The following is a 142172-nucleotide window of genomic DNA, read 5'->3' as shown; positions in this document are numbered from 1 at the left end:
TTCCAATAGAGACATCAGCTTTACCATGACACTTCAATCTTCCCTCCAATTCAAGCACGCGCAACTCCAACTCCTCACATTTCCGCTTCCACACCTCGACTTCCTTAAGAGCAAATTTCTTCTCACATTCCAACACTTTATTCTCAACCATCGATTGACTAACCCTAGACACATCCTCATCATCCATCTCCCTCTCATCCGACGAAAACTCACCACCCACATTCGCTCCAACAAGACCGACCTTCTTCACCTTCAAAGCCTTGATTTCCTCTTCAACTCTCAATTTTTCACGTTCCAAAATCCTAATTTTACCCTTAATTTCTTCCAAGTTCATACCTTTGTTTCGAATTTCTAATTCGAGTGCTAATTGCTTCTCTTCTACCTCCCTACATCTTTGTTCTTGTTCAATAGACTTGATTCTAGATTCTTCTGACTCCTTATCAACTACACCATCAAAATTTTCCACATTTATTCCCTCAATTTTCACCCCATTACCTATTTGATCACTAACTAGAGTGGGTACTTCGTTCAAATCCACATCACTCAAAACCCAGAAAAATCCCACTGTTACAAGTTCAAAATTCCAACATATTCATCTTTAAAAAGTAAAAAAATTGAACATGCCTAGAATTTCAACACTCACAAATTCACAATTTAGCACCTGGGAAATTAAATTGTTGACAAAATTAGGAAGAATACATTTAATTGATAATTATACACTAAAAATTTCATCAAACGTAAAATTAAATATACTATATATTCGAAAACTTAAAACAGAGTAATTGTAAAAGGAGAGAAAAACTCACAAAAAGTAGTAGTTTCCTCAGCAAGACTGACTCTGACGCTTGACGAAGGAGAGAGAAACCGAGAAATTGATGTTTTCCTCCGGGCGTATTTTTTTTAAAAAAAAATCATATGAATAATCCAAGGAGTCTTCTCATATTAATTCCAATTATGAGTTATTACTATATGATGTAGGGTTTGTTTGTATTTTTTCAAATAAAATAATTTACTAAACATATATTTATCAAATAAACTTTGTGATATCCGCTTACTTACTACTTGAATTTTTTTATTATAAATGAATTATTAAATTTGGTTCTCACATTTAGATAAAATTCGTAATATAAAAAGATAATATTTTACTCCCTCCGTTTTTTTTAAATCCATCACTTTGACTTTTGCACTATTCACATGTCATATTTGGCTTAATTTTTTTGTTGTCATAAAATAAATAAATGTTATTATATAATATATCATTAGATTCGTCACAATGTCTACTTTCGTAATATAATTAAAGAAATTAATGGTCAAAGTTACGTCTTAAACTGATGCATTTAAAAAAAAACAGAGGGAGTATTTCACAAAGTTTCATGTGGCTAGTCACATCGTGTGGTCGGGATTACTTGGTAAGGAGTTACTTGATTGGTCAAGGGTTACTCAATCGATCAAGGGTTACTTAGCTTGGACGGTCAGGTGTTACTCGGTCAATGTTTGGGTGTGTCTCAGCCGGCCACACAATATTGCCAGCCACACAAAAAATGCGCTAATTTTATTTTTATAATTAATATAAAATTTTTTATCTAAAATAAATTGCAATTCTTTTTTTTCATTGGCTAAAATATAACATTTTCCTATGTGACACTCTAAAACTAATCTTACATGGCATTCCTATGATAGCGTTTTAAAATTATTAATCCTACGTGGCACTTTTTTTATTATAATCTTACGTAGAGCTTTAAACAAACTAATCTAACATGGCATAATCCGATTGTAGCGTTTTAAAAATATTAATCTTAAGTGGCGCTCTAATAATTTTTTAAAAATTAAAATCCTACGTGGCGCTCTAAAAACTAGTGAAAAAACTCCCCTTTATATATATACTAGTTTTGTGCCCCGGTCGATGCCCACGTTGTTTATTAAATTTTAGGATAAACCTTTTGGCTTGAATGTTAAATACGGTCATATAATCACTTTTGATAATGCAGGATATATATTTAGACATGCAATATCATACTTAAATTATTTTTACTAAACTGAAAGTATTTTTACCGATTATAACTTATGTTTACTATTTCCTAATTATTTTGAATATATTATAAATGGATCTTATTTTAAAGAACTTTTTAAAATGAATTTTATGATGAAAATAGAACCGAGTTATTAGATTTTTATTAAAAGTTATGATTATTTTTCTATATATGAGATATTAGTAGTATATCGGTAATAAAACTGTATACAACATTTTTATCTTCAAAAATCTATCCAAAACTCGATTATTTAGCATCATATGTGTCACAATAATACCTAGTTTTGTGCCCAGGCGATGCCCGGATTGTTGATAAAATTTTAGGATAAACTTTTTGGCTTGAATATTTATTAATACAGTCATATAATCTCTTTTGATAATGCAGGATATTTAGACATACGATATCCTATCGCTTATTTATAGAATAGTGTATATGTTGTAGTTTTGTTTGTAAATGGATATCTATGTTATTATTGACTTGAAATTATTGTTATTGAACTTAAATTATTTTTTACTGAACTGAAAGTGTTTTTACCAAATCAAAATTATTTTTACTAATTGAAACTTAGTTTTAATGATTCTCTATTTTTTTGTTTTTTTACTAAATCAAATATATTATAAATGGATCTTATTTTAAAGAATTTTTTGAAATGAATTTTATGATTGAAATAAAATTCGGTTATAGGATATTTATTTAAAGTTATGATTAATTTTGTATATAAGAAATATTAGAAGTATATCGATAATAAAACTTTATACAACATTTTTATCTTAAAAATTTATCCAAAAATTGTTTTTTTGTGCCCGGACGATACCCAGATGGTTGATAAACTTTTTGGATTGAATGTTAAATACGATCATATAATCCCTTTTGATAATGCAGGATATTTAGACATACTGAACAGAAATATTGAATTGAAATTATTTTTTATTGAACTAAAAGTATTTTTACCAAAACAAAAATTATTTTTCATGATTAAAATTTATTTTTACTGATTCTCTATTATTTTTATAAATAAATTAAATATATTATAAATGGATCTTATTTTAAAGAACTTTTGAAAAAGAATTTTATGATGGAAATAATACCGAATTATAAGATACTAAATGGAAGCCCGTGCGATGCACGGTTTTTTATACATAAATCTCATGAAAAAGATTTTTTTTCTTAATTAAACCCTATAATTTTTTTATTATTTTGCTTGTTGGAAAACGGATAATTTGTTTTATGTTTATGCAACTTATAATGCGACCTTAATTTACTAATATTAGTTATATGAAACTTATAAGTATGATAGATATTAGAATAAAATCATAATCCTGTTCGTATTTTTTAACCTATGTTTCGTTTGTATAACGAAAACACGTTGTTCCACTATACATATATAGTTATAGAATTATTATTTTTCTTTCACAAACAATATATTAGACCACCATTATTCTTTTACTCCGTATCAACTTTATACAATGAAAAATTAATAAAGTAAACCCAAAACTATAGGGTTAAAATAAAGACAGTGGGAGTAATAGTAAAAGACATGACTTTATAAATTTTTAAATAGTTAAATGAAATATATATATACTACCCAGAGTGTTGCATTACTAAAATTAATCTAATTGAATAAAATTAAATCTTTATAATGAAATTTCATTATCATATGTCTTAATAATAGAATTATATGTATACACTACTACAATGATTTTTACAATAATAATATAGATATTCTACCAGAAACTATAATACACAAAAAATAAAAATTATCAGAGACATCTCTTACAATCTTTAAATTTTTTTTTCCCTACTATTGTAACATTATAGTTGATTTAGGGTCTGTTCTGATTTACTGAACTGAGCTGAGGTGAACTGAACTGATTGAAGCTGAACTGAACTGAATATTTTATGAGAGAGGGAAATTAGGAACTGAACAGAACTGAACTGAGATTAAGCTGAAGAGAACAGACCCTTACTTTTCCAATAATTTCTTTCAATTGGCGCATGGACATAATCCCTTCAAATACAGAATAATTAATATTAAGTTACAATTAAGTTGTTTAACAAAATTTAATACGATAAGTAACATAATTAGATTAGGTAAAATAAAACAAAACATACATCTTATAAAATAATGAATAACAATCAATTTATTTTGCTTACCATCAGAAAGTCTTGATATACTTACATTATTTCCAATATTTTTTGTTAATCAACGAATTAGACTTGAAAAAAATTCACACCATGAAAAAGTGTAGATAAATAATATTCACATGTTTGTGTTTTTTGTATAGTATATATATATATTGTCTATTTACAATTGAAAAAAAAATCAAAATTATATTTTTGAGAGGATGTATACAAATCTTTAATATCATCCTATCTTATATATTAGTGGAGTAGCAAATAAATCTCTTATAAAAATTTTATCTAATCATGAAATGGGTTGCTAGATAAGATAAAAATTGAACATTTTTTTTTTTTTTAAGAATATTGATAAAGACTGAACATTATTGTTATTTTTTTTTTTTGAAGAATATTGATTTTTTTTGAAAAAAATTGAAGAATATTAGTTAATTAAAAATAATTTATATTTCTTTAAAAAAAATTTAAAAAAAAAATTGATTGAACGTTTTCTTAAACACAAAATGAACATATATTTTCCTTTTTCAAATATTTAATTTTAAAGTGTTTGTATATAATAATTGTATAATTTATAGTTTTTTTTAATTTAAATCCTAATATCAAAAGATCATCTTTTAAAAAAGATAATTTTTAGTTTTAAAATAATTTAAATAATAAATCATTATTCGTCATTTTTACCTACGTGGCAAAATTTTTAAATTTCATTCGTTACTTTTGCTTCTGTGGCAAGTGAATTTTTTATTTCTAAAATAAAATACAAATCTAACTTTTAATTGGTTAAAATAATACCGTGCGATGCACGAATTGTCATACATGTATCTCAAGAAAAGATATTTTCCTATATACTCTAAGTTTTTGTTTTTTTTTATAATTATTTGATTTATTTACAATTTAATAATTTCAGACAAAAAAAAACAAAAAATAATTTAATTAAAATGATATTGCCAATTACAAAAGTATATTTTTTTTAATGTAATTTATAATGCCACTTAATTTATTGTTGTTTTGTATTTTATTCCTTGTTCTTGGTTATATGACAATAATATGATATCTTTAAAAAAAAATGTAAATATGATATTTCATTAATTACATATTAGCATAAAATCTTTAATGTGAAAAGATAATATTTTTTTATTTTTAAAATAATTTAAATCCTAAATCATTATTCGTAGAACAAAATCAAAATCAAAAATAAAAATAAAACTATAATAATCAATTTTGAACAAAATTGTAGAACAAAGTTGACTTTAATTGAGGGAACGTAATCACCCTGTAATTAAAAATAAAAAAATAAGTTAATTTTATGACTTAATTAAGCTACCTAAATCACAAAAAATTTGTTTTAATCATAAAATTAATTGATAAAAACTAAAAGGTTCATTAAAAGATTTAATAAATGTAAACAATTTATAAAGATATAATACCTTCTCATCCAATAAGATTATCAAGCGAGAAACTCTTACTTTGATATTCCAAAGATTTTTGCTCGAATTTAATTCTCTGATTAAATTAGATATGCATGTAAAAACAAAATTCAGTAAACAAAACATAAACATATAATCATTAAGTATCCCAAATAAACACAATTTAATCAATAAACACAATTTAATCAATAATCACAAATATACATTTAAACATGGGTTTTAAAAATTAGGCTAAGAATTACCCAGTCATTGATGACCTAATAAAACTGACACAAATTAATGACACAAAATTTGCTTGGTTTGGTTTTGTATTGATACGAAATTTTGTTGGTGTGATATGATACATCAATTTATAATGGTAAATATCACAAATTTTAATTTAATTATAATTAAGGAATAATTTTTATTTCTTATCATAAACACTATCAAAATTTATCTTATAATAGTAGGTATATAAATCCTATATATAAAGATGATTAGTTTAAAAGATAACTTTTAGTTTTTTAAATAAATTAAATCCTAATAAATCAATATTTGTTGTTTTTACTTACGTGGCAAAACTCTTAAATCTCATTTGTCACTTTTACTTAGGTGACAAACGAATTTTTTAATTCTAAAATAAAATAGAAATCTAAATTTTAATTGGTCGAAATAATGCCTTTGCTTATGTGGCGCGTCGAATGCTCTCCAAAAATGCCTACTTTATTTATATATATTAGATTTATTAAAAGTTATAATTAATTTTGTATGTATGAAATATTAGAAGTAGATCGATAACATAACTCTATACAACATTTTTATCTTTAAAAATCTATCCAAACTTTGCTTACTTAGCATCATATGTGTCACAATAATACTCATTTATCACCTACGTGGCGTGACACTTGGCGAAAAGCTGGAATGCCATGTATCGAGGTCTCATGACCTGGCTGCGAGACCAGTTTTATTTATTAGTGACTACCTTTGTGTCCGGGCAATGCTCAGATAGTTGATAAAAATTTTAAGATAACATTTTTACTTGAATGTTAAATACGGTCAAATAATTCGTTCTGATAATGTAGGATATTTATACATACGATATCATATGAAGTGTACTTTGTGTAGTTTTGTTTGTAAATAGATATCTATATCATTATTGACTTGAAATTATTTTTATTAAACTTAAATTATTTTCAATGAACTGAAGGTATTTTTACAAAACTTAAATTATTTTTTCTGTTTAAAACTTATTTTTATTGATTCTCTAATTTTTTTTATAAAATTAAATAACAATACATTTTGTATGCGGCTAGCCGCTGGCCGAACAAAGTAACCCCTATAAAACTGATAGAGTAACACTTGTAATATTAACTGAGTAACCTCTAACACTAACTAAGTAACCCTGTCTATAACACTGATTGAATAACCACTATAACACTGACCAAGTAACCCCTATAAAACTAAAAAGTAACTCTTGTAATAGTTGATGACATGGTTTGACCAGTTACGCATAAAAGTTTTGTGATTAAATATATTATAAATGGATCTTATTTTAAAGAACTTTTTGAAACGAATTTAATGATGGAAATAGAATTGAGTTATAGGATATTTATTAAAAGTTATGATTAATTTTGTATATATGAAATATTAGAATTCTATCAATAATAAAACTCTATACAACAATTTATCTTAAAAAATCTATCCAAAAATCGCTTATATAGCATCATATGTGTCACAATTATACCTATTTGCCGTCTACGTGGCATGACGCTTGGCGAAAAACTGAAATGTTAAGTGTCATTGTCTCGTGGCTTGGCTGCGAGACCAACTTTATTTATTAGTGATATGATATACTAGTTTTGTGCCTGGGCGATGCCCGGATTGTCGATAAGATTTTATGATAAACTTTTTGGCTTGAATTTTAAATACAGTCATATAATCCCTTTTGATGATTCACAATATTTAGACATATGATATAATATCGCTTATTTATATAATAGTGTATTTTTTGTAGTATTGTTTGTAAATAGGTTTTTTTTTTTTTTTGACAGAAATAGATTTCAATGTTATTATTAACTTGAAATGATTTTTACTTAACTGCAAGTATTTTTACCATACTAAAATCATTTTACCGATTAAAACTTATTTTTACTAATTCTCAAATAAATTAAATATATTATAAATGGATCTTATTTTAAAGTACTTTTTAAAACGAATTTTATGATGGAAATAGTACCGAATTATAAGATATGAAGTAAAAGTTATGATTAATTTTGTATATATGAAATATCAGAAGTATATCGATAATAAAACTCTATACAACTTTTGAGTAGTCCTTGGGATCTAATACATAAAAAAGCAAAGGATTAGTTAAAAATAATAATCTTTGATAAACCTTTAATAAACCTGAACATGATTAATAAAATTAGATGGAACAAGAGTAGTACCTGTGATGAGTCTATTATATATATATTTTTATTCCCCGTCCCACGGTTATATTTGTGCTTATTTGAGCTCTACGGAGCTATTTTTATTACGAATATACGTTTTCTAGTGTTTTTGTAGAGTTGGTATTATTTTGTAGGAATTTACAGAATTATGATAATTCCCGAGCTTATTAGACCACTATAAAGATATTGGAGTTGGAACGTATTTTATGATCGTATATTTAAAGCCCAAGATCGAGTTGAAGAAATTTGGTTCGGTGATTAAGGGCTCGTTTAAGTGCGTAGGTTACGAAGGTCCAAGTTACTCTCATGAGTTTTAAACAAGTACGACGGACCAAATTTATTATAATGGACGAATTAGTGAACAAAAGAGAGAATCAAGACCTATAATTAATGGCCCAATATTGCAAATCAATGGACCAAGAACAGCCAGCTGCTGGGCGTGATTTTAGCAGGCCCGATCGATCGGATCAAAGCAAAGTCGGTGGATTTGTTTTAATTTAACCGGATATTGTTTTAGGAGGAGTTTGGGCAGGTTTAGAAGTGGGCTTAGTATAAAACTCCTTTTTCCTTTCTTATCAAAAGGGGGAGTAGTTACGTAGGTGAGGGGAGGTATCTTAGATTAGCTTTTAGATTAGATAGTTTTTAGTTTTATTATTTTTGTTAACATTCTTTTAGTTTAGTTTTACGTAGATTAGTTTAGTTTTGTTCTTTTGACTAGTTTGGTTTTACTTTAGTTTTAATATATTGCTTTTACAGTAGCTTGTTATTGCTTCCTGATTATTTTTGTTATTATTGTTTTCTTATTAGTTTTATTATTATCGCTTTTAATCATGCTTTATTTAATCGCTTTGATTAGTTTAATTTTAATGAGTGAGTAGAATTATTTCTGGGGTTTGTGGGGATCCATGAATAATACGAAGGGGTAATTTATTATTGTTGATTATTGATGATTGATTTAATACTATACAATTAGATTAGGCCTAGTTTAATTGCATGAGTTTTGCAATATTGATTCGAGATTCGAAAGATGAGAATTGATGTTTAGGCTTAGTTTCAATAGGCATGTTAATCTATAAATGGTTAGGTCAAGATTCGAGAGATGCAATTTAATACCGGTAGATTAATTCTGTGATTATAATACGTAGCGAAAGCCCTTTATAATCTGATTAATTTATGCATTGATGATTAATTGTTATTTTTACCCTGAAATATTATTTATTGGTGAACCTATACCCTAGACCTTCTATTATTGATTATTCTCTTATTTAATTTTGCTTAGTTTAATTATTAGTATAATTCACACAATATAAATTGGTTACTCGATAATTTAGATTATGATAATTAATTAGGAGTAAAAAGAATATTGTTTCCCTGTGGATTCGACCCTACTTCCCTATCTACTTTAGTTAGAGGACTTAGGAATTACTTTTGATTAGGTGATACGACTTTAGCCTGTCAACCTGATGAGTAGTCCTACTAGCTCTACCGCCATTTCTTACGCATCTGCCACGACCAGCCCTTCTGCCCCTACCACCAATCCTTCCGCTCCTGCCACCATCAACACTACCACTCCTCCCACCTCCTCTACTTCCTCTACCCCTTCCTCTTATGACTGTTCTCCCATTCCTGCCAATTGTAGATGGTTCAGTGGGATGATTCACCATTGTCATCCCTGCTTTGTTGTACTGCCATAGCCCTGGGTCTTCCTCTCTTTCTTTTTGGCTAAGGTGGAATTTGAGTGCCTTTTTCTTTGTCCGGACACCTCCTTTTGTTGTGCTATTTTGATTTACAAACACTATAACTCATTTCTACCCCATGTTTAGTCAATTTTCCAGGAATTTTAGGATGCTCATGTGACGTTTTTCTTCTATTCCTCCTCAGTCTACCGGGAACAATTTAATTGGAGGAGGGTCAATTGGGAGATCAACTTTAGGCCAATATCTTTCGCCCACACAAGGCGGGATTGATGCTGAATAAATTTTCAAGTAGGTTTCTGTTTTGTAACATGCATCCACATATTTCTCCGGTTCCTCATGAATGAAAAAAATGCAAGCACAAGCATAACAACACGGGACCCTTAACAAATCTCATTTCCCACAAGTACAAGATTTGTTAACCAAGTCTACTGTAACCGTGTCTAACTTGTAGGACACTTGAAATAGAGTGATTGTTGAAGGCATTACAGTACACTCAGCTAATGCCTTTTCTTTGTTTAACTTAATCCTCACTCTAAGTCATATTTCATCTCTGATTTTCTCCATTTCTTGTTTTTTCAAAACAATTCTTTGCATCAATGCAGATCTAATATCTTCTAGTATAAAAATAAGATGTTTTGTCCTAGCATTCATTAAAGGTCTCTGCCATATTGTTGACAATAAAAGCCATACTTGTCCCATCGGTATCATCTAAAACCTTCCTCAACTCAGCAAAGAACCATCTCCACGAGTCATTTGTTTCACCTTCAACGAACAACCGCCCAACACAAGGGATACATTTGTTCATTAGCATCCATACCGACTGCAACTAGTAGTTGTCCTCCTAAGAAGGTTTTTAACCATCCACACACAATACTCTTCTGCATCCATCGATCCAACCCTTTTTCACACCTTCAAAAAACACAAACATTCTCTGGAAAATAAGTGGATAAATGTTTTGAGAAGGATTAGTCTTAATGGTGAAATAATTGTTTGCACTTGCTGTTTTCAAAGCTTTAATGTACTTACCAATCTTATTATAATGCTCCTTCATGTTCCCATGTAGTTTTCTATGAGCTAGGTACTTTACCTTATAAGCATAATTTTTCTTCACAATTATCTTATAGGCTAATCTAATTGTTTCAATGATATCTTTTGCCGGCCAATGAGGTCTTGACTTGAAAACCTCAAGGAGTTGTTCAGCAACCCAACTAGATTTTAATTGCCTATTTGACTCCATATTCCTGTTACAAGTATGCTGTAGTGTTACAGATTTCACCACAAAGCAAGACCTCCTATATTCCCAGCTAGCATATATCTTGAAAGGACTGTTCCCAACACACCTTGCCCCCAATCGTTGTTGTCTCTTTTTGTCACTAATACACCAGAATAAATTTCTACCTTGAGCAATAGCATATTTGACAATAGAATCACTAAATTTTTCTCTATTTTCAAATCTAATTCCAACCTTCCATTGCAATTTATTGAAATATGTACTATTATCAACCACAGGAACTTTTACTCTTCCTTTTCTTAGTAATATGTTGTCTTCCTCCTCATGCTCATCTGGTGTGGCTATTTCCTCCTCTGAATCTTCATACTCACTCAAAAAGTCATTAACTATCACCCGGTCACCCCGTCTCCTTCTCTATTATAAGTATCTTTTCTTTACCCAGCTAACTTTTCTTGTTAAGCTTCTTTTTGAAGTTGTAAAGCTATGTCAACCACCTTGGTATTCCAACCTTTTAATTGTTCTCTTGTATTCACATACTCTTCATCACTAGTTCCACCGTTATCAGATGGAGGTATTGGCTCTTCTAATTCCTCCTCATATTCAGCTCCACCTTCATTATCCACCTCGTGTTCTATTTTATCCTCAAAATCCTCTTCAAAATTAGGTTCTCTTCCTTTTACACCAACCAATCTTCCTCCTAAATCAAAGTTTACTTCATAATCTGGATCATCATTGTCATACTCATATGCTTTGTTTGGACAGAAAATAAGGAAGGAAAGGAAGGGGAGGGAAAGAGGAGGAAGGGAAAGGAAAAGAAAGGGAGGGGGGGGGGGGGAGGTAAGCTCCATTTTCCCTCCAAATCTCTTTAAATTTGGAGGGATTATACTTATTATAGAGAGAGGGAAATGGATCCCTCCCTCTCCTTTACCTTCCTCCCCCTAATCACTTATCCAAACAAGAGAGTTTGTCCCCCTCCTTTTCTCTTCCCTTTTTTCCCTTCCATTTCCTTTTATCCAAACGAAGTAATAAGGATCTACTTCATATCCAGTAAAAAAGGTGCCCCAATCTACTCTTGGATCTTCCCAACTGTAATTAGGATCTACAGGTTGGATAAAGTGGTCTTTTTATTTTGCATGGTTGTTTTGGATGGGTGAATGTAGTTGTGTTTGGTTCAATGGTGGAGCTTGGCTATTCTCTATATGAAGAACAACATCTTGTGTTGTGTTCAACTCATTAAAACTGGTATTTATGGGAGAGTTACAAGTGAGCAAATTAAAAAAAACTATTTTGACAATTTTGCTCGGTGGGGTCTGTTTGGCTAGTTGGGGTCATGTGCAAAAATGTTGACTCAACGTCATCTTTTGAGAACAAAGTATCACATTTTGTCCCATTAACATTTTTATTTCTTCTAGGGGTGTATGGTTTTTTCTTACTAACTCTGTTTTTTTGGTGATTCTACAAACTCATCTTTCTCATATACTTACATAGCACTCCACACATTTATCCTTCATAGCTATCTTACTCATCTCCCTAACCTCATCATCACTGTAAACCCTCCTTACTCCTTTTTCTAAGTCATCAAACCCGGAAATTAGGTAGTAGATTTTCTCAATTTTTTTGATTCCCCACCACAACTTTTAGCAAACTCCTCTAGCCAAAACCAACATAATTGATCAGAGTCAAGTTCAAAGGTCCTTCCCCCAAAATATTGCAATACCCCATTATCCTTCTTGAACGAACCACCACACCACATTTTCAAAGTCACCACAATGTCCATGTTCTACTCAATTACCAAATCACAGTAAACAAAAAAAAAAGCTCAAATATATGGAAATTTAAGTAAAAATGAATCAAAGTAACTCATAATCAATCAATACAAACCCCTGCAAATGAAAAAATAAGATAAAATCAACTTACAACTCAAGTTCAACAAATAACTAAAAAAAAAAAAAAAAATCGAAATTGCAAACTAACCTTTAAAAAGCATAATTGTAAACCATGAAATCGAAAATTTGTTCTTCGTTGTGCGTGAAGGATGAAGCAAAATTGTCAAATGGAACTCCTTGATTTTTTTTTTGTTTGGGGGTTTTTTACATTGTACGGTGGGGGTGGGGTAGGTATAGGTTATTATTAATTTTTTAGGGTTTTTTATTTTTTTTATTTTTTTTTATAATAATGTTAAAGTAAATCATTTTTGGAGGGAGTTGAGCACTACTTCTTCTGTTTACTTGCATAACCGGTCATAAGTCATATTAGAGTAATAAAATAAGACCCACACTAAAGATTAGATTATACAATAATAATTCATAGTTAGGATTAATACGGGAAGACCTCTCATAGTTTGAGTTATTCATGTAAATTTTCCTTTTTTTTTTTTTAATTGTACTTTGTAGTTTGTATTACAATCCTTGTTTTTTAAGAATTGTATTTTGTACAATCCTTGTTTTTTGGATACTTTGTACAATGATTACAATACATTAGGGAGAACCAAGAGATAAAAGTACAAGAAAAAAGAAAGACAATTAAAAGTACAAGAAAACAGAAAGAAAATTAAGTACGAAGTAGAATAAAATAAAGTAATAATGAAATACACAATCGTAAGACAAAGCTTTTCGAGGAAGCCATAAGAAGCAAAGCTTTTTTAAGGAAGTTTGAAAAATGGAAGAAGTGGAAATGGGAACACCTCTAACGAAAAGAACTACGGAACCACCAAAACGTCGGGGAATCAATGGACAATTGTGCTGACGACAAAGCAAAGACGATGAAGACGACCTATGAAAGGACAACAATGACAAGGAGAAAAGTCGTGACGACTCTTAAATGCATTATGCTATTATACGATTTATATCCATTGTATGATCTCATATTACAACCACACATAGTCACATTTGTTATGAAAATTTTAACGTAGGCTTATGACTTTTGACTATCATAATTTTTTAAAATGGATGGTTGAGATTTTTTTTTTTGATTTTTTTTAATTAGTAATTTTAATTAAAAATCATTTTTTAATTATTTTATATATATATATATAGGATCATATGAGACCACCCCCCTTATGTGAGAACCCTATTATATGTGAGGACATATTACAACCGTTGGATCAATTTCATCTAACGGTCATAATACAACCCGGTAAAACAAAGCTCATTTATTTCAAATTCATTTCCTGCGTTTTTTCTCTCTCCTCCTTCTTCCTTTCGCTTAATTTTCTCTCTCCTCCTTCAATATTACGGTTTTCTACTCTGAAGCTCTTTGATTTTTCATCACAAGTTCTTCAATCTTCATCAATTCTTCGTTAATGTGAGTCTATTGTTTATACATTTGCTGTTTTTCAATTAATTTTATGTTACATTCATTGTTTATTTTCGTTTTGATTTTCGTTTAATTTGTTTTGATTATCGTTTTTTTGTTGATTATAGTTTTATTTTCGTTTTCTTGAGTAATTATCAAGTTAATTTTAGTTTTATTTGGCTGAATTTAGGTCTTACTAAGTGTCCTTGCTTTGATTTTGTTGCGATTTTTGCTTGATTTTCGTTTTCCTTTTCGTTTAATTTGTTCTGATTTTAGCTCATTAATTTTAGGTTACTTTGTGTCGATTATCTTTTAGTTTGTTTTTTTTTTGTTGATTTTAGTTTTTTTCGTTTTTTTGAGTAATTATCAAGTTATTTTTAGTTTTATTTTGTCTGAATTTAGGTTTTTACAAGTCTTCTTGCTTTGGTTGTGTATTTGAGAAATTATGTTGTGGTTTTGTTGCGATTTTTGTTGCTCTATTGTTTTGTAGAAACTTTACAAGAGCTTCGTGCAAACATTAAGCGGTTGTTTGGAGGGAAGGGGGGGGGGAGGTGGGAAGTCAGACCGTGGAGACACTCAATTTTATGACTGTTATGATTGATGACACTCAATTAAACTAATCCTTCACCTGGTTTGTAAACAATAACCTGAAATTGGAGTAAAATGCTGGGACAACCTAAAACTTTCATTTCTTCAAAGGATTCTTATTACTTGTTTATACTTTAATATTTCCTTCAGATTTTAATGATTGATGATCTGTTTGTTTGTTTGTTCTGTAGCTTATATAATATTTGTTCTATAACCTGTCGTATGTTGTTTCACAATGGTGATTTGTTTTCATTTTTCTTCATTGATTCCTATATACCCTGCTGGATGTTAGTCAGACCCACTATTAGGACACATAGCCACATAATAATCTACCTTAATTACTATGTCAGCCACATCCTTTCCGTTTTCTACATCCAAGGTTATAATCTATGTTACTCCTCAACTCTTGTTCAATAATTATGAGCGGAGGTTTGTTTAGAATGCTTGGATTTATTCTACTATTTTTTTGGATATAGTTGTTTTGTGCATGATCCTATGTAGTGTGCAAAAGACTAATTTTTTGGGGAACAAGTTTGAATTTTCTAGATTATTTGTTTATATCATTTCAAAATCAGATAAACTGCACTGCATCTGCGTACCTTTAGCCTGTATGTAGTTCAGCACTTCAGCTTTGGCCGGTGTTGAGGTTTTAAATTGCTACTCGATGAGCAGTGACAACTCTGTATCATAACATAGATTTTCTAATAGCTCGAAAGGAAACCTCAGCCATTTGAAGCATTATTTGAGAGTTAATCCAAAAAAAAAACCACCACATTATGATGACAGAGATTGGGAGGCTGTAGTACTAGCATTAACCTTCCACTTTATTCTCTCCCTCATTTCTATGGTCCATGAAGTACAAAGGTGGGAAAGTCAGAAATCTTACGTGAGTTCAATCTAATATGAGAGTTTTACTTATTTGGGCCTTAAGGAAGCTAAAGATTTAGCTGTGAATGAAAGATGAATGATTTGGGGAAAAGAGTTTTTTTTACACGATGAAATGGAAGGTATATAATGATATAGACTTTTTAAAGTAAATCAATTATGTTTTAAAGTAAATTGAAAGATTAAAATTATGATATCTCAATTTCTTAGCTTCCTCGTTTCTATGTCATGGTTCTTTGGTTGGTACTCTGTTATTAAGAGCTTGTATGTGTTGGATTTGTCTACTCTTAATTTTTGCTTTGTTGTTAGGAAACCTTGTTGTTGTATACAGGTGCTTAGAGTATGTTATAATTGCTTTCGGATCGAAGCTTGTATGTATGTTAAATGTGCTTTGTTTTTTATAATGTCGGGGCTTGGATTTATGGGGCTATAGGCTATTAAAATCTACTCTAGCAACAGTGGATGTTGTATATAACTGTTTTTGTCAATGGCAGGACTATGTATGCTTAATGCTTTAGTTAGGGTCCTTAACTACTGCTACACTTGAAGTACAAAAGAAGGTCTTAAAGATCATAGAGAGCACTTCCTAAGCATGCCTTATCATAAATCTAAATTGATTAGAGTTTATAGATGGATATATACGAGTTGTTAGTATAGCTCGAAAGAAAACAAAGTTTGGAATGACATTCTAGCAACATGTGTGTAAATTTATAAGATAATGGTTATTTATTATTTTGGGATTTGATTCAAAATAGCTGAACTCTGAACCAGTTCCCCAAACTGCTAAATTTCCTTTTCTTTTGGTTTGGTTGCTGATTTTTCATCCTTGCCTGTTGTTGCTACATTTGTGTTTGAAGTACCACCGTTCTGTTCTTTGTGCAAAATTTCTGGACCAGAACGATATTATGGAGAACTCAGTTTACGAAACTTGCTTATTGCTGCTACATTTGTGTTTGATGTACCACGTTCTTTTTGCATGAGCTCTTGACTTGAACAGTATGTAGAAGAACTGAGTTTGCAAAACTTGACCTGAACCTATTTGATGTTAGCGTTTGGCTTATAAGCTAGAACTATCGACAAACCAGGAGATAACTACGAATCAACCAAAATTTTTTGGTCAATTCGTTTGACAGCTCAAGTAGCTTCAATTTTTTTTATATAATAGCTGAAATTATGGTTTTCGTAGTGTCAAAGCACTCTAGATCTCATTGGCAATATTTTTCTGATTTGGTAGCTGTTCTTTAGCTGTGTGTAAAATAAAATAGAGAGAATTATTTTATCAGGAGTAGAAGCGAAAGCAAGCTAGTCAGCCACCAACTACAGAGAACAATGGCATCATTTCAACTATCCGTTGCCTGCATTATTATCTTTTGACCATTCCAAGCATAGTTCTTTTTTTGTTGATAGCATCACATATATTTTCTTTAATAAATAAATATTTCACCACTAAAATTAATGATTGTATAAAATTATTGGTCAAAAGTCGTCTTAATTTCTGTTAAATTATTACTAGTATATCTTTATATCCCATTTCATATAATAACAATAAATAATACACCAAGGTATATAGAAGTATTATTATTATTATGATTATTATAAAGTTGATTGACAAAGTCGTGTTGGATAATACTCGTACTACAACAAGTAAAACTCAGTTTTCAGTGAGTTAGGTTTTTCTTTTTGAAGTATGTGGTACCCTGGAATATCTTAAAGGAGCAAATCGGCAATGACTCAGTCATATGGCCTTATATCCTTCGTTCTGCTAAACTGTGTGTTTGAGTCACTAGTGACCATGGCATAAGCCTCTGCATCAAAACAGAAAAAAACACCACAGACAAAATACAACCAGAAAAAACAGAAAACCAATAAGGAAACAAACAGAAACTAGCTTGCATTCCTAAGTTGAAACAACCATCTGACTTGGGCTCTTGTCCATCTTCTGTTTATTAGTTGCTGGCTTCTGTTTATAGATGCAACATTGTAGATTAAGTTACCTTACATTTTTTTTTGGTTTTTTTGTAACAGTGCTATGGATTCTTCAGTTGCTACTGATATTAACAATGCTAAAGATTATACAGATGTACATTTGGAAAGGATAATGTACGTGTTTTGTTATTTCCTTATTTTATGTTGTCTTATTAAATGCTTGTTGATTTAATGAATTATTAAAGAAATGCTTGCTAATTTGACATATGAGAAAATAACTATATGCTTATTTTCTAAATGAGCAAAAAACTGTTTGCTCATTTCCCAAATGAGCAAAAAACTGGGAAATGAGCAACTAACTATTTGCTCATTTCATAAATGAACATCTATGTGTTTGCTCATTTCACAAATGAACATCTATGTTTTTGCTCATTTGTGTAAAATTAGCAACTAAATATTTGCTCATTTGACAAATGAGCAACTAAGTATTTGCTCATTTGTTAAATTAGCAACTAAGTATTTGCTCATTTGACAAATGAGCAACTATCTATTTTGCTTATTTTAGAAATAAGTAACAAATTATTTGCTAATTTAACAAATGAGCAAACTAATGTTTGCTCATTTCAAAAATGAGCAAACTAATGTTTGCTCATTTCACAAATGAGCAACTAACTATTTGTTCATTTGAGAAATGAGCATCTATGTTTTCCTTATTCGTTAAATCTATGTGATATTTGACTTTTTTTTATGATATTGTATCAGCAGGAATTCTATTGAAAAGGAGTCTGGTGCGAATGCCGGTTCATCAGGGGCGGCTACTGTCGATGCCGGTTCATCAGGGGCTCCTGACGAGGCTGGTTCACCAGGGGTTGCTGCCGAGGCTGGTTCATCAGGGGCTGGTGCCGAGGCTGGTTCACCAGGGGTTGCTGCCGAGGCTGGTTCATCAGGGGCTGTTGCCGAGGCAGGTTCATCAGGGGCTCTAGTGGCAGAGGAGAAGATCAGTGAAAAGAAGAAAAAGAAAATCAAAGTAGTTGCTACAAAGGGTAAAGCAAAAAAGGTTGAAAAAAGAGTGAAAGAAAAGCATAATGTGAAGTTTGAGGATCCAGACAGTGAAGATGCTGTTGATGAAGTGCAGAAATCAAAATCTGTTGTTTATGGGACGTTGCGTAATAGGATGTCACCTTCATCTGTTGTTAATGTTTTTAAGGAGTTTTCTGAAGATCAGTTGACTGCCATTAGAGCTATAGGATTTGGGTCTTTGGAGTTTTTGAAAGTGTCCCAACTGCCTTTGCAATTGGGTTTTTGGTTAGTCAAGCACTTTGATGCTCATAGTTGTACGTTGAATATTCCTGATTCCGATCCTTTCAAAATTACGGAACAACATGTACATGATGTCCTAGGGCTGCCAGCTGGAGGCATGGAGATGGATGCTAATCTTTTTTCAAAGGATGATAAAGTTATTAACCAGTGGAAAAAACAGTTCCCAAAGAACTCATTATCTGTGAACATTGGGGAACTTTCAATGTACTTGAAGAACCATAAATCAGCTGGGCCAATGTTCAAACGCAATTTCGTAGTTCTTTGTGTTTCCACTTTAATGTCAGGTAGTTTTTTCATTTTCATATTTCTTATTTTAATTTCATTTTGTTCATTTTAATTTCATTTTGCTCATTTTAGTTTCATTTTGCTCATTTTAGTTTTTGTTTGATCATATTTTTTTAATTTTGTTATTTTATGTTAAGAGGACAAAACAAGAATGTTAATCATGACGTTCTCAGATATTTGAGTAATGTTGCTAAAATCAAGGATTTAAATTGGTCGAAGTTTATCCTTGATTCTCTTGTGAAGGCGAAGATCAAATGGGATGAGCTTCCTACTCGCTACTTTCCAGGATCTTTATTATTTCTTATGGTATGTTTTTATGTGTTGCATTTTATTGTTTGAAAAATAGCAGGATCACCTGCAACTCCCTTCCTCCCTTAAACAAGAACACACACACACACTTACACACACACACACACATACACATACACATAAATACACATATACAAGCACACAAACACACATATATGCACACACACACTGACACTGACACACACACACATATGTGCACACACACACAGAGATACACACACACACACACACAGACAGATGCACATACATACATGCACTCACAACCTATAATAGAATCTGAAATCAGAATTGAAATGTGTGGGTAGGTTTCAGTAAGGGCTGGTTCTGGTATTTTCTAAGTTTTATTTTTTTATTTTTTATGCATTAACTGTTATTTATTTGTTTAATTTTAATGTACTAATCTTTTCTATCTTACTTGTTTGTAGCTTTTATATGTTGATCATTTTGTCATTGAGGAAGTTAGAGCGAAACGAGAAACTCCTGTTCTCAAAGGCTGGACAACGAATATGTTGTCTAGCCGTGAGAAATTGAAAATTTTTAAGGGGAGGCTTGGAATTTTCGATAAAAATCTGAAGGTTGTTGGTCCTTCTGGCAGCAAACAACCAAAAATGGTATTTCACTTTCAATCAATACTTAGCTTTTTTGCCTTTTAGAATTAAATTGAATTGGACCAAATCTTGTTAGATTTCATTGCAAACGATCCCAACTTATTCTGACTTTTTTTTTTTTTTTTTTTTTTTTTTGCATTCAGGAAACATCTGTTCCAACTGTTCCACAAACTAATGAAGATGTTGAAGTAGATCCAAAGAAGGTATTTATATGATTTTTAATGTAGATCTAATATTAATTTATTTTGTTGTTTAATGACATCCATTCTAACTCAATGTTCTGAATTCTATTCTGTGAAGTTTGGTTGGCAAAATTGGGTTGTGGAGTATCAGCAACAGTTGAATAATGATGCAATGTGGCACTCTATTATGGCGCATCAATGGAGTAGAAATCAGCAAAAAATTAATTGCTCATTTGACAAATGAGCAAATATTTTACCATTGATTTTTTATTTATGTTTTTTTAATTTAGACTTTTGTTTTATATTTATCTTATTTATTTATGTTTTTTTTCTAAAAATGCTTAATGGATCTTGCAGCGTCTTCAACTAAGCTGGTGTTGGCATACATGGACTTTCATGAAAAACATGAACTAGCTGTGAAGCATTTTCCTCACAATGAGAAAATACGAAAGCTGAAGGAAGATGCAATGGGTATTTGTGACGAGCAAAGATTGAGTTCTCAAGCTATGCCAGAAAATCATAGCTTTTCTTTAAGCCAAGACGATGAGTATTGGCAAGATCTAGCCGTCATTGAAGCTTGGGATAGATTTTCCAAGATTTCTGCTAATGAGAAGAATGTTGAATCCTCAGTCTTTGCTAGGGCTGATTGTCCAACCGTGTTCAGATAGCAAATAGTCTTTCTGAAAATGAAGGTCCTGCTATTGTAGTTGAAACTGAAAAAGTTGTAGGAGGTTCAAGTATTCGATCTGGTTTGAGATCTTCAGTTAAAAAAGGATTTGGAACTCCTACTTTCAGTTTAGGATTTGATGATCCGGAGAACTCCCCAACTATTGTACAACCTTTAGTAGCTGCTGATGCTGATGTTCCTGTACGACCTTCAGTTGTTGCCGATGCTGATGTTCCTTGTGCTGTAGGTGGTGCTGATGTTCCTGTTTTGAAGAAGCGTAAAGTTCAACCATCAATGCTGCTTAGATCACCTTTTAAGGCACGGATTATCAACATTTACACTACATTATCAGAAGTTCAGAAAACTGTCTTGGAAGCTCTGTTTGATGATGATAAAAATCGTTTGTAAGTATTTTTTTTATTATAGAATTTGCTATCTTGTATACTAATTCATATTTTCTTTAGTGATATTAACTTTTTAATTCCTTTATGCAGTGATCTAGTCTTTTTATCCAAAGTTAATGGAGTGCATGATGTTGAAGTCATGAGATTTCAACTTGAAAAGCTGTATACTCACCTTAAAATTGATTCAGAAATCATTAATGCTTGGTGTAGTATTTTGAATTATAATGAGCAATTTAGAGACTCAAGTTCTCCTGCTCGTTTCTTTTTTAATGTTACTGCTACTGTAAGTTCATATTCTTTAATTTATTTTATTTTATTGAAGTATTTTACAGTATTCCAGTTGTATTAATTTTTTTTTTAAACATGTAGGAGTGTCTTGTTCATTATGAGATTGATTCTGTTAGTTATCGGAATACTATGTTTCGTGAGGTTGCTCAGAAGTTATACAGCCAAAGTGTTGTCCCAAAGAAGGAAATTCAACTTTTCTTCTTTCCAGTTTACGAAATAGGTCATTATTTCTTGGTATGTTTCAACACTACCACAGAGCATGGTAATATTGAGTTTATTGATTATAGTGAAGATTCCGGAGATCATACACAGCTTTTAAAACATTTGGTACGGTTTAAAAGTTAATTTCTATTAACATTATGTTTGCTTATTTCAGTAAAATTATTAGATTTTAAAAATATCTATTATCTTTTCTCATTTGACATGTTTATTTTCAGAGAAGTGCATTTTGCAATTTTATGCAATATGAAGGAAATGTACAGAGCTCTGTGTTGTCAAGTGATTCAAGCGCATGGAGCATGTTACACTTGATTCTCCTTGGAAGTCTACAGATAATAATCATTTGCACTGTGGAATTGCATTGATGAGGATTATGGAAACATACATGGGTTTGTCAAAGTGGGATTCAGGTTTGAAGAAGAATAATGTAAGTCTTTCATCTTATATGAATTGTCCTTAGATACTTGTTTGCTGGATTTTACAAGGCGTACAATTTTTACTTGTTAATTTCTAATACTCTCTGAGTTTATAAGAATATGGATATGTAAAGTGCAAATTTGAATGATAAAGAAAATTCATGATAATAAAAGGATATTAGTATGTTTATATGCACCACCAAAATATTTTTTTTATTATTCTTATATAGAAATTTAAATAAATCTTGCTCATTTGTCAAATGAGCAGCCAATAATTTGCTCATATTTCAAATGAGCAAGCAATTATTTGACTGAATTAATTTGAATTCTGTTTATTGTTTGAAAAATAGCAGGATCACCTGCAACCCCCTTCCTCCCTTAAACAAGAACACACACACACACACACACTTACACACACATATACACATAAATACACATACACACGCACACAGATACACACACAGACACACACATAGATACACACACAGACACACACACATAGATACACACACAGACACACAGACAGATGCACATATACACACACTGACACAGACACACACACAGAAACACATGCACATACTTAAACTGGCATCAACTAGTGCTCTAGGCTGTGGATTATGCATCCTTGATAAGTGAAATCTTCCAAGCTTCCATCTGTTTATGCATAGCAGAAAAGGTATCACACTAAGGCAGCTTCCTACTCTGGTTTTTTTTTTTCTCTTGAAGTAGAGGCTTTGCACCAACATTTCAATAATTAAAAAAACAGGACATAATTTCCACAACTTCTAATAGAATTCTGTTTATGTCCAATATAAGTAGCAGATGGTTCTGAGTGACCTTGCACACCAATCATCCACCTTCCCTTTTCCAACTCAGATGAAAATTGGACTATAAACTGTAGAGTAATTGAACCAAAATTCAGTGAACCCGGTGAACCTTTAGCAAGATTTCAAGCTACTTTTCTTTTTTAAATAAATGTAAAGGAATCAGAATTTGGGTTTCTTATTACTTATTCTATTCTTCTTCTACGTGCTTCGTGCTTCACCCTGCTTTATACATTTATATTTTTTAAAATTTTCTTGTTTTATTTTTTCTTTCCTATTTCTTACAGGTGATAATCATGGAAAAACTTTGTGTGAAGTACACCTTGACAATAATTTCAAGCGAAATAAACACAATTCAATCCGTTAAAGAAATTCCTCAAAAGAAGAAAAAGCAGAAGAAAGTTTCTCCTAAGACTGAAGAAGAAAAAGTTGAAGAACAAAAGGGTGAAGAAGAAAAAGCTTAAGATGAAAAGGCTACTTGTTAGTGTTACCTCAATATTTTGCTTGGTGTAGTATTGATTAAGGTGTTGACATAGCTTTCTAATTTTAGGGAAGTAGAGAAACAATGATTTAATCAACTTGTAAATTGTTATTTTTTGAATGATGTAAAAATGGTGACTTTTGATTATGGTGACTTTTGTGTTTACCTGAAATGCTTTGTCATTTATATTTACCGTTTATTTGAACTATTTGTTGATTTACAAATGAGCAACGAACTATTTGAGCAAATAAACATTTGCTTATTTGCTTATTTGAGCAAATAAACAAAGAACAATTATTTGCTCAAGGGTAGAGCAAATTATTCTTTGCTCATTTGACAAATGAGCAACTAACTATTTGCTCAATTGACAAATGAGCAAAGAATAATTAACTCATTTGAAAAATAAACAAAGAACAAATTACTCATTTGACAAATGAGCAAAGAATAATTTGCTCATTTAACAAATGAGCGAAGAAATGCTTGTTTATTTAATGAATGGTTAAAAATAAATTTTGCTTATTTGACAAATGAGCAACTAACTATTTGCTCATTTGCTAAATGAGCAAAAAATTGATTGTTCATTTTCCAAATGAGTAAATAATTGATTCTGTTAAGAAATATAAAATCAACAGAATATTAACAAAATTTAAAACACAAATTTCCAGGATCTTTATTATTTCTTATGGTATTTTTTTATGTGTTGCATTTTATTGTTTGAAAAATAGCAGGATCACCTGCAACCCCCTTCCTCCCTTAAACAAGAACACACACACACACACTTACACACACATATACACATAAATACACATACACACGCACACAGACACACATATATGCATTCACACACACTGACACAGACACACACAAACAGATACACACACAAACAGATACACACATAGATACACACAGATACACACACACACAGATACACACACAGACACACGCACATACAGATGCACATACACACACACTGACACAGACACACACACAGACACACACGCAGACACACACAGAAATAGATGCACATACTTACACGCACTCACAACCTGTAATACAATCTGAAATCAGATTTTGTAATTAGATTCAGAATTAGATTTTGAAATTAATTTATGGAATCAGAATTATGATCAGCTACTGAATTGAAATGTTTAATATATAATGAGGAGATGTGCCAAAAATATTAAATCTTATATTTATGTAAAGTTATCATTACACTTTTTTTGGACAATTTCTAATATCATGGTGACTCAATTCACCACAACCTCTACATAATCTCTTCTTTTTCTGGTTTTGTTCTACAACCTTTTCTTTTTCTCCCTTCAGCCTTTTTGCACTTCTACCTCTTGTTTCAACATTTGGCACATCAATCCCAGCCCCTTTCTCTTTTGAAGTCTCTTCATTTGATACATGAACTCCAGTCCCTTTATTCTTTGAAATTTTTGGAGGTTTGACAATTATTTCAGTTGGCACACTAGCTCCAATCAATAGCTCAATGTCTTGTGCTTTGTTGTTTGCACTTCATGTTGTTTCATTATTTCTTGCAATCCTCTTAGCTTCCAAATCCTTTCTTATTCCTTGAAGATTTATCACAAGATCTTGAATATCTTCATCATTTCCTTCTTCCAAACTTACACAAGTGTGTATCTCTGACCATAAGTCATTTAACAATTTTTTCTTGTCAATTAAATTAGCACATTGCTCCAACATGTTTCCACCCAAGTCAAAAATTGGTTTTTTTAATGCCATAGTAGTCCATCTGTGTAGCATATACTGCTCAGGAATGGTTTCAAACCTTTTTGCTTTCCAAACCCAAATCATATGTCTGCATGGAATACCTTGTCTATAAAACAACTTGCAAGAACATGTGGTGTCATAGTTAGTTGGATTAAACACAACATCAAATGTTCTAATTCGATTTCCTTCACTTACTTTTGCAACTTCCAATCCATTTTCTTTCTTCAATTCATCAACACCACAAGAAAAACAAGCAATTTCAACCTCATATTGAAATTCATAAAAGACAGAGTTAGTATATAAATGCGAGGCATGCTTTTCTATCCCTAGTGGTGTTTTGCACTCAGGATATTTGTGCTTTGAATCATTATCATTCTGACCTTGAGTGTGTCTCTGGGCATCAATTGCAGCTTCATATCTCAAGTAAAACTCAACAAGTGACACATGAGGATTGATAAAGGAGCAGAAAAAGTTGTTTTCGCTTTAGGATCTTGATGTTGTACGCATTATTCCTCCAAGGAACACATCTCTGAAATACGCCGGAATCCACTTGTTCCTTATCTTGTACATATAACCTAACCACTCATGTTCTTCCAAGTGGTATTCAACCATCACCTTGTTCCATCTTTCTTCAAACTCAGCAGGTTCAATTTCAAGATGCCAAACACAAGCACATAATTTTTTTAGGAAACCAGTTTCTTCTTGCATGATTGATTTCTCCACCTTATCTGGTAACTTTTTCATTATGTGCCACATACAGAACCGATGTTCAGTCTTGTTAAACACACTTTTAACAACAATTTTCATTGCTGGATCTTGATCTGTAATCATACAATTCAGTTCATTTCCACCCATTGCTTTAAGAAATGATCTGAACAACCACTCAAATGACACTATATCTTCCTTTGCTATGAAACCAGCAGCAAAAGTAATGCAGCTCTTATGATGGTCAACCCCTGTAAATGGAGTAAACACCATGTTGTACCTGTTTACACATACAGATTAAATTTTAAATGATCAAATAATTACACGCACACATACATAGACACACATGTACTTAGACACAGACACACACACGCACACACACACACACATACACATACATACACGCCCTCACAATCTGTAATAGAATCTGAAATCAGATTATGAAATCAAAATTGTCATCAGCTACTGAAATAATTCAATGCTCATTTGACAAATGAGCAAATAATTGATTGCTCATTTGTCAAATGAGCTTATAACTCAATGCTAATTTGTGAAATAAGCAAACAATTGTTTGCTTTTTTGTCAAATGAGCAAATAATTGAATGCTCATTTCTGAAATGAGCAAATAAGTCAATGCTCATTTGTGAAATAAGCAAACAATTATACTAAGTTCATTTAAAACAAAGTTATTAATTTAAGCTATAGTTATAACATAAAAATGAATTGTGATTTTTATGAATTACTTATTGGTTTGGTATGTGGTATCAAAGGATACCATATCACCAAAAAGAGCGTAACTCTTTTACAAAGGGGGTCAGCCCATAATGCTCTACAAAGGCAATAATCTTCATCCATCTCAAAATCAAAGAAAAAAGCGCTCCACATTAGCTTTTTGTTGGTAAAGTTATCCACGAACATTTGAGCATCACTTCCTTGAATGTATGCTTTCAAATCTCTATGAAATTTTTTGAAATCTTGCTTAGATGCACCGATGTTATCATATCCTTGATAGGCCGTCGTCGAGCCTACCAAAGATAATAATTCCTATCTTGGTCTCACTAACAATAGTAAGGGTAAGAAAGGGTCGAACCCAAGAGAGGCGTTGAATCAACCACCGAGTACTACCGTTTAAATAAGCTAAACGAATTCTAAATTGGGTTGGTTTTTAGTAACTTCTTCTAACACAATTAAACTAAGCTAAGAGGAGGTTAACAATATTAAGAGGAATCTAGGGCTTGGGTTATACCACTCAACTTCATCACAAATCACAATTAGCATGCAACAATCAAGGTAAATTAATGGGATAAATTAGGGGAAGTCATCTAAAGCACCCAACTACTCTCTCAAGCTAGAGGGATTACTTGAATCATGAATACGACCTACTCTCGTGGTTACATAGCATAAAACAAGTGTTAAAGCATAATCACGATGACATAAACATTCCCTTGACCGGTAATCCCTATTCTCATGGCATTTCGGGTCAATCAAGCATAAGGGAGCTAACTCAAGTTCATCTCTCGATCCTTCGTTGAGAAAGCTTGGATAAATAGTTCTAGCAATGGCCATATACAAGAACTAAGCAATTAAACCACTTAAGCTCAACTAATTAACATCCCACAACAACCAAATTAGCACATACAACAAGTAATTAGTGACTACATTGAGGGTTTTGCCCAAACCCTAGAATTTAGACTACTCACAATCCATGGGGGTTAAAGCAATTAAAGATTTCAAGCAATTCATGAACAAATTCAAACTAAGGATTAAGCTAATTAACAATCCAAAACATGCAAGAACTAGCAAATAATTAACAACAAAGTAAAGAGAAGTAGAAAAGATGAGTAAGAAATGGTTACTATGAAGCTTCAAGGTGAGCAACAATGGTGGATTTTGTCTTCTACAATGATTGAATTTGAATAATTCCAAGCTAATAATTGAGAACTAACTAATGATTTGAGAATTTAATGTTCTAAGACTACCAACTAAGAGAAAAGCTCTGAAAAACTGCCTCCCCTTTACAAATGAGCTCTAAAGGGGTATTTATATGACCCCCAAATAAAAAGGACGGAGAAAACAAGGAAGGAGTTCGACTGCAGGTCTGCACGGACGTGCCAGATTTGGCACGGACGTGCAAGGCTAAGCACGGCCGTGCCAAGTTTGGCACGGACGTGCAAGGCTAAGCACGGCCGTGCCAAGTTTGGCACGGACGTGCAAGGCTAAGCACGGCCGTGCCAAGTTTGGCACGGACGTGCAGAGGGGGCAGAAATGAGGCAGAACGTACTGCTAAGAATCGAGCAGTTCCGCACGGACGTGCAGATATTGGCACGGACGTGCAGCTACATCTGCACGGACGTGCTTAATTTGGCACGTCCATGCAGGCCTTGGCAGAATGTTCTGAGTTTCTGGAGCACTTCTGCACGGACGTGCAAAGTCTGGCACGGTCGTGCAGGCCTTGGCAGCATGCTGAAGCTTTCTGGAACCTCCTGCACGGACGTGCAAGGTCTGGCACGGCCGTGCAGGGTCTTCTAAACCCCTTTTTTTCATCTTTTCTTCTATAATGCTCCTTTCCTTGGCTTCTTTCATCCATCTTCTTGCTTCTAACCTCGGCTTTGTATCCATGGGCTCCATTTGGTCGTTCTTTTGAACCTAGAATCTCAACAAAAACACCAACAACCCGTGAAGCATAAGATACACAAAAATTGCATAATAATAGAGTAAAAATGAACCAAAACGCAATTTATATCAAGTAAACTAGGTTCAAAACACCCTAAAATCGTATCAAATAGCAAGTTATCAATCCTCCAACAATTTCTTTCATCATTCGAAAAGTTGCAACAGGACCAATATTCACCTATTTAAAGAACAAAACAATTTGTCAAATGAGCAAATAATTTAATGCTCATTTTTCAAATGAGCATACTACTTTTATTAGAACATACAGAGAATTCATGAAACATAAGAGACTTTGAAAGTCGTACCTTAGAATTATTCACAATTATTTTTTTGTGCAATATGTTCATTTTTCTTCCTTCTTTTTGGAAGAGATTGCAACTAGTTATATAAAGTGCATGAGTATGTCCCTCATGAAATTGTGACACTATGAATTTGTTATCATCACAATGCTTTATGACAATATGTGCCTTGCACCCAACACGAGTAACGAGTCTCTTCCTTTTGATTGAAGTTTTTTCTTCATTGCTTTCTCCTTCGTTGTTATTTGAATCTTTTTCAACAGTAGGCTTTCTTTTCTCTTTGTATCCTTCTTTATTGCATAAGATAGACTTTCTTGTGTTGAATCCAGCATCAAATGCGTATATTTTATAAAATTCAAGGCCCTCTTCAAGATTATTAAACTTCATCCCTATAGCTGGTTTCAACTCATTGGGGCATATTGGAAGCCATTCTTTTGTTCCTCCAGGAGTGAGCAAAGGTGCTACTTTAGGAGAAACTACTATTGTAGGAGTAGTTGCCACATTTGTGATGGTACTAGAATGACTGTCAAGTTCTTCGTTGTTGCTCATCATTTCTGACATTAAATATAATAGAACTAACAGGTTAGTAACAATTCCATAAAATAGTTTAAGGAAGCTCATTAAAAATCTCATATGTGTTGCTGAATCATGTTTTTAACCATACTAATTACTACTTACAGCAGAACTCTTACACTTACTCACACACACACACACACACAAAATAATTTCAGAATCTAAAATAGATCTAAAATCAGATTCAGAACCAGAATTGCAAACAGAAAGATGAGGGGGGGAGGGGGGAATAGGTTTGTATAAGGAAGTGTAAGAAGGGAGTGTGGTTGGTGTACAGGAAACAGACCAAGAAGAAGGGGGGTGGGGCTTGTGTGCAGGCAAGAAAACCAAGGAACTCAATGCTTTGATAGCAGAAACTAGATGATTTGAAAAGGAGTAAAAGTTGATAATGCTACCATTCACTATGATTTGCAAAACCTAGCATATATAGCATTCAGTATAGCATATTTGCCTACAAAAACCATACATTCTTAGACACACACACACACACAGTAATTTCAGATTATCATAGCACACAGAAGTGCTCAATCTAAGAAGCACAACCACTTGCTCATTTGATAAATGAGCAATTAAATATTTGCTCATTAGCTACAACTACCTCTTTCATTTTCATTGCTTCTGCAACTTAAATATTTGGATTTGCTCAATTTAATTATGTTTTCTCATTATATGTTTTTTTATATTATTACAAATATTTAGGTTTGCTCATTTTATATTCATTTGCTCATTTTAAATTTGATTGCAAATTTTCAATTTCTATCAAATTAATCAAACCTAAATTGTTGATTTAATTCAAAAAATTTCAAAGAAGTAAATTCAATCAAATCCATAATTGATGCAATTAAACAAGCAATTCAATGAGAACAGAACAAACCACAAAAATCGAAAATTATCATGCAATTAACATGCAATTCATAACCTGGCGATTGATGCAATTAAATATGCAAATTTATAAGAACAGAACAAACCAAAAAATCAAAAATTATCATCCAATTAACATTCAATTCAATAACCTGGCGAATTTGATTTGTAGCAGCGATTGCAATCGCGATTAGTAATATAGCGCAAGGCGAGCAAGGTCGGTGTGAACTTGCTTATGATTACTTTGATGAAGCAATTGATGAAGCAATCTGAAGCAATGAGAAACAGCGTTACTGATTAGGCGCCATTGATGAAGCTCTTGGTGGAGAGAGAAGTTAGTTAGCTAGGTGGAGAGAGATGACAGTTAGGTGCGATTTTAGGAGTTTTATGTGATTAATCACATGCGTTGGATTGAATACAATTTGATGGCTGAGATTGGTTCTCACATATAGGATGTGTTCTCACATAGAAGGTGGTTCTCACCGGATCCCGACCCTATATATATATATATATATATAAATGGGATCATATGAGACCACATCCCTTATGTGAGAACCTAGTATATGTTAGGACATATTACAAACGTTGGATCAATTGCATCCAATGGCTACCATTTATCCCGGTCAAACATAATTTCAAAAAAAAAAAAAAATCAGCATTTTCTCTCTCCTCCTTCAATTTCTCAGTTCTCAGTTCTATCTGCTCTCTTTCTCTCTGCTATTTGCTCTAATTCTTCATCAATTTTTCTTCAAACTTCATCAATTCTTCGTCAAGGTAAGTTTCGCTTATGTTTTAATTTGCGTTCGATTTTCTTGGATTAATTTTTTCAATTTGTGTTCGGTTTTTTTGGCTTAATTTGTTCAATTTGTGTTCGATTTTTTAGCTTAGTTTATCACTTTGTGTTTAATTTTTTCAATTTCATCATCAGAATTTTATGAATTTTGTGTTTGTGTTGATAATTTTGATGATATTTTTCTGATTTTGTGTTTTTGTGGACATTTAAGTCCGTTTTTGCTCAATTATTTCATGTAATTATGTTTATTTTTTGGACATGTAATGTTTTGATGTTTGCTAGTTACTTGTTAAATAATACAGTGTAAATGTTTTGTGTTTTAAGGTAATAATATTGAGTTCTAATTTAGGGAATGTAATGTGCACACCAAGTGTTTGATAAAAGTCTCTCTATCTAGGGATTTTTGGCTAGATATATGAGAAGCACTTTTTCCTATTGTTATTTCACATTTTTCTCATATTAATTAGGTTGTGAATGCTAGTTTTCCAGCGACTCTGTCATGCACTTAAAAAAGAGGATGAGGGGTAGATATGCCATTCTCGTTGCAACATAGAAATTCTGCTCATTGCTAGTGCTCTCAATGGCCTGGTGATATAATACTCTATACCTTCTTAAATTATGGGATAGCTGCTGCAGCGTGGGCAACTGCAGCATCACAAGTGGGTCAACTGGATATAATCTTTGTTTATGTATCAATGTTGTTTAGCCCATTCAATCGTTTCATCATTCCATTGTCTACATGTTTGTATTTACCATTTTTTAAATTGTGGGAATGATCTTTCATATTGTTGCAGCTTATGTGATGATTGGTGGTTTGAATAGAAAAGGTTACAATGTGTATTCCTTTTCAGTTCCATCACTTGCTGAACTGCAAGAGATAACTGGGATTGTTGCCCCCGTCTTTGTAACCATGGTTTCTAAGGTTTACCATTATAGTAACTTCACATCTAATCCTAGCATTTTTTTAATCCTAATTAATTTATGTAAGCTATCCTATATCTGTCAGGTGGGCTTCTACGATCTACTTATATATTTTGCTACGTCTATGGGTTCACATGTAGTGGCTACTCATTAGGTAAGCTAAACCTGCCTAAGGTTCAGGGATTTCCAATTAATTTATGTGATGATTGATGGTTTGAATAGAAATACTTGTTAATTTAATGAATGATTAAAGAAATGTTTGCTCATTTGACAAATGAGCAACTAACTATTTGCTCATTTGACAAATGAGCAACTAAGTTTTTGCTCATATGTTAGATTAGCAACTAAAGTATTTGCTCATTTGACAAATGAGCAACTAACTATTTGCTCATTTGATAAATGAGCAAAAAATTGATTGTCCATTTTCCAAATTAAATGATCAAAGAAATGTTTACTTATTTTACAAACAAGTAACTAATTATTTTCTTATTTAACAAATGAGCAAACAAATGGTTGCTCATTTTACAAACAATTACAGGTTATAGATTTGCAAAACAATTCTTTGCTCATTTGTCAAATGAGCAATTAATTTTTTCTCATTTGTTAAATGAGCAAAAAAAATTCAATGCTCATTTGTCAAATGAGCAAACTATTTAATGCTCATTTGTCAAATGAGCAAATGATTCTTGCTCATTTTGTCAAATTAATGCTCATTTGTGAGTGTGTTTGAATGTTTTAAATACGTTAGCCTACTAGCTCAAGGGTAGAGCATTGTGCAAATGCACAAAAGATGTGGGTTCGAATCCCACGTAGGTTCATTTATGTAATGTGGAGACACAAGTTTGTATGAGAGTTTAATTGTAACAAAGTTGATATAGTTATAAATCATTTCAAACCATTTTTTTTCTCATATAATTTAGTACGAATTTGAATTTTTTTTAATTAATTTTGTTTATAGAGATAACCTATGTAGGAATTGAACCTACATCCCCTATGCATTTGCATAGTGCTCTACCATTTGAGCTAATAGGTTTATCATATGTTTTAAATCATTTTCTATGTTAAAAATTTTTAATCAGCTCATTTGATAAATCAACAAAGAATTGTTTGCTCATTTGATAAAATGAACAAAGAATTGTTTGCTCATTTGACAAATGAGCAACTATCCATATGATATCCATAAGACTATGATGCCAAATTAGCTTAGGCCATATACATACTCCAACTAGACATTAACTGAATGAGAGCCAGGAAAATTAAAACCAACTAGGTGTTTGTTCTTGTAGTTGTAACTGATGTTTGCCCCTTAGCTGGAATTTTGGCAGCCATAAAGCGCAACTCGTTGGCGATTTTTGTGAAGTTCGGCCTCTGTAATGGGTCTACAACCCAGCATCTCCCCATCAGTGATCTCCACTCTGGGTCACAATTCACGGGAACAGGTGGTCTCAAGGTGTTGCTCACAATTCCTCCTATTTACATGTTGCACAACAAAATGGAGTCAATATACCTACATTATCCTCAAAACCCAAAACCCTTTCCAGACATAACTTTTCACAACGGAAAAGAATCTATGACCTAGGGAAATTTTATTTTCTCTAGCAAACTTTAAAATTGCAAACCGGGCACCCAACTAAATGAGGCTTGGATGTCATTAGTTTCTACAGTCATCTACCGAAACCAAATAAGTATTACAGCAATAGCAATTTTGGTACAATACCAAACTTCAGTCAATACCATTTTTTGCCATGTTTCTCAATTGCAAGTGCTTAGCTGCTTAGGGTTGAAGTTATTGCCATTCTAACAGAAAGAGTTACTCTCTGCACATCCACCCCGCACCCAAAAAAAAAATAAAAAAATCGTTGTGACATAGCTCAGAGAAAAGATTTTAAGGAATTACCAATAATAGCCCCATAGTGCAGGTCAACATATGGCTCTTCTCTAGTGAGAAGCTCGCACAAAACAATACCAAAAGAGAACACGTCAACCTAGCAATATGACAGATTAAAAAAGTCAGCACTAGTCTACTGCTGTCGGAAATTATGTTATAGAAACCATAAAATTGGATTTAGAAAAATGACAACCTTCTCAGAGACTAGACTGCTGCTGCCACTCAGAAGCTCAGGTGCCATCCAAGGAAGGGTACCTCGCACTCCCCCTGACATTAATGTTTGACATTTCACTTTGGATAGACCTAAATCCCCGACCTGCTACCAAAGAAGGAGTCAAATATCACTTCATAGTACTAAATCATAATCTCATCCAAGTTCAACATAAAGCATTCGGTACATCAAATTTTCCCATCCTGTAAAATCTTTCATCCTTCCCACTCCCCCACCTCCTTTACTTCTCTATCATCCCAGTAGATAAAAAATAATGATGCACCAATGAGGCAATGTCATGGTGCAGTCATAGCCCTCGAGTATTATGACCCAAGAGGTCATGTATTGATTTTTAGTTTCCTGGGAGAATGATCAAAGTTAAAATACACCGTTCCCCGAAGCAGCTTTAGTTTTTACCTTTAGAAATTGTTGGCAGAGTAAAGTCAATATGATTGAGTGTTCGGTGGCACCACCAACTCAACCACAACAATTGCACCAAGTCCTACCCCCCCCCCCCACACCACCAACCTAACCACAAAAGACTAGAAGGTTATATTTCACATTCTGACACGATGATGGGTCAAGATATTTGAAGTCTAAATGTTAACCATACCCAAAAAAAAAATTGCTCTCAGTAATGTGCAGGGTGATGGAGATAAAAGACTAAAATCACAAATGTGAGGCATAATTCACATATCTTTTTAAACTGAGTTTTCTATGAATTTCTTTAATGAATGATTAAAGAAATGTTTGCTCATTTGGCAAATGAGCAACTAACTATTTGCTCATTTGACAAATGAACAACTAAGTTTTTGCTCATTTGTTAAATTAGCAACTAAGTATTTGCTCATTTGACAAATGAGCAACTAATTATTTGCTCATTTGACAAATGAGCAACTAACTATTTGCTCATTTGCTAAATGAGTAAAAAATAAATTGCTCATTTCCCAAATGATCAAAAATTTGATTGCTCATTTCCCAAATGATCAAAGAAGTGTTTGCTTATTTTACAAATGAGTAACTAATTATTTGCTTATTTAATGCTGCACAGAGAAAATAAATATCAAGGTCTCAGTCATCTGACACACACTAGATGCAACAGATTGAAGAAGAAAACTATGAAGTATTTAACAAATGTAAAAGTTTATGTTTGAGACTATATATTTTCAAACACTGAATATCTGTTTAACAGTTTTGCAGTCCCCATAAAGCAACATTGCAGCAGTTGTAATCTCAACCGTCAGACAGTTATTAGAGTAGCAAACAGATAAATCAGCATCAATATCAGAAAGCACAAAGTAAATGTTAAGTAAATTGGAAGGTGAGGCTGCTCTAAATGCAGTTACTTGTTAAAAGGAGACAAATAGCCTATATATGATATATTACTTGTCAAAATAACGCAGTACAACGCAGCAACATCAAGCATAAAGCATATCTATAGAACCAAATTTACATCGAATGATCAATTTTATTTACTCACTTTTCTACTCACAAAAAGCACTGGAATAAGTAAAGTATTTTTCATAACATCCTATTTCGGACATAAAGCCTCACTGAATTCTTACCTATCTTCGACATTTCCCCAATCAGATGCCAAACTAACAGCATATCCTCGATCATACAATGGCGAGCAATCATTATTCACAGATAATGACTCTTTCCGTTGTCTTTTCTGGACATGGCCATCCATTGTAAATGACTAGCATCCAAAAGAAAATATATGTTAGGTGAAACCTTATATAAAAAGTCAATTATAGACCAGGCAGATGCAGGAGAAGGGGGGTTGGGGGGGTGTTGATGTAGAAAATCATCAAAATCAGAAGAAAGCCAACAAGCAAAATAGTATAGCATGCATTTTCTAAAATGTTAGGAACCAAGCTGCACCACACAACCTCATAATTATCTTATCTACTAGTATTTGAGAGACACTGCTTTCTTGTAGAAGAGAACAACCTACCATTCTCCTTGTCATAAATCACCATAGCATAATAAGGCAAAGAGAGCCTCAGCAACTCAAAGAAGAACAAGAAGAATTTCTAAAATACAGATTGAGTATTCCTATCAAATTATATTTCTAAGATATTTGAGAAATGAAATAGTTCACCATCCAGATATATAGGCAAACGAGTGTGGAATTCACCACTTATAATGAAAGATCAGTATTTGACACTAAATCATCAGTACCAACCAGCAATTTGACATAGATCTTCATGCAAGGCAAATTGACAAATCACGAAAAAAACAAATTGATGAATCGAAAAAAAAAATTGAACTACTTAAATCGAACAAAGAAATCTGCAGAAAATAATTAAAAAAACGCATAGAATCGCACAAATCAGGAAAAAATCAATAAAAATAAAATTGATGAAATTGGCATATAAAATCGCACAAAATTGAACAAAAAACCAGATTATGAAATTGCACAGGAAGTCGAAAAAAAATCAAACAAAAATTAAACAGGAAACGCACAGGAAATTGAACAAAAATCAGAAATTAACACGCAATTGAAAAATATTTTGTAAATTTTGATGCTAAGATTAAACTAAGATTGTTGAATTTACAAAATTTACAAAACTAAGAGAATTACAAACCTCAATAATTTATGGAAATTGATACTCGTGAACAAGAAGAGGAGAGAAAAATTGTCGAGTTTAAAATTTTAATTAGACGCCATTGATAAAACCTTGAAGCTTCGTGGTGGAGAAAGAGCAGAGCAGAAATTGAGTGGCGGAGAGAGAGCAGAGCAGAAATTGAAGCTTCGAAACAGTTAAGCATGGTTGTTAGGGAAGGTTTATATCATTAATCTTAGCTGTTGGATTTATTACAATCTAATGGTTGAGATTTGTCCTCATATAAGGGATAGGTTCTCACATAGAGGGTGGTTCTCACCGGATCCCGACCCTATATATATATATATATATATATATATATATATATATATATATATATATATATATATATTTTACTTCCAGAATTTCAAAAATATTAAAAAATAATTTCTAGAAGATAAAAATATATTTAAAATAATTAAAAAATTATTTTTAATTAAAATTACTAATTAAAAATAAATAATCTCAACAGTTTATTTTAAAAAATTATGGTAGTCAAAAGTCATAAGACTATATTAGAATCATCACATTCATTAGGTCAATTTGAACGGAATAGCTGATTATATTATCAACATTAAATTTAGCCCATTAAAAAAAGAGACATTTGTATAAAATCATGCACTGTTATGATAATTAGAGTACTAGTCACAGGTCGTGCTACTATATGCACTTCTAAATGATAGTTCATGTTGGTGAGGCTTTGCCTAAACTTAATCCAACTTTGATCATCCTTATATACATTCACCATTCACATCCAAGATTGTTAGCCCTAAATATACCGGTTAATGTTTACCATCAAAAGATAGAGGTGAATAGGTGATGGTATAAAATTGGACAAGGCCAAAGTTTAGACCAATTAGTAGCCCATTTTGGGCCAAATGTTCAAGTTGTGTAGATGCACTTATGACCTCACTTAGACTATAGCAAAATTTGACGTGGAATAAAATAAAATTAAATATTTCTAAAATTGATTTATTTTCTATAAAATGCAATTTCAAAATTGTAATAAATATTACCGGTGTTTCATTTTAACTAACACATTAATGAAAATATTGCATTTAGAAAATAGACGTTCAATAATGTTGACATTTAGAAACAGACGTTTAGAAAAATAGATGTTTAGAAAAATATGACATGAACTTATAACATTAAGTTTCATATGTAGCTGGCCATAACGTGTGGCCGGGTTACTTGGTCAGGAGTTAGTCGATCGGTCAGGGGTTATTTAATTAAGGTTTACTTGGTCAGTTAGGGGTTACTCGGCCGATCAAGGATAAGCCAATCAGACTAATTGCCCTATGACTAGCCACACAGAAAACGCGGTATAAAATTGAAAATACTCGTGGCCGGCAGGACGTATACTTCTCTTCTTGACTCGAGTCTTAAACTCTTACCGTGGTAGTCTATCTCCCAAAAACACAATCTTTCACTGCCACCAACACCACTAAGGCGGCGCCGGCGAACGGAATATGGCCACTAGGTTTAATTTTTCTGATTTCAATCTCATTTATACTGCATTTTCCATTTTAATTTCTGATTTTTAAGTTTCAATTAATCTCAATCATCTTCCATTTCTTCTCATTAGATTTTTAATTTTTCTGACTTTTCATCTTTAGTTTAGTTTTTGTATAATTATAGTCTACACTTGTAAATGTGAACTTGAAATTGATATGAATTGGAATTGAATTCAATATAGGTTTGATAAAATTGAAACTTGTGTCATACTGTGAATGATATTTTTTGTATTGATTTTGAAAATGAATTTGAACAAACTTGTTGATTAATTGGTAATGGAATGATTCATTTGTTGGATTAACTATGTTAAGGAACTATTATTGATTTTTTTAGTTGATTTTCTGCCCAATTTCATTGTAATTATCTAGTGGTAACCATGTTAATGTTGTAGTATTATGGAAGTTGTTTTGGATTTGTTATTTGCAATTGTAGATTGTTTTATTGGAGTTATGATTGATGGTGTTGTGGTTTAATTGCGGTAATTTAGTTAAAGCCAAATGCATGATGCTCGTAAGTTATGGAGTAAGAAGTTAAAGTCGATGGCAAAGCAACTTAACCTTATATGATTAATGTGCCTTGCAATTGAATTAATCGAGTGCTGAAATTTGGATACTAGTTAATGTTATCATCCCCGGGCTGCAGAATCGTTGATTACCTGTTCACGGGACTAGCTTGTTCTCATAGGGAGCAGTGGAGATTCTTCTTTATAAGCTTGTTATGCAAATATTGAATTTGCTATGTGAATTGAATACCGTTGACAGTCAGATAATTACTCTGTATAAGACAACTAGATAGCAAAAAGTAGAATATTGCACAATTTGAACTCCTACTGACCCCTTGGAAATTGAATTTTGCTTGGCAGGTTGTGAATACAGTTGGCTATGAATCTTCACTAAATTAGATGGGGAATATTGGACTTGTGGGTTACAAATAACATAATCACCCACCAGCATAAGTTTTTCTTTGTAAGCCATGACGGTCAAGAGCAACATAAGTGCTCGTTATGCAACTTAAATCTGTCTTTGGATTCCCCTTGTGTGTTAGCAGAATGAAAGTATTTACTTCTATCTACAGATGTGCCAAACTGTCTAAGCACACAAACTTGGATAGTAGTTCTATGATCCCAAGTGTTAAACTAGGCTGTATTAGAACTTTGAGTACATCCTCAGAGACACGAGAGGTGGAAGAGTACTTGGATAGACTAAAGAATTTCGAGAAAGTAGGAGTACCAGATAATGCTGGCACTGAAACTGATGATGGGTTTGATATGGGTCGTATGAAGCGCTTGATGGACTGCCTTGGAAATCCACAATCTAAGTTCAAGGTCATTTTTCCTTTTCTTATCTCTTTAGCTTTTATTGATTTTGAATCTTAATCTAGATTTTTGTCATTTAGTCTTTTTGGAAGAAGAGTTCTTGCTGGCTATTTGATATTATAATTTTGTAATCCCATCCATTACCATATTGATTAAAAAAACTTTTTCCTCAATATTGTAATCATGCTGTTGTAATCATGGTGTGTATGGATATCTTGATAGAGGAATTTGGAATGAAATTGATGACAAGTTTTTATTTCATCGAATAGTCCTATCAAAATGGTTACTTTGTCATCATTTATATGACGACTAAAGCCCCCTTTCCAACTATCAGCATTTGTTATCTTTATGATTTGCCCAAGTGCTCATGAATCTTGTTTTGTCATTAATTTATAAATGTGGTTTGCCTGCCTATCAATTGATGCAGACAGTTCATGTTGCTGGGACTAAAGGCAAGGGTTCAACGGCTGCATTCTTGTCTAATATTTTGAGGGCAGAGGGGTATCGTGTGGGTTGCTATACAAGGCATGTAATATCTTTTCTTATGCATTTTCTTTAAAAAAAAAATAGTAGTTAGAGCTTTGGTCAGATTTGGTCCAGAAACTATTTGTTGCTCCTTATTTTTATGGTAATTCCTATGTACAAGACTACAATCAATTTTAAAGTTTTGCATAAGACTTCATAAAAAAAGCCTTATAGAGTAAAATTTGGCGTGAACTTATTTTTTAAGTTTATTAAGATTAGCTTTATGTTCAGAAGCTTTGCTTATTTACTTAACTCACTATGTATCTCTCTATTTGCACAGCCCTCATATACGAACTATTAGGGAGCGTATATCAGTAGGAACACAAAATGAGCCAGTTGCAGCAGATTTGTTGTATTCTCTATTTCTTAGGATCCGGAAGTCTCTTGATCAGGCAGTGGCACATGAGTCTGGATGCCTAAGTCATTTTGAGGTATATACTTGTTTACTACAAGGTATGAGTTGCTAGAAAAGATATGTTTTATGGAAAAGGAAATTATTTATCTTCTGTTATGGAGTGAAAGATTGATAAGTTATAGCGTACTTAGTAAGACTTATGATAATAGTTTTTAAAATGAGCTGGTTTCCCACATCCTACATTGTGTTATTGTTAGAAATGCATCCGCATGTAATGTGCAAGATGCTAGCTTATCAAATGAGCACCTGGGCTTCAGGGCTCCACACCTTCAATCTTGAGGTAGGGGTTTCAAATACAATGTGCTTGTTAGTTTGGGTAGTAAGTGTTGGTTTTCTCTGTAAGTTTTTCTAACTCCCCCCTTCCCTCCACCCTGGAATTTGCTTCTTGCTTTTGTCTAATGGACTGGGTTGGGATCCTTGTTACCTACCTTACCGCTGTTTGTCCCTTGACTCATTATAATTTGTTTGTTGTTGTGGTATGGAGGTTGAATCTAGTACAAATTGACCATTGAGGGGATTGATCACCTTAAGACATACTCTCTTGATGGCTTATCGTGTGGTTAAGAAAATAGATTGTCTTGTTCATTCTGCATTTATGTTTCTCATGCTAAAGAATATTCTCTCCCTGTGTTACTAGGCCTCTTCCTAGGTTCTGTCCTGGTTAGAGTTGTCTCGTATTTATAGTTTATGACAAATAACACGTTAGTTCTTGTATCTGTTAAAAGGTTTTGACTTTTGAATACATATCTTGATGTCCTACATAGTCAATAAGGAAAACTGGAAAATTAGAGTAACAAAGCTCTTAGTTTCATTCAACATTTGGAAGTTTTCTCTTCATCTGCACTCCTATGATTATTGTTGTAATTTTTTCTTTTCAACTGATGAATGGAAATCTTTTAGGTCCTTACAGCTATAGCATTTGCTCTGTTTGCTGATCAGAATGTTGATATTGCAGTTGTTGAGGTAATTGCTTGGCTCCACAGTCTTTATATGTAATTACTACTTAATTTGGATATGTCGACATGTGCAATTATGTTCTTGTTGTTTATGTGTGCTTATGTTAGGCTGGGTTAGGAGGAGCACGGGATGCTACAAACATAATCACAAGTTCCGAGCTTGCTGCTGCAGTTATAACAACTATAGGAAAAGAACATCTGGCTGCTCTTGGGGGTTCCTTGGAAAGCATAGCATTGGCAAAGTCAGGGATTATCAAACAGGGTCGCCCAGTTTGGTGCCTTTTCTTTCTTTGTAATTATCTATATGAGATGATTGAATATAATCATATGACATGCTACCGGTTATATTTTATGCAAATTTTAATCTAAGATCTGAAGTACTTTCAATCTGCGAGTTGCCTAATGCAGGCTGGATTTCAGGGCTGAGATAGCTTTGATCTTAAGTTAGTCACTGGTTTGAGATGTTTGTGGCAGACCTTGGGAGTTTTGTAACATATTATCTGCATTATGTTTCTATATTTGTGAGGTGTTTAACTTTCCATCCCTTATTTATCAAAAAAAAAAAAAAAAAAGAAAAAAAGAACTTCTCAGCTTTTTCAATACCAGGATTTTGCTATCTTGCATGCTAGTTTATATGGCAAAGCTAAAAGATAATAAGCCTGTTGTTAAGCACAACAATGTTCGACTCTTACACGACTTCAAATTTTGAAAAACAAAAATTATTCTGCATTGCTTCTATATGATCCAAATATTTTTGCAGCCACATAACGTGTCTGCTTAATTGCTTATATCTATGTTATTTTCTTGACTTGGTTGAACTTTTTAGGTAATTCTTGGTGGCCCATTTCTTCCTCACATTGAACAAATTATACGTGATAAAGCTCTATCAATGTTCTCGCCGGTTGTATCTGCTTGTGATTCTGGAAACAGAAGTGTCATTAATGGCTTTGGCATCATCAATGGTGAACAACGCCAGTCTTGTGATTTACTGCTTCATATTCAGAAGGACATACCATTAGTATGCACTCCATTAAATGCTTTCTAATTGATTATATCTTTAGTTAGTGATGTTGGACTTCCTCAAAATAATTAAAGCCTTGCTGTGGAACATTAATATTTATCATACAACTCTGTTATTAACTAAATTAAATATTTCTTTTCACGCAGTGTATTGAGTTATGTGATGTGAATCTATCATTGCTTGGGCAACATCAACTTCAGAATGCTGTGACTGCAACTTGTGCTGCACTATGCCTCCATGATCAAGGTAAGAATTTCTGATTGTATTTTGATAGTTTAGTTGCTCAGTTATACATGGATCATGTAGCCAACATTTCTAATACAACTTTACAAGTGTGTGTCTGAGATCCATCGTGTTTGATATTTCATAAAATTAATCTCAATGATTTTTCAAGATGTGATGTATGTCGTTATGCCTTGATGGTCAAACATATCATCATCCCAAATACCTGAACCCTAGAACTGTATGTTTTTTCCCCCTTGTTAAAAAATTAATTTAACATTGCTTGATTTTTTCTCCTTGCTATCACTTCTTTTCAAGTTAAGTAATGCACAGACCACATGAATTGGGGAGGGCTGGGGGGGTGGGTGGGGGGGGGGGGTGAGAGAGAGGATGTCGATATACTGCCAATCCGTTTTGAATCCCTGTTTCATACTTCGGACAGATGGTCTACTAGATTGGTGGGAGTGCTACTATTCTTCCACTTGAATTTTGCCTCCTTGCTATCACTTTCTTATCATTGTCTGCTCTGTTGTTGTTTAGGTTGGAGGATTTCTGAAAGATCCATTCGTAGTGGGTTGGAGAGCATGCAGATGCTTGGGAGAAGCCAATTTTTGAAGAAAGAAGAAATTGATGCTCTTGGACTTTCTGGATCAATGGCATTGCTCGATGGAGGTTTGTTACTTTAATTCTTTTCCATCTATGTTTAAGTCTATAATAATGGTAGTGGATGGGATTTAAATCGCTCTATTAGTTTGAGTTTGTTAATTTTACTCTTTTCACGTATTTTCAAATCTATGTAGTAGTAGTGGTGGGCAGTACTCAAATCACACCAAGTGTGGGTTGGTAATCTCTTCAGCATTTCATTGCCAGTATTTCTTCACTTTGTTCCCATCATCACTTTGTTGCAGTAATAGTGAACACTCTGGACAGTCTCTTGATTGATTGTGATTCTTAACTGTTATCATGTAAAGTTGCTAACGTCTTAATTTCTCTAGATGCCATGACCAGATATTACTTGTTGGCTTGCTTTTGATTACATTCGTGTGTAATGGTTTGGCTGTGAATGCATTTGAAATTTCTTTCTTCCTAGTTTCCTGTAGATTAAACATCAGCTTCTTTGAGGCAAGTTTGGAAGGGGGGAGAGGGGAGGGGAGGTTGGGGGAGGAGGTGAATAAGGTGAACTAAGAAATAAGCTGAAGCAAAACTTTATCATTTCTCTGTGCAAAGTTTTTGCTAAATCCTTACTGTGTACACCAGAGATTCTATTCTCGGAAGAAGAGTGGAGCTTCAGGTTTCTCAGCTGCAGCCCTCCAGAATAGAAAATAACTTCTCTAGAAGTCTGTTAATACCACCACAAGGCAGTATTCATACGTGGTTGGTTTATTAAGATACATTAGCTTGATATTTGGGGTCCTTTTTTTTTTAATTAAATCTTGAAGCCACTACTTTGTTGAAGCCTTGGCATTCTGATTTTAATATGATCTTACTAACAGTTTAATTTGTGTTTAATCCTGTACCTTTTTCTGATTTCAGCTCACACTCAAGAATCTGCTAAAGCATTGGCAAATACGATTTCTACCGTATGCCAGAACTCTAGGTTGGTCCTTGTGGTTGCAATGGCAAGCGACAAAGATCACAGTGGATTTGCAAAGGAACTCCTTATGGGTTAGTTATTTGCCTATTGGTGGATAGATTCCCACTCAGACCAAGATTAGAGACTTATAAATCATAATTGGGCACTTATATTTTGCTGCAAATTTTTTACGTAAAGTGTTGTTAATACTATTGACGTTTCTGGTTCATTATTTGGGATGACTACTTATTGTTTCCTAGGGATATCACCTTCTGTTTTCTGTATACATTATGCTGTAAAAGGCTAGCAAATTATGCAAAATGTGATTTTGTTTTTCTGTTTCTGTTCAGCTATCAATAGCTTACTGAAGGGACATACAGGGTTTAAAGAGAGCTATAGTTTGACTGTGTTTTTAATTGCAGGTCTACATTTTGAAGCTGTTTTCCTGACAGAAGTAGATATTGCAGGAGACAAGTCTCGAAGCACTTCAGCATCGTTTTTGAAAGATATCTGGATTAAAACGTGCAGAGAACTTGGTATCGAATTTATTTTTGAAGATTTAAAAAATCTGAAATTGGATGCATCAGTTCATTATGTTGGAAATTCAAACAAAATGATATTAGCTGCTGAATGTTCGTTACCAAATTGCTTGAAGGCTAGTAATAAGATTCTCAAAGCAAGAACAGGGGACCAATCAGGTGTAATTGTAGTTACCGGATCCCTACATATAGTTTCATCTGTATTAGCTTCTATCCATGGTTAAGCTGCAGTTAGGAACAAGGTATCTTCCTCACTATGTTGTTCTTTCCTTGTCTGAAATTCAAAAGTAGTTTTCTATACCAGAGCCAAATTATTATGACTATTTGTTATTTCATCATTATTCAACATTTGGGGCCCAAAGTCTTTGAGATTCGTAATTTTTGAGCAGTTGTCTTACCTAGATTAAGTCAGTAGTAAGAGTAAAAGTAATGTCTTTATAGTTTATAGGCTTATCGGAGCTCCAGATGTTGAGTGTGATATTACGAATTCGTGGCGAATGTTAGCTAGGTTTGTGACTTTGGAATTTCTGTGATATGTTGAATTAAATTATAGAATTGCTACTAATCTACTATACCTCTCACTGAACAATAAACTAGGTTTTGACTCTGGGTAATACCAAAGCTTTTTGTTTATCTAGATTCATTGTATCTAAGTATCTACTGCTGTGTGTTTAACAACTAACTTCTGGTAAAAATATAACAGGTCTCAATTATTACAGTTATAGTATCAGTAGAGTGGTAGACAATGGTTGCAGTATTCTTTCCTCACTTGGTGTCCTTTAACTTTTAAGTGGGTTGAGTAAAGTAAATTTGGTATGACTGTCCCAACAACATTCAATTTCAATCTTTGAAATCTTTTCATACCTGAGAATGGTTTTCAGAGTATGTCTGTCTTACATTTTTTTTTACTGTTTTGGTTCCTGTGTTCCCATTCACGTTGTCAGTAAAAATTACTACTGGTGCACTAAGTTTTTTTTCTGGTTCATTGCATAATGAAGAATCTACTGCAGTTCCTATTTCCGCTCCTTGGTTTTTGCTTTTACTGGCAGGCATTCGAAGCGTAGCTTATCGGCTACTTGATTAGCTCTGTTGCTTATCGACATTCTACGGCGTGGACTCCGAAATTTCAAATTAGGCCAAAATCAGGCCTTAACAGTCCAAAAACTAGCTACATTGAACCTTCATATGATCATATCCATACTGGTACGGTACCTGGTCCCCTTGGCTTTGGTAATTTATACTCATTCAATGACTAAATGTAGATACCCAGTTGAAGAAATAAAGGAGTAGGAGCAAAAGGATTTGGGTTTTGTTTCTTGCCTTGTATTCAATTTCATTTAAAACCAAATTGTTCTCTTGCATTTGGTGCTTAGTTATTGCAGTCACAGTTTTCACATCTAAGTTTTTCTTTTTTCTTTTTCTTTTTTTTTTTTTTTTTTTTTTCGCCGAAATTTTTAGCAGCAGCAGCCAGCAGGTGTCACTATCCTGTTGAATGAGGTGGTGTATTCATGTTTCAAAATCTAGCATTCATATTTTATGATTTTTACGTATCGTTTTTGAAATGTATGTTAGAAATTGCATTAATGCACCTTCTCTTTACTAGCATTAGGCCACCTTTTAAACTAGAGTTATCAATTACAGATTTACAGGGTATAACAATGTGCCAATGTGGTAATTTCTGAGAGGGAAACCCGTTACTCCATTTGGGAAATTTTACTCCCAAAATTCTAAAGATAAACATGAGTCAAGTCCTAATACAAAATTTTTAGATCAACTTCAAATTAACCTTGAACATTTAGGACATATACTCTGTTTTGAGGGCAAAGTCAATATGGTACAATTAAAAAAATAGAGGAAGTACGGAGTACAGTTTATGTAAAAAAAAAAACGCGGTGACTTCGTAAAAGTCCAAAGTTAGCAAGTGGTAGGCCGGATTGGCGGTAACTTATGTCCTTGTAGTAGCAAAATTTGTTTGTATATGGTTGTCTGCACATATTAAAGAGTAAAAGGGTAGTAAATGGTAGTTGGGTAACATATTGAGTGATGCTAATAATATGATCGATCTTTGTATTCATTCATGATGGTTACACCCACTGTAATTTACCGGCGAAGTTTGCGGTCCGACACTTTGGTTATACGAGTAATAGAGAAGGTGGCCTTTTTATATGATAGTAACCCTTTTATAATGTTATCATTGCTTTAAGCTGCACCACGTTATTTGTTTTTATGCTCTTCTTTTTTGCATGTTGCTATTATTACTCAGTATCTACCGTTACTATAATCCCTCTGTTATTAACGGTTGTGAATGTGAATGAGAATTGCTAGATTTGAAACAGCTTTTTCCTCAGAGAACATTCATGTTATATAGCACTATGCATTGCATTTATTGTCAGCTGATAATAGGGCATGTATTGGACTATACTAGGGGTGTTTAAAACCAGTTTGGGCCAAAGAAAACCGGTCTGGTCTTCGGGTTGAGAAATTTATTTTTTCGGTCTCCAGTATGATTCAGTTCAAAACCCTTTATATAAAACTCAATAGTGTATGAGAGACATTGCGGGTGCTCTACTAATTTTTGTCATTTCTCGGTAAAACATAAGATTTTTCACCGTACTAAAAAAAGTCAAAACTTGTACACAATAAGTAGTGTATTGTGTTATCTGCGTAAATGTAAAGTAAATGTCACAAATGGTGGACTTTTTTATGTGATTTGGACTTATAAAATGCCTAAACGTAATACAATACACTCGTTGCATATGAAATTTCCCGTTGTTGTCGTAGTTAAGTTAGTGGTGCTCTATCTTAGGCTCTTAGCAATCAAGAGATGAATGTTAGTCAACCAGTTTGGTCTGCGAAATATTATTGTTACTGTAGGGAAAAAATACAGTACTCCGTAAATTATTTAAATTGTAGGTATAGTACTATAGTAGTTCATTTATAAAAACATTCTTTGGGAGCTATTAATTTTTTAACCAGTGGACCAAACAATAGTACTACTACTGTGAAAAAAGGTACTCTTACATAATTAATTAAGGAGTATTTAATAATTAATTATATTTGCATAGTTTTGTACCAAACAGAAACCGTGGTTACAATAGTCACATCAATACAATGAAGTTGATCAGTTAGCAAAAGCTCTTCTATTTTTGTCTTCCTTAATTACATTTGCATATTATGGTGCTATAATAAATTTTGACAATTAAAGATGTTTTTGTAATGTTCTGAGTTTGGTTTTCTGCTTGCAGTGTTAACCATGATTCATGCTAATAATCACCAGGATTGGAGAAATTTGATTGAATATATGAGTACGTACGTATGTTGTAGAAAGAAAATTGTATAAATAGAATTTACGAACTTCCTATCACATTCGTTCAAAAAAAAAAACTTCCTCTCACATGTAAGCCCATAAATGTTGCATAGTGAAGTACCAAGTCAAATTTGGTCTAGTGGAAAGAAGAGTGCTATTGACAGTTTGGGGGGAGTGGGATTTCCTTACTTTCCCCACTCACCCAAATTGTCTAGCCTGATAACCCAGACTGGGTTGACCCGTGAAGGGTTCCGACCTAGTAGGACCTCTCATCTTACCAACCAAAAAAAAGTTATTAAACTATACCAACTTTTTTTTTTTTTTTTTTTAGTGGAATAAATTACACTATTACTATTACGAGTAATACGAAAATTATTTTCGAACAGTAAAAGTATGGGAATGTTATTTCCAATAGTTGAGCAATGATTTAGTAGATTTTGTACATGTACTTTTTGTTATAATATCATCGTTTTAAAACACAAAATCATAGAATTAAGTGGTGTGGTGTCTTAGCCTTGAAGGAAGAATACAGTGGTTTAGATTATTCATGCATGCAAAAATACTGTAGTTCAGATGATGGTGTGTGTTCTTGTCTCCCAATGTAAGATCCTCGTAATACTCCATTTTTATCATTAAATTTATAATGTTGGTTGCGAAAATCAACAACGGTTTTCTCATATTTAATGTTGATAGATGATTTCTTTCTGGTCCTGGTCTCATGCCAGGAAGCTAAGGATCATAACTCTCCTCTTTCAAATTTTAAACCTTCATTTTAATTTTGATTTTTCGAAATATATTTCTACACATAACAACTAATAGAAATTAAATGTTGTTAAAAAACAAAAAAAGAAAAAAAAAATATAGAAATTATAGTGATTTTTGTTAGCCGAAATAATCTTTGTGAAATGGATCTTTATTGATTTAAACTTATCTTTATGATTGAAGTTACTGTAATTTTTACTAATTCACTTGAAAGAGTGTGTGGGTTAATAGGTCACTTTCCTTTTTGATGTGCTAAGGGAGCCGCAACGGCAGTGATGTAAAAGGGATTTCAAATCTTGATAAACACCCCACTATTTTAATCAACTAAGGTAGTTGATATCCACTATCAGGTCAATTTCTAAATTAATTAAGTTTATGTATTATGTAGCCCGTCTCCTATTAATAAAAATAAGGGGATTAATCGTTGTGGATATTGTCAAGATCTTGATAGTGGCCTTATGATACGGTGTGATGGTAGAATGTATATTTCATTAAATTCAATAAGATTTGAAGTAGATTTTGTTCATATATTGAAAAATAATGAATGAAATAGAAATCCATGAAAATGGGCCTAGTGGGCTTTCAAATGAAGAGCAGCAATCAGCTCAACTCCCCGAGGTTAACGCTTAAACATAGATAAGGACTATACATTTTCATGTGGACCTCCCTTTCTATATCTGAATATTTTGCAATCAAATTTTTGGGCCCACTTTCTGTTCATGGACCCCATTTCCATGATTCAGCCAAACCCGGGAACTTTTTTGGACTTTTGCCATCCCCAAATAATTACCGTCACAAATTTGTATGGAGTACTTCGATTTGAAAAAAAAATTTATTCTTATGAAAAATTTAATTAGAGTTTTTAATCAAAAATATACATTTTTTTTTATTGATTCTAGTATATGTATGATTCTAACATGCGATGACTACTGCGGTACTTCGTAATTACTTTAATACGAATAAATAATTACCATTAAATTTGCAAATTAATAGAATATCATCCATTAAAGTAGTCTACATGTTGTATTTATTTACCCCATTTGACTTTTTAGAATTTTAAAATTACTATTTAAAAATATAAATTTCTTCCATTCTATATGTGCTAAAATTATAAATATTTGACATTCTTAAAATTGACATTGTAATGAATTATTATAAGATTCCACATAACAATATTTCTTATAGATTAATAAGAATTTATAGTCAAAGTTTTTAAAGTTTGACCCCAAAAAATATAATGGGACAAAAAAAAAAAAAAAAAAACCCTCCATTTATATTATTTTTAACTGTATTTTTTAAAGTAGGAAAAGATTAAATACAATTTCTAAAATTGTGCAAATTTAGGAATTCATGACAAAAACACATGTAAATCAGTGTAATTTTTGTTTATTATTTCTAAAAAAAAAAGTACAGAGTAAATATATTAAAAAAAATAAACATTAATTACACTTATCTATACGTGTTTTTGTCATAAATTCATAAATTTACACTATTTTAGAAAGTGTATTTAATGCTTATATGCGGACTGCATATAATATTATCCTAAATAAATAAATAATTAAAATATACAAGTATAAATTTCACCTAGCTAGGTCCACAAATTAAAACAAAAATACGATCACTGATCATATATATACCACATAATTAATTTTACAACAGCTAGTACAATCTAAGTCCACGCCTGAAAACCTAGCTAGTTGCTATGTATATGGCTCCCAGTCCCAGTCCAGTAACAAGTGGTTGACCTTCACCTTTGTCCTCGTTGTCTCGTTGATTGTTGAGCTAGTTGGAGTTTGTTCTAACTTAACATTTTCAATTTTTAACATGTTTATTAAGGTTTTGTTTTATTCAATTTGTTTCGTCTAAATTGTTATTAGTTTGAACCGAGCAAAACTAACTTGAGCGCTGTCTGAACATGTTTTGACTTTAGCATGACTTTTTTGTTTTTAATTTATCTTATCTAAACTTATTTTGATATATATTGTCGAAAAATTTAATGAAACAAAATCGAACCTTTAGATTATGATAAATGTGTTAAGAGATATTTCCTCCATTCTATTAATATTGCAATAATGATGAAATTACGCATCCCAAAACACATTTTATATGCTAAATATCTATAATTGTGTGAGAGTAAAATTTATAAAAAGTTGATATTGTAAAAGTATTTTATGAGACGAATCCAACAAGATCCCACATGACTATATTTTGCTTAACGTATAAATCATATTATATGGTCAAACAAGAGTGATAAATAGTGCAAAAAGTCCATTGTTACAGTATTAATAGAACAGAGGAAGTAGTTGTTTGAACTTCAAAATTGATACGAAATATGATGTATGTATCTAGCTTAAAGTATGTGTATAGGTTTTCTTTTAGGCATAATAATGGAGAGAAAGTTCCACTAAGAGTGATGTTATAGTTTAAGACTAGCTAATAGATAATAGAAAAAGCGAAACACTTGACTTACTTTATAAGCTACATGTATTTTTATTTTATTTTTTTAAAAAAAAGTTACATAGTAACTAAAAGTTTATTTTTGATTGTTAAATTTCGTCTTTTATGCAGGACAAATATATTCACACTAATACCTGATAAATAATGTTGAATTGGTTATTTCATGCATATTATATACGAAGTATTTGTATTAGTGTCGTGTTATATAAATGATATAACCAGTGATTGATCATACTAAGGGCATGTTTAGCGGTAATTTTACTATTTCTCGTCATGGTGATGGAGGGTAGTTATATTTTTTTTTTTTTTTTAAAGGAGGGTAGTTTTGTCTATTGCAGTTTAAATTTTCATTTAATTTTTTTTTAATGTATATTGGAAGTGCCATAAATAACGGTGCTAAGTTGAAAAGAGGAGTAATGTCTCACTCAAAAATTTCGTGGTGCTAATAAATGGTGTATCAGAAATTGTAAGAAATAAATGAAGCCTGGAACCACTGCCCCCGCCAATCTACTGGAATATAAAAGTTTGTGCATTAAACTTTTGTCCCATATATATTTCCATTAATTTTTATTTTTTTATTTTTTTATTTTTGTAAGTGGTAGGATAAGCATGTACATTTTACTCGTACAAAATTTTCCGAGTATACGATGAGAACGAAATTCAATCTTATTTTGTTTTCCAAAAAAAAAAAAAAAAATCAATCTTATTTTGGATGGAGTATTAGGTCTCTTAATTACACCTGTAACTACTACGATAACTAATACTTCTCACTAGTCTAAGGATATGTAAAAAAAATTATTTTATTAGGTAGGAGGGTTTACTTGATTCTTTATGATTAAAAAGTTGTATAAAAATTTTGGTAACCTAGAATAATTTTAATTTAGGGTAATGCTATATGCAGCTCTCAGGGTTAAAAATAAGCATTTACTCCTACATTTTATGAATAATTGACACATATGTCAATGAACTATTTTGCTCTTAGATATATTTGTTTAAAAATTAGTAAAAAAATAAAATTAAAATTATATTTAGGAAGGCTAAATATAATTAATGTATAAAATTATGCGCAAATCAATGTATAATTAATGTTATACTTCACTTAATTTTTCCATTTTTAACTCCTTATATGTAGCCCTAAGCTCCTTAGAAATATGTATAGCATTTTCCATAATTTTATTATGACCTCGCCCTTGTAATCATACCATACGTATATAGTTGTATAAAATTGTGGTACCCTTACTATTATACGAAATAATGCATTGCACTCTAATGCATAAAAAGCTGAAGAAGTTGAGTGTATTGCATTATTCTCGGTCTCCTCTTCCTTGCATGCTTGCATGCATGCCATTCTCAACGCTGCCAGTTCCCTCAAATTCTCAACTAAGATCATCAGTAATCATCTTAAATGAGGAAGATAGTAAAAAGGTACAAAATTAAAAGTTGTAAAATATTATTACTACAAAATTGGGAATCCAAGAGAATTATCAATGAAACTTGCTCATTATTGGTGCATATAAATGTAAAATAATAAACTGAGATGAAAGTAATATAAAAAAATAATAAAGAAAAAAAAAAGTTAAAACTGTAGTTGAGCAGTGGTATAAGACATAAATTCTGAAGCATTTATTTATGCAAAAGTATAATCAAAACACATACATCTCATCTTAAACAGTATATATAACGTCTCTTGAATTATTAATGGGCCAACTATATATGGAATGCAATGCTCGTTACTTATACATATACATAGATGCATGTTTCCTGTACTGATACTTAAATTAATGGTGTCAACTGTCAACTAACACTTCTACTGTAGTATATAGCTGGTGACTCGAGATGTTCTTTCATGATGATCATCACTTATCTTCAATGGTAGTAGTCTAATAATATTCATATATACGATCGAGTACGTACTATGTTTCGACCCCATCTACTGATTCATATTTCATGTAGGGTCTTATATATACATCATGTTAAGTGATTGCTTAATTATCTGATGGTCATTTTGTAAATTTTATCCACAATGTACGACGTAATGAAAAAAAAAATCGTTGAAAAATCAATAACAATGTAGCAACATGATCTACTTTAGCTATCGTCGCAATAGGCATGATGGATATAAGTCATATATAATAAGTGTTAATTAAAAATGCACAAATTTTCTATTTGTTTGGTGTTGACTAATATTAGCAAGTGCTCCGTAGTACATTTTTTAATTAGTCAAATTTTCTCAATGTTATAGACGAGAAGTAATCATCAAAAATATTGGATTCTACTCTCAAAACTTTAACCAATTAACTACACGATAGTAGTTGGCATCCATCGAAAATCGTAATGCTTGATAGTTATGGAAACAGATTTGCAAGAAATGAATATACTCCCTCAATTCCTGGAAGTTCGACTCACTTTGCACTTGTGCGGTTTCCAATGAACATCTTTGACCATGAATATCTTCGGCTATGTATAAGTGAAAATTATAAAAAGTTGATATATGAAAACTTTATAATAAGGGAAATCTAATAAGATCACTCATGCTAATTTATTTGTATTATATAAATCATAACATGTGGTCAAAGTTATTTTATTTTGACTACATGAATAGTAAGTGAGTCGAACTTTCAGAAATGAAGTTAGTATGAGAATTGAACTGCAAAACAAGAGAATGTATGTACTGATTCACTAAACTGAGCGCAATAAATAAGGTTAGAGAAGATAGATACTTGTATAATGGAAGAAAGACGTAGATTAAACATGCAGGAAAGAATCAAATTAGATGATCATCGTAGACACGAAGATGCCGTGTCTGCGCATTGAATATGCACCTAGACACTCGATATCCTTGTGTTTACTGCCAAATACTATTTGCATTCTCTCTCATTTTTATCCACTTCTGTTAGACTCTTGTTTCTCCATCTCTTATCTATCCGACCAGTCGCCCACTAGATCATGCTAAGCTTCCTCGTCCTTTCTTAGTTTATGACTTCGGCCCCATTCTCTTCAATTGTTTTATAATTAACCAAGTTGCAGGCCTTGCAGCTCACTAGTGTGTATTATTGGTAATACTAAGTACTTAGTTGAAGACGCTTAAAGTTATAATTACATCTTTGACCATCAATATATTATATATATACGAAGTATGTTTGATATATATATTGAACTTAATTCTATTATAAGTGTCACATAATAATGTTTAAATAACTATGCCTTACAATATTTCTTTTTCACAGATTCAGTCGGAAAATGTCCCTTGAGCTAAGGAACGTGGCCGGCAGGAAATTGGGCAGATTTATATGCTTGGAAATTATACTATAAAGTTTATAATACAAATAAGTGCATGCAGTCCTTAAGAAAATGGAAATCTCCAATCACAGGCAAATTATTTATAAATGTGTACTTGTCAAGTGGGGCTCGTGACATTTTTAATGTCTTACAAATATATCATCATCTCATCTACGTACATTTACAACAGATTGAACTGTTCATTTGCTTCTGTTTTGGTCTCAAAGGACAAAAAAAGGGAATATATGTACTACGTAGTAATTTTATTTTCTCTTTCAGATCAACTAGGTTAATAATATGTATATAGAAAATTTCATATAGTTATATCTTATATGAAGTGGTAGTTTGATGACCTTGACGTTGGTCCATTACAACGTGTTTATGGAGGTTTAAGGAGATCGTGTTTGATGATGAAGGTGTTCTCTAGCTAGCCTCAAATGTGTATATATCAATTAGAATTGAAATTGATCATGACATGCATAACACGCAAAGGTAGGTTATTAGGTTACCCAATATTAGGGGTGGCAATTCGGGTCAGCAGGTCGGATTCGGGTTAGATTTCGGGTTAATTTTGGGTTATGCTTACAAACTATAAAAAATAGTGTAAAACTTAATATTATTACGAAATATGAAATTTGGATCAAATCGGGTCGAATTCGGATTGTTCGGGTTTGGTTCGGGTCGAGTTCGGATTTCTTTCAGTAACTTCGAGTCGTGTTATCGGGTCAGGTCAGGATTTGCCGGTCCTACCCAATATATTATATGTAGAGAGAGTGTGTGTGTGTCATAATTCTCATAGATACAAGACAATAAATTAGAAGCAGTGTCATCATGGTTAGAATCTAAAAAAAACATGCGTCTTCAATATTTAAGTTACTTATTTCGAGGATATTGCCGAAATAAATTACATAATTAATAACATAATACTAAAATAGATATCAGGAATGACACATGTCACTTCCTGGTGCTGTATTTTTCCTCCAAAACTATTTTCTCCTTTTTTTTAACTTTTTATTGTAAATATACTTTATATATATTCATCAAATCATTTGAGTGTGATTCACTTTCCTAATAAAAATGTATATATTTGTGATTCACATATTTTTCATATCTGTTATTATTATTATTATTATTATTCAATCTATAACGTAATATTAAAACAGATACTAGGAATAAATCGACTCTAGAAATAACACTTGTCACAATTTGGTACTGTTTTTTCCTCTAAGTTTTTTTTCCATGGTGACATCAACAACTTATTGTAAAATATACTAAAAATATTCACCAAATCATTCACTTACTTAAACAAAATATATATTTGTGATTCACATATTTTCCATAAAATACTATTCTAACGTCTATTACTTTGTATATATTATTTCCTAATCCTTATGCAGTATTTTATTCCTTCAAATCTTCAATATATTATATATGCAGCAATTTTGTAACAAAAAAATAAATAAATTATGCATTTTAGAAATAATTGATTCATACTTGATTATTACTATTACTATTATTCCCTAAGCCTTCTTTTGTTATTCATATATTCTCTATTTAGAAATTTCAAAATGTTTTAATTTCTTATTAAAAACAGCTTCCTAATAGCATAATTTTGTTTTTACAATATCAATCTTATTTGATTTATTTTTAATTTTTAGTTATTTATGTATATCAAAAGCACGACAAATTAGACATGTTTTCCACTATCCTAAATTGTATCAAATACACTGTAGTAATTATTTATGTTACAATCCCATAATATTTAATATACAATTTTAAAATACTTAATTATTTAGTTAATAAAAAGAAAAACGATATTAATTTATCATTTAAATTTTAAACTTATTTGTCTAATTACTCTGTTGTCATTATATTTCATGTTTCATTTCATTATTTACATAAAAAAAAAAAAAAAAAATACTATGATTATATATTTTGTCCACATGCATTATACAAAATATTTTACTTTTGTTTTTAAAAATTTTGTATTTATACCATGTATGACACGGAACGTAATCTAGTTTGAACAATAGTTAAGTATTTACTCCATATCCATTTTGTTTGTAAATTTAAGCAGTCTAGGATTTATTACGTAATTAAAAAGTTACTGAAGTGGAAGCATTAGAGTTAGTTCCCCAAAAAGACTGCATGTGGTAGATAAGCTGACAACAGGCAATGCAAAAACATTCAAAAATAAAGGCCGACCGTTGAAATAATGATTGATTCATTGTAGCCCCTTTTTAAACAAAATCTTGTCACATTTATGGTCTGCTTCCACCTTCTCTTCATGGGACACTCTTTTTCTCTCTTTACCTCTTTATCTACAATTCTATACAAATCATTCAAATTTTTTTCCAAATATGACTAAAACATACATCTTACATGTAAAATTGACAAGTTTTCCATTTACATATTAACCACAATGTAACTCCAAAGATATCTGAAGTCGAGATTGAAAAATTATGTCGAAAGTTTTCATATGTTCTTATGTTGGTATATATATATATATGTACTCCGTAGCTAGGTACGAGGATGAACATGTTTACACTAAAATATTTGAATTGAAATTTCCACTTAACGATATAATTGGGCTACTCTGATCCTCGATCTTGCAATAGGATTATTAGAGAATATATTCTCACTTTAGCTTTGCTTGTAGGAATCACTCATGTATCCATTCGTAATAATATGATCAATTATATTGTTATGGTTCATGCATGAAACACAATCTATATCCTTTAATTTGGTGAAAGAGAACTTAGCTTAATCATACCAATTTTTAAGGAGTCATGCATGACACAGTTTTATTGTAAATTCGATTATTATGCTCTTTCAAAATATGTTTCATCAAAAAATTAAATAAAAATAATCTTTAAAAAATAGATACCCTAATTAAGTCTATTACACGTTTTTCATTTGTTTTATACTTCTATAGCAATAGTGATTAGTGAAACTGATTTGTATCCTAATCTTGTCAACTTCGATAATGATTTTCGAACATTTTCATTAAAATTTTGAAAACTTCCTTAATCAATGTAGCACATATAGTAGCTTACCAGTCTAATAGTAAAATGGAAAAAATTACTCCATATACAGCTTCAATTATTATTACTCCTATAACATGAATTTTTTTCCCCAATAATATTACATTTTAGGATGTTATAAATATCCATACAACTTGTACCTCCAAAAAAACAAAAAAAAAAGTCCACCCCTCTAATTTAAAAAGCCTATATTAAAAATAAAATTGAATAATAAAATCGTGTGGACCCGAAGATGTCCTGAAAGCCATTACTACTAATAGCATCTCTTCTCTTTCTTCCCCCATTTGTAAGAGTACACATGTTTTCTCTCATTTCATCTTCTTTACTATAACCCTTTTCTCACTTCTCTACGTTTTTTTTTCCTAGGAAAGAAAACAAAGCAAAAAAAACAAAAACCCTAGGAAAAAAAATAATGGGTGATAGCATTTCAAGTTTCTTTGATGATCAAGATTTGTGTGATCCTACTTTTTCAGGGCTTCCGGCCTCACCGGAGGACCTCTTTAGCATCTTTGATGCCTTAGAGGGTTTAAAAGAGGCGGCGATAACAGGTTCCGGTTCTGGTTCTGGTAGTGTAGATGAAGATACAACAAAAGGAGGTTTTATGATGTCGTTCCAAGACTTGTCTGAGACTGAGCTTGATGCTCTTGAAGCCGAGTTAGGTGACAATGAACAGCCCAAAAGTAAGAGAGCTAAGATTGTAGCTTTAGAGGAGACTGAAACGGTAGGACAAGTAGGAGGTGAAGATGGAAGTAAGATATCTCATATAACTGTGGAAAGGAATCGTAGGAAGCAAATGAATGAGCATCTTTCTGTCTTGCGTTCCCTCATGCCTTGTTTCTATGTCAAGAGAGTAAGTTAAATTATTTAAGCTTTTTACGTTTTATTTTATTTGTTAGCTAGGGATAAGACTACATACATCTCGAGTCTTCCTGATTGAGAGTTACTTGGAAATTTGTAGAGTTGCTTGACGATAGTTCTAGTAACTAACATTGATCGCATATTGATGTGTTTTCCTTTTGTTGTGTTACCTTTATCCAAATTTAGTTGTTACAATACTAGTTTAAATACAATATAATCAGGGAGTAATTTTCGGTCATCATTTTTACCTGGTGTCTTTACTTGCTGACTAACAAAAAATTCAGCTACTCGTAGTAATAATTAGATCCCTTTTAAACATTTAGGACCATCCATAGTGCATGTAAAGAAGTACTCCATATTTAAACTTGCTCTTTTTGTCATGTTGTACCATTAGTTTTTACACATTATTCTAATGGAAAATAAAATTGTAAGGATGTAATCTTTCTCTATAAAAAAATACTTTTGGCTTCTGTCTTATGACACTCTATAGTAGTAATCCAACTAATGTACATTTAATTTATGTTTGGTACGTCTCTAGCTCAAACTCAACCAATATGAGGTACATGGTGGGACACATACCTTATTTCTAGGTTTGGAAATACATGTACTCCTAAAGCTTAGATTTTTCCACTAAAAAAGCATTAAAAATGTTAATTTATGTACTATTTATTTTTTTGGTGTTGATAGAGTCATAAAGACAATGATGTAGACATAGATGAATGTTTCTATCTAATTATATTAACCTGAATTAATATTTTCCTGATTTAACTAGGGCGATCAAGCATCGATAATAGGCGGAGTAGTGGACTACATAACCGAATTACAACAACTTCTTCAAGCACTTGAAGCCAAGAAACAAAGAAAGGTTTACAATGAAGTACTTAGTCCTAGAGTTGTTTCAAGTCCAAGACCTTCACCTCAAGTACTTAGCCCTAGAAAACCACCATTAAGCCCTAGAATTAACCTACCAATTAGTCCAAGAACCCCTCAACCAGGAAGCCCTTATAGACCAAGAATGAATATTTCTTCAGCAATGGGTAGTCCTATCGACCTTTCGCCCTCATCTTCAAGCTCTTCCATTAACGATTGTTTTCCTAATGAGCTCGTAGCAAACTCGAGATCTCCAATGGCTGTGGTAGAAGTAAAGTTCTCCGGGCCAAATCTTCTCCTTAAGACAGTTTCGCCTCGAATCCCAGGACAAGTTGTGAAGATTATTTCGACCCTTGAAGATCTCTCCTTTGAGATTCTTCATATCAACATTATCACCGTTGAAGACACTATGCTCAACTCGTTTACTATCAAGGTAAAACTCCTTTTTTTTACTTTTTTAATTGCATGCTATACATTGCATTTTTCTATACAATATATAGAAATTTAATAGACTAACCAAATATGAAATTAGCCACTATTTCATAGGATTTGTTAACTTTTCTACCAATTCTACCCATAAAGTCTCTTTTTTTTTTTTTTTTTTTTTTTTTAACTTTCTCTTCCATATTATCCCTAGATATAATTATAAACCAAATGTGTTTGAACTAGTCTTGGTCACTATAAGTATATAGATTCACATGCTCATTTGCAATTCAAAAGGTTTAATTTGCACCCTAGTGCATAATATTTTAAGTCTATATTTATATTGAGAATTCACCATACAAGAAAAGGTAAAAATATGTTAGAGTATTTACATATAATGATTCTATCCATTTTATCATTGGTATATAAAGATTCAGATGAGAAAGTGATACAAACAAATTAAATTTGATGCAGTTAAGTGATTTCATCGATCTAACATAGAATTATGAATTTATCTTAAAGGTCACATTCCAAAACTTTATCCGAATAAACTAGCGGACATTTCACATAAGTTACCTTTACCCATTAAGGTGTTAAATCATGAAAGTTGACCTACACATTGCATTGAACTTTGATACACTATTGTCATTTTTCTTCCTGCTCACAAAGTACTCCTTTCTCTGCCATCTCCTACACAACATTTTCATATATATTTTATTTATATTTTCTTGAGGATTATTTTTGCATTGTTTTCAATAATAATAATAATAATAATAATAATAATAATAATAATAATAATAATAATAATAATAATAATAATAATAATAATAATAATAATAATAAAAATGGATCTGCTGATGAAAATCTTAAATGTTACTTGCAATAATATTACAACTGAGTGAGTGCATGTGTGCCTTTTCTTCTTTTTGCAGATTGGAATTGAATGCCAACTCAGTGCTGAAGAACTTGCTCACCAAATCCAACAAACATTCTGCTCTACTCCACTCATTAATTTTAATTAAATTTAAAACCTTCCTATTTAAATTAATTAAAATTACCAATATTCTCTATGAATTTCCACCCTAATTAACTGTACTCAAGAAAAAAAAAAAAATCCAATTACATACTGTAATAATTAATAATTATGAGGGAAGGAATTGCATTTACTGCCATATATTTTACTGATCATGTAACTGTATTTTTATTTTTAATTTTAGTTTTAGTTTTTTTAATTCTCTTTTTGGGGTACAAATTGTAACTTTTTTTTTCCATGATTGTTTGTTCTCATTTGTGTAACCCTTTTTTTTTTTTTTTTTTTTTTGAACGGCGTGTAAATTTATTTTTTTTAACCTTTGTAATTTTAGACTTTTAGCTATGGTACAGATACCATGTTTCTATAGTTTTGATCTTCAGCAATGAACTTTATCTATTTCTTGGTACATTTTCCGATATCTCTGTATATTTATTTTAATACTACTTCATACGAGTATTAGATTAGAGTTTAATTTATGTTTCCAATAGAGAAATGTGCAATAATACATCGATAAGTTAATTTTCCTAAGGTACCGAACAAAGTTTGTACCTCGAAAGAGTCTGAAAATTCTACAATGTCATTCTTTAAGAATGACACCACAATTTGTTGATGTGGCAAAATGTGATTGGTCTAAATTTAGTATTTTTATTTTCATTTTGAATTATTTTTAATATTCATAATGTACTAAAATTGTATTTTTTTTAATATTCTTTTTAATACATGTATTTTTTTTTAGAAATACATAATAATTATGAAATCTATTTTTTGTAATATTAATTAATTTTCGAATTTATAATTATAATTAAAAATCACAAAATTAAAATCGTTCAATATTGTTCATATTGTTTAACAATCATTCATCATTGTTCATTAATGTTCATCAATCATGTCATAGATTAGCCTCCTACTCCCAAAATCAATGTTAGTTGTTGATGAATTCGCAAATCCGGACTAAAATTGGGATAAAAATTCGAAAACAAATTGTGTTTTTTGCAGTTTTTGATTTTAGGTTTTCGTTCATAAAAAAATCTCAACAACAATCTCATTTATAAGTATTTGCCAAAGGACGAATTCCGCTTTGAATGGTTCGAAAATATGATTTTTGTAGACTCAAATTGTGTAATTTTGTCAAAGAACAAGGAGTATCAAGTTTGTATGTAAAAGATGAAGTGGTAGCATTTTTTTACCTACCGCAACCCCTGTTTAATCGATAAATGTAATTAAGTTTTCTCAAACTTGTTTGTGGGTTAGGTAATGACTTAAACTATGTTTGGTCATTACACAGAAAAACAGTGTTTTTTATATTCTGGTATTAACCTTATTATATTATGGATGTGACAAAATATTAAATTATGAATACTTTCTCACACTATGCTATAATATATACTTATATATTGTTAGAAAATTAAATACTCCATATGTTTCATAATAATCGCAACAGTGGGATTGGCTAAAAGTTTTTGGAAAATTATAGGGTTGTGACGACCAGAAGGAGAATTGTTTGGTATAAAGTATGGTTACTAGGGATATATTTAATTGTTAGTAGGTGAAAGAAATGTAGTAATAAAAAGAGTGTAAGTGGGGTTGATAGAAATAGAAAGTAATTGTAGGTCATTACAAAATGATGAAATATTATTAAACGGATGAAAACGAAAAGTTTTGCTAGTATTATGAAACGATGGGAGTAATGGTCAAACTTTAATGCTTGTTCAATTCATAGAGGTGTACATGAACTAAGCCGAGTATTATGTTCATGTTCATTTAACTTAGGCGAGTCCATGCACGATCTGAGATTTCATATGAGAACATGAACAAACCTTCAACCGAGCTTGAACCTGGGTAGGTTAATGATCGGCTCTGTTCATTTACACCTGTACTTGTTCAATAAATAATATTATAGATCACATATATTAATCAACATTAGCCCTATCCGATTCAACTCCAACCCAACTCCAATGGGAAACTAATTTTCAAATTAGATTTGTATGTAACATACGCTTTTTTAACTAGTTACATAGTAGTTTGATATTTTTTTTTTTTTTTGAAAGATGATGATTGAAATTAGTTTCATAGATACAAATTTTAAAAAATAAGGTATTTCAAAATATTAACCTTTAATAGTAATGGTAAAAACCTACGGCTAAACAACCATAGAGCTACACCAACTGCAAACAAATTGTCAATTCATCATTTTGTACTCCAACCCAACTCCAATGGCAAACTAATTTTCGAATTAGATTTGTATATAACATACGCTTTTTTAACTAGTTACATACTAGTTTGATATATTTTTTTTTTTTTTGAAAGATGATCATTGAAATTAGTTTCATAGATACAAATTTTAAAAAATAAGGTATTTCAAAATATTAACCTTTAATAGTAATGGTAAAAACCTACGGCTAAACAACCGTAGAGCTACACCAACTGCAAACAAATTGTCAATTCATCATTTTGTACTCCAACCCAACTCCAATGGCAAACTAATTTTCGAATTAGATTTGTATATAACATACGCTTTTTTAACTAGTTACATACTAGTTTGATATATTTTTTTTTTTTGAAAGATGATCATTGAAATTAGTTTCATAGATACAAATTTTAAAAAATAAGGTATTTTGATATTTCAAAATATTAACCTTTGATAGTAATGGTAAAAACCTACGGCTAAACAACCGTAGAGCTACACCAACTGCAAACAAATTGTCAAATCATCATTTTGTACCATTACCTAAATTTTTTTTTAAGTAAAATGAACTTCAATTCATTAGCTATAAAGACAATAAAGTATTATTTTGAATTCAAAAAATCATAATTTAGTTTTACATATAAAGGTAATAACCTTTACCACTGTAGGTCATAACCTAAGTATATAGTATTACATGAAATTGAAAACTTTAATGCAGTTTTTGATTTTTTTTTTTTTTTTAATAACCCCCTCATTAAAATTTGTTCTAAAAACAAATCCCTTCATTTTCGTTTTTTTTTAAGAAATCCCTTTGACAAATTTGAAATTTAAAGCGGTATTTTAATTAAAAAAATTTAAGCGGTTTTTGAATTGAAGCCCTCATTGAATTTGTAACTGTTTATTTGATTTGTATACAAAAATAACTTTATTATAAATTATATATATATATATGTAGGCATAATTATGTAAACAAAAATATAAATATATGATGTATATAAAAATGGCAAAAAACGTGTTCCTTAACGATAATAAAAAAAATGGGTCCTAAAATTATGGATGTAGATGTATACGACATGTAATTTAAGGAAGTTATCATTGTCTAATATATATATAAAAAGATGGTTCCTAAAATTATGCTTAAATTTTTTTTTTTTTTTTATTTTTTTTTATTCTCTTAAATGTCATTAAGGAATTTTTTTGAGAGAGAATATTTCTCTATAAAATTGCTAAAAAAAAAGGGGCAAATGTTAATATAAATATGTCAGTTAACAAAAAATTAGGTAAATGCTACTGCTTTTTTTTTTAAAATAAAAAAATAAAATTGAAACCATTAAACTATAAAGATCAATTATAATCTTTCAACATTAAATTTTTCGGTCAAACCTTCACTATTCGTAACAATATACCTAGATATTTGATATCATATATATAAAAAAGCTATATTTGTATACAAATCATATAAACAGCTAATTAGAATATACCAAAATTATAGGAACTAATTAATTTTTTATGCCCAAGATTTCAAAAATATTTTGTATAAAAATCATATAAACAGCTAATTAGAATATACCAAAATTATACTTCGTAGGAACTAATTAATTTATATGCCCAAGATTTCAAAAATATTTTTTCCAAATATAATAAGATAATAATCCCATAAATCCTTTTTTTTTGTTATATGATTAGCGTAAAATTGTGATTTCCACTAAAAATAAAAACACTATTGTTAGGTAATTCATATGTGCCTTGAGCACAAGCAGATTCCAATTATAACATAAAACTTAATTTTTTAAGTAATGACCCAAACTAATACTGATGGATGCCTTATACACAAGCAGATTCCAACTACAAATTAAAACTAAATTTTTTAGGTTATGACCTAACTAAATATAGGTAATTTACCTAACCACAAACAGATTACAGTAATCGCAGACCTCAATTATGGATCAAACAGGTTTGCGAAAAAAAATATTTCAAACTCTAAATCGCAGAGCACACCCTGATTATCCATTGACCCGTTAAAAAAATTGAAAGATCTGTGTTTTAGATAATCATAATATACGCTTCTAAGACTATTTTCATCCTCAAAACCATCAAACAACTTGATTTTTACATAAATCAATATTATCAATAATCGAACCCTAAAACGAAATTTGTATACAAATCATGGAAGCAGATTCGAAAACCAATGCAATCAATCCGATCTTTGGACGGAATTTTGGTCGGAATTTTGGTCTAAAGTTCGAATAGATTATACAAGATTTTTGGGGCGGTTAATTAAGATCATGATTGAAGAACAATGATGAATTTTTTTTTTCTAAATTTTAATTTTCGAAAATGATTTAAAAAAGATAAACATAAATTCAAAAAAACTATAATTATGTATTCTCTAAAAAAATACATGTATTTACAATTATATATACATGTGTTGTACATTTAGGATTTTAAAAATAAATCAAAAAATGACCAATCATAACACGACACATCATCATGTTATGGTGTCATTTTTTGAAAAATGACACAGTAGGCCTCCCTCGAAAGAGTCTCAACCATCTGAAATATCAACACTTCAACATCACCACCATAAATATTATGTACCTCTAAAACCATACTTATATGATACAAGAAAATATGTGTTATGAGAGGATTGTTGAGTTCATATGTATCAAAACACATTAATTGTAAGTTCCAACTTAAGTCTCATTATCATTGTATATACTATTAAATCAATCAAAGAGACACGTACTACTCTTAAATAAAAGTCAACGTGCGTTAGTCTAAAACTTATAATATGGACTTATAATGTTAGTTAATTTTGTGAGTACAACCAATAATGTGAATTCGAAGTTTTTCTTATGACTAGACTAGATATAGATACCGTCACAAATATCCAAAATACCTTTATATATATCAGCTTCTATCTTTACAATCATGTTGTATGTTCTATTTTGTAACTTTGTATTATTAGAAGAAAAAGGACAAAATCGAGGGAGGAAGGAAATAATGCGAAATAAGGTGGTCCAAAAAACTTTGATAAATAACAACATTATATTATATAGATATGAAAAAGGCTGCCTAACAATCAAGTAGCAATTGAGTTATATATATATCTGTCACTGCATTGACTTTGCCTCATTTAACAACGTACACTTTTATTTCTATTATCCTCGTAAAGTTCGATCATATTATTGCATGACATAAAATCTTTGTTACATTCGAGTATTTTCATGATTTTGCTTTACATTTTTAATGTGTACCTATGTAACATTATTGATGTAAGAGCAACTCAAGTCTTTAACATAATTGCTCAAATTGGACAATTTGATCACATTTCTCTGTTCCCATGTTGCCCTTCAAATTAGGCGATGTCCTTATTTATCTATGTTGATTGTTTGCTTCTTTTTTTTTTTTTTTTTTTTTTTTTTTTTTTTTTTTTTTACAAAATTTATGTTATAAACTACAGAGTATAAAAATTGATAAGCCATGTACTTTGTAGCACTCAGCATTATTGGTGGCATATCTAGACTTGAATATATACTAAAACAAAAAGAAAGAGTATATGACAAACTAATTTTGTATCTAACATTAGGGTAATTTTCTAATTGCCCCTCTTTTATCCGAACATAGTTAGCAACTTTCCATTATTGCTCTTAAATTTATGGAAAGGCACAGCTTATTTGCCTAATGCGTTGCTACACGTGTTTAATCAAAACATAACCAGAGAAGTTGATGAAATGATCCCAAAGACCCCAAAACTACTTCATACAGTAGTCAAATCTAATCAGATAGCCCAACTTTCATGTTTTTCTTCGGGCTAAGGCCCAAATTATTAATATCCAGGGAAATTGAACGAATTTGGGCCACTCAGCGCTTTGTAATGCCATCGAAGGGCCCATTTTGCTTTTTTATTTTGACCTCTTCCTATCTGAAAATCAATCCAAATCTTATATTTTAAGACAAATCCAACTATAACATTATTATTGAAATATTCATTATTTAGAAGATCTAATAGCTCAAAGTTTGAACGTTAAACATATTTCGCACAAAAAAATAAGGAATTGACATAAGAAAATAAGTAAGAAAAACCATATGAGATGAAAGAAGCACCATGGAACAATGATTGGCTACTATACCTTTCATATCAGAGACATCTGATCATGTTTTGGATAAAAACAAGTACAAACGCAAAACTGTTACACATTGAATGTGTTGCATATTATTTTTTTTTCTAAAATAATCTTACTAATTAGTTAAAAAAAAAAAATATCAATGCCTACTTGTAACTCGTGTATATGTATATAAATAAGAGTTACTGAATGTAATTTGGGTTGTCAATGAAAAAATCACGGTCAAATTCACCTTGATCAAATGAAAGGTGTGGTGCACTATCAGAATAATGAGTACCTGAAGAAGAAGATGGATGTGTAACTCCACGAACGAAAGCTCCTTGTGGATTATATACTGTCTCATTACGATGATTGAAGTCAATCATGTTCGCTTCACATGAAGGAGATTGGAACGTATTTGTAATTGTATTTGTAGGAAAACTAAGATTAATATAATTATTAGTGTTATAATTTGGCATTGTAGTGGGAATTTGATGAGTTTGTAGAGTACTACTACTAAAGGGTTTGATATCTTTTTCAAATATCAACATGGTATCCTTTGATTGTTGACAAGGAGGATACGCTATGATTTCGATGGACTCGGGTTTTTGTGTAGGGTTAGTGGGGAAGGAGGAAGAGGAAGCCTTAGAGCAGGTGTGCATACCGCGGTAAATGACTTGAAAGAAGGCAGGGTCATCTTCGGTTCTTTGAACTAGCTTTGTAGCAAAACATCCTTCAAGAGTTCTCTGATTACACCTAAAATATGCCCTGCGAACATCCAACATAATAGTACTTCTTATTAATTATAAGTACGTTTAGGAGATGACTCTAATGTAGTCTTATGACTTTTGACTACCACAATTTTTTAAATTGGATGGTTGAGGTTATTTATTTTTTTTATTTATTTTTAATTAGTAATTTTTATTAAAACTATTTTTTTAAAACTATTTTTATCTTCTGCAAATTATTTTTTAATATTTTTAAAATTCTGGAAATAAAAGTATATATATAAAATAATTAAAAAGTTATTTTTAATTAAAATTTCTAATTAAAAATAAATCAAAAAACAAATAATCTCAGCCGTTCATTTTAAGAAAATTGTGGTAGTAAAAAATCATAAGACTACATTAGAATTAGTGACGTTTAGGAAGAATTGCATACAACATTTTTTTTTTTTTTTTTTTTTGAGGAAGAATTGCATATAATACAAGTTATACAAAATATGTTCTCCTGTACTGTCATATTGTTAAGCTAGTGATGGTTAAAGTTTGTTGTATGTAACATTCTTAGGCTCTTTGCACGAATTATTTTCGTGCAGTATATAGCATATACTATATGTTAAACATGTATGTCACACAGTCTTCCGATTTGTTAAAAGTTGCATAACTATAGGCACGCAGGTATGACTTATGATGATACCATTACAACTTTCACTTTTCATTCGTGCAATATCAGGCCAAGTCGAGGACAACAAATTGTGTTAGGGGAGATCAAGAAAGATCGAGATCAGACTAATGGTTATACTAAACAACACAGGATTTATGATCTAACTAGGTTCCTTCATAGCTAGGTACGTCATCTATATGATTATGAAATGCAACCTCAAACAAAATTCGATCCCATTTTATATATACTAGGTAATTACCTTGGAAATTTGGCTCCAAGAATGTCCTTTTGTCCATATTTTCTCCAGTTAAACCCATCTTCAATCGGACCTTCAAGCCCGTTTTTCGTACAACCTTGCACTCTTTGTGTCACTTGTGGAACAACCCTTCTACAATATAAAAGCCTCAACTTGATCAATAAATTAAAATCAGACAAACACATTTTAGATGTTTATAAATTACATGAAACATTATCTTTTTGGGAAAATTTTATTATTTTTCCTGGAGAATGTGGACACAGGTGATACGCATGTTAAAAATCCAGTGTGTTTGCAACAAGAAATGGAATAATGCCATCTTCACAACTGACTCTTAGCTTAACCTGATACTAATCAAGGAATCAACCAACCACATTAAACAAAAGATACTGTACTAAATTTAATTATTTTGTTAATTATATTGCAGGAAGTGTAGCTAAGATATACTTTACTAAAAAAAAATAATGGAATAATGCCATCTTCACAACTGACTCTTAGATGGACGATGTTGTCCTACTTACAAATAATTAATTTTTAATATTTCGTATTTGATTTAGGAAAAAATATAGAGTCATTAACATGAAAATCTTTTTTTTTCTTTTTTTTTTTTGGGTAAATTTCATCAAGAATCAACTTTGTTTGGTTCCTAATCTATAAAATTAATTCAAGGAAATATCAAAATGGAGAGGAATTGAACGTACAGAGTGAAGGGGAGAAAAAGGAAAGTTAAACATGTACTCGTAAAGTTGTAAGTATATGTAGCAAATCAAAATGTTGAAATAACTAAACTCATTTCTTTACTAGGAAAATTTTGAAAATTTGTTAATATTGTCCTCTAACGTCTCTACTAAAGGAAAATAGATTTGATGATTGATTACAAATTTCTAGGAAAAAAATCCTTCAATTCCAATTAATCACTATTTAACCTACCAATGCAAAAATTGAACAATGAAGCAAAGCATGATGTAAAATATTAATCTAATTATTTGGTTAAATCTAATGCTTAACCACTATAACCCCACCCATACCCACCTATATATCCCACAGCCCAAAAATAAAAAAAATTGTCATGTTTCTTATTTTCATTCAATAATTATAATAAATCTAAGGTTTTGTTTTTTTTTTTTTTTTTTTTTTTTTTTTTTTTTTGTGGTGAGGAGAAAATAAATTTAGCTATATGTGTAATAAATAAAATAAAATCCTAGTATAGATCAGATTATAACATATATTTTTTTTTAAAAAAAAAAAAAAAAAAAAAATTGCATTACCTCAATTTTTTGGGATCATTTTTAAGGTCAGATGGATGTTTGAAATCAGCATTATTTTCAGAGTCTTGACTTTTAGGGCTTCCACTGAAAGAATAAGGAGAATCAGTTGTAGTTTGTTGAAACAACTTAGACTTAGATTGGTTGTTGCTTGGATCATATTGCAAGATCTGTAATGACCTCTCAAACTTGGCTAATATCTTTTGAGCAATCAATCCGTACGCATCGTTGTCGTCGTTGCTAGAGGATGACCGTGGTTGTTCATTGTTGAGAATCATCAGCAACAGCTGCTTGGTAAGATCTCTCCCTTCAACAAGCTCATTCACTAATTCACCCTTTTCTGAATATTCATTTTTCTCCATTTAGTAGGTTGTGTTTATGTACGTTTCTTGCCCAAAATAGCTTATTATACTTTAATACTAATGAAGTATTAGAACTTTGCTAGAGCAAGAAAGATGATATGGAGTAATAATTAGAAGTAGAAAAAAAAAATTGACATAAATATTACTCGTAAAATTTGGGAACTTACAAGTTTAGAGATTATATGTAATTTCAATTAGAGAGTATTACTACGACCTTGATTTGCAATAATAACTCTGATTGGTCCATCTTTTCTCTTTATATAATATGTAATTTTTATTAGAGAGGAAAACTATAACCTTGATTAGCCAAAAAAAAAAAAAAATCTCCGTTGACCCAATTTTTCCCACGTTAAAATATGTAATTTTTATTTGTTTAAGAGAAAGAGATTATCGGAGGATCTTGATTGGGGACGAAAACTTTACAAAGCCTAGCAAATGCAAGTGGGATAGACTTCAGAAAAATGGGTTTGATACCACCATATTATGAGAATTATAAAATTTTATTACTGCCATTAAAAAAAATTAGATAGACGTGGGCTATTAATTAAGCTAGTTTCTCACTTAGTGGCATAAAAGAGAGACAAAGAAGAGGAAGGTGGTATGGCATGTATTTGAGTAATTTGACTACTGACCAACAGACATTTAAGAGCGTACTTTGATCAATAAAACTTCAAATACTCATTTTGTTTAATTTTAGTTGTCATATTTAGGAATAAAAAAAAAAAAAGGAACGTCTATACTACCTTCATTTCGTAATATATAATTATAGCAATTTGACTTTTACACTATTGATATACTTACTTTGACTACATTTTTACCAAATATATAAATAATATATGCTTCCATATACATAAAATATTTTTGGTTTAGTCTTTATTTATGGTTTCATTATATCAACCTTTTATTTATACTTCTTAATAATGTATACTCCGTATTTATAATTATTACCTTTTATACTTCTTATAAATACATAATTATAATTGCTAATGGTAAAAACTCAAAATTGTGCATTGGTATATATGCTAGTCAAAGTGTTGCGATTATTATGAAACGGAAGAGGTATATAAGAAATGTCCATGTAAATTTATTAAATGCTTCTTATATTTATAAACTTATTATTGATTTGTTAGCTTTAAAAAAGAAGAACTTATTAATTTGTTATATAAACTTTTCTTACTCCCATATAATTTGATTATTTATATACGTATAAACTATTTTTATCCTTACCGAAAAAAATATAAACTATTTTTATTTGATTTGATATAAAAAATTTATTCAAATTTTTTAATAAAAAAATTGATAGGGTGTTTTAAGCATTATTAACATATATTGCTCATGATTGTACATATCTTTTTAAATTTTTTTTATGTCATGAGTAAGATGGTGAATGGTGCCGGTATCAAGGAGCCAAGATGTGGGAGGTGCAACCCTCCTAGTTGCGACAGTGTATACTTGGGGTGTTAGTAGTGATCGGTGATTGAGAGGAGGGATGGTGGGCATGGCTATGGGGGAATACTGTTGAAATGGGGCAGTTGTGCAATAATGTACGTATGACCAAGGATATGACACCATTGACATTTACCTCGATTTGTTCTTTTGTAACTATTTGCAAATTGGCTACGGGTTTAGATCTTTCCCTGCTTAGAAACATGAGAGAATGAAGAATGTTATATTATTCACAAGTAGTCAAGTAGATATGAGTTCATATAATGTAAACATTGATTACAAAGACGGCTAACTATAATAAATTAATAAATAAAATAAAATCCTAACCAAGATAAATTATATACATAGAGGTAGAGTACTAGTTCATCTATTCTATACCTAAATAACAAAACAAAACATGATCTTACCAAAGGGATTATACATAGGTTGTAATTAAGGAGATGATATCAACTATTATAGTATTATGGATATAATATTAAGAAGGATTCTTGGTAATATATATCTTCTATTATACATTGCAACTTAATATTTCATTATATATTGACTGGTGATATTATATCTCATATATAAACAACAAAACACGCAAACATGTAAATTTATTTCTTATATAACTAACATCTCAATTTTCTAAGCTTCTGGAAGGAGTAACTTCGCTAATTAGTCATTTATCTTTCATTTTATTTTTTTAATTTAATGAAACTTTATAATTCCTGCTGAATTTAGGTTGAATTTTTCCAATTAATTTAGGCATGTACTATATCTATTACAATCATTTGTTCGGTGTTTATATTGTAATCAATCACTTAATCTTTACACTTGTAATGAACATAAATGCACTTTAAAACATCACCAGATTATTTTTCTAGGAAGTCTCATCTACAAAATTTTCAATAGAACCCATGTTTGAGTTTTTGAAAGTAACCTTCGCGTTGGTTTCACAGTAACATAATCATTAACCTTGATGGTGTTAGTAGCAGTATGTATTTAGTTCTTCACAATCAAAGAAGCATCTCTCAACTCGATTTGGGTCAATTAATTTAGGTTGTTTAAAATTTATTTAGGTCAATAATTAGTTTAATTTCATGTTGAAGCGAAATTGATTCTGGTCACCTTGTGTATCGAGTCAACTTTTTTCGTTTAGTTTTATTTTCAATTCGGGGTATTATGGGTTGCATACATGAGCATTCAAATAAATGAAACGGTAATATACTGTAAGAACAAAAGGATATTGTGCAAAAAAGAAAATTAAATGATTAAGAATATATTCTTGTATGACTAAGCTAGAACAGTGGGATGGAGTAAATATTACTTGTAAATATTTGGAAACCATACATTAGAATAAATCTAGCTTGACCAAGTTGATAATGTTTTTCCAAATATATTGGCCTATATATAATATCGTGTATCCTTATAAATTAAATACAAGTGTGTAAATCCTAACAATAGGTTAATATTGTCTTCTTCCCATAATTTAGTGTCTATATTCTAACAATAGGTATAATTATTAATGGGTATTTGATATTATTTGAAATGTAAAAGAGTTACGAGCCAACCAGAATAATGTATTTACCCTGATATATACGGTACATATTACTTATACATACAATGATACAAGTGTTTAAATCTTGATAATGGGTTTGTCATCATGAGTTGTTCGAATTGAAATTCCATTACTTACATACGTGATACAAAATTTCAAACATATATACAAAATAATCCCAAAGCATGACCCGTTAAATTATTATAAAGAAATTTACTTCCCCTACATTTTAAAGATAATCACTAGAAGTAGTGCAATGTTTTCACATCTCAATTTCTATTAATCTTCCATCATTTGTTAATTTCAAATCCAAAGGACTAAGTAGAGCACTCAGTCTCGCTCGCTCCTATTAGCAATTGTAGTTGATATATGTGTACAACTAGCCATCATAGGAAGGCTAAAAGTGAAAATATTAAGTTAAATTAAATATTAATTACGCTAATTAATCAACGTGTGATTTTTGTTATAATAATAGGTAGTATTATTATTCCAAAAAAAATAAAAAATAAACAATAGGTAATACTTATTTACGATGTCAAATTATTAAAGTATTATATATGGACCAGCCTTGGTTTGTAGAAGATTCAACAAAATAACCCGGAGTGTATAAGATATTGAGTATATGGATAACTATAGCATACACAAAAATGTTGTAATAGATACATAATGAAATATCTCAAAATTATAAGTAATTTTCTTTTGTAAAGGCAAAGTAGTATCTCTAACTAACAATACAATAGTTGCATATTAACACAGCGTCAATATACATCAAAATTAAGACATATAATAGGTCAACAAATAGCCTTCGACTTCCAATTAATTTTTAATAATCATTATTGTGTTACAACTTACAAGAACTACATACCGAGCAAGAATACATAAATCATTTCTAATCAAATATTGAATTGAAAAATAAGGGGAAAAAAATAAATGTGGGCACATAAACAAAATTGTTAGAAATTAAATCATGAAACTGAAGGAAATAGGTAGACACATATACCAATACTACCGCCATCTAAACCTATTTGTCACGTTACTACTTCAAATTACACAATATAAAGACAATAAAAAACTTCTAGATGGAGGGAGTATCTAGTACGAAGTATCTAATTTTTCTTGAGGCCTTTCATTCACTCAACTAAACCTAGAAAACAAATGCATTCGATCTACTCCATCGCTACGTTACTCAAATTAAAAAGCGTACCTCGGCCTACTAATTGTTGTTTGTCGTCCATGGAAAAATGTATGTGCATAAACAAATACGAAGTTCTATTAATAATAATTTGGGTTTTCAAGATTGAAAACATCATCAAATTCACCTTGGTTATCAAATGAAAGCTCCGATGCAATCGTTGGGGAGTTAGCAGCCGAGGTAGATGATGGATAGACACCATTTTGTTGAATCAAAGCACCTTGTAATGGATGATCAACATCAATATTATTTTGATTGTTATGATCATTGAAGTTGTGGTTCAATAATAGACTTTGAGAAGATTGGTATGTTGTGTATGTACTTGAATTTGTAGGAAAATTTCCTTGACCAACAAAGTTATTATTAGTACCATGATGTAGCAATGGATTAGAGGATGAAGGGAAGGAAAAGGAAGGACATTTATTTTTTAGGTTGATAATATTATTATTATGAGTGGTAATAATAGGTTTGATGTCTTCAACATTATTATTGTCTCTTTTAAAATCCCATATGATTTTTTGTGGTTGTTGTTGAGTATGTGGATGTTGATGAGGAGTGTAGATTAGGGTTTCAATAGGTTCGGATTTGGGTGTAGGATTTTGAAGGTGGGAGGACGAGGAGGAGGAGGAAGCTGCCTGAGAACACGTGTGTTTACCCCGATAAGTGACATCAAAGAAGCTAGGATCATCATCACTTCTTTGCACTTGCTTTGTGGCCAAACACCCCTGGAAAACTCTATGAGTACACCTATAATATGCCCTGCAAATATCAAGATCATATAAATTATTATTGTATTAGATTAATTAATAAACACCTTTAGGTGGCATTTGGTAAGAACATTGGAAACGAAATGGAAAGGAAACATATAAGAGGGGGGAGGAATCATTTTACTCTATAGATTACCTTTTCATTTGTTTGGTTTAACCATGAAAAGGAATCACGTAATTTTAACTTCGTTTCTTTTGTTTGAGGAGGGACAGAGTAAATGTTACTTTAGGTTTTAGAGAGGTAAGAACAATTAAATTGACTAAAACCACATTTGTAAACCCAAACCTTCAATTCTAACTAAACAGTAACAGTAATGGTTTAATTAAATTTGTTTTCAACCAAAAAAAAACACATCATATATGTTCCGTTAATTTGAATCACATATACTATGTTCATTAATGGAATTGAAGTAAAGTATTGACTTGTTTAATTAGAATGCACGTTGAGTAGTTGATACAATAATTAGTATATATTAATCAACGTCTGCAATAATGATAACATATTAATCATGCAAACTTTATTATTATTGTACTTAAAAATGTCATTCAAAAATATATAAGTCATCACTGATAATTCATGGATAGGTATCAATTTATAATCTCTTTAAACAGCTGGAAGCATGCATGATTAGTGACTGGACTACTACAACCAGAGTTTGCTAACTACTGTTTATAATGAGTACGGATTATAAATATTGATATCTGTTATTTGAAGCTTCTGTTATGCTTTAATTTCCTTGATTTATGGACATTCATATGATGATAAGGATAAAATATGCAATAATATAGTATTAAATAAATAATTAAGTAATCTTAATTATTTACTGATTACATTTACTTACCTTGGAAAATTGGCTCCTAGAATGTCCTTTTGTCCATATTTTCTCCAATTATAACCATCTTCAATTGGTCCTTCAAGCCCACTGCTAGTAGAACCTTGCACTCTTTGTGTAATTCGAGGAGAAACCCTTCTGTAATACAAAGTTTATAACATAATTAATTCGATCATCAATTTAATTAAGCACGATAAATAAAATCGATTTGATGATAAAAATGGCACATATTGAGGTAGGGAGCTTCTTTATCACTAAAGTGTAATGTTTTTCAAAACTAAGACGTACAAATGATGAACATAGAAAACAAAAATTAATGTTCTTCATCATGATTCTCCCTATCCATCCACAAAAAGTAAACAACAATAATACAATAACAAACAGAAAGAATCAAATTTAAGAAAAGTTTGTAAATAAAGGTCTCGATATACACAACTTTATCCCTATATAGTCAAGGACTATAGGAAACCACAAAAAGTGAATCTTTCTTTAAACTAGATCTCTGTCGAAAATTATCTAGTTTAATCAGTCAAATTGAATCTTCACATGGTAGTTACATACCTCTTTTTGGAGTCATCTTTGTATTCAGCTGGATCTCTGAACTCTCCGTCAGAATCTAGGCTTTTAGGGCTTCCACTGAAGAAATTAGGGGAGTCATTTGTCGCAGTAGTTGTCAGCTGAAATTGAAACTGGTTCATTGGATCATATTGCAAGATCTGTAATGACCTTTCAAATTTGGCCAATATGTCTTTAGCCATCAATCCATATGCTTTATTGGAAGATGAGTGTGTCTCGTTGCCAAGACCCAACTGAAGTTCCCTAGTAAGATCTCTCCCTTCAACAAGCACATTCACCAAACTATTTGGACTCAAATCATTCACATTGCTCCCCATTCTTTTTCTTTATTTCTTACCAAAAATAAGCCCTATAAAACCAACATATATATGATTCAATCAATATATTTATATACCTCATATATTTTTCTTGCTAGCTAAAACTAAAACACAAAATACTAATTATTGTAAACTTATATATATAGCTTCAAAAATGGAAAGATAAGATCATTAAAAACAAATGAAAAAAAGGGACAACATGAGAGTCAACTACACAAGTTGCAAACTTATACTAGTAAATAAACACAAGTTGAGGATAATGATATGGATGAATCTTTCAATGGCGCCTAGCTAGCAAATGCAAGTTGTGCAATGGCTTTAGCTAGCTCTTCAACAATTGGGGGGGTCGTCGTGCCACCCTCTCGCGAGATCCCGGGATCGAATCTTAATTAAAGAAGCATGCTCATAACGTAAATAGCTAGATCGATCAAGAGAATGATAAAGAGAGAAAGAGCAAAGAGTGTGCAGTGTTACTCACCTTTGAATAATTAGCTAGCTAGCTAGTTAAGAAGACCAAGTATTTGAGAATATATGGCTTGTTCTACGGTCAAATGTGGCTCGTTTACATTTCTTCTGTGTGATTGTACGCGGTCTTGACTATTAACGTAAGATAAGGTCAAGAAAAGAGAAGAAAATGAAGGCAGCCAGCCAAATTTATGTGGACAATTATTAATATAACCATAGTTAATTAGTATTGTGCTTCTCAGATGATACAAATTATATAAATCGGCGACAAATTTTATATATCCGCGTTTGTTACTCCTAAGTTTTAGTTAGAAATTAAAAGAAAAGGAGAAATATTTATAGTAGCTAGATTGAATTTTTTTATTTAAGCTACCTCGAATTTGGTAATCTTGATTAACTATATGTACTAATTTTTTTTTTAAAAAAGACAAAGAAACTATATATACTAACTAATCATAGTATTATCATTAGTTACTAGTTCAAAAACTTATTAGTATAATTAGATTGTAAAGTGGTGTCGTCAGATGATGTCACGATGACATGGTCTAATCCCGCATTGACATGTGCCCTGATCTAATCTATTGGAGCTAGATGGCACCAAACATCAAAATTCATGTTACGGAGTAGTATTATACTATAGAGAGTTTAATTTGTATAGCTACTTAGTCATGTGAATTGCTTAAAATCTTTTATGATTGAATTTTTCATACGAAATTAGTCACTAGCATATATATTATAATTGACATAAATTTTTCACTAATTATATATTAATTTTGACTATGGTTTGTAAATCTTTTATGTTTGAATTTTTCATACAAAATTAGTCAAAAAAAAAAAAATTAGGTGATATTGTACAAAATGACAACAATAGATGATGGTATTTTTCAAAATTTCTTAAAAATAATAAAGGTGCGTGGGAATAAGTAGAAGGGTTGAATAAAAAGAGTATATGACATCAGCATGAAAAGCTATGCTTACGTCGAAAATAAATAGGTCATCCACTCTGGTCAGACCATCCACGCACTAAGCTCAATCCCAGCCTCAATATATGGGATATGTTCCTATTTTTTTAAAACCTTAATTCATTGGGAATTATAACATCTTTTAACTTTGATCCATCTCCTAATTATAGTAATGTAATTACATTGTTTTTTTTTTTTTTGTTTACTTAGTTTGGTGTGCAGTGTGCACATTCAGCACATTTAGGCCGAAGATTCCGCACCATTTTTCCTTCCTAGATCTCCATTTCCTCGCTTGTTGGGACACTCTATTCATACTTCTTATCCACACTCTCCGGTACGGATAGAGACATTGCTAGAGGGGTGCCACAACCGTGCTCGCTATATCCGAGCTAGTTCTTATGGTGTACAACCCCCTTAAAAAACATTCCTGTCTAATAAAGTTTTTCCAAACAATACAAGTGTCCCACATTAATAAAAGATGAGAGAGTTAGAAATATTATAAAGCTAACATGCTACTCAGCTACTCCTTTTATAATCATATAATTTTGGAATGAAATCTCTTTGGAGATGTAAAATGGATCCTTTCTCATAATTGTGGGTATGGAGTGCAACTAGGCACATAGCTGCTATTTGTTTGGGATGCATATAGGAGCTGAGGACTAATTGGTAAATTCACTTAATTTTTGTGATTTTTTATTGTTACAGTGCTAATTTTTAATGTATTATTATACTTATAGTGGTATTTTTAATATACTATTATACATGTATTTTATACTACTAGAGTATAACTTGTTTTAGTAGTACTATTTAGGTCTTGTTTAGTTCAACTTGTTTTTACTTATTTCAGAAAAAATAAGTTCAGATCAGATCAGATCAGAAAAAATATCAGAACATTGTTTTATGTGCGGTTTTTTATCGCTAAATATTCTTAATTTCGTAATGAAAAAAATTGTGAAAATTACATATTAATAAACTACACATTATTACGAATCTAACAAGATCTCACTTGATATATTTTTTCCTTATAGATTATCGTACACTTCAGGTCAAAGTTTGGTCAAATCAGACAATCAGATCAGATCAGACCAGACCAGATCAGATCAGACCAGACCAGATTAGTAAAAATAAGGTGAATCAAACAAGGCCTATAGCCATTACCTTAGCAAAAATTTATGTAAATTACTAAGGTAATTTAGAAGTTAGAACATGATGCCAGGAAAAACTTTAAAATAAAAATAAGTAGAAAAAAATGTTGGACAAAGGGATTGAACTGACCAAAGAGAAAACTAGTAAGCCCTTTAACCATTAAACCAACTCTTTTTCTTACTCTTTATGCTGCATATAATTCTTTTTAAGTAAAAAATTTTTTTTGAAGTGGGGGACAGCTGTCCCCCCTTGTATCCACCTAGCTCCGCCAGTGGTACATTACAGTAATAGTAATAGCAGTAGTACTAGATTGAAAATCTACAGTGAGTATCTATCTCCCTATTGTTAATTGCATTTTATTTCTTGGGAGAAAGTACAGCCAACGCATTTGTTATTGCTGACTAATTAAGTAATGTAAATTACATTTAATTAATCATTGTTGCAGTAAAATGATAATATTAATTAAATCAAGTACTTGTCTCTACCACTATATTTTATCAATTTTCGTGCATGCCCTACTCTAAATTAAACTTACTTAATTTCTTTATTAAAGAGACAATGACCTCTAACTATATAATCTAGGAAGCTCAACCTACTAGGGAAACGTACACATACAGGAATATACTGTATAGAATCAATTTATCATGCTTTTTTTTAGACTAGCTAGATTTGATGTGCTTCTAATATGTACGCATAGAAGTAGAGCAAAACGATCTCAGTCGAGCATTTAGAATCATACATATAGTAAAATGATTAAGAACTAAGAAACAATGTGAGCCTTAATGGATGCTCAAAATCTCACTCGTGTCAATGTCATTATTAGCATTTTTCGTAATTTTATGTTATTCTCAAAAGAGACAAGTTCAAATAAGCAGGAAAAAAGAATACCTAATTTTGATTCTATAATATAAAGTATGATGTGCATGCAGTGTATGAATATACTTGTATAAGAAATCCTAAAATTGGTATTTTTGTAATCGAATTGACATCAAAAAAGATAGTAAGTTAAGATGTCCGGCCAAGTGCCAACTAGATATACCTAGGTCGCATGGTCAATTTCATAAAACTAACCTAGATTAACTTAGATTAGTTGGATAATTAATTTGAGAAAATTCTACTTCTATTTCCACGCCCAATAGAATAATAGATCGAGGAATAATCATCTGTTGACTAGAACTGAAAGAAGCTGTCATCTGCATTTAATAATAAGCCAAGTTGTATCATTTTGTCAATCTTAATTTAAATAAATGCGATGTACGAGTATTATTAGCCAACCCTAAATACGACAATGAGCCAAATTGATGATTTGCTTAATTACTCTCCAAGTCTCATTAGCTCGGAATTAAAGAGGCAGACCTTGAGTATATAGTCTATAATTCTATATACCAATTCAAGTTTTCAAAATATATCACCTTGTGAGAGGTTCTGGACAGATACGGTTGTTCACTTAAAAAATTCAAAATTGTTGAGCTAATGAACAAACCCACATTTGAGTAAAAGTTTTGTTCCACGTCAAGAAAATATGAACAATAAGAGTGAATGTACTGAACTACCAATATGTATCCTACATTGAAGAAAAAAATGAAATTGTATCCACTTTCATGGTGGGTATGTCCTAGGCTCATTTAACAAAAAATATGTATATATAGTCAGTCTATTGCATTTTGCATTTCATATGAATTTCATCTATGAAATAGAAAGTAGTTTGGTCTGGTCAGTCTAAGCACTATTGACAAGGGAAAGGAACCGATATACTCTTTTTACTTAACAATTGCAACAATTGGATTTTTATATACACTATCATAGTATCATGTGATAATCCGTTGTGATTTTTACATAAGGAAAAATAAAGCCAAATATTAGCTTATAGATGATTGAATATATATACATGACTAAACTAATTCATTAGGAACAAATCTCAAATTTGTTTCAATAATCAACTAACAAACGAAGTGCAAAGTGATGACGATTTGCTTGCTGTTGCTAAACAAGCTTGATTGCTTGGATTTAGAGCTTTGAAGTTTGATTGAAGATCCACTTTCTACGTGGCCCAAAAAAAATGCGGCCCAACGTCCAAGAGACCGATCTTTTTGGGCCCAAAAGATCTTCTACTAGGCCCTAAATTGGTTGGGCAATGGACCCTTTTTTTTGTTTTGCCATTTCACTCCGTAAAACCCTTTGGATGATCAAAAGGACCTATTTTATACTCCTGTAAAAACTACCCTGTACTCCATAAATTTTTATTATTTTTTTTATTTTTGGAAACCATTGTACTTCACAATTTAAATTCAATAAAAAATACAGATAAAATAAATTTAACAAAAGTAAATAAATTTAGTAAGAAAATCAGTATCACCATACTACCATACAACATATACACGGAGTAATACTACTTCATAGTGAAATTAATGAAATAAGTTTAATCAGTCTAAATAATTTTAGTTCAATAAATATTTTATGAAGAGAACATACTAAGATTAAAAATATACTTCGTAATACTTTGTAAACTATAAGCTAAGTCTCGCTTATAGCTTTTTGTTTGGGTTTAAATATGTTTTTGTATAAAAGACAGTGACACTTGTTAATTATTCGTGGATAATTATAAACTTATGGTTATTGTGGATATAATCGTAGTTTTTTAATGGAAAAAACTCCAATTATAAAGTTGCTACAAAAAATAAAAGAAGGGTCAAAAAATATCTCATGGCCATAATGTAGCAACGTAAGGTCCTTGAAGCCACCCAAATACAAATAATTTGAGTCAATTCCAAACCATATGCACGTGGCAAATACATCATCCATTAAAATTATATTTTAGCTGCCGTGGCACATCTTTGTTCCATGCTGGCTGCCTATCGTTCTCGTAAATTAATTAATCAATTTTTTAAATTGTCAATCAAATAAAGTAAATTACTACTTTCATTTATTAGAAATCCAACTTTCATATAGAAATGTTCATATGTATTAAACTATTTTCGGCCCTTTTTCATTAATTTTTTCTTTAGTTTTGCAATTTAGTTTTCAATAAATCTATACGAGTAGTGTAGATATTTGTCCGTCTCCCTATGATAGAGTCGTTAGTTTTTATTTTTTTTGTTTGTTTTTGTTTAGGGTTTTTGTTTGTGTGTTAGGGTTTATTAAAAAGTTAATCATCTTTTGCCCTATTATCAGTTCGTTGGTTAAGAGTTGTCTGGGATCACAACGGTTGTCAAATTTTCAAAGTCGTTCAAGTGAATCAGATGACAATCATTCTTACAGCTACAACAAACCGTTAGATCGTCTCTCCGAAAATGCTTTATATTCAAGCAATGTGTGTGAGAGATGTACCACAGTGCAAGATCTATTCAACGATCGTAACTTTGATGAATGAAACCCTTATTTGATTCAATTTTATGTATTTGTTGATTTAGATTTCATTTGTACATGTCGTATGGCTTTTGATTAATGAATTGATTTGTTTCAAAAAAAAAAAAAATAGATATATTCATATGTAAAATTATGTTTACTCGTATGAAGTATAATAATTATACTCAATTTTCATTAATTTGAATATGCTAAACTGGCCTAAATTTTCTTTAGTAATTTATCTGGCATGCAACGAATGTTCATCATGCATTATGTTACCCTAGTTTTACGAGTATGTTTAAAAACAACTAATGATATGATTTATAAAATTAACATGTTAGATTTAACAATTATGTGGTTAACCTATACAAAATAGGTTTGATACACAAACAAGCACGAAGTACTTCATATATAAGTTTGTAATATTCAAAGTTTATTAGATAAAATTTATTAGATAAATTTATTTATTTAAAAAAGGTTAATTAAAATCAAATGCATCAAAACAAACTTTTATAACCTAAGACAAAACAAAATCTTATACATTTTTTATCCACAAACTATTTTAGACAAATAAGTTGAAATAAGATAATTTTAGACAAAATAAGTTGAATTAAACATATTTTAAGGTCAACTTATTAAGCGACATCATCAACCCGAATCCAAAAATTAAGGTAATTTTCTCAACTCTAGCTACATTAATTCTAAATCAATTTTTTAACACATCCGTAACAAATCATCTAAAAAAAAATATCGAGGAAGATGGTTACATAAAACTGCTTCCACGTCACTAAAAAAATCCAGTAAAAGTAGAAATGTAGAATTCTCTGCCAAAATTTTACTCGTTTTTTTGTTTCTTCTCTCTCCTCTAAGCTTGTGGTTGCCATAATTTTCCCATAAATTCATTTTCTATTTTCTGGGTTCTTTATTTTCAAAGCAAATTCTTTTAATTTTTAGTACTGTACCAATAGTCAAGTTATTTTCTTCATTTTACTACTGCCCATTTTCTTTGATCTAACAAAAACAACGCATTTTTGCATCTGGTTTTGCGCCATAATCTCAAATTTCGAAGCTTTTTGGTGTGTTTTCCAATTGGGGTAAGTTTTCTGTTCTTTTTTTTTTAAAAAAAATTTGTTTTGAAAATAATAGTAGTACTTGCTTAAATTTAAGATTCTTTATTTTTGTGTAATTGTGTTAAGCTAGAAATTGAGGTAAAAATCATTATCGTTGATCATATTAGATATTATGTGTTTTTTTTTTTTAAATAGAGAGTTTATATGAATATATTGAAGTGAAATTGTGCATAAGATTGAAGGAGTGATGGCATGGTTCAGCTGAATTATTGCTGTTGTAATTATTGACGGCGTGTGATCATTCTCATAATTCGGTAAAGATGCCGAATTTATATGGCTGGAGTGGGACTTATTTTTATCCAATTTGATATATATTTGTTTGTTTATCATTTTGTTGTAGATGTAGTATAACTTTAAATCGATAATATTATTGTTCTTAAAAAAAAAGGTGTAGGAGGGGATTGATCCCACTTTGGTAAAACTGGTACATGTGCATATATGATTTTAGCATTCCTTAAATGAGGGTGCCTAAGGTCTAGGTGTGAACCAATGGATTGCATATAGAAGAGATTATCGAGGTTGCTCGATGAGGGAGCAATACAAGTTTATTTACTCGGAAATTTTCGTGAAGTTGATATTTGAGATGTGATGAAAGACGAACTCATGTAGTGTTGTATACATTCATATGAATGGGAATCAAGGATATTGTTTAGACTATTTTCAGTTGGATCCTCCATCTTTGATCGAATTTATCATTTTATTATGTGAATTATTCTCATATAGGATTGTTCAACTAGCACAAGAGGTTTCCTAGAGTTCTTCCTACCAAGGAAGTTAAGAGAGTATGTATGAAAGTGTGTCATTTTAAAAAGGAAAATCTATTTACTTAATACAAGTAAAACAATAAAGAAAATGTGGGATGAACTTTAAGGAATGATTTGAAACTAGTAGTGTAAAAAACTTTTAAGGAACATAGAGAGTATTAGGAAGTGCTTAAGTAATTTTAAAGGAAATAGATCATCCACATGAATCGTCTAAAGACTCTACACATTGCAAGAGGCCTAAAAAAGTAAGATGAGAATTATGTAAAAAGATGTGAGGGAGTGCAAGTCTTTTCTATATTTTAGTTGCTATTTGGTGCCTTGGTGGATTATCTTCCATATTGGTCATGTGTTTTGAACTATTTTACTCTCCATTCTTCATTTCACCTCAAGTATGACACTTTGACATGGATATGGTCATATGGGAACTCCTGTTTGGACCTTAAACATGCAATTTATTCATAAATTGCTGAGTTGGCACTTGGGCATGTATTAATACTGATCCTAGTGACCGAGTTTGAATAACATGTGTTTGAAAAGACTTGTCTAATTTAATGGGAAAATAATTACTACAAGTCTTAAGAGCCAATGGCAAGAACTTATTTTGGTAATCTAGAAATATCTTTTAATTTATGGTCTCATATTCTAGCTATTGCTCATAATCCATAACTTGCAGGATTTCTTCTGCAGTAAACATCTACTGAATAGGAAGCTGATATGGGAGTTGTGACTGTTTCAGTCTCAGCTTCTCGAGCATCTTTAGGATTAAGCAGAAGATCAACAGCTCATCAATCTAGTTCTAACGGACCGTTAATTCTGGGGTTCAAAGTAGACAAAAACAAAAAGACAGCCTTAGTTGCAGTGAGTGAGCCTAGCCGTTTACATGCAGAGACGAAGAAAGAGAATCAAAAGAGATTAAGATCAGTCACGAAGCCTGTGAAAAGAGTTCGTGCTGCTAGCATAGCTGAAGCTTCTCCGTACGCCGCTGAATTAGATCTTAATGAAGCTGCAGCTAAGCTTGAAAGCATTTTTAAGCTGAGTCCTGCAACAGATGCATCAGACGCAGAAAACATTGATCAAGTGGTAAAAGAAAGACGAGGAAGGAGAAAAAAGAGCACTGACGATGAGAAACAGGTGAAAGGAACTGACAGTAGTGTGGTGAGGAGTAAGAACAGCAAAGCAAAACGATTGAGCCTTGCGAAGAGAATTGAAATGAAGCAAAACAAAGAAAGTAAGGAAGAGAAGGCGGTTCTTTTAGCTAAAAAGAAGAATGTGATTAAGAATGAAGATGAGAAGATTGATGAGCTTGTAAGAGAATATTCTGCCTCAACTGATTTGGCCAGCTTGGATTGGAAGAAGATGAAGATACCGCCAGTTCTTCCTTCTTCTGAACACTTTTGGTTGTTTAAGTTGATGGAACCAATGAAGGTAGTAAAATCTTTTCCTCCTGACATTCTTTCCAAAGTGGCACTGTGAAGTGCTGAAGGGATTATATATTTTATATTTATAGCAGGTTTCGGATGGAAGTGTTGGGCCTCTTGGCGTCTCCTTCTGTTGTCTCCTTTCCTGCTTAGATGATACTTGCATGCACTTTTATCAATAATGGATATATTTTACTCCATGAATGTAGGCACTTAATCAAACGAAGGAGAACCTGAGGACAGAACTGGGAAGAGATCCAACTGACAATGAATTAGGAGAGGCAACAAATATGACTGTAGTACAAGTAAGAAGACACATGGAGGTTGGTCATGCTGCAAGAAACAAGTTGATTAAGGTGAATCTCATGTTTGTTTTATGATTTTGAAATGTTTTGAATCGTTTCCAGAAAACATTAGCTCATAAGTTGTTGCTTACTTGCTTCTGCGGTTCTATTTAAAGTTCAAACCTGTTCTTATGTGCTTATAAGATGCTTAAGACCTGCCTTTCATTCTTGTTTTTGACATTTCACAATATAAAGTGAGATCACATAATGTTTCTACCAAATCCTCTTTGACATATTTTTTAGGATAAATCAATGAACAAAAATGAAGTTGAATTTTGTTAAGTGGACCCTTTTAATTCTTTACAACAAATTTTAAAGCATGGATATGTCCAATGCAGCACACAGAAGTGTTCTTTTGAAAAAATTCCATGGTGCCTGTTCTTTTGAAAAAATTCGAAACCTGCCTGGTAATGAGAGTTCTTGATGATAATGCAAGCAAGGTGTATTTGATGCTGCGAGTAATTAAGAAAATTTTATCAACTGTTTAATTTATGATTATGCAGCACAACCTGAGACTAGTTTTGTTTGTAATGAACAAATATTTCCAAGACTTCACAAATGGACCAAATTTTCAAGACCTGTGTCAGGCAGGAGTGAAGGGTTTGATTACTGCTATTGATCGCTTTGAACCAAGGAGAAAATTTCGGCTGTCTACTTACGCTCTGTTTTGGATAAGGCATGCCATCATTCGTTCAATGACTGTTTCAAGCTTTACTCGTGTCCCCTTTGGTCTTGAATCGGTATGTTCATATTTTCTTATAATCGCTACTAAATTTATCCACTTGCCTTAGTATTGTTCTCAGTAACCTATGTGCTAAACCATGATGCATCTCCATCACTCCAAGTATGGATTTCTGTTCTTTATCTCTTAATAACAATAACTTTACCTCTTCTCTGTTTTTCATTTGATAACTGTTGGATTAAATATCCAAACCACATACTCCAAAAAATTGTCATATCATTTCCAAAGCATATGCACTGAAAATTTTGTTTATTAATTTCCAAACCAATTCATCAGGTTCGACAACTTCCACAACTTCCCTTGGAAATATTTAATGATTGACTGCTGCAGGTCAGGGTGGAAATTCAAAAGGCCAAATTAGAGTTGATGTTTAAGCTCAAAAGAATGCCTACAGAGGAAGAAATAATGGAGAGGGTAGGAATCTCCCCAGAACGATATAAAGAAGTGATGAGAGCTTCGAATTCCATCTCTTCCCTGCATGCTAGGCATCAAGTCACACAAGAGGAGTTCATCAAGGGGATTATTGATGAAGATGGTGTTGGGAGCGACAAGCAGAGGCAACCAGCCCTTCTTAGACTTGCAATCGATGATGTGGTAAGCATTGTCTTTCATCCACATTCCATAGGACTTAATATATTTCGTCAATATATTATTGTTGAGGACTATCTAGATTGAGGGCTTGTTACCTGAATTTTATTAGGAAGTCTTACACCTCGATATTACATGGCAACATTTTATATTACCGTTCCAACTTTTTTACACTCCATTTTATAATTGATCGTGACCACAAATGACATGATGGTTGTGGACCAAGTTTTTAGAAATTGTACGTAATTTGTGTTATTCCTTGACAGCTTGACTCTTTAAAGCCCAAAGAGAGTTTGGTCATCCGGCAAAGGTATGGTCTTGATGGCAAAGGAGATAGAACACTGGGAGAAATCGCAGGAAACCTTAGCATTTCAAGAGAAATGGTCAGGAAGCACGAAATGAAGGCACTAATGAAGCTTAAGCATCCAGCTCGAGTGGATTATCTTCGGCGTCACATATCCTGAATCAAATTGGCTTGAGATGCTGTCGTCATGGTACATATATATGATCTGTCCATTCACACCCTTCCATCTCGTCTACTGAGATACTACTCAAATTCTTGTATCATAGTGCTATTCACATAAAACATACTAGTAGAAATATGGTATACCCTAATGTTATATAGGCTAGGATTGGATGTTGCATATATATTCCCTTCCTTCAAAAGTAAATATTACCTGTAATCTTTTTTTTTTTACCCAGATTTATATCTTCTTTTGTAGTTTTGTTTTAAGTTGACAGATGACTGTCCTTCACCCCCATACTATATGGAAATATGATATTAATAATGATTACATCAAACATTATTTTTCGGCTTATTAGTTTTTAGCTTTTGGTACATGAAGTATTTCATTTTTGCTTAAATTGTAGAGTATGTGATCTTTAGTTGTCTGAGTAAAAGATTTATTTGAAGAAATCATGAAATTATTCGAGCATTGCCATTCGAAACCACCAAGTCTGTCATCAATTACAGATTTCCAGCTGATAGCGCAACAGAATCTGACTGCATAAAACCTTCTTGTTTCGAAATTCATCATGGGAATCTCTCATTGTCCAAAACTGCTTAATTTCTTCAGCTGTTCTTCCTGAAATCTCCCAGCAATCAAATCCCACTTGACAGTTCGTTTACAACTTTGCATAAGTGGTCAGGAGTGTTCTGGTCATAAAGTCTATATTTAGTTATTTAAAGTAATAATTAGCTCATTAAGCATAGTTTCTTAAGAAAAAAAATTCTGCAACAAAGGACTTTACTTATTGTAGGGAATTTTTCAAACTCAACCTTTTGAGCCCCACTGTGATTATGCTTTTAGGCATAGCGGCGCTCTAAAGGAAGGAAGCTAGAGATAGAAGAGTCGCCAACAAGTTTTAAGAACTTGTAAACCGTCACGGGTGTGAAGGTTACACCCCGTTCACGATCGCTAACTCCATATTGGTCCGGAACCATGACTGGGTACTCGGGGATGATGATATGAATCCAACCTAAAAAAGATTGAACCCGCGCTAAATCGGCCTCTACTTAATTCTTATTACATTTATGTTCGCTTTTTGATCAGCATTAGAGGTGGGCATGGGCCGTGCTGGCCCGCGCGCGGCACGGACCCAGCACGAGATTGACCCGGCCGCCAGCGGCCCGGCACGGCTCGGTGACCGAGGAGTGGGCCGTGTCGTGAACACGATATCAAGAATTCGACACGAGCACGACACGAACCCGCTGACGGCACGATAGTTTGGCCTGCCAGCGCGGCATGCCAGGCACGGCTATAAAATAACATAAATAATAATAAGGAACTGTAATAATAATAAGAATAAGAATAATAAAAAGAACAATAATAATATAATAATAAAAAAAAAACATAAACATAAATTAATAAAATTATTTAAATAGTATATCCCAATATGATACCAAAAATCAAAATCAACATCCTAACATGATACTAGGAATTAAAATAATATTCTAAGCATGATTTATATATCAAAAGAATAATTAAGTATTCGAATTACTTACTTTGATGCCTCGTATTTCTTTCTATCAAAACAATACACACGTTAGTAAATTCAAGAAAGATTAAATCAAATAAATAAATCAAATATGAATTGAAATATAGATTTGGAAATTAAACCCTCAGAACTATCAACCTTTTATGTCAAGGTCGAAGGCAAGGGCAAGGAGTATTCAAATCTCGCAAAGAAAGTATGGTGTTTGATTGGGGAAAGTATCAAGAATGTGTTTAGGCTAGGCTAAGAATATGAAGAACCAAGAGAGAACGAATGATTAAGAATATTATAAAGGGTATTGATGATGATTGTTGGTGATTAAACTTGTTGATGATTGAAAATGGGGTAAAATGACCTCTATTTATAAGGAAAAAAGAGGGTCGAAGGATTAAAAAAGAGTCGGACGGCGCGTCGGAGTCCATCACAATGCGTCGAGTCCGTCGCGGCGCGTCGGGTCCGTCGCGGCGCGTCGGGACCATCGCGGTGCGATGGTTCTGTCGTTTTACGATGGTTTTCTAAAGATAAGAATTTGCATAGAATCCGATTTCCAATGGAATTGGGTTAACCAAATATATGTACGTATTCTATTTTGATCAGCATTAGGATTATCAATAAAGAGATGTTTTATCCAATATCAAATTCTTTAATCTTTATCTTTAGAAAACAAGATAAATTAGAACTTTCTAGAGGACTCTAGAAGCTCGTAATAAATCCTAATTCGTTTAGGATTGGGATTAAGGTATTTGGACCCTCCACATGATCATTGGGTCGTAGGTAAGGTGGACCTAAGTTCGATTTGGGCTCGGTTTAGTATTATGGCCAGAACTTATTCGTTTTAAGTCGGATTTGGGCTTATAATATATCATTGAAAAACTCTTTTCAAGCCCCATCCAACTAAACAATAATTGGACCAAGAATATGGACCAAAATAATCTGATTTGGACGTTTTTATAAGTTGGACACGAAATGAATGATTTTCAGGACACGAAATGAATGATTTTGGGTTTAAAGACTTGAAATGAATGATTTTGGATTAAAAACATTTTAGGAAAGGTTAGGGATAAGGTTAAGGCTTTAGGAAATTTCACGACTCTTCAACTCTTTACCGAATTCGTAAATCAAAGACTTGAAAGGTACTCATCACTAGGTTTGGTTTTTGGGAAGACACAATCAGGTGTCTACACTTACCTTTCTCCAATTAACCTATGCATTCCGTAAATGAGATCCTCTTCATGTCCATTCATTATTATGGTTTCTCCTTCAATTTGTGCAAAATAAGACAAATATTTTAAAACATCTCGATAAACCTCATCAACTAAGTTTATTAACATTGATAAAGTAACCATATAGTACGGAAGAAAGCATGACATTAGTAGGTTATTATGAGGAAAAAAAAATGCTGATTTTTACCTTGATGAAACCTTGAGCTAGAGGTTTTTTCCACCTTTTTCCATGGATTTAAAAAAAAAAAAAAAAAAAAAAAAAAAAAAAAAAAAAAGAATGAAGAGGAGAAATGGAAGAAATAGAAATGCAAATAGCAATACAAGGAATTAGCTGCAAGAGAATATGTAAAAACTACCAACTGATGGTTAGTCTGACTTTTGGACTTGCAGTTGAAAAATGCTGTTTAATTTTCTCTACTTCTCTCCCTATTTCTTAAGTTTATTCATTTTTATTCTTTTTTTTTAATAACTTATTCTTCTTTTAATTGGGTGCGTAATAATTAAACTATGATAGTAGGCTTGTAAAAGTTGGGCAAACATGGCATAATTATTTGATTTTACATGAAATAAGCATCTTACTATCTAGAATTGTGTCGAATTTTTGAAAAGATTTAAAGAATCTAACACGCTTGGAGTAAAATGAGATTTATTAGATATTTAAATTTTATCCACGTGTGAAAAAAAAAATTACTATATATATACAATTATAAACGGCAAAGTTAAAACTGTCTATGGCAAAACATGAAAACTACTTAAATTTCTAAAATATTCGAAATTCATAAAGGCAATCATAAGTTCCCGAGATCCAAATTTTCGAATCTATGATCCTTTTTTCCTAAACAACCCAACTTTCAGTTAATTCGGATTTATATCAATTTTGGGCAGTATTTTTGGATTTTGGTCCTGGTATCACTCTCAGATTGTGTGGTTACATATTCACGAAATAGAACTTCTATAGACATTTTAGCAAGGCTTTAACATGTTGCTTGGTAGGTAGCAAAGGATGATATATGTATGACTTGCAACTGTTGTGAGAGAAAAAAGATGATGAAGATGATTGGGTAGGAGATAGATAGGAAGCGGACTTACAAGTAATAAGGTTATGAAATAAAGTAATGTTAACAAATTAGAAGATAGGCACCCGCCTCTAACGAACTTTCTCTGTTGGCGAAAGTAAGTATACAAGTTAGTTCCTACGCACTGTATATCTTTACAAAAAAAAATAAGTAATCCGCATCAGGTAGCACTAAGCTCCATGTCAAAGGGCAAAGCTCCCAAAGACAATTGGCTAGCTAATAATCCACTTGCTACATTAACAGAATATAAAATTTTGTAGATAAATTGCTTTTGGCGCGCACTGTAATCTGCATTGCAACACAACAGAAAAAAGCCTGAATTTCTTGGCTTGTTTTGAGCTCCAAAATTTTAAAAAATAAGGAATAAAGACCCAAAATATTGTACCAAATTCCATTTACATTAAGATTGTGTTAATTATAGCCACTAATTTGGAGTATATATGCACTTTGTCCCACAAAGGAACAATAACAAGATTGAGGGAAAATAGAGATCAGATTTAAAAGAAAGTGGACACAGATATACAGAAAGATACAACAGAGTAAACTATCAGTCTGGTTTCCATTCACCTGGAAATGGTGGGAGTTCACCAATCCACTCATCGTAATAATGTACGTTTTCTCAATTGACAAACTCAAGATAAGGATAGAGTACGTACTTTAACACCAAATGAAGTCTCTCGGAGATGAATCAAATTCCTCAAACTCTGAGCTTTACAGTTGAATCACACACGCACACAAACATAATTGAAATGTGGCTTATAATGTTAGACACGAAGCTTTTACTTGCTGTTGCAGCAATCTACATACACCACTATCACGTTGGAATCCATTGGAGTAGAAATAGGGACTCCTCATACACCATGGGACAGAGGGAACTTATTCTGTGCAACAATCTTCATAACCTAGTCATTCAAATGCATCACTGTGTACTATCATTGTTGATTAGGACATCTAAATCAAATAAGTCGAAAACATTCTGGAATACACGAAAGAAAGTACGAAATAATAGTGCAGTTCCAATGATGCAACACATCATGACCATAATCTGTAACCTTTACAAAGATTGTGACGATTCCAGTCTCCAAGATTCTAGATCAACAGAAGTAGATTCTCTATGCATAAACAATAATACATGAGATAGACAATGATACAGCACAAAAGATAAAAGCCACAAGCAAATTCTCTAAGAATATATGATTTGCTCAACTAAATGGGTCTTAAGGGGAACTAATTGGTTGAAGAATAGGGTTCTCTTTGCACAGCCTCACATTACTTAATATGTTAAGGCTAATGACTTACATAATTTACTCTGACAGAACGTCCTACATTGCAGTTTCTTCCTACTTGTTTACCTCTGCTGTCAAGTCAGATTGATTGCCTCTGTCAAACTACAATTTGCGGAACTTTTAGCAGTCTATCAGACTAAGAATACTCTTCCATCTAATATCAGTTACTTGACTTACTATACTTGTCATCTCAGCATATCCTAAATCAGTTGTCTAATTATGCCCAGCTTTAACTTAGTTTACTTCCATCAAAGATTTAAAAGAACACAATAACCAATAAGATCTTAATCTAAAGGATAAGTATGAGATTCTTTCTACATTAAATCTTAGGCGCACAAATTTTGTCGTCCACAAATTTATGTAGGTCAAGGGACTTCGCGCTTCAATGAACCATAAGCAAGAGAAAGCAAGAAAAGGGATTTGGTCCAAGCCATTCGTAATGGTGCTAAAAGTGTTTGTGACTCACTGGATGGAACCAGGAAATGAAGTATGAGAATAAATTAACATTTTATCAGGATGTTGATAGCCACACTAAGAAATATTTAACAGAACTATGCTGAGGATTTAATTAATCTTATCACCACATTATGCTTTCTGATAGTAGAGGTTTGATTGGTATTAGAAGGGGAAAAAAAAGACAGCTCATGGACATGTTGACATGCATAACAATCGTCATTGATTGGCTTTTCTCCTTAGCTAACTATGCTTTCTATATAATATAATATCCCAACATCAATAATCTGTATGTAAGCAACATCCCTATGCAATCCAAGACTGATCGAAGGCTATGAGGCTATTTCATTAGACAACGCTTTCTTTGTAGGCATAGTTCGATGACTTCTACCTACACGATTCTTAATAGGCTTAGTTTGATGACTTCTACCTACACGATTCTTGATAGGCTTAGTTTGAGGCTATACTTATAATGATTAATTAGACAACACTTTCTTTATAGGCTTAGTTTGATGACATCTACCTACAGGAATCTTAAGCACAAAGGTAATAAGGTGGATATCCAATGCACTAATAGGAGCAGTGCTCTAAGTAGCAGCAAAGAAAAACCTACATCCCGAAAGTTACATGTAAGACCCCTTGAGTTGTGAGGATATGGGAATCAAATTGCATTTACATGGCCGATGGATGATGAAGGCTACCAATAAAGCTAACCCCGATTGCCATTGATGCTGCTTTCCACGATGATACAGATTATTTTCTCTATCTAAACCTAAATTGCTCAAACCAATTTGGTTGCTTCAAGTTTGCATAAATGACAAAATTCCACTTATACTTTCTTGCAAGGCTCGTGAAATTATTGCATTTTCTGTTTCCATCTTTAAAGTGAGCACCTTCAAAACTAATAGCATAATGGCAGATTAAGTGCTAATTATGCCTAAAAAATAGTAGAAAACGGTAGGAAAATCAATTTTAATAACAGTTAAAATCAGTCAAAACGGAACAAATCAATTAAAATGGTCAGCAGTCAAGGCTGTAATTATGGATTATTAAGGCAATATTCAGTAATTAAACCTTGTTCAAAAACCGTATAAAAAATTAAGTTTGTTTAATAAACCCAACCCGACCCAACCCAACTTGGTGCATGTTGGGTTGGCTTGGTGGGTAAGTCTTCCCTCTCCACAAAATGTGGGTAGCCCTTGGGCCACACCCAAGTATACCACACTCTACATTATAAAGGAGGAAAAACTTTCATTTCCCACCAATGTGGGACTTTGTGTTTTTCACAAAATTCACACCCAAAACACACTTTGTTCCAACAATTTTTAACTGCTTTTTCTTTAAAATCCACTACGGATTGTTAATAGTTTAATTTTTACACTGACAGTTTATTTCCAAATAGTTATGAGAAGACCACCTAGTAGGAAAAAGGAAAGTTTCTAGAATAGGAAATTCAATAAGTGAACAACATTATTAGCCATATAAATTTAACACGGAATTAGAGCACAAACAGTTCACCTCATGTTGTTCCACCATCAAAACTATTTTGCCTAGTACAATAATACAAAAGTTATATGATCAGAATAAGTTAAAAGGAAAATTATGCTCCTAATATTTTTATATCGTATGCCTTTTGTCCTATCTTTGGCTCTATATATATGCATCTATCAGGGGCTGCCAAACATACCATGCTGCAGTGCTGCACTAACAATAAATATTTGTGAAGTATCATTATCACACAGCCTTCTCCCTCTCAAGACTAGGATTGTTAGTGTGATAATATGGGGGATAAACTACGGATAGCTGTTGGAATATTGGGTACATCCCTACACTCTAACCATGTTAACTAGATGAGTAACTCAAAAGGTTTACCATATATCTTATCTTGTGCAGGAAATTTGGCTTCTGCATTACTTTACGCATCACCCATGTACTGTGAACCTCCACCCAATTGTATCATCGACTTATATTTTTTGTCTTCTTTTTCTCCATGATCAGAAGATATCAACTTGCCATATAACTTCAAATTTCTATGTTTTCCCAGATTAACATTTTCAACGGTCATAAAGAAGAAGAGCACTCAAGGGTTTTCATATGTCCCGTATAGTGTTGCTCTACTCAACGCTCTCATTTACACTTGGTACAGCTTACCTATTGTAAGCAAAGGATGGGAAAATTTCTCCCTCATCACCGTCAATGGCCTAGGTTTCCTACTGGAATCCTCCTATGTCCTCGTCTATCTTTTCTTCTCTTCACCGAAGGGAAAGGTCAGTCCATACAAACATCCTTGGAATATTTTGATACTTCTAGGAGTCAGAAACCTTTTTTTTTTCTTTTTCACACAGTTTGGGAAATAAATGAATAATGTTTATCATTTAAGCAACATATTAATTAATATAAAAAAAGTCGGTCCAGGCTTGCATGAAGATTATGAAATATTTTCCATGACATGATGCAGGTAAAAGTTGCAGCAGTGACACTGACCTTTCTTGCACTATTCGTAGCCACAGCATTAATCTCTGCCTTTCTGTTGCACGATCATCATAAAAGGAAAGTATTTGTTGGAAGTACAGGGTTGATAACTTCAACAGCACTGTATGGTGCCCCTCTTATCGCTGTGGTGAGTCTTCAAAGCTCATCATACTGTCTTGAATTAAAAAACAATGAGTCCGGTTTTCCAAATCTAACAGAAATGCTAATTGGCTAAAGCACTATATGAATGCACAGAAGCAAATTATCATGTAACATGAAATCTATCATGTTTCGACATACACTTCTCAACAAATAACAATTCATTGGACCCTTTGACAAGGAATTAACATCTTACCTGGATATACTGCAGAAGCAAGTGATAACAACCAAAAGCGTGGAATTCATGCCATTTAGTCTGTCACTCTTCACTCTGCTTGCGAGTTGCTTCTGGGGAGCTTATGGACTACTGAGTCACGATCTCTTTATCATGGTCTGTGAAAGCCCAGTAATCTTCACTTTCCATAAAATCCTTTTACATTTAACATAGCTTCGTAAACTGCTTTGTGATTTTTCTAATTCGAATCTTAACCACTTGGCAGTCACCTAATTTAGTTGGAATTCTCTTTGGCATCCTGCAACTGGTGGTTTATTGGAAATATAAAGGAAGAGGAATAGAGGAAGACACAAACAAATGGGACATAGAGAAGAACAAAGAGAAGCCCAAACAAGTGCAACAACTTGTAACTGAAGACGAGACAAAAAGCAAGAATTGAATTGTGCATACAGATTTATATTTACACATGTAATCTATGTATGCCACACTGCGAATATAGGTCGCAATTGCTTAATATGGTAACAAACAACTAATGGAAGAAATCTTTGTTCCTAGATAAGAAACTCCAAACAAAAACAAGAAATTTGAAATTGAGTGCTTTTGTACTTGTGATAGGTATCAAAGTAGTCATATCTAGTACTATATTCCCGTAGAAGAAAATAGGTACACCCATGGGCGACTACCTTACTGCCTTGCTAATCTTGACATCGCTGTAGATGAACAAACTAACTTGAGTGTTATTCTAGAGTAGAGTCATTCTAGACTGTCTTCCTGTAAACATGAATAACAGGAAACTTATTTAGCATCCCTTCTTTATGAGTAGCACATCAGATTATCAGACGCAACTAACTGATAAAATATTCCACTTAATAAGCAAGATGAACAACAGAGGAAATGGAGCTATAAAAATTCTATTAGCAATTGTTATAAAAATGCAGGTATATAATTAGCTAACCTTCATATGCAAGTTTAAGTTTCAGGGTAGTAGACAGTTCGTTGCTCATGGCTACCAACTAACAAGTCTATGAATCTATAATTAAAATAAAATTTTGGCGGAATCTTGCAGCCTTGCAGGACCACCTTTGCTAATGCCAACAACAGATTAACAAAGAAAGAAACTTTAGTGCTTATTTTGGTACAAAAGATATTGTACAAGGTTTTTTCGATGGCACAAGACTATGATGAGATAGTTCTATATTAAAATTCTAAGAATTAAAGATATTTGACCTTCCCTAATACATTATCTGATATTGATAGGTAAATGATTGAACCAGTTAGGAATGAATAAAGTCAGAATGGCCAATAGCATCGAATTTTAAGGCTTGCACCCGGGTTAACAGTCAACACAGATTCTATCAACATTTCAAGCATTAAACAAAACAACATCTAGTCCTGTTATTTGCAAATAGGTTCAGTTTCATGACATTGAAGAACAGCTATATAATCACCAATATCAAATTATCAATAACTGTAAAAGTACCATAAAATCCATAATCAATCGAATGCCATAGAAGCACACGCAATTGATCACAAACCCATAGCATGAACACTATATTGTCTAATCAAAGTTTCATAAAATCAATTGGGAACTTAGAATATGACATTAAATCAAGAAACAACTTACATATAGTTCATTTGGCCACACAAACTCCGACAATAACATACTTCCTATACGTGCACCTATTTTGACTTTTAAATTTGCCAAGGAAACAACTTTGACCATTAAGAAAGAATTAATAATAGTTGATATTTTGAAAATATGCATTGAAATTAACCCAAAAAATAATTAAAATAATGATCAAAGTTGTATATGAACAGCATTTAAAAGTCAAAATGATGCATATATTAAGAAACGGGGGAGGTGGGATTAACTCGTTGCAATGTACTTGGTACGAGATCAAAGCAAACAAAATTTAGAAATTAATTTGTATACCTCATCTTGGGACTGGTGTATCCAGTAAGCAGTGTTTTGCAGGTGACTAAAGCTTGTTTAGGCATTTCGTCGAACAGTTGGGGTGCAATCGCCGACATTGAAAGAAAACTTCGCTACTAAGGTAGATTCACTTCGGTTCAATTTTTGGTAGTTTTTTTTTTTTTTTGTTTGGTTGGTAATAGAGCTGGTTAATGGGTAGGGTAGTCCAATGATAATAGCATCAGGGCCAAGTTTAAAGGGTTTTTAATGAACAGTGCTTATAACGGATAGGGCCCTTATTGGGTAGGGTCAATATAGGGTCAAAATGTTTTTCCAATTTAATAGACAAACATAATAGATAATGTAAAAATAATTACATAGATAAATTTGTATTCATATATAATTAATAATGGCTTTGTTCAATATTTATTTTAATTGATATTTTGTTGGCCCACCCATTATCGACCCGCTATTGATCCGCGACTCGCATAGACCCGATCTGCTATTGACCCTATAAAATATGACCGTCTTTGACCCAACCCACAATTACTAGGTCTAGTTGGTAAGGAGAAGGGCCCTACCGGACCGGAACCTCTCACAGGCCCTCCCGGTCCGAGTTAGCGGGCTTTAACTTTGAAAGTGAGGGGATGGGTAAGGGAATTCCCACCCCAAAGTGACTCTAGAGGAGTTTGATCCCACAATTATGAACTTGTGAGATACAAACTTTACCACTAGACCAAGTTATACTTGGTAAAAATTTAAAAAAGTTAAAAATATTGTTGATAGAAAGACTTGAACCTGCGTTGCAATTGACAACATAAGCATACCGCACCATTGTAACAACTACACAGATCGGTTCAATTTTTGGTAGGGGGTTATCAACATTTCGAAGCAAAATGAAATGTAAGGTTCACGAGGATTATGAAGTGAGAATGCAAGGAAAACTATACTCCCTCTGTGTTTTCCAATAATTAAAGATATTATAATGGTCAAAATTTTGCATCAATGTGTTTTTCGATAGTTAAAGATATTATAATGGTCAAAATGTTGTATCTATAGATGTGGTCAGAGACCACTTAAATAAAAACTGAAAAAGTAAAATGTGGATATGTACGATAGTACGAAGTATTCTGAATGTTTTAAAACGCGTTTAAGAAACTATGAAAAGTCAGTGAGACAAATGAATAGGAACAGAAAGAGTATGTTATTTAATATAATGAGATTAATGTTCTTAACTATGCTATTTGTACATTTCTTTAGATAGATAAGACGAACTACTTGGACCAAAAACTCTCACAGGTTAATTCAATCGAGTTTACAGGTTAGCACTTTACGATCAAGGAGAAGAATAAAAAGTGTCCCTAATAAGGATTAAACCCCAAGGCTCAATCCTTATTACTAGGCAGCCGAATTGATGTACACCTCGGTCAGTAATGGAGGCGTCATTTAACAATTCCTTAAATAAACCACCTCCTCGTGCGCATTAAAAGCTTTGAGCTAATTTTAAAAAGAAAAATACAAAGTGTAAAATTAATAAAACGTGTCAAACCAATGTAAATCTTACACTTAGCTTGTATTGGTATACATATAAGCACCCTACTTCCATGCATGAAGACACGTATCACTTCAACTTCATGAATTTAGCTTCTCACCATCACTATTATATCATTATTTATTCTCTCTTATCATCATCATATAAACTTTATGTCTTATGATAATCTTTTCTTCATAAAGTTATCATATCAAACCATCCAAAATTTAAAAAAAATAAAATAAAAATGGTGAAACTAGCAAGTGCAAGAGAGAGCAGGCTATATGGGCCAAGACTAGCAAGAAATCGATCAGAATACATGAATGCTGGGCTATACTTGTTTGGTACAATCGTGTTATTAATGGGCTTTATAGCCCAATTCTCTAAGGAGCCCAAATCTGGCCTTCTCCTACTATTGATCGGTTATTTTCTTATCACCGCCGTTAATGTTCATGATCTGGTGGCCCACCTTGCCGGAATCGATTTCCGGTTGCCGTTGATGGAGTTTGATATTCAGCTTGCTCTTGTTGAGTTTGCTGTTCCTGTTGTTCAGATTTTTGGCTCACTTTTGTCTTTATTAGGCATCCTTTTCCTACTCATTCTGGTATGTTTTTTTTTAAACTTATTTTGTTACACTTGATACTCGTGTCGTATACGAGTATATACCCCCGTTACCTAACTATTGCAACTTGCCAACGTGCTAAAATTTGATACCCTTAATGATATATGCAATTCTTAAGGATGCAAATAAGCATGTAATATTATTATTAAATTTAGGAATATTACTATTGATATTTTGAAAGTGTTTACTAAGATGAACCTAACCAGAGTATGTTTTATTTTCCAACATGTAAAATAGACTGTATTAATTAATATGTTAAATGCATGGTCAAATGGGAGTGTGAAAAATAGTTCAAAAGTTTAAATTTTGCAATATTCATAGAACCGTGAAATATATCTTATATTTAATCAATTTTGTTCTTACTTTTAATTTACATAGCTAAATAGCTAATGCCATTAGGAAATATCTTGTGTCTTCCCATTTTGATGGTTTGCTTAAATTGAAATATATTATAAGTAATTTATTAAACTTGGCATCGGTTCTTCCGCCGCAATGACAAGATATTTGATTTATTTATTTGATAGAGAGAGGAGATCACAAAGAGGATATTTTTTGATTTATTTATTTAATTAATAGAGAGAGGAGATCACAAAGAGCAATAATATAGACGGGATTCAATTTCGCATAGTTTTGACTCCACAAAAGATTTATTGATAGTGGATATAGATGCAGCTAAGGCAATGTGGGTAAATTCTCTTCTACTAAATAACACGAGCACAAGACTACAAGAGCACCTTGACCACTAATTAACCCAGTGAAGATTTAGTAAGTAAGAAGCAAAGTGGAGATCTTTTTATGTATGTTATCTGTAGTATTCTAATTAGGATTTCTTACAACACTAATTACCTGCAGGAAGAGAAGGGTGTTTATTACAGCAGTTTAGAAAAGCATGCCTTGAATATGCTGATTGCCGGGCCAGTTTTATGGCTTATTGGTTCGATACACAATTCATGTCAAATCTACGAAAGAGCTGATGGCCATATTCAAATTTTGCAAGAGAGTGTCAACATTCCCTTTTTATTGGCAAGCTTATTGTTTGTGGTTGGTGCAATTCTCAATAGCCGCGAGCAATCAAGATGGATTTACCATGGCCTCATGTTACTTGTAAGTCATTTTTCCCCGAATAGTGCTCTGATTTCCCTGTCCTTTATCTTGCGAGCTAACTCTATGGTTGTTACGACCCAAATCATCAACAAGCTCCCCAAGTCTTATATTAGTTGAGGATGTTTTGATGTACTACTGATCATATAAACTACAACAGGGCTCTTCATTCTTAAATTGATGTCATGAAACCTAATAATTTGTCTGTATGTTTTTCGCTGATTAAATTATTGTACATACATTATAAATTTATGACTTCAACTAATGACATAATGTTAAAATCATGCAGGGTAAATCATGGGTATGGTTGGGCATATTTGGGAGCTTACTATTGTTCATAGGAGGATTAATGAATGTGGTGAAGGTGTTTAAGATGCAGCAAATGAATGGACTACGTTTGGAGAAGCTACGAGGAGGGGCTCAAGAAGGGTTAATTCGAGTGAGAGAAGGTCGAGTTCCTCTAATGAATGAGGAAAATCTTTCTTCTCATAGATTACAATCAGGGGCTGAGCCAAAAGGGCCTAATCCGGCAACCCCTTACAAAGATGTTCTTGTTGGTAACACTTGAATTGAAGGAGCTAGTAATATATAGCGGATGGAGCAATGTATTATGTATATGACTTTCTCCATATTGATGAACTATATATTGATGATTGTGAAATCATTTCTCGACCTATTTGAGTAACAAGTTTGTTGCTAGAACTAGTTTTAGTATGAAATGTATGCCAAAATCACCCATCGATCGGTGCAATTAATGTTTTAATTCACTATAATATCTTAACACCTTGAGAACGTTTGTTAGCTTTTGTCAATTATTTATGCCAAATTTTTTTAAGCCTCCGATTATAAGTAGGTGTGTAATAAATAAATTTTTCCGATTTCCAAAAATTAAAATAAGTGAAAATAACCCTTTTTTAAAATACTTAACTAAATAAGCACTTGACCAAGTTTGAAATAAAACACTTTAAAATATGTTTGGCTTTAGTGGTAATAAAAATCTCACCCTAAGCTCCCAGATACCACTTTGTAACACCCTAGAAATTACTTTCCGTTAAAATACCTGTTTTTCCCTTTTAAAAATATGAAATAGGAAAATCTAAGACATTACCGCCACCGTGAAAACGGCTAAGGCAAATATCAAAGACACACACAGCGGAAGACCATCTTTAAAAAACATTTAAAACAAGTCTACTTTAAAGTCAAACCAAACGAAAATAAAAACCAAACAAAGTCAAACGAAGTCAACCTACAACTTGGAACCAATGTAGGCCCTTTAAACCAAACAATTACCGAAAACCTTTGCGTTAGTCTCATGAGCATAATAAAATAAATAATATTCAAAGCAAATAAAACTCATCATATTCCTATGAGAACTAAGCATGATTCGCTCTTCACTTATGCCCTTCATGAAAAATGCTTCACCTTAAATGGGTCGTCGTTGGGCCAAGGTAAAGACAATGTCAAACAAACATACAAACACACAATCAGCAATGCTAGTACATAAGCGTAATAAAACACACTAACATGCTTTCATCCAATCATCACACAACTTACCGTGTTGCATCTGTTTACAAGCATACAAAACATTCAACACCTAACTAGACAAATACCAATGTTCATTTACTTTTGATTACACATCGAACGGGTTTCCAACCAAATCTCTGCCTCAAATATATTGAGGTAAAGTACACCGGGAGCTAACCGGTTAGGCAAATGTCACATAAAGTGACTGAACGTCCTGCGCATAAGATAAATAAAGAGGAAAATACAGCGTCCTGTACTCCCAGTAGAAGTCATGGTTAAATATAAAATCTCATAACTCCCTCAATATGTTCAAAACTTAAGGTATACACGTTCTAAGAATTTTGGTGATATTTACTTGTGCATCCATAATTATCAACTTAATTATGAATCTGCAAAAAATCAAGAAAGAAATCCGAATGAAAATATGATAATATACACAAATTCACTATGTCCAAAGTAGTATTTTGAGTAAGGTCAAACCTCAATATATGAAAGTGTCAATAATTTTTTACCAAACGGTTAACACCTAAGGGGGAATTACTCTATAGTCTATATAACATTATCATAGTAGTAAGACATAGTAGATTATTTGTTATAATTTTGTAGCTAACCTCTGTTATCTCAAGAAAGAAATAGAGGCAATAGGCTAAGAACAATACTAGATGAAAAAATCAGTTAGAATTGATAGTTTGGTAGGTATCAGTTTAGTGAAATTTTTTAGTTATGTTATATGTACTGATCATTAAGTGTTCCATGTGATTAATGCACTTACAATGGATGAATTTCTGTTCATTTTGAGTTGATGAATTCTTTCAGCTTTCAGTACTTGCTTTAGTGTTTTCTTTCTGTTAGATCTTTATATTTTGCTCATTTAGATTTTGTTTGCTCATTTTAATTCTATTTGCTCATTTTAATTTTGTTTGCTCATGAAATACAAAAACCCTAAATTGGAAACACTAAACTCTAAAAATTCAGCAAAAATTAGAATGTTAAATTCGAATAACCAAAATTAAGGGCTATCAATTTGCAAAATTTCAGAATATAAAAATCGAAAATTAAAAAATCAAATTAGTAAATTATGACAAAAATACTATTTTGGGACAAATTAAAATCAAATTAAGAGAAATTCGAACAAGATTATTTGAATTTATCAAAATTCGAACAAGTTGATTTGAATTTATCAAAATTCGAACAAGATGATTTGAAATTATCAAAATTACAAAAATCAAAACAAGAAGATTGGGAATTCAATTGAAATTACCAAAATTAAAATCAAATTAAGAGAAATCTAAAAAGTATTAACTGAAATTATGTAGTAGTGAACAAGAGGAGAGAGAAATTGTCGATCTTCAGTTGTCTCCATTGAAATCTCACCTTCAATTCAAGTTTTGTAGAGAGAGAAAGAGGAGTATACAAATTATACGTTATTGGAGTTGATGTATTTATTTTTAAGATTACATTATTGCCATTACTAGTTGAACAATCTCAGTAGTTGGATCTTGTATGATCTAATGGTTATAATTAGTTCTCATATATAATAGTGTTCTCACATAGACACTTTTTCTCACTGAATCTCTCCCCTATATATTTATATATATATTTCGAATTTTTTAATTAAACATAAAAATTGTACGGAGTATTTCCTATTTATTTTACTCCTTACGGCGCATAATACATGAGACGTTGGACTTTTTTTTCACTATTCATGCATTAGGTTTGACCATAATTTTTGACTAACCTAATAAAAATATATTTTATCATAAGATATGTTGTTAGATAGGTTTTAATATAAAGTTTCATAATGTAATTTTTAAAATAATTTTCATTAATATTTAATTTTATAAAATTAAAGTCAAAGTAGTGCATTGACATGTGTGTAATGTTTGACTATGTCATGAATTATGGGATAGAGGGAGTAAGGCCCCGTTCACTTCACCTTATTTTTGCTGAACTGAAATGATTTTTACTGAATTGAAATTATTTTTGCTGAATTGAAATTAATTTAACTGAACTGAAATTTTTTTGCTAAACTGAAATTATTTTTACTGATTTGCTGTTATATTTCTTCTTTAAAGTTACTGAATTTTACTGAACTGAAATTATTTTTACTGGACTGAAATTATTTTTACTGAATATTATTTTTGAAGGTGAAGTGAACCGGGCCTAATAGGCCTGAAAATAATCAACATTCGACCATTCGTTGCTTCCAATAGGAATTCTATCAGCCCCTTACGTGGAACTGTGGAAGTATAAAAGCGTTAGATAATAGCGTTTTTTCATAAATTCAGATAAAGATTTTTACTACTAACCAAATACTAAAACCTTTAAAAAAAAATGTTATACATAGTCCTTAAGACTACATATAACCATTAAAAACACTCTAGAAAATTGTTTAAATTTAGAAAATCATGACAAAAACACACTAATTATATTGATCTACGCGTGTTTTTGTCATGAATTCCTAATTTTATACTACCTCCGTTAATTATTATGTGCAACAAAGGGGTATTATTTGTGAGATATAAAATAAGTCTTTGTTGCACATAATAATTAACGGAGGTAGTACAATTTTTAAAAGTGTTTTTTAGCATTACCCTTAAAAAAAAAAAAAAAAAAAAAAAAAAAAAAACAATAAATTAATTAATTAATTAAATAAAATAAAATAAACCAAGATTTGACAAGTTTCACCGGAGAAGCTTTTTCTATGTTCGCTCATCAATTTCGAGGTACATCTTCTCTCTTTATAATTTCTTGGGTTTTGATTATACTTTAATTAGAAATTACTGATATACTGTTTAATTTACGCCCAATTGCATCACCAATGTCGTTGTAGAACCCTAGTTTATCAATTTTATCGGAAATATTTAGGATGCTTGTTTTTCAATTCAACTTAATCTTTAGGGTTTTTGATCATTAATCAATTAGGGTTTAACTCAATTGTTTGTTTAGAAAGTGATTTTGATTAGAATTTCATAGACGAACTTGCTCTAATTGACATTGTTCCCACTGTTTGAGCAGGATGTATTGTATGAAAGTTGCTGCAGCATTTTATATGTGGAGTTCTGTTATGATATTACTGGGGTTTCTTGCTCAATTTACGTCGTACTCGAAAGATGGGCATACGGTTATTATGTTTGGTTATGCCTTGTTGATGGTGGTGTGTTTATGGTTGCTCAAAATCAATGCCAAGGCTCCATGTTACAAGGAACTTCGCGTTTACGAGTGGGCTGCTTTTGTGTGTGTGGTTTTTGGCTCAATTCCTTCCTGTCTGGGCACAATCAACATCGAGGTATCCAGTAGTAATTTTGTTTTCGGGTTTTCGAATCGTGTCATTCGATTGTTAAGAGTTCGTTTGGTATGGTTGTGCTTTTCTTTTTTGGTTTTTTGTTTTTCAAAATTATACTTCACGTGTTATATGTCATATAATTAGTCACAAATTGGTTAAACTTATTAAAATCACCATAATTTACAAAATTGACAACAGAAAAGTTGAAAAACAGGCCCTTAGTTGCTGGTTTACAATATGTATAAGAAACAAGATAAGGTCTGTTATTAATAAAGTCCGTTATTGATAAGGTTTGTCTATAATCTTTATGCAGGGACCTAATAGATTTGTTTGGGTCGGGGTTGGGGCCGGTGGGAGCCTGGTGATGTTCGTCGGAGGTGCGGTGCTTTTGGCCAAAGAAATCCGGATCGAGCAGCTTGAAGGGAAGATACTCCCGGTGAATGAAGGCGAGCTGTAGTAGTTTTTTAATTGGTTTTCTTATAGAGTTTTAACATTCTGATTGCATTTTTTTCGGGTTATTATAGCGTATAAAGGTACTGTAACTGAATTTTTTTCTATCATGGTTTGTAAATAGGTAATACAGTAGCAAGTTACTCGTAGGTATTACGGCATTTATATGTTGAGGCCGTTGGTGAATTTCTAGTGATATGATAAATTTACTAAAAGACAAGCATTTAAGTGCTAAAATTGCACTTATCACTCACACAATGAAAATTCTCTAATTATTAATGGGGTAATTTTAAGAAAATCATTTTAGTCATACTACGGAGTACTGGCCAGTAAATCAATCTCATGAATGTCATGATAATGGATTTTAAAGTAGATCATGATAATGATTTTTGGTAGTGTATGTTCTAATCAAAATGGAATGCAGCCAATATATTAACAGGCCAAAAATTTGGAGTAAACCAGACATATTTGGACTAATCTAATACGAAGTACTTCGTATATACTTTACTAGGTTCATGCTTCTTTTGTTTAAATTTTAAGGACTTGTTTGGTTGCACAAAGAAAATAAGAGAAGTGAAAAATCATGGGAATTTGAAAATGAAAGAGTTGTTTAGTTGACAATAAAAAGTGTAAATGAGCGAATTGCAAATTTATGAGAATTGTGACTTCCCACATAACATGGGAAGTTAATTACCCAACCCCCCCTTGGTAAGTCAAAATTCTCATGATTTGCATCTTCCTTCATGCAACCCAAACAATTTTATGCATTTCCTAGGAATTTGATGTAGGTATTAAATTTTCATGAAATACAAATTCCTATGGGAAGTAAATTCCCATAACAACCAAACGACACCTAAATTGTTTAAGATCAGTTTAAAGTAAAAGCTTGCACATTTGGATTTAAGCTTAAGCTCGGTCAAGTTGAAGAAATACGAAGTAGCAGAGTTTAGGGGAGATTGAATAGCGTCTAATTTAGTACCCACACACCTTTTGTACAAACCAATCTAAAACCTAGACCAGATCAACTAGTTTGGACAAGGTTTAGATCTTTGTATAATTTTATTCCTAGATGGTGCTATCGTTGGTAGCTTCAATGGAGGAAGCAAATTGGACACCATTATTAACGTTAGCAAACGGAGTTATGATATGACCTATGTTGTTGGTGATTAAGCAGCTGACAAAACACAAGTATGAGTTAGCTGTTATGACTTAGCACTAGATTGACAAAATATGTTGATCATAAAGATCAACTAGGGCGAGCTTTGATTGCCTTAAGTTGAATTTTAAAATTGATTGAAAAAATGAAAAGCTCAAAAAAGAATTTCCATGATATATTAAAAAATAATTCATAACTCAACAAAGTTCCTTGAAAAACAATCCTTATGGCTTATGCATTGTGAAGCAACAAAAGTACGAGGAAAAAACATTTCATTCAAAATAGTTTTTTATTTTTTTATATTTTTTTGAGAAAAAGGAACGAGATAAATCAACTCAGATCAAACCCTGTCGAGGTCCAAGGACTATGAGGAAAAAAGCTCATACACTTGCATTCGGATTTGTTAATAATATCCTATCTTACCACTAATTCTTTTGCCATGCGTTTGAATTAGTTAATACTATAGTATTCTCATCTTACCACTAAATGAGCCATCGTGCTATGTTAACATAATAAATTAAGATAACACATTACCCTTTCAAGAAAATTTAAAATATTCACAGGACACTTTACTTAACACATTATAGAATTGTAATAGATTTTATGCATAGCACATTATACCTTCAACTCTTCAAGTAATGGTGTGGTGCTTTACATAAGATCTAATTACAATAATCTTGGGTTAGTGGTAAGTTGTTAACACACCGTTTATACGAGTATTTTAGGGATTGAAAAAACACATTATTCAATAACCATCCTATTATGAAGTGTGAAGAAATTTTCTTTATCTATTACTGTAAATTATACAACACTAATCTTTTTTTATTTTATTTTTTTATGGAGTAATTTTATTGGAAAAGGTTGGCTTAAAATAAGCCAACCTTTGTCCGGTTAGCTTAAAATAAGTCAACCTTTTAATTAACTCAAAATAAGTCAAGCTTTACTATAAGACTAATTTTATTAAGCCAATTGACTTTGTTACCTACAACAACAAATAAAATGCGGACGTGGATATAACCGTTGTAGGTTTTCTGATTTTTCCTTCTTTTTTTTTAGTATTTATCTCTTTCCCCTTTATATTCCCCCTCCCCTGCTTCTTATTGTTTTGCGATTAATTCCCAAAAAAATCTCCATCCCCTGCTCCTTATTGTTCTTCGATTAATTCTAAAAAATCCCCCAAAATTACAACCCTTCTCTTCTCACATCCTTCTATTGTAATCTAATCTCAATTTTAGGATAATGCGGCAACATTCATCTGGATCAAGTTCATCTTCAAACTCTAGGGGAGTTGCAGACCCTGTAATTAAATGCAATTGTGGGAGGAATGTTGTGCCAAGGACAGTGAAGAAGGGGGTAAATGTGGGAAGGAAGTTTTATGGCTGCCCATTTTGGCTCGTAAGTATTTCAACTTATTTGTTGTGTTCTGTTTAGGGTTAATGTTGGTTGCTTATGAATTTGTTGTTGGTGTTGTAGGATACTCAGTGTGCAATGTTTAGGTGGATCTCAGACATAAACGATGGTGAAGATGTTTAATATCAGATACTCGAGAGAGACACAACCATTGCTGAATTGGAGCATGAAAAAAAAAATGTTGGAAGAGAAGATAAAGAAATTACAAGTGAAAAAGGAAAATTTAGAGGAATATCTGCAAGAATTTAAGACTGAACTTGGCCAAATTAGGATAGAATTATTGAGGTGCTCAAGGAATGAGAAGAACTTTTCAATGGCACTTCTATTTTCTTGAATTTTCTTTGCGTTTCTTCTTTTCTATTTAAAGTAGATAGTAGTATGTCTGTTGTGTAACAAGAATGTGCAAGTGCCATTGACAGTTATGTTATATGCTTTTCTGCCTTATGGTATTAAATAAAGAGTTGGATTTTGTTGAAATATATTATCATATTCTGCAAATTTGTCAATGCTTATTACAATAAGCATGATTGAATACTTTACTTGTTCAAAAGTTTAGCCATAGCAGCAGTACAGGCAACATAACATTGATGTAAATTACAAAAGTTTAGCCATAGCAGCAATACAGACAACATAACATGATAGTCATTCCAAAATGCTAACATAGAGCTTTGTTCATCAAATAAGATGCAAGGTGAAATACATTACAACCAGATTCACTAATTCATAACTTGAGCACTAGATTTTCTTTGCTATTGAGTGGGTTGATGCAAATTCGAAGTTTGACTTGATTGTGTACCATGCATCTGTGGTTCAGTCACCCTTCTTGCCCTCTTGTTACTCTTAGATGGCTGCATAAACAGGAAAAAAAAATATTGCAAAGCAAACTTAAGTCCAAATGAAATTATAGAGTACTCTTAAAAATCTACACTTACATTTGTTACAACACTGCCATCTGTTGCAAAGTATACTCCAACACCTGCAGGCACTTTTTCTTTACTTCTTCCCCCTCCTATAGCACCTCTCCCACCCCTGGTTGAACTCCCTATTCCACCCCTACCACCTCTTGATCCTTCACCTGTTGTAATCTTTCTTCCTCCTCTTCCTAACTGAGTAGGGTTTGCAATAGAAGTGTGGTGCTGATGTGTGGGAGGAGCAACTGATGATGCAGTTTGTGTGGCAGGGGTAGGTGTTATGATAGATGCAGTTCCAACAGAATGTGTTGGTTTGCCCCTGGGCCTTTTAGGCTGTGGTTCCTTAACAACAGGTGAGTCCTTATTTGGGCATCTTCTTTTACTATGGTCTTTCACCATACAAATGGAACAAGTCATTTCCATACCCACCATGCTTGGTGTTCCAGGTTTTTTAGGAAGTTCATATGGGCCCTTAATCCTATTCTTCCTTGGCCTACCTGGCCCTATTTTTATAGGTGGGGGTCCAAGTTGCACAAAACTCTGGCCACTGCCTCTCCTCACAAGGTGTAATAGAGCCTGCATATGCCTTCAAATACACCTCTCTTTTGTAGCAATCACTTACAAATGATTCAGCATCTCTGTTAGAGAAAAAAATGCAAGAAATAGCATGACAACAAGGGATTCCTAACATATCTCACTTTCTACATGTACAACTCCTTGCCTCCAAATTCACAATCAACTAATCGAAGTAGTACTTAACATTAAAAAGATGATCTGAAGAGGGTAAAACTTCACATTATGCTGCCTTAACCTTCTCTTTTTCTAACCTAGCCTAAACTCTAGAACATAGGCTAGAAGTTGAGTTTTCCGTTGCTTGACTTTTTACAACCAATCGCCGCATTAAAGCTACCCTTATATCCTCTAGCATATGTATGAGATGCTTAGTCCTAGCATTAACTATGTAAGGCGTCAAATGTTTCTGCCATGTTGTTGGTAATGGCATTAGTTCTGATTGAACTATCTAGGAAAGCCCTACAAAAAAGGTTAGGATTGTACCCTTTAAATGCAATAGTTGCATCTGCATTAATCTCAGCTAGCTCATCTAATGCTTCATTGTAGTCTGTAAGACTATAAGATTTGGCTATCTTCCAAAAAAGCAGCTTCATCTCATCACCCCTAAAGCTCTTGTGCCAATGAATGAAGGTGCCTAGCACAATGTCGATGTTCTGCTTTTGGTAAAACCTTTGCAACATCAGTTAGAATAGCCTTCACACGGGTTTCAAAACAACACACAATAGCATATCAAAACAACACACAATATAATCAAGTCATGTTAACACTTGTATAAGAAACTTTTAATATAGTTAAGGTTTGAAACAATAATGTAAGGCAACAAAACAATACCTGATGTTCATCACTAATGATGGCAATTCCAGTTCCATCTTCAAGTCCTAAACATTGCTGTAAGTTGGTGAAGAACCATTCCCAGGAAAGAATATTCTCAGCTTTTATAGCAGCCCAAGCTACTAGATACATCTGGTCATTGGCATCTCGACTTACTGCAGATAGAATTTGACCACCAAGAAAGGTTTTGATGAAGCAAGCATCCACAAAAATCACCTTTCTACATCCCTCTTTCCAACCCTATGCCAACCTTTCATAGCAAGTGAACAATCTCTGAAAACAGGAGGATGGTCTGGTTTGTTCACAACAGTCACCAAATCTAACTTAGTCCTAGGACTAGCAGCCTTCAAAGCCTCTAAATACGTTCCTAACTTCTTGTAGTGATCCTTCATTGACCCATGAAGCATTCCGTGGGCATAATATTTCACTTTGTATGCAAATGCTTTTCCCACAACTACCTTGTATGCTCTCCTAACTGTCTCTTGTATTTCTTTGGCTAGCCAGTGAGGCCTTGATTTGAATACCTCTAACAATTGTTTTGCTACCCATGTGGATTTAAGTTGCCTATTTTTCTTCATGTTTCTATGGCAACTGTGTTTCTCATCCACCCTTTTCACTATATATGTTGCTAATCTTGAATGCTAGGCAGAGTACAAATAGAAGGAACACCCCTAAACACACCTTACCTCTAGTTGTTGCCTCCTATTATTGTTACTGATCACAATGCTTACATCTCTACCTTGCATAATAGCATATTTAGCAACAACATCTTTAAAGTCTCCCCTGGTTGCAAATCTTTGCCCAACTCTCCACCTGAAATTACTGAAATCACTATTAGGATTCACAAGAACCCCCCTCCTTTTCCTGCCCTCACCAGCACCATCTTCACCATTGTCAGGTGTGTGAATTTCCTCATCACCACTATCATATTCACTAACATAACCAGATGCACCAGTTACATTCTCAGTAGGCACTTCTTCTGCAGCTTCTTTAACCTCACATGCATATTTGACAGCCTGATTAGCAATCTCCTTTAACATATTATTGTAATTTCTCACTCTTTCCCTAGTTGTCTTATATTCTTCGTCGCTTGTCTCTGATTCAGTAGCTTCACCCTCATCCTCAAATAACTCATCTTGTTCACTATTCAACTCTAGATCTAGCTCCAAATCATCATCAAACTCACCATCAACATTATAGTCTTTTTTCTAATTAATCATCATCATCATATTCTAGTTGGTAAAGACTATCATCGTCATCACTTTCACTGAACCCTACAAGCTGTTGTATTGTCAAAGGACTTTCTGGTCTGCAGTCTTCCCACTCATACTCCTCAAGTGCAGATCTGTTTTGGTTAGAAGTAGGCTGGGAGATGTGTTTAGGGTTTTGTTGTGTTGTGTGTTCTTTTGCATGACTTTACTGGACAGGATGAGTCAAAATAGATGAGGTGGCAACATCTTTATGGGTTTGTGTTGTCACTTTATGTGAGTTGGAGTCAAGAGTGGGCAGTTTTTTTTCTTGGACTAGATCTAGTTAGGACTAATAATAATGGTAAGGTCCTCTTGGGTGTTAATTTTTTAATTGATAAAGGCTGGGAGATTAGGGCATTTAAGGGTGCTAATATTTTAGACTCAAAAGGCTTCTCCATAGGGGCAATTTCAAGTTGTATTTCACAGTGCAAAACATATACATCTTCATCTTCATCCATTCCAAGAACATCTTCATCACTCACAGCCTTCGTTAACCTAGTTGTCAAACTCATCCCATGCACCAAGTAAAAAATCCCACCTATTAATTCATAATCCCCACACTTCTTAGCTAAGTCAATTAAATCAAAATAACAAAGCTCATCTGGATCAATGTCATAAGTCTTTCCCTTCCCTCCCATGTAAACTAATTCCCCATTAATAACATGTTTAAAACTTCCACCATGCCAAAATCGTACAGAGATTATATCAAATACTCCCATCTATCTCCCCTATAATTAACCAAAAAACGCATACAATTATGCCAGTAATGACAACAATCATCACAATATTTCAACCCAATTCAAAACATAATCAAATGCCTAAATCATGTTCGCAATTAAGCCAAATTTCAATTCCAATTTCAAATACATCGTGCTAATATCAATTATAGAAATTCAGAGCAAATAGCAATTTTGAACTACTGGCAATTTCGAAGCAAAGGTTTAATCTTCCCAATTCATCACCATTATCATAATTTCAAAAAAAAAAAGGAATAAGCTAGGGTTTACAATTCATATTTGTAATTGTACAATAACCGTACAATATGGAGATGACCTCTTGCAGTAGTTGCCAATTGGGGAAATGCGATGTCCTCTTCGTCTTCAAAAAGCGGCTTTTTTTCCCTTCTCATACAAGCTTACGTCCTTTGCAGTACTATTATGGTTGAAGCTTAGTAATGGCGGGTGACAGAGTGAAAGGGAGAGGGTAGTTGAGGGTCTCAATTAATGATTTAATGTTTGAGAGGGAAATGGAGTGTCTTTCGAAACTAATTACCTCCTTTCTTTTCTTTTAATCGGTTACCAGTCAACTGGCTTAATAAAATTAGTGTTATAGTAAAGTTTGACTTATTTTGAATTAATTAAAAGATTGACTTATTTTAAGCTAATCGGGCAATGATTGGCTTATTTTTTGACAAAGTTTCCGATTTTATTTAGAATGTGTTTTTACACTTTACGAGGATTTATCCTCAAAATACAATGATAACCGTTGATCTAATTAGATCTAACGGTTGACATTATATGATGCGTTTCATTAATCTTCATCCTCCCATGTTTTCATTTTTATTTTATTTCTATTTGGAGGTTCTCACTTTTACGCTGCGTCTCTTTATCTCTCTCTCCTCCATTGAACCGCACTCTGAATTCTCCATTGAAGCAGCTGCTGAGCTTATTCTCCTCCATTGAAGCAACTTCTGAGGTATGATGTTTTGTTCCAATTTCTTTAATAATCGAATTCCAAATTCACAATCTAGGGTTTAATTTCTTACTGTCGTAAATTAATTGTCAGTATTGTCAATTTAGGGTTCTTCAAAGGCAATTAAATTATTGTTTATAATTTCTGAAGTTATGAAAGATTATAACGAGTGAATTTGGTGCTAGAATTTTGCTATGTGCAATTAAGTTAGATTGCGAGAAGAATTTTATTTGATCTTCTGATCCTAATCTGATTCGGTTGCTAACGTGTTGCACTTTTTGACCCTAATCTAGCCCACGAGCTGAGCCAAAAATATTTGAGGCAATTCGAGCTTCGAGCCGAGCCTGTCTATTACGAGTATATTGTAGCTCGATCCTATGATTATTCGGGCTTGGCTTGAAGGTTTAGCTCGCCTAATATTTGATTATACACTCCACATGATTGCATGAGAAAATGGATTGTTGAATTATATTCTTCATTGATAGGATATGCAATACTATGGTTTTATTCTATATTATGATAGGATATTTGTATGGGTTTGAATATATCACTACACAGTGAAAATTATGACGGAAATTAAGGAAAAATTTTCACTTGGAGGTTTTAATATAAGTCACTTTGAATTATATTGTTTTCAAAATAAATTAAGTTATTGCAATATACATCCTTATAATAACTTTTAAATCTAATATTGAGACCTCTTTCAAGTTTTATGAATCGAGCTTGAGAATAATGTCATAAAATCTCAAATTTACCATCTGTCTTTTATCCATTAAAAAAAAAAAAAAACAAACCATATCGTCCCCATGCTCAGTAAATAACCAGAATCCTCCTTTTTTTTCCTTCTTTTTTTCTTCTAGTAGAGCAGGGCCCATGTTACTTAGATAGTTAGACTCGGCTATAACTCCTATAAGTGTAATACACCGGTATGTGTCCAAGTGATAGGCTCGGACAATTTATGAAAATTTTGCCTAAATTTCGCGAGAAATGAGGTGTCCAAATGTCAAACAAATAACCAGAATCGTCCTCTCGTTCTAGTAGAGCAGGCCTGTTACTTAGACTCGGCTAGAAGTGGAATTCTCCGGTATGTGTCCAAGTGACAGGCATGGACAATTTATGAAAATTTTGCCTAACTCTGGCGAAAAATTTAGTGTCCACGTGTCAAATCAAAGTCCGAATGTTGAGTATCCGCCATGAGGATCATGAGTATTTGAGGTGAAATGAAGAGTTTGAAAAATCATAAATTGGGTATCATAAAAGATTTTTTTTTGCCTAATTTATTTATTATGTTGAATAACACTATCCTTAAGCTGTATAATGGACCTAGTTTGCCTTTCAATATATCATCATTTTGTCAATCAGGACGAAATAATAAATAGTTGATAACTATTCTTCCTCAATTTAGAGTTGTGCGATGTCCAATCGAAGGTCAATTTTTTAGCTTAAAGACTGTTTAATTAAAATATCAAAAATGTGTGGTTTGGAAATTTTGGTAATGAATTTCTTAAAGAAAATGCTGGATATAATGATATTTTGTGAATGCTGCAACCCCCCTACTCCCAAATAAAATGGTAGTAAATGTTTGTCAAACCGGAAATGCTACACATAGCTAATCTGAGTTGGTGATTGATTTAATTTGGAAATTTTCAGCTGTTGTTGACCTTGTGCTGCAGGAGTTTATTGCTGCATCTGTGTGGGGCTACTTGTGTAATGGCATCTGTGTCGAGTCAGCCACAGTTCCGTTACACCCAACCACCATCAAAGGTGCTTCATTTGAGAAACTTGCCTTGGGAATGCACTGAAGAGGAGCTGATTGAATTGGGAAAGCCTTTTGGTAAAGTTGTCAACACAAAGTGCAATGTTGGGGCCAACAAAAATCAAGCGTTCATCGAATTTGTAAGTGCCAATAATATTGCTGTCTTACTATCAACACCAACCTCTCCTGACCATCACCCCCCCCCCCCAACCCCCCACCCACCCACCCACCCACCCAAAACTAAAAGAAGGAAAATGGCATTGTAAAGGAATTTACTTGGTAATAAATAATTAAATATTACTGATAACAAATTGTTTGGACAAGGGCTGATTAGCATTGAAACTTCGTTACTGAGGTGAGATTTAGTAAGTAGCTGATGCTTACCTTCTGTGTGTAATTTTTTTTTATTTTTGTTTTAATTTTATAAGTAAAGCTATCTTGGGGTTTTCAAGGATTACTCGATTAAGGATACGTTCATAGGAACCGGGTTAATCTGTAATTTATTCTTTTGGTTTTAAATGACTGTTTGTCCTCTTTTGCTTGTACTCCTTTATCTGATTATCTGAGCTGTTATCATAATTGAATTTCCCAATAAAGAAAATCTATCTTTTTTAATTGCATTATTGCGATATAGTGTTTATGTGGTCAGAGTATGGTAGATTGATTGGAGTGAAGGATAATGTGGAAATGGAAGCCTGATATCATATTCTAGGTGAACAAAAGATTTTAGTATGATTATATATTGTGCAGACATGACAAATCCTGTGCTTAGTCTTCTGTATTTGTTGTTGAATCTTATGATCAAGTCTCATGAGGTCTTGCTTGAGGAAGCTGGAAAGAAGTTATCATATCCACTTTCTGTCGTGTCAGATTAAGTGGAACATAGACTGGAATTGATGGAGTTTGGTGTGCCCCTATTTGACTGTTAAGTTTGGAGTCTGGATGTCATGATTGATATACATGTTTATTTCTTTTCCAGGCGGACCTTAATCAGGCCATTGCCATGATATCCTACTATGCTTCATCATCAGAACCTGCTCAAATACGGGGAAAAACTGTGTACTTACAGTATTCCAATAGACAAGAAATTGTGAACAATAAGACCACTGCTGACACTGCAGGAAATGTGTTATTGGTTACCATTGAGGGAAATGAAGCTCGGCAAGTCAGTATTGAAGTATTACACTTGGTAAGTCCCACATATGCTCCTCCATGTTATGATATGAGATACAGCTGACTGCAGAGATCCTTGGGGTTAGTTTTTCGGACTAGGCTATAGTTGGTCATACTTAATAAGCCATTTATTTGACATGAGTGTAAATGGATCAGCAGGCCCTTGTCAAGGATATATCTTCGATGGCAGCTTAATGCGTCGGGAGAAAGAGCGCATGTGTGTTTGTCTCCTTTCTCCTTTTCCTAACACTGCCTCTTTCTTCCCTACTTTTCTCCTTCTTTCATCTACCTCTACAGTTCATAAGAGTTATGAGTGCTCATTATGCTGTACTGTTGTGCATCCTCTCTCCTTGTGTGAATGTCCTGTTATATATTTTTTTTAAATTACAGTAATATCCTGATTGATGATAGTAAATCTTGTTAAATTCTTGTACATAGAATATAATTTTAAACGTTCAGTATCATTCTGTTTTGTATACAACCTGGCAACCTGCTACATGTTGTGTTTCTTTAGTTTCTTCGTGCAATATCTTTTTTGCTCTCTATCTTCCTGAAGATTTTGATGTTAAGGCATTGTTTGAAGGATGCCTATGTAGCCCGGTGCCTACTATGTAGACATTTTGATTGGCATATTCTGACTCGATAGTCTGATCTAATATTCTGGAACCTGGTATGGGAACTCAACCTCTGTCATGACTTGGTAATGTTTGGCTGTTACTTGCTGTAGTAATACTTACATTTGCTTAAGATGATTTATTCAGTTGCACTTCATAATGTTCTTAAGCCCTTAAGCATAGGGTTGTATATGTAATGACCTCGAGCTAACTTTTCACCCCAATTTCAAGATTGGTGAGTTTATTTTTAATCCAATAGTGTGCTGATGTGAGCTGAATTTTCTCCTTGATTGCCATTGTTATGGATTTAACAACACCTAGAAGAATTCTTCTAAAGAGGCTTCCTCCTTGGTTGGATCTTGATTCTATGTACATACTATTTGAAGTGCGGACAATTTAGTCTATTATGAGCCAAATGCTAAAGAACAGTGAAAATTTTACTTTCATTGACATCAAATTAGATGCAAGTCTATTTATATTTGTACATCATTAAGCTTTGTAGATTTACTGATGATGAAACCTTTTGTATTGCATTTAAGTATTTTTTGTTCCGGGATTGAGTATATTTGTTCCTTTTCAATACACAAAGAATAGGCTGACGTTATAATTATCTTGATGCTGTTTTCAATCCTATTCTCTAGACATGTTTGTTTCTGAATGAGATATTGCTGATGCAGGTAGTTTCAGCATTTGGATTTGTGCACAAGATTACAACTTTTGAAAAGACAGCTGGATTTCAGGCAAATCTTCTATTTTTTGTTCTTTTTTTATTTCTTCCTCTCTATGCTCCTTTCCTGTAGTTTATCATCCTTTTTCACTGCTGCTGCTGATAGTGGTTATTTAAGAAATCATTGTGCTATTCTGCATGTCTTGCTGAAAATGAAGCCTCACTCTGTTCTCTCTTTCTCCTTGCAGGCGTTGATTCAGTTTTCTGACACAGAAACTGCGTCTTCTGCAAAGAATGCTCTTGATTCAAGAAGCATCCCAAGGTGATTTTGGATTTATTGTGTGGCTTCAGGCGTTGTCCACATTTAGTGGATCTTACACTATGCATGTCAATCCTGTATGCGCTGGAATCAGTTGAAGTTGTGAGAATCCTTCTCGCATCATTTTTCATTGATAGTCTTAGATTCCTGTGTGTGAATATTATGGTAAACCTCCCCCCCCCCCCCCCAATCCCCCACTCACAAAAAAAAAAAAAAAAAGAAAGTAAAAATCTTATCAATTACACTCTAAATTCTTATCTTAATAACTGTGTTGAGATGTGAGGTGTCCACACTTAGGGTCATCCCAAAGGTATATAGCATCTCATGATAGCATATTAGCTGATGGGTGTATGGTGTCCCATACATGCAGTGTTAGTATTTTACGGTCTAGGGTTTCCTTCTCCGTGCTTATGCTTGTCAAGTTGTCAGATTACCTGGCTATATGGTTTACAAAGTTATGAATGAATTTGTCATGTGAAAGTGTATGTTTTTAGTATTGTGGCTGATTTTTTTGCTGTTGACTTAGGTACCTACTTCCAGAGCATGTTGGGCCCTGCACTCTCAGGATAACTTATTCTGCACATACTGATTTGAGCGTCAAATTCCAGAGTCACCGCAGCAGGTAAATTTCTCCTTGCTGTTATTGTTTTATAAAGTGCTGACAGATATTTGACTTTATTACTTTTACTGTCTCAATTATAGTATCTCTTTTGTGAACAATAATTTATTATCGATCTGTGTTTTTTTAGGGATTACACTAATCCATACCTTCCGGTTGCCCCATCTGCTATAGATGCAGCTGGTCAGGTAAGGCATACAATCTTGAACTTTTACCCCCTCTCCCCTCTTTTCCTGGTGATAGGTTTTTTGTTTTTCCTTTCATGGACATTTTACGTTCGTCTAAAAGTGTCCTGGTTCAGAGAACTATTGCTTCTGTCCCGAAATAAACTTCCACGTTGCTAGTTAAGTTGTCTTGAAAATAATTCGCTCTCTTTCAGTTTGGTAAAGTTCACTATAATTGTGATTTACCATAGTTGCCCTAAAACAGCTGTAGGGGCGTTTGGCTCACAAGTTAGTATGGGTTTGAAATTTAGAATGAAATCATAGTGGTATCGATTTGGATCTTGATATTAAATACCACGTGTTTGGTAAATATTCTGGAATGATTTTTTTTACTTTTAAAACTCCATACCCTTGGGGGGGTTTGAGGTATGAGTTTTAAATGTAAACACATGGTATGGGTTTTAGTCATTCTAAACCCATACCCTATACCAAAATATTGTGAACCAAACACCTCCTGTGTAGTATGCTTACAGATGTGGAATGAATTGAATAGTTATATTAATCACATAAGCATTCTTAATTGCATGTTTAACACCTTTAAATTGAAAGATATTGATTAATGTTCAAAGTAATTATCATTTGATTTACATGCTGACAATTAGAGCAAGAATTTCTTTAATAACCATTTTTGTGCTTGTGTAGATACTGTTTTCATATGTTTATGTGTACACACACAGAACACTCATACATGTGCTTGTGCTTACACATGCTACTACAACCAGATGTTTCTAGAATCTAGCTAGTTTCATGCATTACAAGGTTGTTGGCTGGAAATCTGTACTTCATGCGGGTGGCAAATTTTTTACTGTTGTATTTATATTTTCTTCCTTCTCTACTCTTATGTTTTGATTGCCAACATTATTCATCTTTGCAGCTTAGTGTGGGTGTGGATGGGAAAAAGCTGGAACCTGAGAGTAATGTACTATTGGCATCCATTGAGAACATGCAGTATGCTGTCACGTTAGATGTCCTACACACGGTATTGTCATTAAATATGGTTATTTACCTTTACAGCCCCTTTGGTAGTCGATAATAAATGGTGGTAATGGGAATGAAGTGTAAGTGTAAATTAGGAAGGAAATTAACCTTGTAATCTCCATGGTACTGCAATTTTATCCTCAAGTATGTGTTTTCTTCATGTTTTTTCATTACCATCCTTTACCACTTGGGAGGAGGTATTAGGTGGGAATGAAAATTTGTAAAGAAAAAATGGTCAATTTGGGGTGAGCTAGCGTTACCATGGGAATGGACTTAGATTTTCCTTACAAATTCATTCACCCATTACCATCATTTATGGCCATCTACCAAACAGACCGTTAGGGTATTGCAGATAGTGTCATTTACTGATTTCGTTCCTTGTTCTAGGTCTTTTCTGCCTTTGGACTTGTGCAAAAGATTGCTATGTTTGAAAAAAATGGAGGGCTGCAAGCTTTGATTCAATACCCTGGTGAGTGCCAAACTTATGGGCTGTATTTCTGTCTATTATGGTTTTCAAGATTTCAACTATGAAAAAAATGTTCAAAAATAGATCTCTAGCTTTTAAGAAGGTTATGATCTTGCTGATGCCTATGTCCATAGCAATGTAAAAGGGCATGCCTTTATGGTTGATAAATTTTCTGGAAATATTCCTTGATAAATTAAATTATGCTGGGCACAGGAAACATCATGGATTTTTATATCATCCATATAACTTGCATGTGGTAAGGAGTTGGAACTTCCTTCTCGTCTCTCCTTCAGCTCTCTTTCTCCTCTTTAGCTTTTCAACTTCTCAATCTCTAACATGAGCCATATAATTTGTTTATCATCTCTGGGGTTCTTGGTGTCATCTCTTTGCCTGAGGCTTCCCTATGCTGCAGCAGTGTGCATTTTCTCAAAAGTAGCTGCTAGTTGCGCTGAGTGGCAGGGGCCAGGGAGTACTCTCTCTCTCTTCTATGGCTCCTTTTCTCTTCTCTGAAAGGATTTCGCTGCTTTTTCTCTCTTCGAAATTCCTGTATGAATCAAGGAACATGCTTTTGTGGTTTCATTATCTAAAGAAGGTTCTATTGAGACTAGCTAGATGAAATTTATACTTATAAATGAGATATCTTGGCAATTTATGGTATAATATTGGAGATACCTATTTTCCTGCTATGGGTTAACATTTTAGAATTTTTGGTCTCCTAGATAGTACACCTAAAAGTGTGTTAGCTATCATTCGTCACTCATTATGTAGCTGTTAAAAATGAAGCTGGAATATAGCATGCATGAAGCTTGCTATCTGGGGAGGAGTGTTTATGTGCTCGGAATCTCTGATGTAAAATAGACCACTAGTTTTGTTGTCTGCTTCTCTCTCTCGCTTGTGTGTGTGTGTGTGTGTGTGTTTTTTTTTTTTTTTTTTTTTTTTTTTGGGGGGGGGGGGGAGGTAGGGGGGTGAAGGCATATTGGCAAAACCAGACAACTTGTCTTTTAACTGCTGCTGATAATATAGTCCTTGTGAATCTTGGGCTACTTAGAAGGATCTGTGCTATGAAAGACTAAACTTTGTGATTTCCACAGATGTTCAGACAGCTGTTGTTGCAAAAGAAGCACTTGAGGGACATTGCATATATGATGGAGGGTTTTGTAAACTCCACCTATCGTATTCACGGCACACTGATTTAAGTATCAAGGTACTGAGTACTACTTTCTCTTTTGAATTGTGTATTAGCAATATTTTCTTTGATAAATTGATACAGCCAACACCGATTACCTCTTTGATTCCATTGTTGGATGTAATTTGGTTATAGGACTTTTTTTAATCATGGGTGTTTTTTTTATTTTATTTTTTTATTTTTATTTTTTTTAAACGTGTTAAAGGATCCTAGTCATCCTACCTATGAAGTTCATATAAAAGAAAAATTATGATGTGCTTATATATTAATAAGTGAGTTCAAAAATCATTTAGGCTACATACTATGCATCTACTTCTAATTCATTCAGGCTACAAACTATGCATCTACTTCTAATTCATTCAGGCTACAAACTATGCATCTAATTCTAATTCCTGCTTGTTCTTTGCTTCTTATATCTCAACATTACTTTAAACCTTTGCTCAATAAACACCCTAGGAAACTGTAGAGTGAAGAGAAATGAGTGAACCTATTGCAGATCCATATATGTTTTATGATGTACTTAAAAGTTCTAATGTTTTTTCCTTGTCAAGAAGGTTTCATTGGATTTGCTTGGCTTGCCATGTGTCATTCGTATATTTTTTTGGAATTGCTTTACTCAAAAGTCACAGTTAGTTTTTGATGTAATTTTAACTTCTGTTACAGTGATGTCCATTTTTAATTTTGCAAGAACTTTTCTTCTTTGATGTGTAAACATTGTTGATTGTGTATGTCTGAAACTCCAGGTAAACAATGACAGAAGCCGAGACTATACAATTCCTATACATGGGGCCATGATTCAACCCTCAATTCTCGGACAACAGCCAACAGGAGGGCCAATGTCGGGAGCTACTGCTGCTCCTTATAATGGTGGGCAATATCCAGGACCACCTCCTTCATCAGGAGGCTGGGCACCACCTCAACATATGCACATGCAGATGCCAATGCAAAATTACCCATACAACATGCCATCTGGACCTGGTGCTGCACCTCCTGGTCCTCCTGGCACCATGCCGCCAGGATCCTTGCCACCAGGGTCAATGCCACTCGAAATGGGACCTGGAACAATGCATATGCAGAACCCAAATGGCTTGCCGCAGCCACCTGCTATGCCTCCATACAGTCAATGACATGATGTGGCTCGAAGACTGACTGGGTTCTACTGAGGTTTTTGGGTTTGGGGAATGTGAGCAAAAAAATCCAGCCTGCCAAATCTCAATTCTTGATTTGTTGAGGGCTTGCTATAATTTCGTTTAGAGTACAAATAACTTTTTATTGTTTGAACTATTTCCTAAATACTTAAAGGTTGAGCTTCTTTGGAACTCTTACTCTATTCTGGTATAAAAAATTCTTTATGCTGCCATGGAAAAAGCTCTGTTTTACTTCATATGCCTTTCGCGATCTTTTTATCTTGGTAAATACTCGTATTTGTTTTAGGTTTGGCATACGAGTAGTACCACATTGGTGCATTGAGGTTTCAATAATTCCACTTTGGTGACCTGTGTATCAAATTTTGTTTTATTTTGATATCCAATGGTTTGGTAATCTCACTTTGGTGCTCGAGATTTTAACTTTTTTCCACTTTCATGCTATAAATACTTGCTCACTTTTGTAACAAAGATCTTTATTTTATCTCACACAAAGGAGTGTACAAATTCTATCCATTGAGAAAATTAGATCTTCAATGTTATACTATTATTATATACGAAGTATATTGTTATTTGTCAGGGATAAGTCGATTTTAATAATTTTTACAAATGTAATTTTCTCCCTGATGATTACATATGTAATTTTCTCCCTAATCATTACATTAATATACATAGTAAAAGTTAACTATTCTTTTTATTGATGAAATTGCTCTATTTATAATATTTTACCACGTAAAAATTACTCCTAATAAAAATCCGTTAACCCTAAAATTGGGCGTGGCCGAAAGAAAATAAATGCTAGAGGGTTGATCAAGGACCCATCTCTTTACCTTTAGAATTTGTTATATACATCTGGGTGTACCGTACACCCAAATAACCCAAGGTTAGTGTTTGCTTTTCATTTGATGATTAAATAAAAAACAATCATCAAAATGAGAACAAAATACTCATGGGTATACGGTACACCCGGATGTATATAACAAGCTCTCCTTTACCTTGGCTAAAAAGAAATTTCAATCTAATCTTAATTACGAGTATCTTATTTAATTGACCACATTTGATACAAACCATCAAGCAAAATTGTGATATTTTTCTGGTAGATACCAAAATTTTGTTAATTTTTGGGTGTCAAATATATGTAAATAAGGAGATAATATAAAAAATACCCCATAAAATATCATCTTCAGAATCTCGTTGATTTATTTGATAATTATCTTATTTTCTATAATACGACTCTCTATTGAAAATAATATAAAAAAATATATATAAGATTATCTTCATAATCTCGTAAATTATTTGATAGTTATCTTGTTCTCTACTCTACGATTCTATATAAAGAGGCTTGTTTTCAGTGTTCATTAGGCTCGGATGGAAAAAGTCATGAATACCTATCTCCTATCCACGACTGTAAATACATAGTAGGTTCATTTGTAAACATTGTAAATAGGATCATTTCATTGTAAATACATAGTAGGTTTATTTATATTATAGGTTTATTTCCTACTAAATACATAGTAGGTTCATTTGTATATTATAAGTTCATTTATATATTGTAGGTTTGAATTTTAACGATTTACATTTCCTATTGTGATATTTTACAACTGTTAATAGTCCAAACCAAAACCTCAATTTAATAGTCCCATAGTCCATAGATCACAACAAGAATTAACGTGTGAAGAAGAAGAGGATACAAAATTTCCACAACAAGAAACCAAACGATTCTTTGTCCCTTTGTCCCTACTTCCCTAATCTTTCCTTGAACTAACACTGTCTACAACAGTTGACTGGACCGAGTTGCACACTTCCACCACTCGCTCGACTCACCAGGCGCCAATTTCAATCAATCCAATCCAATCCCTCCAAAGATAAGGTTTTTACTCTCTACCCTTCTTCTTCTTCTTCTTCTTCTTCTTCTTCCCTTCTTTTGCCTCTTTCTCTCTCCTCCATTGTTACACCTCCTTGAAGGAGAGAGAAGGAGATAGCTTTCAATTTGAAAAACCAATAAACACAGTAAAACCCAGAAGCAGAAGAACAAATATGACGACATTACAAGCTTCTCTTTTGTTGAAACCCCCAAATTCTGTCCCTTTAATACGTTTATCCCCAATTCTTCGTTTTAGCCCTCAATTTTCTCAATCTTTTGCCCTAAATTATTGTATTTCTCGTTCCCGTAAATTTTCCATTAGTTGTTGCACATTACACCCTCAAAACCCCCACATTAGCTCAAATTCTGACCCAATTGAAAAACCCAGTTCCTCGAATTCTGATTCTTTCCTTGAATTTGATGGTAAAAATGGGGATAATTCTGCCCAGGAGCTTGAAAACCCTAGTATTAGCAGTATTAGTGATAGTGGTAATGAGGAGAGTGTCTTGAGAATTGGGGAGAGAGAAAGTGATGAGGAGAATGAGGGTTTTGAAGGGGAGAAGAAGGGGGAAGAGGGTAAATTGGCAATAGTAGTGTTTTTGGTGGGAGTTTGGGTTAATTTTAAAAAAAAGTTGGAGAATATTTGGTTATCTGGGTGGTTGAGATGGTGGCCGTGGCAGCAGGAGAAACGGCTGCAGCGTTTGATCGCCGAGGCCGACGCCAATCCGAATGATGCCACCATGCAGAGTTCTTTGCTCGCTGAGCTCAACAAGCATAGGTTGGAATTTGTCACGGGAATAGTAATTATCTGAATACTTTGATTTTTAATGTTGCCTTTTTGTTCTTGCTTGAAAATTTGAGGCAATGTGGGTGAATGTGATGATTGTGTATAATTATTTGGAATTTGTTCAATATTTGCAGGTGAATTGATATCTTGTTTTTTGTTTTTGGGTATGTGACTAGGTCCTGGCGATTAATTTGGTTTGCATTTGCTTTGAATTGTGACTAGTAGCCAATTGAACAGTTTTTTACTTGCTACTTAGCTAATTTGTTGACAATGCTTAAGGGTTTAGACTTTTATATCTTGAATGAGCAGAAGCTGTAAAGTATCAAAGGTTGGACCTTTTTAGTGGCAAAGGTTTAAAGATTATATAGAGTTCTTGAAAGTTACCGTTGCTTCTTCATGTTTGTAATGTGTCCGAAAATACTCACATTTGGGATCATTAGAGCTGCTTATTCCGAAGTGCCTGAAAATGATAGCTCTACTTGCTACTAATGGGCTTAAAGGTTTTAGGAGTTAATACAGCATTTAGGATTTCATCTTTTCCCCACCTATGGGATTTAGGAAAATTATAATGAACGGTGAAAAGCAAAATAAACTGTTTACAAAGGAGCTCTGCAGCATTGTACCGATTTTGTCTTGCATCTTCATCCCATTTTGTAATTTGTTTTTATTTTTAGCTGCTAGGTTATCCTATCTCCTATTCTAAAGTAAGAAAAGGAAAAATAAAATAAAATAGTGATGTATTTTTTGAATTGTCTTTTCAGCCCTGAATCTGTCATCAAGCGATTTGAACAAAGAGATCTTGCAGTGGATAGTCGAGGTGTCATAGAATATCTTCGAGCTTTGGTATCTACGAATGCCATTGCTGAGTACCTTCCTGATGAGCAATCTGGGAAGCCATCCAGTCTCCCTACATTGGTAACTTCCTATTCTTTTAAATAATTATTATATGCTGTTGTTACATTTCTGATTGTAAAATGCAAATCTTAAGCTACCGCTCTTCTCTCTGTCTATGTGCCACTTCTGAGTTTCTTCCATTTGGCTTTGTCCAGTTAATATATGGATCTTGTAGAACTTAATATGCTGTACAAAGTACCTCCTCTTCATATTTTGACAACAAATCATTAGTAAACTAGTATAAACTTGATGCCAATTAGTGTTTTATCCTCACATCAATTTACCTGAAAGACAGGTTAACCTTGTCAAGCCCTAAATGCAACAGATCTTCTCTTTTAATTGTGCTAATCTTACTCCAACTTTCCCGTTTTTTTTTTTAAAAAAAGTTTTGACCAGGAGCTCTGCTCTATGGACTTTGTCGAAGTGTGATTCATTATGCCTTTTTATATTTTCCTTACATCAAAATATGTTGTTAACAGATGCATTAGTTGGACTTTACGAAAAATGTGACATTAAGCGTTTAATCCTAAATCCTCACATATACTTACCTTAAGTCAGTACAATTACAATATTTATACTGACCGAACTGTAACATGGTGGACCTCCTCTTCTACCGTTGTCTTCATATCACTTGAGGTTTCTTATCTTTTGTTTTAACCAGCTTCTCTTTTGACATTGACACCTTGTTGAAACTTGTTAAGTACGCCATGTTTTTCTCATACATTAAAGTTGTAACTTTTGGAAGTACTAAAGATAACAAATCCGTTTGTAGGTCTTAAATGAAAAAGGTGCAAATAATTGCATTGCTCTTACATCAATTAGCCCAAAATAAGTTTAATCTTGTGATGCTGAAAGGCCTGGAACTACCAAAATCCAAGCAGCTGCAAGAAACTGGAATTAGTAGGCTCATTATCTAGCTTACTGCTGATTATTAAGCATTTTTTGGTTTCTTCTCTTATGCCCTCTTTCGGCTCTTTGGTTGGAAGTGACACAATGTGAAACTTATTATGTTATGTAGCATCCCCGTCTGAAAAAAAAATATATATATGTAGTATCAAATGCATTGCTACAATGAGTATGCCTAAAAATCTACTTGCCTATGCATTGTGTACTTCCTTTTTTTTAATTTTTTTTGTTTTAACTGTATTCCTTAATGAAATTCCATTGTAGCTGGTCATTGACTTTATGATTCATGTCACTTAAATATACATTCTAGCTTACTTCCGTAATTACTTTTGATTATACACTCAATTGTATCCAGTTTAGTGTTAATTTGTTATCACCAGTACCCGTTTCTCATCAATTATGATCCTTCTTGTAGCTACAAGAGTTGAAACAACGTGCTTCAGGAAATACAGAGGAGCTTTCCTTTAACCCTGGAATATCTGAGAAGCAGCCATTACATGTGTTGATGGTAAGGTGGCCTGTTAGATAAATAGTCCTCTTTATGTATGAATTTGTGTTGTTTGAGGGCACTCAGCTATGGAATTTGGTGAAACTGTACTGAAAGTTGGAAGTTATTGTCGCACATTGATTACTATTAAATATTTCAATTGTTATATATATATATATATCACGGACTTGAGACCATGATGCGTATCCTGGTCTTGGATGAACATATAGTTAAAAAATAATGAACAAAGATTCCAACGATTACAAGAATTTTTAACATGTTCAAGTATTTTAATTATATGCTCATTTTCACTCCTGAAGCAAAAAATAAAAAAGAAGACGAAAAAGATAGTGTTTTTTTTAATTTATTTTTACTACAAACTATATAATTTTTTTAACTATATATTCATCCTGGACCAGGATGCACATCCTGTTCCAGGACCATGATATACTTTAGTTAATATACTCTATACAATGTTTCTGTTACTAGTCATAACTCTCTGTGGATTGTGTTTGTTCAGGTTGATCCTAAGGTGTCCAACAAATCGTCTCGTCTTGCACAAGAGCTCTTCTCAACTATCCTCTTCACTATCGCTGTTGGTTTAGTTTGGTACAAGTTCTTTCGTGAGTCTGTTATATGTATTTATGGTCGCTATTTATTGTGTAAAATTCTGCCTTGGGTGCTATCAAATTGATCTGTCCATCTTATGTCAGCTCCTCTTCAGCTTTGACACTGGGTGTTGATGCAATAAATTCCTGTCTTGAATTATTTCCGTATTGGTTCAGGATAATGGGAGCTACTGCACTTCAGAAGTACATAACTAGCTTAGGTGGTATAGGAACCTCTGGTGTTGGATCAAATTCTTCGTACTCTACCAAGGAATTGAGTAAAGAAGTTGTTCCAGAAAAGGTATTATCCTTTCCATAACATTTCATCCTACTGTTTGGCTCATTAACACAGTAATATGATCAGTCTTCACTTTAGGTTAAAAGAGATCTAATCCAGCTGTATAAGAGTGATTTTGGGTGTTTGATTAATTGTATATTATGGTTACTTGATGCAAGCTCTTCAAGAATGTGATGCAGAAGTATTGTTCTGTTTGGCATATATTACCCTTGTTTTAAAATTTCTCATGCAGATTTATAGGAATTAAAATGGATATTTACAAATTAAAACTTGTCATTTTTGGGTGCTGATTAGCTGGTTTTTGTTCAGAATGTCAAAACTTTTAAGGACGTTAAGGGCTGTGATGATGCAAAACAAGAGCTCGAGGAGGTGGTGGAATACCTCAAAAATCCTGCTAAATTTACTCGCCTTGGAGGGAAGTTGCCAAAGGTCTGTTAGATCTCCAGTTTTGTGTGTATTGAATATGTTGCTTCTCCACTTAATGCCATCAAAATGTTTACTATTTACTTGGAGAATCCCTTTTAAAATCTTGGTTATATGTGATGAATTAGAGAATTTTGCAGCTTATGATTTTTCAGTAGCTGATGTGAGTATACACTTAAACGTTGGGTACTATTCTTAGTTTCTTACCTCCTCTTGCTCTTGCTCTCTGTTACTTTTTTTTTGGTTTTTTCCTTTATATGATGCCCACCTTTGCTTACTGCTACTGGTTCTAAACTTCCTTTCAAACTCTTCTCTTTCTCCTGTTTTCACTGCCTTTTTGTTCCACTATTTTTTTCTAAGGAAATGGTACTTATTGCTATCCCTGTAGTAGTTGGTGGTAATAATGCATGTCTATAAATTAATTAAATTTCTAGGTCCAACTTTCTATTGTTATTGCTGTTCTCTGTAGCAACTTTCCTCTGAGCTACAACTACTCCTCTGTTGCCTGTCCATTGCGCCTTGCTGATGTGTACATGCTCCATCTTTGATTCCTCCAGCACTCTTTCCAGCCACCTATTGTGCATTCGACTTCCATTCAGAGAGCCTACCCTCGACATTATAATGTCTGTGACGTTAACTGTCTTCTAGATCATGCTGTCCTTTGATAGTATGTCTGTGTCTAAGTTGTCCCTTTGTCAAAATTTTCCTTGGTCCTCCTCCCCTCCCTGATATATATTTTTGTAAAAAAAAAAATTCTTTTGATCATGATCATTTGTACTCTAGTCAACTTTAAGTGTCAAACTACATCAATGATTATTCATTGCTAAACATGCCTCTGTTTTGTTTTGGGCAAAATGTGGCAACATTGAACAAGAAATTTGAGCAGTATCTTGGCATAGAAAAAGGTATTGGTTGCTTAGCTAGGGAAGGTCTTAATGATAAGATTATGTACTTTTTTATTAAATGCAAGGGAAAGATAATTCTTATAGACATCAAACATTGATTGATCTTCTGTGTTTTTACTTTTATTAGGTTGAAAAGAAAATACACTGTAGATCTTTCACTAATAACAACTCTCTGATAGTTTTTGATTGGTCAAATATATGATCTTGTATATTCTTGTTGTTAAAATTGTTGTTACTACTGCTGGTGTTTTACGCATTAGTTGTAACCTGTACATAAACGTCTATTTATAATGGGTTAAAACTTAAAATACTAGAAATTTCTATTTGCCGTCTTTTTTCACTTTAACAACAATTTGTATCTCTGATGGCAGGGAATTCTTTTGACTGGAGCTCCTGGTACCGGGAAAACACTGCTTGCCAAGGTACTCCTTTCTCAAACCTTTTGGAGCTTCTTGAAAAGGAAATCACATGATCTTAGAATGTTATGTGTTGCCTGCGTAATTTGGTTGTGGTGCTTTGGATGGGTGCTTTTGTGGGTAGTTCAAATTGATGAACCGTATAACCAGCTGAAGCTTTATGCTCATATGGGCATGTACTTAGCAGTTGAGGTGAACTGTTACTGAATATGATATCTTGAATAGACTGAATTTTAAATTAATAGCTACAGATCTTTCATGCTCATGAGGATGCTTACGAAATCAGATTAGTGATGCATATTAGATTTTTTCTTAATAAATAACACATAGGGGCTCCCAAATTTATTCCGTAAGTTCTATGTTGTTTGTTCAGTGTCAGTATATGAAGCTAGTCTTAGATATATGTTCTCTTAGAGGAGCTTGTAATTTGATAATTCTGATTAGTAAGTAATTTATTCCCCAAGGGGAGATGTTGATGTTGATCTCATAACTCTACACATTGCTGTTGAAGTTTTGTTAGATTCTTACATGGAATGCCAAACCATATAAATACAGCAAAATTGGTAACTTTATATGGCGGGAAGTGGTATTTATTAGATTGAAAATAGTGTTAATACAAATCCATGCCAGAGTCTGGTGACCTCTTGAGAATAAGAGAAAAATAGAATCTAGCAAACTGGGAGTCTTGGGACAGTGAATGCGTAATGCTGTTCTTTTTTAATCATGTTTTGTGTATTGCATGCTAACTACTTCCCATGTCCCATAAATGTTGCAACATGTGGACTTTTACACTACTCACACACTATTATGATTTATGCACATGGAAAAAGAGTCATGTGGAATCTTTTTAGATTTGTCTGGATATATACTTTCAAAATACCAACTTTTTATAATATTTACCTACAGATAATTAATGTGTAAAGTTGTGCATTGGGATTTGGGAACTATGAAAACTCTACGTGATGCAATATAAATGGAACGGAAGAAATAATTCTTAGGGTAGATATCCAAAGGTTGTCATAAACTCACACTTGTCCCTTTTTTATTGACTAATTTATTTACTGTTCATAGCATGTGCTGTTTTTTGTGATGCTCTTCTTGGAATTTTATGTAATAACTTTGAATGTAAAAATTAGAGCTAAATCATCTACTTCTAATGCTCATTACAAACCAACTCTTCAAAGGTCTTTATGCAAGTGAATTTTCTCCTATGCAACAACTTAATTCTTCATTTTGGCAATACCATTGTCCCTTTGTTGTTTTCGTCCAATTTTAATTTTAATTTTAATTTTTTTTCATTTTTCATCCTCTCTTCTCAATAGTTTGTAGTTTTGTACACTTGGCCAAGTCCTGATGCACATTTCAGCAATATGCTGATCCTCCATATATGGTAATGACCATATTCTAGTTCATCATGAACCTAGTCTATGTTACTTGGACTTTTCATTTTACAAGGATCCTTGACACTCGGACATGAGTAGAACACTTTGACCATTCATATTGGGCCAAAATCATGGACAAATTTCTCATAAATAGGCGAGTTGAACTTTTGGATACTTAACCATGTCGGATATGAGTACCTAAGTTTGAGCAACATAGCTTGACCCTAATTAAAAGGGTTTTTTTTGTTTATAACTTATAAAATTTTAAAAGTTGCAACTCTTGAAATTTGTTCATCAAGTATGGAAATAGAAGTTAATCATTGAAATAAAATCAATGTCAAAATCTTTGGTCACCTGCTCCCGTTAAGTAAGCTTAAAATTGATGCTTAACTGCTGAATACTGGTTGTTATGCTATTTCAAAGAATGAACTTTATAGTATTTCGATTAAGGTCTATTGTAGACAAAGGCATGAAGCTTCGCATTGGCCTCTCTTATTATTAGAGCTTTTCCTATGCCTGTGAAATAGCTACTCATGTAGTCATGTTACCTGAGGGCTTTGGCTTATTGTATATTACTTCTCTTTATGTTTAAGGCTGACAACTTGTTAATGCATCTGGAACTTTGAAGGCTATTGCCGGGGAAGCTGGAGTACCATTTTTCTACAGGGCAGGTTCTGAATTTGAGGAGATGTAAGTGTTCTATCATTGGCGGTTGCTTTTGTGGAAACTAGATACATCCTTTGATAACACTGACACATCTTGGAAGTAAATTACTAAAGTTTTACAAGTGAAATGATTCTTGTAAATATTTCTATGGTATACTAAGTTTTATTCTGGAGATTAACAACCTCACAAACTTGTACTGTGATGTAACTGCTCATAAAAGCAAGTTTTAATTGGATTTTTTTTCCTAAGTCTTAGTGTGCTCTCCTGAAATTGTCTTTTTTCATTTTGTGTGTGCCTTTTGCTACACACTGGATGGATGGTGTTTTGATTCTGGGAAATAATCATCCATATTCGCAAGTTAAATAATATTTTGTCACTGCAGGTTTGTTGGTGTTGGTGCTCGACGAGTGAGGTCTTTATTCCAAGCAGCTAAGAAAAAGGTTTAACTTTTATGATTTACACAATCACTATGCTTTTCTGTCTGTTGATCTTTTGCGTTTTAGTAGCTCTCCTTCATAAATTCTTACCCTTTATTGCTATGAAGCCACAGAGAAAAAAAAAAAAAAAAAAAAAAAAAAAAAAAAAAAAAACCTCCTTGTACTGAGTGGATATTAAGGTAGATATCTTGTTTGTTTAGGATCATTGTCATAGCCCTCGAAGTTAGATTTTTGTTGATTGATCACTATCAGTAGCCTCATTAGTATTATGTCTTGAAACTCAATGTCTTAGGTTGACGGAGGCTTCCCTTCCTTTGAATTTAGAAATTCACTTTAGCCAAACATTTTCTTTTTTTTTTTTTGGGGGGGGGGGGGGGTAGTTCAGCACAATGAGGATTTCGGGCATTTGATGTGCATTCTCAATATTCATCCTGGGATCCACATAATCTCTAAGTAAACTTACATATATTACTGTTTCTGCAGGCTCCATGCATAATTTTCATTGATGAAATTGATGCCATTGGATCAACTAGAAAACAATGGGAAGGACATACCAAAAAGACCTTGCATCAACTGCTTGTGGAAATGGATGGCTTTGAACAGAATGAGGTACATAATAAAAGTTCACAGTAATAGTGCAATATAAATTATGCAATATGCAGTAATTCTTAATTTGATATTTGATGCAGGGCATTATATTGATGGCTGCAACAAACTTGCCTGATATTCTGGATCCAGCTTTGACCAGACCCGGCAGATTTGATAGACATGTAAGTTCCATTATCTTGTTAAAATAACTGAACCTACCTTAAGGTCATCTAAGAGGAAGTAGTCTAGACTCTAGAAAGGTGTTGGCTGTTCTTTAGAGCAAGCAGGTGGCATCCCTTAAACCAAATAGATGTATCTGGAGTTCCTTGATTTCTGGCATTTAGACCTGGACTTTGGTTGATTCCCATTTTTGTTTTATTAAATCTTGAGTTCATTGTCGGGTTGAGGTGGGTATGATGCTCTAAAATATCCAACTAAGCTAACCTTGGACTGAACACTTGTACTAGATTCAGGTACCCCAATATTATCCCAAATGATCAAAATTGTAATGAATACTTATCCATGTTGTCCCAAGCTAGACAACTTGGGGTACCCAAATGGCCAAATTCACAGCCAACTGTCAAAAAAGTCTGGATACTTGTTCTGACAGAAGTCATGGCCCATCTTATCAGAAAGTAAATCTCATTTCGTGAAAACATAAGGCTTATTTAAAAGATCAAATAGTAGTTATCCGTCTTGTGATTGAAATGTTTGCTAAAATATTAAACAAGGTTTAAGAATAAATGTTCCTCATAAATCAGAACCAATAAAGTTCACTAACATGCCATTATTTTTAGATTGTTGTTCCCAGTCCAGATGTACAGGGTCGCCAAGATATCCTAGAGCTTTATTTACAGGATAAACCAGTTGCAGATGATGTCGATGTCAAAGCAATTGCTCGGGGTACCCCGGGATTCAATGGGGCAGGTAAATTTATGTCTGTTTTCCATCACACCAAGAAATTCCACACATTTCCAAGTTTTTGATGACTGAGTCAATTATTCCGACAAATGTTTCCTGTGACTTTTCTACATTACCTTGTGGTACCTCTTCTCCAGATCTGGCTAATTTGGTCAACATAGCCGCCATCAAGGCTGCAGTGGAAGGTGCTGAAAAATTGACATCTTCTCAATTGGAGTTTGCAAAGGACAGAATATTAATGGGTACAGAGCGAAAAACTATGTTCATAACTGAGGATTCCAAAAAGGTGAGTATATAACTTACTAGAAATTTGTACCAAAATGGTCAGCCTAGGAAGATAGTATATCTTGAAGACACTTAATTGGCATATTTTTTAGAAAATAGATCCTTCTACCGTCTCACTGAAAATGGTCATCTACAAAATTGTCTTACACTTATAATTGCGAGAAGTTGCACCTTTTCTATGGGGCAATAGTGTTATGCTTTTAGCAAAATTCTATGCATAGGCTGTTTAGGATGGAGCAATCTGGATGTCTGTGTCAATGATTTACAGTAGACTACAAAATACAAACATGTGCAAAACAACTAAACAAGGACCCCCCCTCAATCCAATTGTACTTGAATCACTAAATTATCTATAAGGGAACAAAAATTTTCAGTTCACAAAGATGAATGGCAGAATAAAGAAAATAGGGATTACAGTAATTCTAATTTAATGCATATGTAGCACAAAAGAAATGAATAAACAAGCTATTATCTACTTGCCCTGTCTGCAGCTTACTGCATACCACGAGAGCGGCCATGCAATTGTAGCTTTGAACACTGAGGGCGCTCATCCCATCCATAAAGCTACAATTATACCACGTGGATCTGCTTTAGGGATGGTCACACAACTGCCTTCAAATGATGAGACCTCAGTTAGCAAAAGGCAACTATTGGCCCGACTTGATGTTTGTATGGGAGGTAGGGTAGCAGAGGAGCTTATATTTGGTCAAGATTACATTACAACTGGAGCCAGTAGTGACCTTAACACGGCGACAGAGCTTGCTCAATATATGGTATGGCTTGGTAAAACTTTTGTTTAGTTATCTTGTTAGAAAGGAAGTACTGGTCTTAAATTTGATTTGATACCAACAAATAAGTTAATACGGAGTATTCATCACATTTAATAAATGCTGGCCCATTGTTTGATTTGCAAGGTAACAAGCTGTGGGATGAGTGATGCAATTGGTCCTGTTCATATCAAAGAAAGGCCAGGTTCAGATATGCAGTCCCGTATTGACGCAGAGGTCAGTCTAAGAATTCCAAATTCTACTATATAGTTAAGGTGTTAGCGTGATGACCAATACTCTACTGGTTATTGTGCAATAGGTTGTCAAACTCCTTAGAGACGCATATGATCGCGTGAAGGCCTTGCTAAAAAAGGTTAGTTAAAAATTTCCTTATCAACTAGCTATCTCCCTACTAGTTAAATACAAAGACAGTACTCGAGATTACTTTAAATAAAAAGACAGTACATTATTTGTTTGTTTAAGATTTATATATTTATATTTAAATAAATGCCCTAACCGAATTTTTAAAAATCATCCGGAGAAACTTACGAATTTCATCTTCTTCGTTTGTGCTTTCCCGTCCTTTGGCACATTCATCGTTGTCTCAATGGTTTGGTGAAATTGATCAACATTATAGTCACGATGTTGAAACTTCCGTTTATGATTATTATTGTTTAAAATGTGTGAATTACATCAATCGGTAGAGACATTTCAACTATTTCCTTGATCTTCTACATTAGTAAAAAAAAATATTGTATCGAGAATTTTCTCCATTCTATTTCCGGAACTCTTTAAGTTCATCCATTCTATTTGCAACTTCGTTAGCCCGAAAATCAACTACGGTTAACATTAAAACAATGTTATAATTGGTTAATCATATTACTTAGATTCTAATTCTAATTAATTGTATCATGTAAAATTGTGTTGTGGCATCCCAATATAAGTTAAATCTAAAGTAAAAAGAAAATTAGAATAATAGCATACAATCTCAATTGCAACATCTTTAGCCGATTTCTTTGCTACAGCAGGCTTCTTCTCAACAATATCAGTAGGCTTCTTCCTGGGTGGCATGTTTATGTGGGCATTGTATTATATTATTAGGGAGTCATGCACTTTTTATATATATAATAAACATTACATGACTTAAATTATATATAAAAAGCGTATGACTCCTTAATAATATAGTACAATTCCCACATAAACATGCCACCTAGGAAGAAGTCTACAGTTGATGATGTTGGGAAGAAACCGCCCAAAATGAAGTCTATTGATGATATTGGAAAGGTGTTTGATGATGTTGGGAAGAAGCCGCTCAAGAAAGAGTGTGTGGATGATGTTAAGAAGAAGTTGCCTAGAAGAAGTCTACTCATGAAGTTGAGAAGAAGCCTGATGTAGCAAAGAAGTCGGCTAAAGATGTTGCAATTGAGGTTGTATGCTATTATACTAATTTTCTTTTTACTTTCGATTTAGCTTATATTGGGATGCCGCAACACAATTTTGCATGATACAATTAATTAGAATTTTGGTAATATGATTAACCAATTTTTTATTTTTTTTAACGTAGACCGTAGTTGATTTTTGGGCTAGCGAAATTGTAGATATGGTATGAATGGACTTCAAGAGTTTCGGGAATAGAATGGAGAAGATTCTCGATACAATAATTTTTTTTTACCAATGTAGAAGATCAAGTAAATAGTCGAAATGTCTCTATTGGTCGATGTTATTCACCCTTTTTAAACAATGATGATGGTAAATGCAAGTTCCAACATCATAACTATAATGTCAATCAATTTCACCCAACCATTGAGACAATGATGAATGTGCCGAAGAGTAAGAAAGCACAAACAAAGAAGATGAAATTCTTAAGCTTCCCTGGATCAGTTAGGGCATTAATTTAAATATAATTATATAAATCTTAAACCAAAAAAATAACTTACTATGCTTCGAGTGTGTGACCCATACCTTTACTGGGAGTCTGGCACAAGTGCTCGAGATTATATTACTTGGACTCTCCACTTCAAGTGTGTGACCCATACCTTCACTAGCACAAGTACTCGAGTCCAAGTAGCGTAGCTTCTTTCTTTTAATCTAGACTAGATTTATTCTTAACTGTGCTGACATTTTTCCAGCATGAGAAGGCATTACACGCTCTAGCTAATGCTCTATTGGAGTATGAGACACTTAGTTCCGAAGACATAAAACGTATTCTTCTTCCATATCGAGAGGAAAGCCAGCTAGTGGAGCAGCAAGAACAACAAGAAGGGGAGCTTGTCTTGGTCTAAAAACCAGTTTCCCCTATTATGTCTTATTGAAGAATTATAAAGTGGAGCTGCTGCTTGTGGAGGTACAAGCAGATCGAAGGGCTGACTGCTCGAGCCATCATTGTATATTGTACACTAACATACAACCTTGATACACTAAGGCAGCTGCAACAATTCCTTTGCTAATGGTCGTCTTTGTTGTATTATCCAATGGGTTTGCCACGCCGATCATCTTTGCAGACCACTTTTACAGAGAACTTCTAGGCTCTCAGCGAAGAATCGTGGGGCTTTCAGTAAACCTCAGTGTCTTGGGGAAATTCTGTGTAACTTATTATTTTTTCTATATCTTGATAGATGATTAGCAGAAATTGTCCATATAGCTGGGTCAGCAAATGTTCCTCGCATCTTATACATCCAGACATCCCAATCATATGCGCCATATTCTTCGTATTTTAAATTTGGTACTTTTATAAATTGAATAAGGAAAAGTCTATTTTGTTATACGAACTTATGTACTATTAATATTATTATTTCAGTTTTATTTTATTTCTTACATTTTTCAACTTATACGAGTTTAGAGAAGCTAATCAAGCGGCGGACTGCTTTGTTAACCAGGATACATTATCATAAATTTGTCGAATCACTTACTCTTTCAAGTGTTTCATTTCAACAAATTGTGATTTAAAATTCCCTTTGTGAAAAAAAAAAGTACCCAAATATATCGAGGCTGTCCCAGTTACTCAACATAAGAAACAAAATTTGTTTCTAAAGAGGTTAAATTTGTAAGGTAACAGGAAAAAAAAAGCGCTTTTATTTATGTCTTTGCCATTTGAAAAACATAGTTTGTTTCTCATGTTGAGAAACTTGGAATTTCTCAAAAATGTCTCCTCTCTCAAAATAGAATGCAGAAATTCTGTCAATTACCATTTAAAAAAAAGGCTTGGGAACCAAATTATTAGGATAAGAAAGTTCATTTGACATTCTCACTAGTATGAAATTACATAACTACCCCTCCTATACGTATAACATTTAGTTTTATACCAATAAACGTACTCTTAAGGAAAACATTGCGTAAACAATTCTAAATCATCATTTTTGATGTAATTAAAAAAAAATAAAAAAAATAATTTCTTTAAACCTTTCCCTTAAAAAAATTCCTTTTGAGATCCAATTAAACAATTGAGATATTCCAAATGTAGTTGAATGGGTAAAATTGTAATGCCTAAGCCTAAGATAGATATAGATAGGTAGATTTGTCTAGGAACAGAGTACTCAAACTTATAATAATAATTTAAAGTGGATGCCTCTCCATTATCTAAACAAAACAACCTGCTCCTCTGCATCATTCACCTATAATAAATAAATAAATAAATATATATCATCCGTCGCTTTTGTTTAGACTGGTAAGGCACTAACTCGAATCGAGTTGAACCATATAAGTTTTCGGCTCAATAGAGCAATTCTTCTTACCTTACTATATACTCCGTAATACAAGTACTTGAGAATAATAATGCAGAGTAGTAATAACCTAATCTAATTTAATATATATATATATATATTATATAAATAAAGTAGGCATTTTTACAGAGCATTCGGAGCTCACGTAAGGAATATACTTATTTCGACAAATAAGAAGAAAGATTTGTATTTTATTTTTGAATTAAAAAATTATGTCGCCACCTAGATAAAATTAATGAATTAGATTTAATATATCTAAAAAATTTAATGCCACGTAGTTTATAATACACGAATTAAATTATTTTAATGAAAAAAATAAAGTAAAAATATAGGAAAAGATAAATCTATTAATTCAATACTACGAGTATAAGAAATCCAAAAAAAAATATACTAAAAAATATCTAAATGATAAACGGTTATAATAAAGTTTGATACCTATCATTATAAGATAAATTTTGATAGTATTTATGATAAGAAATACAAATTGTTCGTTAATTATAATTAAATTAAAATTTGTGATACCTACTATTATAAATTGACAAATCTTACGACACAAACAAAATTTCGTATTAATAAAAAAAACCCATCAAGCGAATTTTGTGTTATTTTTTTGTCATCAATGGCCGGGTAATTTTTAAAATCCTATGTTTAAATTAGTATTTCTAATTATTTTACATGCAGATCTAACACATCATACGACACAAATAAAATTTCGTATCAATACAAAACTCCATCAAGCAAATTTTGTGTTAGTAATTTTGTGTTAGTTTTAGGTCATCAATGTTCGGGTAATTTTTAAAATCTTATGTTTAAATTTATATTTGTAATTATTAGTTACATTGTATTTATTTAGGATACTTAACTATCATTTGTTTATCTAATGGCATACGATTAGATGTTGTATATTTAATATATGGATGACTTTGGTTATTTTTGGAGATGATGAAAAAATTCCAATGCATAGGTTTGATTTTATATCGCAACAATTTATCATTTATTGGTAAATATATTGATTTATTTTATATAAATGTAAAGATTTAATTTATATCAATTTCAGTTTGGCTAACATTTCACGGTTCAATTTATCCATTGATGTAGTAGGTTGGTTGTAGACGAGGTTGGTGATTCTATCGAAATAAAAGATATGGTAAAACAATGAATAATGATTTAGGATTTAAATTATTAAAATTTATCATTTCATATAAAAGATTTTATATAATGGAAAAAATATCATATTTACAATTTATTTATATTTAATAAATTCATTTAAATTTTAGTAAAAAAAAAATAAATATTAAACTTTTTTAATTTTGTCTGAAATTATTAAATACAATTAATCAAATAATTAAAACATTGTATATGAAAAAACCGTGTATCGCACGGGCTTCTATCTAATAATAATGGAAGAATATTAAAATAATAAGA

The 142172-nt window shown here is 32.6% G+C and overlaps 17 protein-coding genes and 1 long non-coding RNA gene across 22 annotated transcripts in view; 12 read left to right on the top strand and 6 right to left on the bottom strand.

Annotated features, from left to right (window-relative positions):
• LOC110729251 overlaps positions 1–917 on the bottom strand; it is a 3775-nt gene extending 2858 nt beyond the window's left edge. The window contains exons 1-2 of the mRNA XM_021908980.1: positions 807–917; positions 1–661 (exon numbers count right to left, since the gene is read on the bottom strand). The exon at positions 1–661 is cut by the window's left edge and continues 114 nt beyond it. Coding sequence (XP_021764672.1) covers positions 1–334 — 334 coding nt within the window. The 5' untranslated portion in view covers positions 335–661; positions 807–917. The remainder of the gene's footprint in view (positions 662–806) is intronic.
• A 13294-nt stretch (positions 918–14211) lies between these two features.
• LOC110729238 (merozoite surface protein 1-like) lies at positions 14212–19323 on the top strand. Its single transcript, XM_021908953.1, has 3 exons — positions 14212–14250; positions 17740–17814; positions 18406–19323. Exons 2-3 carry the CDS (start codon positions 17744–17746, stop codon positions 19295–19297), a joined length of 963 nt encoding a protein of 320 aa, XP_021764645.1. The 5' UTR covers positions 14212–14250; positions 17740–17743; the 3' UTR covers positions 19298–19323.
• A 51-nt stretch (positions 19324–19374) lies between these two features.
• Positions 19375–20641, top strand: LOC110729244. The gene is made up of 3 exons (XM_021908968.1): positions 19375–19551; positions 19980–20165; positions 20306–20641. Exons 1-3 carry the CDS (start codon positions 19375–19377, stop codon positions 20375–20377), a joined length of 435 nt encoding a protein of 144 aa, XP_021764660.1. The 3' UTR covers positions 20378–20641.
• Positions 20642–20688: 47 nt separating this feature from the next.
• LOC110726553 lies at positions 20689–22193 on the top strand. The gene is made up of 4 exons (XM_021906035.1): positions 20689–20961; positions 21009–21415; positions 21506–21698; positions 21785–22193. The coding sequence occupies exons 1-4, from the start codon at positions 20689–20691 to the stop codon at positions 22046–22048; spliced, it is 1137 nt and encodes a 378-aa protein (XP_021761727.1). The 3' UTR covers positions 22049–22193.
• An 11022-nt stretch (positions 22194–33215) lies between these two features.
• LOC110725704 (mitogen-activated protein kinase kinase kinase 12-like) lies at positions 33216–34793 on the bottom strand. Its single transcript, XM_021905179.1, has 3 exons — positions 34284–34793; positions 34100–34187; positions 33216–33671 (listed from the first exon to the last, which is right to left on the bottom strand). Exons 1-3 carry the CDS (start codon positions 34362–34364, stop codon positions 33469–33471), a joined length of 372 nt encoding a protein of 123 aa, XP_021760871.1. The 5' UTR covers positions 34365–34793; the 3' UTR covers positions 33216–33468.
• Positions 34794–38247: 3454 nt separating this feature from the next.
• On the top strand, positions 38248–46684 carry LOC110729225 (dihydrofolate synthetase-like). 2 transcript variants are annotated; one of them, XM_021908945.1, is made up of 12 exons: positions 38248–38390; positions 39288–39749; positions 40168–40265; positions 40546–40696; positions 41581–41643; positions 41745–41906; positions 42463–42654; positions 42804–42903; positions 43420–43551; positions 44413–44544; positions 44875–45233; positions 45990–46684. In XM_021908945.1, exons 2-11 carry the CDS (start codon positions 39429–39431, stop codon positions 45213–45215), a joined length of 1692 nt encoding a protein of 563 aa, XP_021764637.1. In that variant the 5' UTR covers positions 38248–38390; positions 39288–39428; the 3' UTR covers positions 45216–45233; positions 45990–46684. The 2 variants fall into 2 exon arrangements, with proteins under 2 accessions (XP_021764637.1, XP_021764630.1); XM_021908938.1 differs by lacking the exon at positions 45990–46684 and having other exon boundaries at positions 44875–45369.
• A 10821-nt stretch (positions 46685–57505) lies between these two features.
• On the top strand, positions 57506–61564 carry LOC110725693 (transcription factor SPEECHLESS-like). The gene is made up of 3 exons (XM_021905174.1): positions 57506–58690; positions 59471–60001; positions 60924–61564. The coding sequence occupies exons 1-3, from the start codon at positions 58253–58255 to the stop codon at positions 61011–61013; spliced, it is 1059 nt and encodes a 352-aa protein (XP_021760866.1). The 5' UTR covers positions 57506–58252; the 3' UTR covers positions 61014–61564.
• A 5954-nt stretch (positions 61565–67518) lies between these two features.
• Positions 67519–68249, bottom strand: LOC110726542 (probable WRKY transcription factor 53). The gene has a single exon (XM_021906024.1). It carries the CDS (start codon positions 68098–68100, stop codon positions 67519–67521), a length of 582 nt encoding a protein of 193 aa, XP_021761716.1. The 5' UTR covers positions 68101–68249.
• A 1829-nt stretch (positions 68250–70078) lies between these two features.
• LOC110725684 lies at positions 70079–71210 on the bottom strand. Its single transcript, XM_021905165.1, has one exon. It carries the CDS (start codon positions 70582–70584, stop codon positions 70222–70224), a length of 363 nt encoding a protein of 120 aa, XP_021760857.1. The 5' UTR covers positions 70585–71210; the 3' UTR covers positions 70079–70221.
• Positions 71211–74347: 3137 nt separating this feature from the next.
• On the bottom strand, positions 74348–77689 carry LOC110725677 (probable WRKY transcription factor 53). Its single transcript, XM_021905152.1, has 3 exons — positions 76924–77689; positions 76372–76500; positions 74348–75521 (listed from the first exon to the last, which is right to left on the bottom strand). Exons 1-3 carry the CDS (start codon positions 77253–77255, stop codon positions 74843–74845), a joined length of 1140 nt encoding a protein of 379 aa, XP_021760844.1. The 5' UTR covers positions 77256–77689; the 3' UTR covers positions 74348–74842.
• A 6333-nt stretch (positions 77690–84022) lies between these two features.
• Positions 84023–88973, top strand: LOC110729213 (RNA polymerase sigma factor sigE, chloroplastic/mitochondrial-like). Of its 2 annotated transcripts, none has more exons than XM_021908929.1 (6): positions 84023–84267; positions 85755–86492; positions 86695–86841; positions 87333–87569; positions 87902–88165; positions 88426–88973. In XM_021908929.1, exons 2-6 carry the CDS (start codon positions 85782–85784, stop codon positions 88621–88623), a joined length of 1557 nt encoding a protein of 518 aa, XP_021764621.1. In that variant the 5' UTR covers positions 84023–84267; positions 85755–85781; the 3' UTR covers positions 88624–88973. The 2 variants fall into 2 exon arrangements, with proteins under 2 accessions (XP_021764621.1, XP_021764616.1); XM_021908924.1 differs by having other exon boundaries at positions 84024–84267; positions 85741–86492.
• Positions 88974–95858: 6885 nt separating this feature from the next.
• On the top strand, positions 95859–97592 carry LOC110729202 (bidirectional sugar transporter SWEET3-like). The gene is made up of 6 exons (XM_021908920.1): positions 95859–96010; positions 96086–96122; positions 96237–96459; positions 96651–96812; positions 97035–97154; positions 97264–97592. The coding sequence occupies exons 1-6, from the start codon at positions 95974–95976 to the stop codon at positions 97435–97437; spliced, it is 753 nt and encodes a 250-aa protein (XP_021764612.1). The 5' UTR covers positions 95859–95973; the 3' UTR covers positions 97438–97592.
• A 2922-nt stretch (positions 97593–100514) lies between these two features.
• LOC110729172 lies at positions 100515–102907 on the top strand. Its single transcript, XM_021908896.1, has 3 exons — positions 100515–101045; positions 101916–102167; positions 102454–102907. The coding sequence occupies exons 1-3, from the start codon at positions 100689–100691 to the stop codon at positions 102730–102732; spliced, it is 888 nt and encodes a 295-aa protein (XP_021764588.1). The 5' UTR covers positions 100515–100688; the 3' UTR covers positions 102733–102907.
• Positions 102908–106191: 3284 nt separating this feature from the next.
• On the top strand, positions 106192–107703 carry LOC110729189. The gene is made up of 3 exons (XM_021908910.1): positions 106192–106414; positions 106707–106977; positions 107288–107703. The coding sequence occupies exons 2-3, from the start codon at positions 106708–106710 to the stop codon at positions 107429–107431; spliced, it is 414 nt and encodes a 137-aa protein (XP_021764602.1). The 5' UTR covers positions 106192–106414; position 106707; the 3' UTR covers positions 107432–107703.
• A 1876-nt stretch (positions 107704–109579) lies between these two features.
• LOC110729197 lies at positions 109580–110467 on the top strand. The gene is made up of 2 exons (XR_002512829.1): positions 109580–109975; positions 110054–110467. It is a non-coding gene; the product is annotated as an uncharacterized LOC110729197 (long non-coding RNA).
• Positions 110468–110610: 143 nt separating this feature from the next.
• LOC110729179 (translation initiation factor IF-2-like) lies at positions 110611–114865 on the bottom strand. Its single transcript, XM_021908902.1, has 2 exons — positions 110923–114865; positions 110611–110838 (listed from the first exon to the last, which is right to left on the bottom strand). Exons 1-2 carry the CDS (start codon positions 111481–111483, stop codon positions 110740–110742), a joined length of 660 nt encoding a protein of 219 aa, XP_021764594.1. The 5' UTR covers positions 111484–114865; the 3' UTR covers positions 110611–110739.
• Positions 114866–115098: 233 nt separating this feature from the next.
• On the top strand, positions 115099–124691 carry LOC110729151 (polypyrimidine tract-binding protein homolog 2-like). 3 transcript variants are annotated; one of them, XM_021908876.1, is made up of 11 exons: positions 115099–115250; positions 116921–117143; positions 117983–118192; positions 119468–119530; positions 119706–119779; positions 120303–120398; positions 120526–120583; positions 121494–121598; positions 121985–122066; positions 123155–123267; positions 123993–124691. In XM_021908876.1, exons 2-11 carry the CDS (start codon positions 116958–116960, stop codon positions 124374–124376), a joined length of 1371 nt encoding a protein of 456 aa, XP_021764568.1. In that variant the 5' UTR covers positions 115099–115250; positions 116921–116957; the 3' UTR covers positions 124377–124691. The 3 variants fall into 3 exon arrangements, with proteins under 3 accessions (XP_021764568.1, XP_021764576.1, XP_021764582.1); XM_021908884.1 differs by lacking the exons at positions 115099–115250; positions 116921–117143 and adding an exon at positions 118333–118393 and having other exon boundaries at positions 118076–118192; XM_021908890.1 differs by lacking the exons at positions 115099–115250; positions 116921–117143 and adding an exon at positions 118336–118393 and having other exon boundaries at positions 118106–118192.
• A 1430-nt stretch (positions 124692–126121) lies between these two features.
• LOC110729143 (ATP-dependent zinc metalloprotease FTSH 11, chloroplastic/mitochondrial-like) lies at positions 126122–139830 on the top strand. Its single transcript, XM_021908867.1, has 17 exons — positions 126122–127036; positions 127807–127960; positions 129261–129353; positions 129853–129941; positions 130118–130241; positions 130548–130667; positions 131938–131988; positions 133993–134054; positions 134413–134470; positions 134951–135076; positions 135157–135237; positions 135853–135982; positions 136114–136262; positions 136753–137034; positions 137176–137265; positions 137348–137401; positions 139158–139830. The coding sequence occupies exons 1-17, from the start codon at positions 126432–126434 to the stop codon at positions 139308–139310; spliced, it is 2421 nt and encodes an 806-aa protein (XP_021764559.1). The 5' UTR covers positions 126122–126431; the 3' UTR covers positions 139311–139830.
• Positions 139831–142172: the final 2342 nt, after the last annotated feature.

This window comes from Chenopodium quinoa, unplaced genomic scaffold (genome assembly GCF_001683475.1).
Source record: "Chenopodium quinoa cultivar QQ74 unplaced genomic scaffold, ASM168347v1, whole genome shotgun sequence".
NCBI classification, from domain to species: domain Eukaryota; kingdom Viridiplantae; phylum Streptophyta; class Magnoliopsida; order Caryophyllales; family Amaranthaceae; genus Chenopodium; species Chenopodium quinoa.
This window is presented reverse-complemented; position numbering and strand designations above follow the sequence as displayed.

Bases quoted from the DNA above. Each gene is read 5' to 3' on its own strand.
- LOC110729179 (XM_021908902.1), bottom strand. From the start codon at position 111,483: ATGCAGGCTCTATTACACCTTGTGAGGAGAGGCAGTGGCCAGAGTTTT. The intron at 110,839-110,922 runs GTAAGTGTAGAT...CTGTTTATGCAG, and splicing joins ATGGCAGTGTTGTAACAAAT to CCATCTAAGAGTAACAAGAG.
- LOC110726553 (XM_021906035.1), top strand. From the start codon at position 20,689: ATGGATCTTGCAGCGTCTTCAACTAAGCTGGTGTTGGCATACATGGAC. The intron at 20,962-21,008 runs GTTGAATCCTCA...AACCGTGTTCAG, and splicing joins TTTCTGCTAATGAGAAGAAT to ATAGCAAATAGTCTTTCTGA. The intron at 21,416-21,505 runs GTAAGTATTTTT...TCCTTTATGCAG, and splicing joins GATGATGATAAAAATCGTTT to TGATCTAGTCTTTTTATCCA.
- LOC110729213 (XM_021908929.1), top strand. From the start codon at position 85,782: ATGGGAGTTGTGACTGTTTCAGTCTCAGCTTCTCGAGCATCTTTAGGA. The intron at 86,493-86,694 runs GTAGTAAAATCT...CCATGAATGTAG, and splicing joins AGTTGATGGAACCAATGAAG to GCACTTAATCAAACGAAGGA. The intron at 88,166-88,425 runs GTAAGCATTGTC...ATTCCTTGACAG, and splicing joins GACTTGCAATCGATGATGTG to CTTGACTCTTTAAAGCCCAA.
- LOC110726542 (XM_021906024.1), bottom strand. From the start codon at position 68,100: ATGTTGGATGTTCGCAGGGCATATTTTAGGTGTAATCAGAGAACTCTT.
- LOC110729151 (XM_021908876.1), top strand. From the start codon at position 116,958: ATGGCATCTGTGTCGAGTCAGCCACAGTTCCGTTACACCCAACCACCA. The intron at 119,531-119,705 runs GCAAATCTTCTA...TTCTCCTTGCAG, and splicing joins AAAAGACAGCTGGATTTCAG to GCGTTGATTCAGTTTTCTGA. The intron at 119,780-120,302 runs GTGATTTTGGAT...CTGTTGACTTAG, and splicing joins GATTCAAGAAGCATCCCAAG to GTACCTACTTCCAGAGCATG.
- LOC110729238 (XM_021908953.1), top strand. From the start codon at position 17,744: ATGGATTCTTCAGTTGCTACTGATATTAACAATGCTAAAGATTATACA. The intron at 17,815-18,405 runs GTACGTGTTTTG...TTGTATCAGCAG, and splicing joins GTACATTTGGAAAGGATAAT to GAATTCTATTGAAAAGGAGT.
- LOC110729189 (XM_021908910.1), top strand. From the start codon at position 106,708: ATGTATTGTATGAAAGTTGCTGCAGCATTTTATATGTGGAGTTCTGTT. The intron at 106,978-107,287 runs GTATCCAGTAGT...ATCTTTATGCAG, and splicing joins TGGGCACAATCAACATCGAG to GGACCTAATAGATTTGTTTG.
- LOC110725693 (XM_021905174.1), top strand. From the start codon at position 58,253: ATGGGTGATAGCATTTCAAGTTTCTTTGATGATCAAGATTTGTGTGAT. The intron at 58,691-59,470 runs GTAAGTTAAATT...TGATTTAACTAG, and splicing joins CTTGTTTCTATGTCAAGAGA to GGCGATCAAGCATCGATAAT. The intron at 60,002-60,923 runs GTAAAACTCCTT...TTCTTTTTGCAG, and splicing joins TCAACTCGTTTACTATCAAG to ATTGGAATTGAATGCCAACT.
- LOC110725677 (XM_021905152.1), bottom strand. From the start codon at position 77,255: ATGGGGAGCAATGTGAATGATTTGAGTCCAAATAGTTTGGTGAATGTG. The intron at 76,501-76,923 runs GTATGTAACTAC...TTTGTATTACAG, and splicing joins AAAGATGACTCCAAAAAGAG to AAGGGTTTCTCCTCGAATTA. The intron at 75,522-76,371 runs GTAAGTAAATGT...TGATATTTGCAG, and splicing joins CTAGGAGCCAATTTTCCAAG to GGCATATTATAGGTGTACTC.
- LOC110729244 (XM_021908968.1), top strand. From the start codon at position 19,375: ATGTTAAGAGGACAAAACAAGAATGTTAATCATGACGTTCTCAGATAT. The intron at 19,552-19,979 runs GTATGTTTTTAT...ACTTGTTTGTAG, and splicing joins GATCTTTATTATTTCTTATG to CTTTTATATGTTGATCATTT. The intron at 20,166-20,305 runs GTATTTCACTTT...TTTTGCATTCAG, and splicing joins GCAGCAAACAACCAAAAATG to GAAACATCTGTTCCAACTGT.
- LOC110729202 (XM_021908920.1), top strand. From the start codon at position 95,974: ATGGGGGATAAACTACGGATAGCTGTTGGAATATTGG. The intron at 96,123-96,236 runs GTACTGTGAACC...ATGTTTTCCCAG, and splicing joins TTACTTTACGCATCACCCAT to ATTAACATTTTCAACGGTCA. The intron at 96,460-96,650 runs GTCAGTCCATAC...GACATGATGCAG, and splicing joins TCTCTTCACCGAAGGGAAAG to GTAAAAGTTGCAGCAGTGAC.
- LOC110729172 (XM_021908896.1), top strand. From the start codon at position 100,689: ATGGTGAAACTAGCAAGTGCAAGAGAGAGCAGGCTATATGGGCCAAGA. The intron at 101,046-101,915 runs GTATGTTTTTTT...AATTACCTGCAG, and splicing joins TCCTTTTCCTACTCATTCTG to GAAGAGAAGGGTGTTTATTA. The intron at 102,168-102,453 runs GTAAGTCATTTT...AAAATCATGCAG, and splicing joins ACCATGGCCTCATGTTACTT to GGTAAATCATGGGTATGGTT.
- LOC110729225 (XM_021908945.1), top strand. From the start codon at position 39,429: ATGCAACTTAAATCTGTCTTTGGATTCCCCTTGTGTGTTAGCAGAATG. The intron at 40,697-41,580 runs GTATATACTTGT...GAAATCTTTTAG, and splicing joins GATGCCTAAGTCATTTTGAG to GTCCTTACAGCTATAGCATT. The intron at 42,655-42,803 runs GTATGCACTCCA...CTTTTCACGCAG, and splicing joins TTCAGAAGGACATACCATTA to TGTATTGAGTTATGTGATGT.
- LOC110729143 (XM_021908867.1), top strand. From the start codon at position 126,432: ATGACGACATTACAAGCTTCTCTTTTGTTGAAACCCCCAAATTCTGTC. The intron at 130,668-131,937 runs GTCTGTTAGATC...CTCTGATGGCAG, and splicing joins TTGGAGGGAAGTTGCCAAAG to GGAATTCTTTTGACTGGAGC. The intron at 137,035-137,175 runs GTATGGCTTGGT...TTGATTTGCAAG, and splicing joins CAGAGCTTGCTCAATATATG to GTAACAAGCTGTGGGATGAG.
- LOC110725684 (XM_021905165.1), bottom strand. From the start codon at position 70,584: ATGGAGAAAAATGAATATTCAGAAAAGGGTGAATTAGTGAATGAGCTT.
- LOC110725704 (XM_021905179.1), bottom strand. From the start codon at position 34,364: ATGTCAGGGGGAGTGCGAGGTACCCTTCCTTGGATGGCACCTGAGCTT. The intron at 34,188-34,283 runs GTTGTCATTTTT...TCATATTGCTAG, and splicing joins GCAGTCTAGTCTCTGAGAAG to GTTGACGTGTTCTCTTTTGG. The intron at 33,672-34,099 runs GTAATTCCTTAA...ACATGTAAATAG, and splicing joins GCACTATGGGGCTATTATTG to GAGGAATTGTGAGCAACACC.